The following is a 144,179-nucleotide window of genomic DNA, read 5'->3' on the forward strand; positions in this document are numbered from 1 at the left end:
ATTTAATCTCCCATGATTATATGCTGCCAAATCTCTTGAACTCCTTCTGCTTGTTAGCACCCCCTGGTAGATGGAGGCAAGGTAGAGTTAACCCATTCAGCTTAAGTCAAACAAAGTGGATAAGGGAATCCTATTATATCCTCACAGCGGTACTCCTTCCTTTGCAGCAGATGATCCACAAACGTTTTCCAACATTTCCATTCAATAGAAGTCGATTGTTAGATTGACTTCTGTTGCATGGGAACAACCATACACGGATCAAAATTTGTCCAGACCCTGCTGAACAGGACAAATTTTCGATCCACCTATGGCCAGGGTAGATATTAAAATGGTGGCAGTGATGACTGTAACAAAGTGGCCTGTTTCTATGGTGATATGAAAAAACAAGAACTTTTCTGCAGGACCTGCAACTATTGGTAGGGGAGTCAGGATTACCTATGATATGGAAAGAAACTTTTGTGATTATGGGTTTCCTAATGGGAATGGGAACAGTCATCAAAAAAACAAGGTTTCCTATGTTTTCATCTGCTCAAACCAAACTTCAGGGAGTCAATGTGTTTAGAATGGACTGCAAGAAGGGATATCATTATAATACACTTTTAGGCTTTTTTTTGTATGAGGACCTTATACTGACTAATGTTCTCTTTGTAATGGGTGAGCAGATTTTATTTTGGTATAGGTTGTTCTTGGGAACTGACACTGGCATAATGTATCCCAAGTCAACATTGGTAGGTAGTCATATGTTGATGATGCATACCAGCAATGGATGTTGAAAAAACATTTCTCACAATAGTAGTCTTATAGTAATAATAAATGTATTTTGAATGAAAATTTCTACATAGCAGCAACCAGTTTTGTATATTCAATGAAAACTGACGCCGATTAAAAAAAAGTCTGAATTTACCAACACAGTCAGTTCTCACTAGATTTGCTTATTGGTAATAATATAAATTCCTCTTAACAGCTTTGGTAGGAATAAGATGTGGCGTACCTAACATATTTGATACTTAAGGTGGATTATACTTTTAAGCTGAACTCTGGGAAAAACATATTCTGGACATTATTCGCATAAAAATAAATTACCTCTAATGATGGATGTCCTTTTCACAGAATACAAGGCATTCTGTGAATGAACAAGGAGAGATTGTAATTTTCATCTGCCCCTCGTTTATTATTGTCCATTCATAGAACACCTTGTATTCTGTGAAAAGAACACAAGAAGTTTTGTGAATGGTTGAGAAGAGAGGAAGGTGGAGGGCAAGTGACCCACTTTTATTCATTGCACAGTACCAAAGATGAAACTGTAAGTTTCAGCGCCAGAAGTTCAACACTTACTATAATGTCCAGGATGAATTCTGTGTATCTAGAAAAGAATCCAGGCCTTTTTTAATGCAATCCACTGAGCTGGCCAGAACCAATTCTTGAGGGAGTCTATTCCACATTTTCACAGCTCTTATTGTGAAGAAACCTTTCCATATTTGAAGATTAAATCTCTTTTCCTCCCAAAATAAAGAGTGCCCCCTTGTCATCTGTGATGACCTCAGGGTGAATAACTCTACACCGAGTTCACTATATGAACCACTGATGTATTTATACATGTTGATCATATCCCCCCTTATTCACAAGAGAGAATAAATTCAGTTCCTCTAATTTTTCCTCATAGCTGATCTCCTCCATGCCTCTTATCAGTTTGGTTGCCCTTCTGTGTACTTTCTCCCAGAGGCGTCCCTAGGGTTGGTGTCACCCGGTGCGATAACACTTGGTGACACCCCCTCCGACGATCCCCGCAGAATGGATTGGATCTGCAGATTGAGCATAATGAATCGGGCTCTGATCCATTATAATCCGATCCATCCTGCGGGGATCGGTGGCTTTCTTTACAACTTACCTTTTCTTGGAGCGAGTCAGGGACAGGTTTCAGCCACGATCAATCGATGACAGCAGTAGTTCTATCATCGATTGATCGTGCCTGAAACCGGGACATGCGCAGTTGCTTCAGGGGGACATATCTACATGGGAGACACATCTTGGCGATACACCGGTGTCACCCCGCAAGATCGTACGCATGCAACCTATACGGGGTGACACCAGACCCGCTCTGAGAAAAGGTAAGTTGTAAAGAAAGCCGACGATCCCCGCATATTCCAGATGAGGTATTACTAATAATTTGTACCGGGGTAAAATGATATCTCTCTCTGGAGTCTATACCTCTTTTAATACAAGAGAGGATTTTGCTTGCTTTAGAAACTGCAGCTTGGCATTGCATGCCATTATTAAGCTTGTGATCTACCAGAACCCCCAGATCCTTCTCCATCATTTATTCCCCCAGTTGTACCCCCCGTAGTATGTACAGTCAGGTCCATAAATATTGGGACATCGACACAATTCTAACATTTTTGGCTCTATACACCACCAAAATGAGGGTATTTACATCCAAATCAGGTGAACGGTGTAGGAATTACAACAGTTTGCATTTGTGCCTCTCACTTGTTAAGGGACCAAAAGTAATGGGACAGAATAATAATCATAAATCAAACTTTCACTTTTTAATACTTGGTTGCAAATCCTTTGCAGTCAATTACAGCCTGAAGTCTGGAACGCATAGACATCACCAGACGCTGGGTTTCATCCCTCGTGATGCTCTGTCAGGCCTCTACTGCAACTGTCTTCAGTTCCTGCTTGTTCTTGGGGCATTTTCCCTTCAGTTTTGTCTTCAGCAAGTGAAATGCATGCTCAATCAGATTCAGGTCAGGTGATTGACTTGGCCATTGCATAACATTCCACTTCTTTCCCTTAAAAAACTCTTTGGTTGCTTTTGCAGTATGCTTTGGGTGATTGTCCATCTGCACCGTGAAGCGGCATCCAATGAGTTCTGAAGCATTTGGCTGAATATGAGCAGATAATATTGCCCGAAACACTTCAGAATTCATCCTGCTGCTTTTGTCAGCAGTCACATCATCAATAAATACAAGAGAACCAGTTCCATTAGCAGCCATACATGCCCACGCCATGACACTACCACCACCATGCTTCACTGATGAGGTGGTATGCTTAGGATCATGAGCAGTTCTTTTCCTTCTCCATACTCTTCTCTTTCCATCACTCTGGTACAAGTTGATCTTGGTCTCATCTGTCCATAGGATGTTGTTCCAGAACTGTGAAGGCTTTTTTAGATGTTGTTTGGCAAATTCTAATCTGGCCTTCCTGTTTTTGAGGCTCACCAATGGTTTACATCTTGTGGTGAACCCTCTGTATTCACTCTGGTGAAGTCTTCTCTTGATTGTTGACTTTGACACACATACACCTACCTCCTGGAGAATGTTCTTGATCTGGCCAATTGTTGTGAAGGGTATTTTCTTCACCAGGGAAAGAATTCTTCGGTCATCTACCACAGTTGTTTTCCGTGGTCTTCCGGGTTTTTTGGTGTTGCTGAGCTCACCGATGCGTTCCATCTTTTTAAGAATGTTCCAAACAGTTGTTTTGGCCACGCCTAATGTTTTTGCTATCTCTCTGATGGGTTTTGTTTTTTCAGCCTAATGATGGCTTGCTTCACTGATAGTGACAGCTCTTTGGATCTTATCTTGAGAGTTGACAGCAACAGATTCCAAATGCAAATAGCACACTTGAAATGAACTCTGGGCCTTTTATCTGCTCATTGTAATTGGGATAATGAATAACACACACCTGGCCATGGAACAGCTGAGAAGCCAGTTGTCTTATTACTTTTGGTCCCTTAACAAGTGGGAGGCACATATGCAAACTGTTGTAATTCCTACACCGTTCACCTGATTTGGATGTAAATACCCTCAAATTAAAGCTGACAGTCTGCAGTTAAAGCACATCTTGTTTGTTTCATTTCAAATCCATTGTGGTGGTGTATAGAGCCAAAAATGTTAGAATTGTGTCGATGTCCCAATATTTATGGATCTGACTGTATGTGCAGCAGAAACATGATGCTGCAAAATGTGAAGGGTATGACAACTGCCCGTATGTGAAAGAGAGAAGTGTGCTAGATATATTTACCAGAAGCTGGCCCAAATATGCAGTACAAACCTTTCCCTGTCTGAAACAAAAAATGGCTTATTTTGTCATTATAGGGAACCGATCAGGGAAAGGAATGAAAGCTGTTATTGCTAAATTGTATTTGAATGTACATGTTCTTCATCTGTTGTCCTCATCTTTTTATCACTACTTGGTAAATAAACGACCTGAAACAAGCTCGCACATTAAAGATATCAGGACACCCAATCTACAAGTTATTGTTTCAAGTAAGTAGGATAACAGAGATGGCCTCAAAGCCATGTGCCTTTGAAAAAAGGTAAACAAAAACATCTTCCATATTTCTAACCTGGCAAGTTCCTTTAAAATCGCATAATTCATATATCTATTTCACTGAGAATGTGAGTTGTGGTTAAGCCACCCGATGCTGTACCTGTCTGGATAAAGCTGGATTCAGAGATGTGATCATTGTGGCAGCAGGCAATGTCTAAAATAATAAAAAAAAACTGGGCACAGCATGTACTCTTATTTATCACTGGATTCATATACTTGTATGCTCATTCGTGTCTGTTCTACTAAGTCCTATTTTAGCTTGGCATGGTTCACTGGCACAATGAAAGGCACTATTCATAAAATCCAGAACACAAAATTCCTTAAGTACCATTGTTCAGTATAAGTATGACTTTGTTGTCAGTGTAACCCCAATATATAATTATAAAGAGCTTACATACTCATTTATCCATAAAGTGACAATCTGGCTTTTGTGGATTCGATTAATCAAGTGGGAACCGGACATGGTAATGATAACGTGATATTCATTAAAGAAGAAGAGGCTTTACTTAATAATAGAAAAGTCTGTATTGATAAAGCAATGCAGCACTTACTCACACTTTATATACAGTTTACAAGTATTGCTCATGTCTGAAGCTATTTTTGTAACAGAATGTTTATCTTTATTTTGGCATTTAAAACTCAGTACAAAACCAGAAAGAATGACTTTTGTAATATATTTTAACTGGCCACGGTATCTGAGGGGCAGCAGTATATAGGCATCACTCTAACTGATGGCATGGTTTCTTTATTACATGCTGGAGATCTGGAAAAATGTTGAGATTGAGACAGGCAGAAACAGAAGACAGTTGATAAACATAGAATGGATGCTATACACAAGGAAGGCCACGCAAGAGCAGATGCAGGAGAGGGTCCTCCAAGAGACAGGTCCTCCTTGTGTTGCTTTGGCACAGGGGCAGCGAGTGAGAAGGCACTTGCAGTTGCTTATAGGAGCTTTCAGGGATCCATGCCTATGCAGAACAAAGGTTTCACTACGCAAACATCGTCATCTGGAGCCACTGTAAATGAAGAAAGGCAACCATTGAGGGTGATTCAAACAGGAGCATTATGCATATTAGTAGATGTAGAGGTCTGAATAATTTGAGGTATTATTTCTGAAATCTAAACATTAAGTTTTAAAGGGAAGTATAGTATACATTTAACATATACAGTATTTTGATTTATTACTGCAGCATTTGATGCAACTTATCTGCTTGCTCTTTTCTTTTAATGTTATTGTATTAAATGTAGCAATTTGTAGATTGGCCACTAGCCAATGGGTACAATATGTACTACAATGCCTACCTGCTAACACACAGAAGTTGATTTACTAACGAAGTAGAGGCAGATCATGGAAAACACTGGTTCACGTTTTAATATAAATCGAATACACAGTCATGAGCAATGAAAAAAAATATTTTTTCTTTCACATATCTAGAACAGACGTTTAATCTTCCCCACTTAGGTAAGGGTACAGGCTCGGTATCTTTAGTGTGAGTCGGTTCACACCATGCCTGCACATGAATCACACAGGAATGCGCTGTGTGTTCCCGTCTGATTCACACTGCATGCAAACCACACTTCATTTGCAATCTGCAATGATTGTCTATACAAATTTATTGCTACACCAGACGTTTGCCCACACATGCCCACTCCAGATCGCATGGTACTACTTTTGTACTATGCGATCCGGTTGCAGTGCATTTTAATGAGTAGTGCATGCACTACTTTTGGTGAGGAGTGGAGCGACTTTTTCCCATTCAAAATGAATGGGCTGAACTAATACCACACAGAATCGCATGCGAATCACACAGGAAAGAGCGCATGCACTACTTTTTATAATACACTGCAGCTGGACAGCATAGTACAGGAGTACCACGTGATCCATGTTTGCCGTATTGTTAACTATGTATAGGCACCCACTGAAGATCACAAACGGAATGCATTTTGTAATGTGGTGTGAATTGCACAGGTACACACAGCATGTTCCTGTGCGATTCATGTGCAGGCATGGTGTGAATCAGCCCTAAGGCCTAGTTCACATCTGTGAGGGACCGCCGAGCGGCACCACTAGCACTCCACTGGTCAGGCGTGCCCAGAGCGCGGAGTCTAAGCCCCAGGGTACTTGTTCACCAGGGCCCCTGATGGTGGGGATGGACTTGTAGTACCCCGAGACCAGGTCGCCTCTACTGAGCACACCTGTCAGTGGTAGGGGTGTTCGCCAGGGGTTCCAACCAGGGAGAGCCAGATGTGAGGAGGTCAGGTGATCCCGATGGGATGGATGGATGGATGGCTGAGCAAGAGCGTAGTCAGACAGGCCGAGTCGGGAACGTAGAGGACGGTAGGGTACAAGGGAGCAGGCAGAGAATCGTCGGGTCACACGCCAGGTCAGCAACAGGAGGTCAGATCTAATGAGGGGCATCCAGGGAGAGAGGTCAGGCAAGCAAGGGTCTGGGCAGGAGAAATCAGCAGGTCAAGAAACAATCCGGGTCAATAAACTTACTAGGCACAGGTACAGAATCACAGGAAGCAGGTAAGACCAGAAGGCAACGAAATGACAGCTCAGGGACCTTTAAATATCCCGCCCTGCGCTGCCATTGGTGCCCAGCGGGCGGCCGCGGCTTCTACTGCGCATGCGTGAACTCGAACGCCGCGGCCGGCCCGGACCTAGTGGCCGTGTACAGGGCGGAGCAGTGCGCCTGCGCCGGGACCATCGCGGCAGGGATCGAGGAGATCCCTGACATTGCCCCCCCCCTACGGGCAACCTCCGGATGCCCACCCGATCTCTCCACCACGGGTGATCACAAAGAAACCTCCGGACAAGTCTAGGTGCATGGACATTATGGGCTGGGTCCCACGAATTGTCCTCAGGGCCGTAGCCCTTCCACTTGATGAGAAATTGGGTCTGGCCCCCCCTTCGTCGGCACTTCAGGATTGCCTCCACCTCAAATTCTTCTTCCTCTTCAACCGTTACAGCCTCCGGAGGCCTGGATTCCCGTTCCGGGAAGGCATCAGGGACTACTGGTTTCAACAGGGACACGTGGAAGACAGGGTGGATCTTGAGTGTCTCAGGGAGAACAAGTTCATAGGCCACTTCATTGACCATCCGTTTGATGCAAAAAGGGCCTATAAATTTAGGTCCCAACTTCTTTGACGGGCAGAGCATCTTCAAGTTTGACGTAGCCAGCCAAACCTTCTCTCCGAGCTGCAACACCAGGTCCCCTCTTCGCTTCCTATTAAAAGCCCTCTTGTAGTCTTCTTGGGCTTGACGAATGGCTTCCTGTAGTTTTTTATTGTTGGAAGTGAAGAAGGTCAGTGCATCCTGTGTCGCTGGAATCGGGCATTCCGGGACCAAGTCCGGGAGGAAGACAGGATGAAACCCATAGTTGGAGAAGAACGGGGACTGCCCAGTTGCTGAATGGCAAGCGTTGTTGTACGCGAATTCCGCCAAAGGGAGAAGTGGCACCCAGTCGTCCTGAGAGAATGACGTGTATCACCGCAGGTATTGCTCCAGGGTCTGATTGGTCCTTTCGGTCTGACCATTGGTCTGAGGGTGAAATGCCAAGGAAAGGGACAGCTTGATATCCAGGGCTTTGCACAACGCCCTCCAAAACCGCGAGGTAAACTGCACCCCTCGGTCCGAGACGATGTCTTCGGGAACCCCATGCAGTCTAACGATCTCTCGAATAAAGACTTGCGCCGTCTCGGCTGCTGATGGAGTCTTCCGTAAAGGAATGAAATGGGCCATCTTGGATAAGCGGTCCACGACCACGAGAATTGCTGTGTGGTCCAGTGAAGGTGGAAGCTCGACTATGAAGTCCATAGAGATTTTCTGCCAGGGCCGTTCAGGGATGGGTAATGGACGTAGCAGGCCCCACGCCTTATTTCTTGAAGGCTTGTTCCGCTGGCAGATGGCACAGGAGCCCACGTAATTCTTACAATCCTTGGCCATGTCCGGCCACCAGAAGGAACGTCGGAGAAGTTCCAGGGTCTTGACCGGCCCAAAATGTCCTGCCATTGGGTGGTCATGGCAATGTCCCAAGACTAAGGTTCGGGCATCCTCCGGCACCACAATCCGGTCCTCCCTCATTAGGAGTCCCTCTTTGTTCTGGAGGGGCGCCCCATCGGAGGTAGACATCGCTGTGGACGCTCTCAGGATCTCGGAGCGAAGGTTCGTCTGGAGGGCCAAGAAATTTCCTGCAGGAAGAATAGTGTCGGGTACTGGGGTCTCCTTGGTATCCTCGTACATGCGCGACAACGCGTCAGGCTTCGTGTTTTTCGAGCCGGCCCTGTATGTGATGTGGAACTGGAACCTCGAGAAAAACAATGCCCATCTTGCTTGTCGTGGGCGCAGACGTTTGGCCGTCCTCAGATATTCCAGGTTCTTGTGGTCCGTAAATATCAGGATGGGATGGGAGGCACCTTCCAGCAGGTACCTCCATTCTTCTAATGCGGTTTTGATAGCCAGTAGTTCGCGATCCCCAATGTCGTAGTTCCTCTCCGCAGAGGGTAAGTTTCCGTGAAAAGAATGCTACTGGGTGAAGTAATTCCTTGGCGCCCTTCCGCTGGGACAGGATGGAGCCAACCGCGTTTTCTGACGCATCTACTTCTAAGATGTAGGGCAGGGAGGCGTCGGGATGACCCAGAATGGGTGCCGAGGTAAATAACTTCTTTAGTGCTTCAAAAGCTTCCTGTGCCTCTGGCGTCCATCTGAATCGCGTCCCGAGCTTGGTTAACTGAGTGATGGGGGAGACCAGACCCGAGAAGTTCTTGATGAACTTCCGGTAGAAGTTTGCGAACCCAATGAAACGTTGGACACTTTTCCTGTCCGTGGGTTCAGGCCAATCTAGGATCGCAGAGACCTTCTGAGGGTCCATTGCGACCCCCGTGGTGGAGATAATCAGACCCAGAAATGTAACGCTAGCCTGTTCAAAGCAGCATTTCTCTGCTTTAGCGTACAACCCGTGCTGCCGCAACCGCCCCAACACCTTTGTTACATGTACCCTGTGCTCCCCCAGGGAGGATGAGAAAATCAAAATGTCGTCTAAGTAGACGATGACAAAGATATCCAGGAAGTCCCTAAAGATGTCGTTTACAAAGTGCTGGAAGGTGGCTGGCGCATTGCACAACCCGAAAGGCATGACCAGGTACTCGAAATGGCGAAACGGGTGCGGAAGGCCGTCTTCCACTCATCCTCCTCCCTTATGCGAACCAAATTGTAGGCTCCCCTTAGGTCCAGTTTGGTAAATACTACTGCAGCTTTTAAGCTCTGGAATAATTCAGGTACCAGTGGTAATGGGTAACGATTTTTAATTGTGACCCTATTCAGCTCCCGATAGTCAATACATGGCCTCAAAGTCTTGTCCTTCTTTTCTACAAAGAAGATCCCTGCACCTGCTGGGGAAGTGGAGGGACGGATGAATCCCTTCCGGAGGCTGTCCTCAATATAGTCCTTCAGGGCCCCTAATTCTAGCTCAGAAAGGGGAAAAATTCGCCCGAACGGGATTTCAGAACCGGGCAACAGATCAATAGGACAGTCATATGGGCGGTGGGGGGGTAGAGCATCTGCTCCCCGTTCACTGAACACATCAAGAAACTTATGATAGGCTGCAGGAATCACTTGTTTTAGACTGTCATCCCCGTCAGAGCACAGGAGGACCTGGGGGACCTCCGGGCCCGAAGTTCGACACAGTTCCCGACAGTATGGGGAAGGGAACGAGACAACCCCAGTTTCCCAGTCAATTTGGGGGTTATGGGCCCGCAACCAAGGGAGCCCCAGAATGACTGGGAAAAGGGGTGATGCAATAGCATCCAGGCGGAGGAGTTCCCGGTGCTGACCGGCAATGGAAGTCACAATGGAAGGGGTCGCCTGGTTAACTACCCCTGACTTTATCCGGGAACCATCAGCCAAAAAGATGTGAAACCCCTTCTCCTTTGGGCGGAGGGGGATACCCTGCTGGTGAGCAAAATTGATATCCAAAAAACAGCTGCATGCCCCCGAATCAACTATGGCCGTCACCTCCACGGTCCTTTCTGAAAGCTGAAAGGAGAGGGGAACAACTAAGTACTGGGACGGATTCATATTGCCAACAGATAAAGAAGATGAGGTGAACTTACTCAGTTTCTGCGGGCAGGAACCCACCATGTGACCAGCTTCGCCGCAGTACAGACACAGATTCTGGGAGCGTCTGCGCTGGCGTTCCTCAGGCGATAGTTTAGGCCGTGCCAGGCCTAGCTGCATGGGTTCGGGAGCATCTTCAGACGGCAGGTTCTGGATGTTTGGCCTAGTATGCTGACCGGATCCTTGGAATGACCCCCAGGTATTTCCGCGACCCTGACCAGACCTCTCCAATCTGCGCTCCCGTAGCCTATGGTCAATTTTAATGGTGAGTGCAATCAAGTCCTCTAATGTCTCGGGCACCTCCACCCGGGCGAGCTCGTCTTTCAGAGCCTCAGAAAGGCCCATACGGAACTGGTGCAAAAGTGCGAACTCGTTCCAACGAGTGTCACCCATCCAGAACCTAAAGTCAGAGGCGTATTCCTCAGCCGCCCGCCAACCTTGTCGGAGTGCGTATAATGGGGCCTCGGCCGAGGCCGCCCGTTGTGGGTCATCGTATAAGATGGCCATAGCGTTAAAGAAGCTATCGACCGTAACCAGGTGAGGATCATTGTTTCCCCTTAGTCGGTGGGCCCAGTCTTGGGGTTCACCCTGCAACAGGGAGACAACAAACCCCACTTTCACCGATTCTGTCAAAAAGGTCCGTGGCTGCAGTTCAAAATAGAGCAGACAGGAGTCACGGAATGACCGAAAGCGCGTGCGATCCCCGTGGAATCGCTCGGGTAAGGGTACTCGGGGTTCCGCCATAGGGAGTGATGTGGAAGGCCCAGGAGCCGGATCGTGGGCTGCTGCGACCGGCGGTGCAGGAGCCGGGGCCTGTGAAACAGGAACAGATATGGTGCAGGCCTGAAACTGATTCTCGATCTGCAGACATCTGTCCTGTAATGTGTTTACGGCTTGCGTCAGGGTAGCCAGGTGCCTGCAAACCTCGTCCAACGGGGAGAGCCCTCCTCGAGGCTCAGTCATGGCCTTCTGGTACTGTGAGGGACCGCCGAGCGGCACCACTAGCACTCCACTGGTCAGGCGTGCCCAGAGCGCGGAGTCTAAGCCCCAGGGTACTTGTTCACCAGGGCCCCTGATGGTGGGGATGGACTTGTAGTACCCCGAGACCAGGTCGCCTCTACTGAGCACACCTGTCAGTGGTAGGGGTGTTCGCCAGGGGTTCCAACCAGGGAGAGCCAGATGTGAGGAGGTCAGGTGATCCCGATGGGATGGATGGATGGATGGCTGAGCAAGAGCGTAGTCAGACAGGCCGAGTCGGTAACGTAGAGGACGGTAGGGTACAAGGGAGCAGGCAGAGAATCGTCGGGTCACACGCCAGGTCAGCAACAGGAGGTCAGATCTAATGAGGGGCATCCAGGGAGAGAGGTCAGGCAAGCAAGGGTCTGGGCAGGAGAAATCAGCAGGTCAAGAAACAATCCGGCTCAATAAACTTACTAGGCACAGGTACAGAATCACAGGAAGCAGGTAAGACCAGAAGGCAACGAAATGACAGCTCAGGGACCTTTAAATATCCCGCCCTGCGCTGCCATTGGTGCCCAGCGGGCGGCCGCGGCTTCTACTGCGCATGCGCGAACTCGAACGCCGCGGCCGGCCCGGACCTAGTGCCCGTGTACAGGGCGGAGCAGTGCGCCTGCGCCGGGACCATCGCGGCAGGGATCGAGGAGATCCCTGACAACATCTATACGGTTCACATCTATGGTTGTGGGACCCACAGTCAAAATGCGCAGGCTGCCATTCATTCTGAATGACACCCCCCACACGTCTAAAAATGCAGCACGTTTGCCGGAACTGCAGGGAAATCAGCCGCTACATTTTTAGAATGGTGCAGGAACCTTTTTCGTGCAGGAAATGCAGGTACAGCAGCCCATTCAAGTGAATGGGCTGCTGTGCCCAAACAAACGTGTGCTGCAAATCTGCACAGATGTGAACCAGGCCCAAATCAACGTCTGAGATTTGTGTTGTGGAAAGGTACAGTAAAAAACATTCTATATAAAGCAGGATCTGCATATATATTATGAGCAAATACGACTGAACCATGTACGTATAGTGTATATTGTTACTGACTATACATAAGAACAAAGTTTCTTCTAAACAATTAACACATATTAAGACTATTTACATACATCACATTGTGCATTTCTAACAGGGAAAACTTGGGTACTTCCTGATAGTGGTAAAGTTTGCACATTTTTATTGGCTAGTGAAGCTGCCTATCATAGTGTTGAGCCAACAGGCACGTGGGTGGCCCAATGGCAAACTCCAAAACAACCCAGAGGTTTCAAAGTTTGCCTGTTAGAGCCCGTTTGATATTCAGCCATAACAGGAAGGTTTAAGAGGCTGTCGCAAATGCAGGTACAGTTGCAAGAAAAAGTATGTGAACCCCTTGGGATTACGTGGAGTTTTGCATGAATTGGGCATAAAATGTGCTCTGAACATCATCTAAGTCACAACAATAGAAGAACACAGTCTGCTGAACATAATACTACACAAACATTAGATGTTGCCATGGTTTAATTGCACATAACATGTAAACATTCACAGTGCATGGAGGAAAAAGTATGTGAGGCCCTAGCTTAATGACTTCTCCCAGAGCTAATTGGAGCCAGGAGTGAGCCAACCTTGACTCCAATCAGTGTGATGATATTGGATGTGTTGCTGACAGCTGTCCTGCCCTTAAAAAACACACACCTGTTTTGGATTTATTGGTTTCAAGAAGCACTGTCTGATGTGAACCATGCCTCGCAGAAAAGAGCTCTCAGAAGACCTACGATCAAGAATTGTTGACTTGCATGAAGCTGGAAAGGGTTACAAAAGTATCTCCAAAAGCCTTGATGTTCATGTGTCCACGGTAAGACAGACTGTCTACAAATGGAGAAAGTTTAGAACTGTTGCTACTCTCCCTAGGCGTGGTCGTCCTGTAAAAATGACTGCAAGAGCACAGCGCAGAATGCTGTATGAGGTAAAGAAGAATCCCAGAGTGTCAGCTAAAGGCCTACAGAAATCTCTGGCACATGCTAACATTTTTGTTGACACATCTACAATAAGGAAAACCTTAAACAAGAATGGAGTACATGGGAGGACACCACGGAGGAAGCCATTGCTGTCCAAAAAGAATATTGCAGCACATTTGAAGTTTGCAAAAGAGCACCTGGATGTTCCACAGCACTACTGGCAAAATATACTGTGGACAGATGAAAGCAAGATTGAGTTGTTTGGGAAGAACACACAACACTATGTGTGGAGAAAAAAGGCACAGCACACCAACATCAAAACCTCATCCCCACTGTAAAACATGGCGGAGGGAGCATCATGGTTTGGGGCTGCTTTGCTGCCTCAGGGCCTGGACGGATTGTTGTCATTGATGGGAAAATGAATTCCAGAGTTTATCAAGACATTTTGCAGGAAAACGTACTACCATCTGTCCGCCAACTGAAGATCCGCAGAGGATGGGTGATGCAACAGGACAATGACCCAAAGCATACAAGTAATTCAACAAAACAATGGCTGCAACAGCACAGAATACGCCTTCTGGAGTGGCCCAGTCAGAGTCCTGACCTCAACCCGATTGAAATGCTGTGGCATGACCTTAAGAGAGCGATTCACACCAGACATCCCAAGAATATTGCTACACTGAAACAGTTTTGTGAAGAGGAGTGGTCCAAAATTACTCCAGATTGTTGTGCAGGTCTGATCTGCAACTACAGGAAACGTTTGGTTGAGGTTATTGCTGCCAAAGGAGGGTCAACCAGTTATTAAGTCCAAAGGTTCACATACTTTTTCCTCCCTGCACTGTGAATGTTTACATGTTATGTGCAATTAAACCATGGCAACATCTAATGTTTGTGTAGTATTATGTTCAGCAGACTGTGTTCTTCTATTGTTGTGACTTAGATGACATTCAGAGCACATTTTATGCCCAATTCATGCAAAACTCCACGTAATCCCAAGGGGTTCACATACTTTTTCTTGCAACTGTATATATAATAAAAGGATATCCGTTAAAGTCCGAACACTCTGCACTTATCAATGGCTAACAAAGTATAAAACTCTGCTACTGCAAGTAGAGTCTCAAAATAGTGCTACAATGGCCCAATAAAAAGAAGGTGCAAAAAAGTGATACAACTGAAGAAGATTATAGAATGGCTAGTAATAAATATGAAATAAAATATTTGGTAAAGTTCAAGAACTTACAGTGAAAAGGGTGAAGTTGATGACACCATCTTTGTCTGTATCCATGGTTTGGAAAAATCCTAAGAAAGGAATGCATACGGTTACTCAAATTCAGAGCTCATACAGGGTTTAAACACTGAAAACAGAAGAATCCAGACACTTCAATTTGCACAAGTACTTATGAAGTTTATTCATTAAGTCGTCCCATCCCTGAATGATACTTTCTAAAGAATAACTGTCATTTAATTTTTGTACATGTAAAGTGAAAGAATAGAAGCGCCAAGCCATAGGAATCTGCCCAAGAATAAATGTTATTTTTTCACAATAACAATCTAGCAAGATTTGACAGCCAACATGTTTGGGGGGTTATACACAAATCCTATTTCATAGGAGCTTAAATATGATACAAAACAGGGTAGTTCTCTTGTCAAATAAATGTATAAAAGCATACTAGTGGTGCACCGAAATGAAAATTCTGGTGCCGAAAACTAAAATTTAAAATGCACTTGGCCGAAAACCGAAACGGGCAGTTTTTAAAAATGAATAAATATTTTTTGGAAAAAAATACACTTTGATTAAAAAAAACACAATATATACCCCAATTTTTTTTTAAATATGAAAGAGGCTGTTATGGTGAGTAAATAGATACCCAACATGTCACACTTTAAAATTACGCACACTCGTGGAATGGCGTGAAACTGCGGTACTTAAAAATCTCCATGGGTGATGCTCTAAAAATGTATACAGGTTAAGAGTGTAAAGTTACAGAGGAGGTCTAGTGTGAGAATTATTGCTCTTGCGCAGACGTTCGTGGCTATACCTCATGTGTGTGGTTTGAACACAGTTTACATATGTGGGCTTGGCCTACGTATGCGTTCACCACTACGTGTGAGCACGGGGGGGGGGGGGGCAGGGGCACTTTAAACTTTTTAAAAAATGTATTACTTTTTTTTTTTTTGCACTGTCCCTTTAAAAAAAAAATTTGATTTGAATGCATGCATCCCTTGTGATAGAAATAATTAGTGACAGGTCCCCTTTATGGAGAGATATGGGGTCAATAAGACCTCACATCTCTCCGCTACAATGTAAAGCATTAGATCAAAAAAATAATTGATCTAGTGCTTTAAAAGAATGGCCGGGACCGGAAGTGACATTGCTCTGGTCCTCCAAGGGCATAGAGATGTGTGGAGGCCATCTTTCCTAATCTCTCTAGCGCCGAATCGTTTGATGGTTTCTCAGGTAAGTCTGAGAACTACTGAGCGGTGGCGGCAGCGACGAGGGGTGGGGTTTTTTTCAGCACTTGTATCAGTGCTTTTTTTTCCATATCAGCCGACGGCCAATAGAGGTGTTTTCGGCTGTAACGTTTCAGCCACTGAAATTTCAGTGCACCCCAATGCATACATTCCATTAAAATGATAAAAAAAGATCACATTATAAGCAAAAAAAGGTCCTTATCGGCACGATTGATAAAAGTCTACTGAGTAAAAACCATAAGCCGATAAGGACATAAAATACTGTTTAACTTTAGGATTTATAAAAATGGTCTATAAAATGTATATTTTAAATTAATGGGTATTAGAAATCAGACACATTTTAATGTTTATATTTTTTTTAATATGCAATATTTTATTTTACAATATCAAAACATTTAATACATTAATATTTACATGTGTATTATTTAATATGTTATAAATTTTACATACCTATTGGTCTGAGAACCTTTACAGATTCTATAGATTTACTTATTTTATATATGTATTGGCTTACAATTATGCTCAATATACTTCTATAAATTGTGCTGATCATAACTTTTTTCATTTATCATAATGTACTCTTATGTTGTTTGGTTTTTCTTTTCATTTTATGTGATATATACAGTATAGACTACTTTTATTAAATTTCAGCTCTGATAAAAAAAAAAAGATGTGTAAAACTCTTGAAATACATTGAATGTCACCTTTTGATAGACCCTTTGATTGTGACAAAAAAAAAAAAAAACCTGGAGCGATCCCCACAGCTTAGCGCTCTGATCCTTTTACTTTACACGAAATTACATTGTTTAATTGTGGGCCTACCACTCTACAAATTTTAGTTGGTTGGCTTCATGAAGACCTAGTGGCTTCAATGCTGTCAGTCATGAACGCAGCACAAGCATGCAGATATGGAGTTCTGACTTTACTGACATGCATACTTGTCCTGGGGTCTGTGACTCCAAAATCACTGCAACCAATAGGTAAGCAAAATAGCCAGGCAACTGGCATTGCAGAAAGAAAATCAGCAATAGCTGCCTCTATAATTTAGTTTATACATGACAACATAAAAATCCTCTGATACAGATATAATGTATTACATTACAGTAGAAAATGCCTGAAATAAGAATTTAACTTACGGAACATGGTCTCCAGTCTGATCAGACAACACACAAAGCTATCGAAATTCACAGACAGATCAGGCTCAGAATATCTGGTGATAATCAGCTGATGCAAGGTGTTGCTCAGTTTGAATCCTAGGGAAAACAGTAGGTCAAATAATTATACATACAGACATTTTATATAAAGCAGAACAATTAACAGAGTACACTGATGAGGAACCAACCTGCAGACTCCACTGCCATGCGCATTTCATAGGCATTCATGCTTCCTGATTTGTCCACGTCATACTTTCTGAAAACAGTCTACCAAACCAAAAAGAGAATTATTCAGCATTTTATTGGTTACTGAATTGTTGACTAAAATGGATTTTCTCAGTAAAGTTATATTATAGTTATTTTTTAACAATTTTGGATAAAGCAGGGAAGATGCGGCTTACTGAGGGGACCACCCAAAGCCTCCGCTCCACCCTAGGGGACAAGGGGACGCTACCACCACCCCCACCCAGCGATTAGAGACCACCACCACCCAGGACTGCGGCCGCGACGAACCGGGATGCCTCCGCTCAAGCCCGTGTGGACAAGGGGACGCTACCACCACCCCCACCCCGTGAGGAGAAGCCACCACCACCGGCAAGGACAGGGTAAGCCACCACCACCAGAACGGCACCCCTGCTCCCCACCGTGTGCTACACAGCCGCCCCCCATGCCCCACCACCGCACACCCGAGAACCTGCCACGCGGCCTACCGAGGGGACAAGGAGACGCTATCACCACCCCTACCCCGCGAAGAGAGACCACCACCACCCAAAGCTGCGGTGTTTCCAGCATTGCGGCTGCGACGACCCGGGACACCTCCACTCCAGCCCGAGGGGACAAGGGGACGCTACCACCACCTCCACCCCGTGAGGAGAAGCCACCACCACCAAGGACAGGGTAAGCCACCACCACCAAAACGGCACCCCTGCTCCCCACCTTGTGCTACACAGCACAGCCCCGTGCCCCGTCACGCGGCCTACAGCACCCACAGACACTGGGCCCTACAACACCTACAGGCGCCGGACCCTGACACTCACACCCACGCTGGGCCCTGGGACCCCACCACCCTGGGACCTCCACCTGAACCCTAAACCCTGCCAAGCAAGTCTCCGCAAGAGCACACGCAAATTACAGCCACACAACACTCCTGATCCGATCACCCAGACACCACTCATGCCGACAACAACCCAGCTCGACCCAAGGACAAGTAACAGCCGCAGATCACTCCAGATTAGTCCACCCAGAGACCACTCACACCAACCCCCAGCTCAGCTTGACTTAAAGACTAGAACCCTAGATGCAAGACACCACAACGAAAGACCCCACTGCACGCCAGACTGTCTCCAATCAAGCGCCCCTGGAAACCATCCATCCACACCCGATCCCCTCTCCCTACTCCCCTAAACTCCAGCCACCAGAAGACACAGCGACGAGATACGCCACTGCACGCTAGACTATTGACAGCCAAGCCTCCCACCACTCCTATCCACCACCCCGTGCACCTCCCTAAAATGCCTCTTCCACTCCTCCTTTGCATATTCCTCTCCTCCGTTCCCAAAATCTACTCTCTATATCCCTCTGCCCCTCCCAAACAACTGTATATTGTGTCCTCACTGCTTCCTTCGCCCCTCTATGGCATCCACCACCTCCTTCTAATACTCCACTCTCCCACTGACCCGAACACCTCCACTGGTAGAGTTACACGCTCCTGCACATCCCACTCCCATGCCACCTTTCTCACCCTTCTCCTCCTCCTAACCGCGGGGGACATCTCCCCGAACCCTGGCCCTCCACCACTTCGCTCACCCACACAGCACCCTCCCGCTTCCACGTCCTGCCGCAACCCCCGCAACTTAGTATCTGTCCCCCTGCTCCCTAAAATCACCCCCCCCCCGTTTTCGTGCGCACTCCTGAACGCCCGATCGGTGTGCAACAAGCTCACCGCCATCCACGACCTCTTTGTTTCCCGCTCCCTCAACCTCCTAGCGATCACGGAAACCTGGATCCAGGCCACTGATTCTACCTCCGTTGCTGCACTCTCCTACGGAGGTCTCACTTGGACCCACTCACCCAGACCCAACAGTCGTAAATGTGGTGGGGTTGATCTGCTCCTGTCACCGCAGAACACCTTCCGAGTCCTCCCAAACCCCCCCACTCTATCCTTCTCCTCCTTCGAAGCCCACTGCATCCGACTATTCTCCCCAACCCCCCTAAAGGTTGCCATAATCTACCGGCCTCCTGGACCCGTATCTCACTTCCTGGATGATTTTTCCTCCTGGTTACCCTTCTTTCTCTCCTCCGATCTACCCACCATCATCCTTGGGGATTTCAACATCCCTGTCAACATTGACAACCTGGCCACATCCCAACTTTTCCACTTAACCTCCTCCTTTGCACTTGCACAGTGCACACAATCCACCACCCACTCCGATGGAAACATCCTGGACCTTGCCTTCTCCAACCGCTGCGCTCCCCACAACTTCACTAACACCCCCTTCCCTCTCTCTGACCACAACCTTATTACCTTCTCTATCTTATCGTCCACTAACTCCGACCCTTCCAAATGTCATACTACTACCAGCCATAACCTCCGCAACCTGAACCCTGCCCCCCTCCACTTTGCAGCTGATCAACTCCATGACAGCATCCTCCCCGTCCTGCCCCGACTTGGCTATGACTGCCTATAACGCACTGTCAACAGCCCTTGACTCACTAGCGCCTTTAACCACACGAAACATCAGACCCCGACCACTCCAGTCCTGGCAGACTGATCACACCAAAACTCTCAAACGACACAGTCGTGCCCTGGAGTGACTATGGTGCAAAACCAGATCCCAACAAGCCTTCACCCGCTATAAATCTGCCTTCCACACCTACACCTTCTCCCTCCACGCCACCAAACAAGCCTACTTCCTGACCCTCATCAAGACCCTCTCCTCCAATCCCCGCCGACTCTTCTCCAGCTTTAACTCTCTACTCTCTCCGCCCCCACCTCCACCTCACACACCGCCCTTGAGATTGCCAATCACTTCAAAAACAAGATTGACACAATTCGCAAGGACATCGCCACAGCGCACACTCTCTCCAAACCCGTCCCCTCTCACACAACTACCCCCTCATCACCCCTCTCCCTCGACACAACCTGCAGGGACTTCGTCGCTGCTCAAACTCCCTCCAACCCCGTCCCCTCTCACACAGCTACCCCCTCATCACCCCTCTCCCACGGCCCCACAGCTGCTCTGACCTCCACCTCCACCCCACCCAACATTCCTCACACTGAAGCCCCCTCAACACTCCACACCTTCGACCCTACTACCATCGAGAAAGTCTCCAAGGTCTTCTCTGATGCCCGCCCCACCACCTGCCCCCTCGACCCTATCCCCTCACAACTCCTATGACCTCCCTCCCCCTCCATCCTACGCTCCCTCACCCACATCTTTAATCTCACCCTCTCTTCCGGGGCATTCTCCTCCCCTCTGAAGCATGCAGACATCACCCCCATACTTAAAAAGCCCACCCTGGACCCCAACGACCTGAACAACCTCAGACCCATCTCCCTGCTCCCATTCACATCCAAATTCCTCGAGCGCTTAGTCTACACACGCCTAAGCTCTCACCTCAACGACAACAACCTCCTCGATCCACTACAGTCCGGCTTCCGTTCCCTACACTCCACCGAAATCTCCTTACTCAAACTCTCCAACGACCTTCTAACCGCCAAAGCTAATGGCCACTATTCAGTGCTCCTACTCCTTGAACTCTCCGCAGCCTTCGACACAGTCGACCACCCCCTCCTCCTCAAAAAACTACACTCCCTCAGCCTCAGAGATTCCGCTCTCTCCTGGCTCTCAGCCTACCTATCACAACGCTCTTTCAGCGTTACCTATAACGCTACCACCTCCCCCTCACTCCCCCTCTCTGTTGGGGTCCCTCAAGGCTCCGTCCTCGGGCCCCTTCTCTTCTCCATCTACACCTCCTCCCTTGGCAAAGGCACACACTCTCACGGCTTCTACCACCTCTATGCCGACGACACACAAATCTATCTCTCAACCCCCCACCTCACCCCCTCAGTCTCAGCCCGAATCACAAACCTACTATACGACATATCAGACTGGATGTCGCTCCACTTCCTTAAACTGAACCTCTCCAAAACCGAGCTCCTAGTCTTCCCCCCAGCCTGCACACCACCCCCCATTGACTTCTCCATCACGTCCAACAATACCACTCTCAGACCCGCCCAGCAGGCCAGAGTACTTGGTGTCACTCTGGACTCCAACCTATCCTTCCAGCCCCAAGTCCAATCATTAACAAACTCATGCAGACTCCACCTCTGCAACATCGCCAAAATCCGCACGTTCCTAACCCCAGAAACCACTAAACAGCTCATCGACTCCCTCATCATATCACGACTCGATTTTTTTCATTATTCTATGTGACCCCGTTGAAGAGATTTCGCCTTACTTTCAACTGTGAATTGCATTGAGTGTCCCCTGGCAATGAGGCAATGAACAGCAGGTTGGAAAATTCTCCACAATGGGGATAAAGCAACAATAACCTCTTGGAGGATCTAAGCTTTTCCTGCTCCCCAAACAAGTTTGGCAGTTGTACAGCTCTGGAAAATCAAGAGCTAATCTCTTTGCATAATGTTTGTCATTTTACATTGCAGAAGATATAATGGGAGGGGAAGTAACCCAAGGTGGACAGAACACCCAAAACTCCATACTGTATCTTTTGTGGACTTCCAGTGGCAAGATCTCCTTGCCATAATTCAAGTCTTTGTTCCTATCCACCTTGAAGAGCAATTTCTTCCCATTAGCTAACTCTTTGTATCTCCTGCACAGTGAGACAACCCTGCATCTCTGCCCATTCCTTATGCAGTCTCCAAACAAACAGAATAAGCCAAGTTCCCAGTAAATACCCAAAAATTAAACATTAGTTTTCTATAGACCTACCAGATAATGTTTAATTTTATTCCACAGGATATTAAACTCCAACATTCCAAGTTTTCCATTCCCATCTTTCTGTGGCATGAGTTAAGGACAATATTCCACCATCTGAGACATCTAAGTTCAGAGAATCCTGCCCAATGTCAATTTTTATTTGCCATATAAAGCTGTGAATAAGAACTTTGAAGTCCAACACCATGGCAACACTATCTGTTATTTGATCATAGAAAACAAATACATTGTTTGCCTAAGAAAATAATTAGGAATGGTGCATGGTTTATAAAATTCTTACAGAGGTTTGTTTTCTGCTGAAGCGAAGATAAGAGGAACGATAAAGCAGGACAGAGCAACAGAGACGTGGAAGTGTGCAGTAACCCACTGCTATGGGGGACCACACTCTGTACATCATGGATGACATTTGTACTAATTATAGAATTGCATGAACTATATTTCATCTATAGAGGACATTGGAGACATTGCTGACTGCTCTGTTGATTTCTTTAGCAATGTTACTGCAGTGAAAGGAAGGCAACGGTACAGTACCAAATATTGGTGGGGTGGTGGGGGAGGGGACATGTTGAAGTGCCTTAAAATGATCAACACCTAATACTCAATAGATCAGAGTAACAATGAATATACAGATGATGGCAAAAAAAGGATTATACAATCTCTTAAATTTAAACAGGATTGTGCAGAAATATTCAAGTGTGTGGACTCAAACTGGTCTGAATGTAATCAAGAAAAAGTGAAAGAAAATTTTAAACAATTATTAGGTGAGTTTTATTAAGCTCTATGCAAATTCAAGAACTGGCCGCACATGTTACAATCATTTTACTCAAATTTGCTTTGAGGTTGGATTCACACTCTGTTCCATGTGCGTTTCTGCTTGCATGGCAACACACATGTGCAGGTGTGAATGGGCCCATATAGCAGTTTTTCTTTCAGACTAAATATCAGCACATTGATGTGAACCAGCCCCTTAGAAAGAATTCCATGTGTAAAGCATCTACATGTAGCAAAATGTGTAGGTTTTACAGCATGAATTAGGACAAGTGTGAAGAGGCCCAAAAACATGCACGGAGACCCCAGTTGATCACATGTATTGTACAGGACCCCAGCGCTAGGTCGTAAATATCAGGTATATTTCTCCACTATTTGGGTTGTGGTCTCTTGAATTAGAACAGTTTGAAGGTAATGTTGCATACTCAGGCATGCGGTGTCATGGGTTCCAGCTAGTTTAGCTAGAGAGAAGAGGACAGATTTGCAGTACTCTCTGTATTGTTAAGTCCTTATTGGGAACCTGGAATTTTGGAGGTTTGAAGAGTTTTGGGAGGGAAGAAACTCCACACCTGATTACAGGGTCCTGAAGGAGTTACCTCAGATGCCTCAAAGTCCAGAAAAGGAAGAGGAAACAATGGCACCTGGCAATCAGAGAGAAAGCTTAAAACACCTGAATGAGCAAAATGAACTAAGCTTGGGATTGAGTCAGGGTTGTTGACTGTGAAAGCCACCTCTTTGGGAACCCTGGAGCAGATGGGAAACCCCAAAAACCTCAATGTGAGACCGGTAGGGTGGCAGTATGCCATTATCTTGTTTTGTCCCATTGAACCAGAGTTATGGACTGTTTTGTGTTCTTCTTGCTGAATTAAGCCATTTTGTTTTTGACAGTTTGCATATTCCAATATGCTGTTTCCATATTTCTGTTACATGAGAGACATTGTGGTTATAAACAGGTTTTATATCCAGTTTACAATATGCAGACTGAGTATAAATGCGGAGTTTTAATTATTTATTAGGGAGGTGGTACACATCATAATGAGGGTGGAAGTATATTTTTGTCAGCATGGCAAGCATTGGCATGGGGAACCTGTCAGCAGGCTTTCCTGAAGACAGAGGCTCGCTTGCCACACATGTGTGGGTATACAGTAAGCTGTGCACCATCAGTCTCTGAGACCCTGAAAAAGTCTGAGTGATGTATAGCATAGGGTGGAGATGGATGATGCACTAGCCGGAAGTGATGCCTGTATCCAAACTTGCATGATTTGCCTGCATGTCAGTAGCTGGGCAAACAGAACGGTGTTGACTAGAGAGGCATTTACATTAAGCAGTTAATGTGCGCATGCTAAGAGTTCACCCTACTTGTGTGTTTCTTTTTATCATTATTTTAATACAAGTTATAGTTTGATACTATGTGCTCCTCGGTTTTATTTTCCTGAGTAATGGTGGGATATACCCTGGAGAGGCAGCATTAATAAGAGAGGTGTAAATATCCACCCTTAAAAGGGAACAAGCATATTTGTCCTATCTAATATACAATGTTTTTTTTAATCACCAACACCAGTGAAATTGGATTTGATCGCGGAGGACTGTTTAATATACCCTTTTTTTCTAAATATCTTTTTTTTTGTTGGGATAAAGACTGCGCTGTAATTGTAAATAATATTATTAGAGGGTTGATGCTATTTATATTTACACTGGTATTCTTTTTATGGTTATAGTTTTTTTTATTATCCAAACAAATTTTATTGGAAAATAAACAACAAATACAGGTAAAGTACTTCAGCGTACAATTAGGGCATACATCAGGGGGGTTTTCAATATAGCTGATAAACAGAACATGGTACAAATTATTCTTTCGATGCCACATCAACTTTCTGAAAGCAACAGATAAACAAGGAAAACATATGTCGTCGAGCACGTTACAGAAGACCCTCAAAAAGTGTGAGGGCCTGGAAGCCTCTCGATCCTGGAAACTGCATTTTACACTTTCCAGCTAGCGGAGGTATCAACTACAACAGGGTGATAGCATGTTCAACTATTTGCACAGTGGCCAGTGCTGTCCTCCAATTATTTAGCTAGTCCGGTGATCTGGGGACTCCAGAAAGCAGAGAAAGGGGAGAAAAAAAGAGGGGGGGGGAGGGATAGGGAGAGCCAAAAGAAGCAGGGGTACAGAAAGAGTGCTTTAGGAGAGGGGAGGGAGCTGTGCCAAAGGGATGGACCAGGGCTCATAATAAACATTTACATTTATAAGGGGTAGGTGGGGGTGAACCTTCCCCTGCTCCTTAGTATGGGCTTCGTGATATGTAGTCTTGCAAGTACAAGGGTGGAAGGGATGGAGAACTGATGGTTCATTGTGTGGGTTCTGCACATGGGGTACTGTGCTGGGGATGGTCGATTAGGGGTATAGTTATAGTTTTTTCTAAATCAGAATTTATTGTGTACCGATTAATTGGCTATACTTACTGCATAGTGATTATTGTATATGGCATAATCACAATGTAAAAAGCAGACCTATATATTAAGTCCTCGTGTAGCATGAGGATATGCATGAGAAGCAAGAGGCAATGCAAGTAATAGAGCAACATGAAACAACATACTATATGCAGCAAAGTGGCATAAGGCACTATGAGTACGACGGCAGTGTGTGTAACACAGACAGATACAATTTGTAATAAAGAGGTATAAGGTACTGTGTGGAACATAGACATACGAGTCACAGTGTTGAGCTACTATGCATGAGGCAGTGTGTGGCATTACAGCACCATATGTAGCAGAGGTGTAAGGCACTGCGTGCAATAAAGAGGTGTAAGGCACTGTCTGTTATTGAAAGTCCAAGGCATTGTGTGTAACAGAGACAAATGAGGCACTGCATGTAACATAGATGTATGCAACATTGTGTAATAGAGAGGTATGAGTCATTGCATTTCATAAAGAGGTAAGAGGAACTGTGCGTAACACAGAGGTATAAAGCATTGTGTCTAACACATGGGTATGAAGCCATGTGTGTAAGGGAAAGATTAGGTATTCTGAGTAACAGGGAGTTATGAGACACTGTCAGAAATGTATGATGCACTATGTTTAGTAGAAAAGGTATGAAATATTATCTTTAGATATACAATGCCTCACTGGAATCATGGCAGACTGCTCTTCCTTGCAAACTCCACCGAATATTGCAAATAAAACTTCCTTTAATAGAAGCAATAAATATAAATTGCACTTACAAAGTTGCAACTTGATCAGAGCATGTAGCCAGGTAAATGAACTTCCATTGGATATACCATAGACATGCATTATTACTTCTGGAAACCCAGCAACAGGAGGGATATAATGTAGGTATGAAGGCTGTAAATGACACTGAGCACACCAGGGGTTAAAAAAAAAAGTCATCCATAGTCTCTGATGAAGGGGCAGAGTCCTGAAACACGTAAGTGGGGTGACTATATTCCAGGCTGAAAAATTAGTCTTGTGCTGGGTTTACAGAAATGATGGTTTTTTTCACCTGTATGGTGACCTGGCATGCAATGGCGGAAGATTTGCCTGGTTACATTCTCTGATGAATTTGCAACTCTGTAAATGCATTTTATCGCATTTTATTGATCACAGGGTGTTTTATCTGCACCATCCAAGGTTCTCCGTTTTCTTCTAGCGTTTTGTACAGCAGAGAGGTATGAGACACTGCGTGTAAGTATAAGACTGGTGGGTTGATTTACTAAAACTGGAGAGTGCAAAATCTGGTGTAACTGTGCCAATCAGCTTCTAACGTCAGCTTGTTCAATTAAGCTTTGACAAAAAAAAAAACCTCACAGCTGATTGATTTCTATGCAGAGCTGCACCCGATTTTGCACTCTCCAGTTTTAGTAAATCAACCCCATTGTGTGTAAGAAAAGAGTATGAGGCCCTGTGTGTAAGGGAGATTTGTAACGTATTAAAAGTAATAAGGTTTTATAAGAGACACTGTGTGTAATAGAAAGATAGTACATACTGTAAATAATAAAGAGGTCTAGAACATTGTGTATAACAGAAAGGTATGTAAAACCCCTCAGCTGATATAGACACAATAATATGAGAGGAGTGAGAAAGCAAAGCCAGCAAATCACATAAATGTGCTGCCTGACCAATCACAGCTCTCAACATTGGGAGGTAAAGAGAGAGAAATCAGTGGAGTAGCAGGATTTGTTGCTGTGAACTAATTCTCTTGTGGACATAAGTAAGAAGGTTCCATCCGTTGGGATGTGTAATGTTCTAGGGCAGGGGTAAGTGCCATTAAAGGGGCATCAGTTCTTCCTCCATATTAGGACAGGACATTTATGTAGGATTGACTAGAGTATGCTGTGGTGGATTTAACTGGTGGCATGGATACTGGGGGGTTAAGCTTTGGATACTGAAGGGCAGATCTTCCTAACATCACGAACACCGAGGTGTGAGCTGTTGGTGCTGGACTGCAAAAACCACTGGTGACAGGAATACTGGCGTGTGCGTGGTAATTGCTAAAGTGCAGATGTCACTGGTGTCATGAATACAGGGGAGCAAGGTGAGTGCTGGAGTGCAGATCTAGTAGGTTTCATGTATACTGGGAAGTGAAATGTCTGCTGGAGTGCAGATCTCACTGGTGTAATGGATACTGGAAAGTGAAAGGTTTGATGGAGTGCAGCTCTCATTGGTGTCATGGATACTGGGGAGTGAGGTGTGTTCTGGAGTTTAGATCTCACTGGTGTCAAGGATACTGGGAAGTGAAGTATGGTGCTGAAGTGCAGATCTAGTAGGTTTTGTGTACAATGGGATGTGAAATGCATGCTGTAGTGCAATTCTCCCTGGTCATGGATACAGGGAAGTGAAATGTGTGTCAAAGTACAGATCTCACTGGTATCATGGATACCGAGGAGTGAAGTGTGTGTTGGAGTGCAGATTTAGTTGGTGTCATGGATATTGTGAAGTGTGTGTGTGTGTGTGTGTGTGTGTGTGTGCGCTGAAGTGCAGATCTCACTGGCATCATGTATACTGGGGAGAAAAGTGTGTGCTGGAGTGCAAATCTCACTAGAGGCATAGATACTGGAGAGTTACGTCTGTGTGTTGGGCTCAGTTCTCCTTGAGGCTTTGAATACTGGAAAGGCAGCTCAGTGTAATGGGATGCAGATCTAACTGGTCTTTCCTCCTACACTCTGCTTCCTTTATGCATCTCTATAAACCACTGTTCATCTTTTCATCACAGCTTTTGACATGTAATGGCAGTATACTGTAGGCATACAAATTGTTATAAAGATTGTATAACACTGACACTAACACAGTATATGATAGCTAAAGGACATTTCATTAAACCTGTATGTGAAAGGATACATCCATGAGATTCACCATACTGCGACTAGACTCCAAGCTAAATCCTTTAGTGCGAAGGTCTTTATCTGCATTGGATAAAAATTAGATTACAATTACTGCTCTGTTACTGAGCCAAGACTAAAATAAAACGGCCAACCTTAATGACTGCTTCAAGCAAGCACAGTACTATGCAATCCCACCTACTGCAGTGTACCCTTCTTTCTCCAGTATCATAAAACGTTCCCTAACCACTTACCCACCAATTTTTCACTTACGTTATCTGCATTTTTTGCTAGAAAATTTGAAACTAAACATAATATAATATCTGTGCAAAAGTTTATCAAACACATATTTTTAGAAAAATTACAATAAAATAAATTTTAATGCAAATACAATATAAGACAACTTTCTGTTGTAAAATATTAAAGATGGGATTGAGTTGAGTAAATGCATACCAAATATGTCAAGCCTTGAAAATATGCACACCGGTGAAATTGCAGAAAACACTGGTACCCAAAACTGTCCTTTACAACACACAGTCATTCAATGTGGTGTACTGCAATTACAAAGAGTGTTAGCAGCTCATTTCAATGAATAGGCTGCTTTAGCTCATTGCACATTAGCAACATAATTGTTACCATTGCAGATGTGCAACCCAGTCTAATTGTTTTTATCATTTATTTTATGGAGAATGCAACGAGAAACAATAAATAACCAGAGGTGGAAAGAAACACCCAGCACTTGTAGGTGACAGGAGCAAAGTCAGGAATTCTGGCAGGGAGATTTCACTGTTTTAGTATCAAAGACATAGGAACCAGGGGCAGACTGAGCCCACCACGCACTTTTTGTATAACTAAAATATTCAAGGAGCTTTCACTTTTGCTCTTGTTGTGTCTGACACTAATCAAATAGACAGGAAGAGTGATTGTTCTTTACTTCCTTTACTGTCTGACACTCATCAGACAAACTGATGTGAAATCCTAAATGGGGACACAGACAATACAAAGTTGACATGGATTCTAACCCTTCCCCATATCCAAAAAATTTAAAGCACACATGTTAAGCTGGCAATAGATGGATAGAATTTCAAAGGAAAATTCATAGGAAAAGTCTTAGCATAGATCCTGCATGTGTATGTAAACAGCAATTACATCACACATATGAGGTATCGCCACAAATGCTGTAGTGAGAGCAATAATACTAGAGCCATATTTCATGGTTAACTTGAAACGGATAACCTGTAAAAGCTTTTAGCATCACCTATGCAAACTTCTAGGTACTGCTGTTTGTTGCCATTTGACATGTTTGGTATACATTTAGTTGGCACAACCCCATCTATTAAATTCTACCAGAAAATGAGTATTATATTGTGTTTGTGTGCACGAAAATTTATTTTAGTGTATTCTTTTCAGAAAATATACAGTACTTTGCAAAAGTCTTAGACCAGTATGAAAAAATGCTGTAAATTTGCCTTCAAAACGGCATCAATTCTTCTAGATACACTTGCACAGACTTTTTGAAGGAACTCAGCAGGTAGGTTGTTCCAACATCTTGGAGAATGAACCACAGATCTTCTATGGATGTAGGCTGCCTCAAATCCTTCTGTCTCTTCATGTATTCCCAGACAGACTTGATGAGAATGGTACAATAATGAGTGTCTGCAGGCAACAGTGAAGCAAGGTGGAGGTTCCTTGCGAGTTTGGGGCTGCATTTCTGCAAATAGAGTTGGTCAGGATCAATAGTGTCCTCTATGCAGAGAAATACAGGCAGATACTTGTACTCTCAAAGAGCCCTGATCTCAATATCATCAAATCTGTCTGGGACACGAAGAGACAGAAGGATTTGAGGCAGCCTACATCCAAAGACGATCTGTGGGTAGTTCACAGAAATGTTTGGAACAACCTACCTGCCGAGTTCCTTAAAAAAAATTAAAAAAATAAAAAAACTGTGTGCAAGTGTACCTAGAAGAATTGATGCAGTTTTGAAGGCAAAGGGTGGTCACACAAAATATTGATTTGGATTTCTCTTCTGTTCATTTACTTTCCATTTTTTTAGTTGATAAAAATAAACTGTCAACACTTCTATTTCTGAAAACATTCTTCATATACAGCATTTTTTTTACTGTACATTTGATAAATGACTGTGCAAATATCATGCGACATAAAATAGTAATGGCCCCCCTTTTTTTCTCTAGGGCCTCTACATTCAGAAAATACATCTTTTTCTCAGCAAAAAATGCTCAGTTTAACATGTTTGAAAAATGTCCCCACACCCTTTAAACACTGGTGGCTACGACAGCGCTTCATAGTTAAATGAAAGCGCGCTCCGATTACTGTATTGCATATTTATGTATTCCTATAGTTTTGTCCACTGGGATCTTTGTGTTGGTTGCAGTTTTAGACTCCTCCCTGTATGGTCCAGTGCTTTGACACCAGTTTACCTACCTCTGCTTGGGAATGGGATGGAGTTGCCCCCACTGGGGAAGGTGGTCTTGAATTTTTACTAATGTGGCAAGGCTCACTGTAAACCAAGGATTCAAATTGAATGCTTTTGTGGGGAAATTTTGAATGGTGCTACTTTTATTACTTAATGTTATGTATTACAGATACCCCCATGACATGTCCCTGAAGAAGCAGAGTTCCTGGCTGTGAAACACATCGGGCTTAGGCTTATGAAGTCATGCAACATTACAAGGAGAGTGAATATCCAGAATTTGGACACTGTATGGACATTTCTTGCCAGATTGCAGTGACTGTAAAACCTGCAGCTATGTGATTTAAGTCATGGAAAAAACGCAAAGTATTTCCTATGTTGTTTTAATAATCACCTGTGACAAAAACAAATGTGTATATTTTAACTTTCTTAATTGTATTTTACTGTATGTGTTATTATGATGCCTTAAAAGTCCCTTTTCTGGAGTATCTCTTGTTCCCACTCTTTGCATAGTCTGTATATTGGGATTTGGTTAACCAAGTTATTACCCCCAAGACATGGTCCTGTTTGTTCTACTGTACTGCACAGTTTGGTGATTCTTCACAGATCTACAGGATGCTTTTTCAAAGGTATTACTGATATGTTAATTACCAAAATGCAAACATTTGAGTGCAAACTCTATGGAGATACTTACGTTTGGATATAATTTTGTTTAATATGGTCTGTAGCTCCCCAACGCTAACCTCCATGTCCTGTGTAATAAGATCAAAGGTGTCAATAGGAAGCAACAACTACATGCATACAGCTGGCTATACAGATCAGGGTGTGACTACAAGCGGTGCAGAAGTCAGAGCTCGAAACTATGAGGCAGGGATTTTCAGAAGCACCAATTTGGTGTTGCTTTGTTGGAGCTTTTGTGATCATCCCAGTGGAAAAAAAAAGCTAAATACTTTTGGCAATGAGAGGGTAAGTAATGAATAAAAGGGGTTCACTAACTGATCCTGGGCAGGTGACCGTTAGGTACTGTCCCTGCCATTCCAACCCTTCATCTGGAGTGCTAAGCCCCCATATGTGAAGCTGCACATGGAACTTTTATAGCAGTGATGGCGAACCTATGGCACGCGTGCCAGAGCTGGCATGCAGAGCCATCTCAGTGGGCACGCCAGGAAGAAGAGGAAGATGAGCGCACATGGACCACGCACACTGACCGGCCATCCAGATCTCTTCCACACTGGACCCCCATCAAACTACATCTCCCACATGTCTCTGGGGCCAGGGTGGGTGTGGACGAGAGGAAACGGCTCCTATGCGGATCTGGCACCAGGGGTGATGTAGCCGGGGATGGGCGTGGAAGAGAGGAAGAGGCTCCCACACTGCTCCGGGGCCAGGGGCAACGTGTTCAGCGTGGATGGGAATGAGCTGCTGGGTTGGAAGCCACACCGACACTGTCAGAGGTGAGATTAACTGCTTGCCAACCATGCTATAGCCAAAAGATGGCTACAGCGTGGTTGTCTAGTTCTGGGAGGGCGTCCCAGAACGCGAACCCAGTGGCACACACCCTGCGCTGCCGGTGATCGCTGTGTCCTACAAATACAGCTGATCACGTGATAAGGTAAAAGGCCAATCACAGCAGGCTTTTACCACGTGATCAACTGTATCCAATGACACAGCTGATCACAATGTAAATACAGTTGCTGGTTATCAGCTGCACGCTGTCACAGATTGAAGAAAGTACTGCAGATAACCGGCAAATGTGACAGGGGAGATCTGCACTAATAATCAGGGCATTGATTATCATTGCCATTCAGCAGTGCCCAGCAATGCCGCCCAGCAGTGTCATCCATCAGTGCCCAGAAGTGTCACCCATCAGTGCCCAGCAGTGTTGCCTGTCAGTGCTGCCCAGCAGTGCCACCTGTCAGTGCTGCCCAGCAGTGCCACCTGTCAGTGCTGCCCAGCAGTGCCACCTGTCATTGCCCAGCGGTGTCGCCCACCAGTGCTGCCCAGCAGTGCCACCCATCAATGATGCCCAGCAGTGCCGCCGATCAGTGCCGTCTGTCAGTGCCTCCAGTTGGTGCTATCAGTCAGTGCCGCTTATCAGTGCCCATCATTTCCTGCATATCAGTGCATCATCAGTGCCTCCTCATCAATGCCCAACAGTGCTACCGATCTGTGCCGCCTCATGAATGCCCATCAGTGCTGCCTATCAGTGCAGCCTCACCAACGCACATCAAAGAAGAAATATTACCTGTTTGCAAAATTTTATAATAGAAGCAAAGAAAACCTTTTATGTTTTTAATTTTTTGCTCTTTTTTCATTTATAGTGCAAAAAATAAAATACCCAGTGGCAATTAAATACCACCAAAAAAAGCTCTATTTGTGTGAAAAAATGATAAAAATTGCATATGGTTACAGTGTTGCATGACCGCACAATTGTCATTGTCAAGTGCAACAGCACTGAAAGCTGAAAATTGTCCTGGGCAAGAAGGGGGTAGAAGTGCCTGGTAGGCAAGTGGTTAATTGCAGTGTTGGCACTTTGAAATAAAAAAGTTGGTTTTGTGTTGCAGTTTTGGGCACTCGGGCTCAAAAAGGTTCGCCATCACTGTTATATAGCTACATGTCCTGCACTGATCCCTGCCAGCTCTCATCTTGAGTCCATCTCAGTAGCTTGTATGTGACATCATATACAAGTGTCTAGGATAGATGAGAGAGGAGGGCCAATGGGGATATGCAAATCAGAAAAAGTAGCTATGCATCACTGCTGTTTCCCTAGGGGGAAAAAAAAAAAAAAAAAAAAAAAAATCACACTCTGCTCTACAAACTACTGACCACAGTACTCTGCCCTAAAGTTTACCTACCCCCCTACTCTGCCCTACATGCTACTGACCCCGTTACTCTGCCAAACAAGTCAGCATGCAGTTCTGCCTATATCTCTTGTTGGGGCCTTGCGTGTTAATCTCTTAAAGTGGTTGTAAACCCTTACATATACCCACTGAAGTGACTGGCCTCAGGTGATACACAGAGATTAAACAAATCCTCCTACATATGTTGTACCCATTTATCTTCTCTACATCCACTTGAAGTCAAGAATTTATAAAGCTTGTCTAGGCTGTCAGAAAACAAGGAGCGAAGAGTGGAAATTACACTCTGCAGAGCTCAGTGAGGAAAGCTCTGAGAGATGATTGGAGGGAAGGGGCACTCCCCACTCCACAGAGCACATAGGAACAGAGCTGAGGCTGTCAATCTGCTGGAGATCCCTCCCATGTCACAATTTTTCTCTTGGTGTAAGGAAAACTCATCAGAAGCATCTCCTGCAGACAGCAGAGGAATGGGGCCAGCAGACAGAAATTACATTTAGTGCTCTGGATAGAGACAAGTACACACTATAGAGGGATATGTTTAGTTCATATTTCATGTCTGAAGTTTACAACCACGTTAAAGGAAAAAAAAAAAAAAAAAAAGTGCCTCGCCCTGGTGATCTTTGATCTCCTCTATGTTGTTCAGGTAGATCTCTACGTATGATTTCATTTACAGGAGAGGTAAAAGTGATAAATAACAAACATGGTATACTTACCTGCTCTGTGCAGTGGTTTTGCAGAGCAACTCTGATCCTTCTCTTCTCGGGTCCCCTGCCAGTGCTTCTGGCCCCTCCTCCTGCTGAGTGCCCACAGAGCAAGCTGCTTGCTCCCATGCCGGCTCTGTGTGTGCCTAATAGCTCCCACTGCGGTGTCTCAGTCAATGAGGAGAGTCGAGATCTAATGGTGTCCATGCTAGGATGGGTCAGGGCTGTTTTGACAGCAAAATGGGGTGTTTTTGAGGCAAAAGGGGGGCCTACTCCATATTCGGTAGGTCAGCCATTATAACGGTTGATCGTTGTATACTCCAACAAAACATGCCGCTTTGTAATATAAATTCTTATAGTATACATACCGCACCAGCAAGTTGTTTGAAAAGGTTTTTAAATCCTTCATCAAGGTCTGCTTCAGTTACAGCTTGCTGGAAACACACAAAAATGCCCAAGTATTAAAAAGGCATAAAGCTTCCATATGTCATTTTAACACATTAAATGATCTTGGCACAGGATTAAGGGCAAAATGGTGGCACATCTAAAGGACATTTAGCATGAATTTCCCATCAGTGTTTAATTCCACTCACATGTCATTTACTGGGCAGTCCTGCATTTGTATAAATGTTACATAATCTATAGTGTAGAATGTCTACCATCTGCTGGACATGAGTTGAAATAGCAGAATAGAAATAACTGGCAGAATGGAATTTGATGACAACTCTGCACTGTCCAGTTTTCCAATTGCAGGTGCAGTACATAGTTAATAAAGGCCATCATTTCCTCCTATTGTTACTTAGGTTGAAAAAAAAGCACATGTCCACCGAGTTCAACAGACAGAAAAATGGATAAACAAATAAATCAAGATCCTGCATCCACAGAACCCATTCCCCACAACCGATCAAGAGGAACGCAAAAACCCTTATGAAGCATTGTTCAATTTGCTTTAAGTGGGAAAAATATCCAATTGCCTTCTAGATCCTTCCTGATCCCATAAGGCACTTGGATATCCCTGGATCAACAATCTGCGGTGTTATTACTTACAAATATCAATAACCAGTTCTATTCTGCGCATTCAGACACATATCCAGCTATTTATTTTAAACAGTACACACCAGCTGGCAAGAACTAGCTCCTGTGGAAGTGTATTCCAAATGTTTACAGCTCTTAGGTCTCTTGCACATGTAAGCCTAAAAATGCCACATTTTAGGCATTCAGGCATTTTCTTTAACCCCTTTGTGCCAGCGCCTCCAAACCCTTTAAAGGGTTTGTGATGCCGAGAAGTGGGGTTTAGGGTCATGTGACCGCCGTGATTGGCTGTCACAGCGGTAACACGATTGGAAAGGTCCCGATCGCAAGGTTCTTTCCATGAGGCGCCAGTAAATGTGCCAGGAGCGCACAAGGCGCATGCTCTTGGCACACATTTACTTTTGGTACGTAAATATGTGGGATGTTCGGTGTCAAGGCCCCACTGCCGAGAGCCTGCATATTTGCGTACTGTCAGCATGAACAGGTTAACTTATCTAAATGCAGCCCATTCTTTTTAATAGGTCTGTGTTTAAAAGGCCTATAGATCAGTTAAAAAAAAAAAAAACTGTTACAAAAATCTGCATTGCTGGTCAGAATGTTTGCCGGCACACACCTCACACTCCCTTGATTAAAGAAAGTTAGAAGTTTTTTGTGTTTGTACGTGTACATGCGAATACGCACAAGTGCCATGCAGCCTATCCTTGCAGGGTTTTTTGTGCCAGGAATGCCCGATGTTCCGACACAGTACCGTGTGCAAGTACCGTTAGAGCCCTTTCGCACTGGTCAGTTTTTGATGCACTTTTGGGGTTTAAAAAGTGGGGAAAAAAAACCACATGAAAATGTATACTTTTAAATCCTATGGAACTCTTCGTACTGCAGGTGTGCTGAGCTTTGAAAAGTCCTGCATGCTGCATTCAAAAGCACCCTTAATTATAAGTCAATGGGACAGCATAAAAATGCATCAGTGTGAAAGGGCCCTTAAAGCTGAACAAAAGTGCATCAAGAACTGAACAGTGTGAAAGGGAACTTACTGTAAAGAAGTTTCTCCATAGGTAGTAGAAAAACCCCCTTTTTTCCCGTCACACATAGCGTCCCCTCCCCTTATCATCTGCTATGACCTTAGGGCCAGTTCACCCCAGAACACAGTGTGGGAAACCCACATTCTGTGCGTGTTTCCTGCACCACGTTCAAAACGCACTACATTTGTGATCTGCAGTGGTTGCCAGTGTTAACTTACTAACACCTCAAATGCAGGTAGCAAATGCTGTGCCTTTGTCTGCACAAGATTGCATGGTATAGTACCATGCAATCCAGTTTCTGTGCAGTTTTTAAAGTAAAGTGGTACCTCGGTTAATGAATGCCTTGGTTAACATAATTTTCAGTGTACGAATGAAGGTCCATTGAAAATAATGCCTTGATTTCCGAATATTTTACACATTTTTTTCGCAATACGAAGTGTATGTTGGTGCTGATTTTTAAATGCAATTGCCAGCTTTTTTTTTTTTTCACTATAGTTCACAGGATTAGCTGTCACTTACCACGGAGTTAAAGGAAACTGTTTCTTTTAGGAAACTAAAAGGAAACATTGTTTCTTTTAACTTGGGGAAATAAACTAGAAGAAAACTCACTCTTTTAGCTGGGGCGAAAGTGACAGCTGAATATCTAAGCTATAGTGAAGAAAAAAAAGCAGTAATTACATTTAAAAACCAGCACCATAATAAATAAAAAAAAAACAGTGTGGGGTCCCCCCTCCAGTCTGGTATGGATTTTGAGGGGAACTCCCACACCAAAATTTAAAAAAAAAAAAAATGGCATGGGGGTCCCCCTCAAAATCCATACCAGACCCTTATCAGAGCATACAGCCCGGCAGGTCAGGAAAGGGGGGGTGGGGAGGGAATGAGCGAGCGCCCCCCCTCCTGAACCATACCAGGCCACATGCCATCAACATGGGGGGGTGCTATGGGGCAGGAAGGGAAGCCCAGGAATGGATTAATTGGTTTTCAACGCATTCCTATGGGAAACAGCGTTTTGGTTTACAAATTTTTCACTATACGAAAAGTCCTGCAGAACTAATTGAATTCGTAAAACGAGGTACTACTGTAGTGCATTTGCTACTTTTGATGCTATCCAGCACTGCACCTGGATTGCATGTGAATTGCACAGGAACACACAGTGCGTTTCTGTGCAATTCATGGTGTGAACCGGTTCTTAACCCCTTCACGCCAGCACCTCTAGGCCCTTTAAGAGTTTCAGAAGCCGTGAGGTGGGGCGGGGTTTAGGGTCATGTGACAGCGCGTCACGGCAGTCACATGATCGGGAAAAGATAGAAATAGGAGATCGGGACCTTTCTGTGAGTACCGGACATGTGTGCTGGGAGCGCGCAGGGCACGGGCTCTCGGCACATATGTCCTTTTTTAATAGAACGAAAATGTGCGGCCCCTCGGCGTCTAGGCCCAGATGCCGGGAGGCCGCACATTTGCGTTCGGCCAGCGTGAAGAGGTTAAAGTGAACAACTTTGCAAGTTTACTATATCATGATCACTTTGACCAGCAGTTTATTTGAACTGGAGATCTACACAGAGTTTCTTTTAAACTACATTTTACTTTAACACTTACGTGATGAGGATACACAATAAAAGGTACAGGATTACTATCTAATCTTGTGAATGAAGCAAACTGGCCTGATAGCAATGTGTCACTTTCTGTTTGTCTACTCACCTCAGTGGGTAAATCAGCTACTATTGGATCATCCATTTCACTGAAGAAAAAACAAAATAAAATATAAATAAATACATATATATATCACACACACATATCATCTTTCTTTCTGCTTTGTGTTAACCATATAATTTATAAAATCACAATGAGCAAAACAATATGATCTCAAAGCTCAGCTATCTAATAGTCTTATATACAATTTAAAGCATTACTTTGCTTCTACTTACAAAAGGCTATTTTTATTTTCACACCCCAAGGAAAAATTATTTTTAGTATGATTTAATAAATACTCAGCATTCTGTTCTAAATTTTTACTTTTCTGAAGCCTGAGGTCCTCTGAGATATTACTATGAGGAACAGGTTTTCTTAATGTACTCTCTAACTGGATGAAATTTAGTTTGCTAAAGCTTTGCACATCATAAACAACTGCTCTGCTTTCTTTCTTTTCATTCAATACTATTTTTTTCCTTCTCAGTACTGCTGATTTCCTCCAGTTTCTTTCAGCCACTTCCCATCTACATGTACTTGATCTGGTATCAGCTGCACATCATTTCTCTGGACTGTTTCCTAAAAGTGACAACTGTGGACCATAACTCTGCTTGCAGTCTCTAACAGGGGTGCAAGTAGAAGGGGGACAGTGCAGGAGCACAATGGGGAGGCAGTTGTCACTTTTCAGGATGTCAGGTCATCATTCTCAAGTATTCTTTCTATAATAACTGTAGATTTAAAGTGTTTCTAAAGGATGAAGGTTTTTCTACCTTCATGCATTTTATGCATGAAGGTAAAATCTCAATCCAGTGATGTGCAAGAGAACAGCGACTCCCCCGGGTCTCTCACTCCTCATTGGCTCAGACAAAGGCCAATGGCTCCCGCTGCTGTCAATCACAGCCAATGAGGAGAGAGAGGGGGCGGGGCAGGCTGAGCCTCACTCTGTGTCCCATAGACATACAGAGCCAGCTCGGGAACGAGCACACACTTGCTCCCAGAGCAAGCAGCTTGCTATGGCAAGGGGGAGGGGCCAGAAGCACCAACAGGAACCTAAGAAGAGGAGGATCGGGGCTGCTCTGTGCAAAACCATTGAACAGAGCAGGTAAGTATTACAGTGTAAGAAGAATAGCCTAAGCTATTTTGGCTGTACTTCTCCTATGGGTAACAGGAGTGCAGTTTGTTCTGCACTGCTGTGACAAGTTGTTAGCTGACAGTGGGTTTTAGCTGATGTCACAGAGCTGGTGCAGGCTCTAAAAAGATCCCGACCATATGATTGGGATTCACCCAGAAGCCTGCACCAGCACCTTGCTCAGCATCCCAGCTTTCCGCCAAGAGCCTGAGCCAGCCCCTCCTGCCCCCTTCACAGCCCACCAGCAGAGCAGAGAGCCAGAGACTGACAGTCACTGCTCCCTGCTCAGTGCGGAGAGGGAGAACTGAGCAGTTCTCAGTGCAGAGTCGACAGATGCAGCATTGTATCAATTGTGCATCCATGTAGGTGAGTAAAGGTTTTTTTTCCCCATAGCCCATATTTCTCTTTTAAGTGACCGAGTTAAGATCTACTTTAAGCGGCATCTTCTTCCCCCCATTATCCAAAAACACTGCCAGAACCAAACATAAACCCAGTATTTCTGGGTATGGGAGAACATATAATATCACCACACACGTTGCTAAAAAGCACTTTGCATTAGATACAATCACTTTTACTGCCTTTATAAAGTCAACAACCACAGAATAAAATATGAACTTGGATAAGTTAAAAAGGTACTTTCATTTCATGATGTAAAACAACATTTTAGTTACCATAATGTTAAAGGCCCACTCTGGGAGAAACACAGCTCTGGAATAGCAGTTCCCCACACCGGAACTGCTGGCGATAAGGGACCCAGATAGGGGATTTAGGTGAGTATTGTTGGCTTCAACAAGTAAGGTGAAAAAAAAGACTAGTAGCATAGGTTAGAGGAGGGTACGAAAGAGGGGTGGTAAAAAGCTAGTTTTTTTCCAACGTGGGGCTTTATTGACAACCTGGCACTATTTCCTTATTATGACTAAATTACATTGCTCTTCAGCTTTAGTGGCCATTGTCACTTACACAGTCCCATGTCGATTTTCTGAAAAGACTCTCAGGACAAAGTCTCCCTCAACATTGGGTTCAAAGGTGGAAGGCACTACTATGTATTCTCCGGGAGGAAGCTTGTGTCGGGTGCTAACTTCTCGCAGGTTAATGAACTGCTCGGAACGTGCACGAGATGCGTTGCCTAGGAAGAAGTCACGCTTGAGATGCACAGCTGACTGTCCTATGAACTAATGAAGCAGGGGATTAATTAGGTTACTTTGAGGATAGCAAATAAGGACAGTTAAAAAAAAATCTAGAATTTGGTAAAAAGTTAGGTTGGATGACAAATGGATATATTGCACTAGTAAACAATACACAAATACACAAATAAAAGAAGAAAGAGTAAGCATTCAAACATAACAGAACTGGTTAGCAAACGCTATAGACTAAAAGAATGAAAACTGAGAAAGGGACATTTAAGAAGCAAGCAATTTAAGTGAAACTGCAGCGCAAACTATATAGTTTTGCATAGCAGAGATAGGTGAAAACCTTTACTGGCAGTGTCCTATTTGAGATTTTTTTTCTCATTTCTTGTCCCAGTGACCACTGATGCTGATACAGAAACTGATAGACAGTCTTCCAAACAGGGACATAGACAGCATCCCTTTTTGCACTCTGTGTCCCTACTTGAGATTACTATTTACTTCTGATCATGGGGACAACTATCACTAAGACAAGAAGTGGGGGGGGGGGGGGCAATCTTTCCCAATGTGAAAAAAAACTTATAATCTGTGTCTGTGTTACTTACCTAAACAAAATAATTCTAAATAAGCGTCTACAGTAAATGGGTGTGAAATAAAACATAACAAAAATTAAAAACTGCAGCAGTACAATAAAATCTCATATACTGTAAGAAAATAAAATATACACAATAACCAAATTATTGTTTAAAGCACACTATTTAAAATAGTGTGAAACAAAGCCTGGCCATTTAGATCTAAGCGGTACATTTTCTTGGTTTTTTTTTGCAGGCATCTGGGTTGTCAAGCATCAACATGTGTTTCCTTTTTGCTTTGACATGCATTATTGACACACATTGATGTGCATTTTAGATGCCTTTTTTAATTGGGATTTGATGTTAATAGAAGTCCCGGTATCACTGTAATAATACCAGCCCATACCAGAACCCCACCTCCACCTTGCTGGCATCTGAGTTGAAGTGGAGCTCTGTGTCTGTTACTGATCCAGTCACAGCCCATCCATCTGGTCTGTCAAGAGTTACTCTCATTTCATCAGTCCATAAAACATTTGAAAAATCGGTCATCAGATACTTCTTGGTCCAGTCTTGATGTTTCCGTTTATGTGTTTTGCTCAGTGGTGGTCGAGTTTCAGCCTTCTTTACTTTGGTCATATCTTTGAGCACTGAACACCTTGTACTTCTGGGGACTCCAGGTAGGTTGCAGTTCTGGAATAGGACAGCACTGGAGTATAATGGGTTCCTAGAAGCTTCAAGTTTGATTCTTCTCAAAACTTTGGCAAGTAATTTATGGCTTCTTTTCTTAACATGTTTCTTTGGACCCTGTTGACTATTTGCAACAGAACCTTTGATGGTTCTGTGATCACGCCCCAATATCTTAGCAATTTCAAAAGTGCTGCATCCCTTTGAAAGACTTTTTACAATTTTTGCCTTTTTTGGCTCATTTTGCCTGAGGAAAAGCAGCTGCCTAACAATTATGTACACCTTGAGGGTGTTGATCTCCTTAGGCCACACCCTCCCTCATTAAACAAATATACATCACCTGATATGCTTAAATCCAATAAGCATTCAAGTTTATACAGCTTGGAGCTGGACAATATGCATAAAAATTATGATTTGGTCAAAATACACACTTGCACACAGTGTATCTAACAATCCTAGCTGTGGACCTAAATTCACATGCAAAAACACCGGCAGAATGGTGGCGCCAGGCCTGCTAGAGATGCTAGATCACAACACCAGCTCTCCCAGCTGGGAAGATGGGAAATCTCACAATAAACTAGAGACTGACCTTAGAGCACTAATGTGCTTATTACCTACCAAAGCAGAATTCAAAGTCACCCTAGAGATCTTTGCAGCTCGTATGGAAGGTGCAGTTGAGCTTGCAAAGATCTGATGTTACCCAATTACATACTAGGCTAAGCACAGGAGTCCTCCATTTCAGCTTTGGAGGTTAGAATTGCATCACTGGAGGCAACACAGGCCACACAGGCCCAGAAACTGAACTGTAAGTTTACAACTGGAGGCTGGTGAAAATCTCAACTGCCGTAATGTATGGATCGGGGAAATCCCTAAAGCTATGCATAGGTATAGATCTGAAGAAGATGGTTACGGCAATAATAAATATCTTGCAACATAAAGTAACAACTGATCTGATTGAATTGGATAGGGTCTACCGAGTTGTGGACTGTGAACACGCTGGACCAGCACAGAGATGTGCTGTGGCATATTAGTTTCTTCACAAAGAAATTATCATGAGACAAGCATGGCTCAAAGGTACTCTCAGTTTTGCTGGGGCTATAATGCAGTTGCTACCAAATAGACTGTACAGAAATGTAGGATTTTGTACCTACTCCTTGACCTGATACATTTGGTCAGAGCAACATACAACTAGGGCCATGTGTTTCACCAGCAAATCAGGAAGGATAGGACATTTTTCTTCCATTATCCCACTGAATTACCTAAGCTCTTCACATTCCTCGCCATGGAGCCTATAGTTTTACCTTACTGGCTATTGACCAAATGGTAACCCATGCCTCACACAGCACCCAGCAGGATCCTCAAAGATGGCACAGAGCTTGGTCCAGATGCCCAAATCGCTGTGACTCGTTGAGAGATCCAGGGCAAAAACAGAACTTTGACATGTTGAACTGAAAATTTTCCATACATTCTGGTCTTCTCTTATTGATGATAGGAGGAGTGGAGAACCTCCAACACTACATCCTTTCAGCTGCCACAGAACTTGGACCACTGTTCTTGTAAAAAGGAATGGATAAAAAAACATCCTTCAAGTTAACACACCCTCCTGTTTATATGTTCCCTGTCAGGGGACAGATATTATAGCTGCTTGTACAATATATAGTATACAAGGATACAAGAAGACGTTGAGATGTGGTACTCAGATCACCCACTTCTAGAAATCTTTGTGCTAGATTCTGAGGAAAAAGGGACATCAAGTACAGTTTATTGCAGAGGTAGTTTATTCTTCGGTTTCATTTGGAAGTTTTAGAACTGGTTCAGTATTGTTAGGATGCATGTTTATGTATTCTTTAGAACCTGGTCAGTGCCTGTTATAGGAGTCTTACTGTTCAGGTGATGACTTAAGGGACATTAAGGGTTATTGGATCCGGCGGCGTGACGTCACAGCGTACGACTCCTCCTTCCCAGGACCCTAGTGGAAGTGTGGCTACAGAGAAGGCTTGTGTCCAAAGGAGGGATCCTGGTTCCATGCTGCCTGGCAGATCCATGTAAAGGGGGTTCCTACAGATTCTTATTCAGCATATTGAGCATTAATCATGCGCATCTGGTGAGTGCGCATTTCTTACAGTCTTTCGCATGGATTAAGTCACATGGATTTATTGGATGTCACAAGTGCATTAGGACTTTTACGGAGCACTGTATGTTGACCTGATCTCGTCAAGCTTTCACTAATTTATGAACACTTTTTGTTAAAAGACTGCTCACAGTATCACATTTATTTTTTGCCGCCCAACTTAGCGCTTCATTCACTTATACTATATATCACTATTTAACTTTGATGAATTGATCAAGTAATATTATTGATTATATTAAACATTCATTTTATTTTTTAATTTTCATCTATTATTATAGTGCTGCACTGTTTTTCTATATTATATACAGTTGTGTTCAAAATAATAGCAGTCAGACATCACTAACCTGATCAATCACTGTTTTTGTTAGAAATGATATTTCTACATGGCAAATAATTTACTAGCAGGTGTAGTAGAGTAATAGAAATCCAACAGACCCAACAGTCATGACATGCATGCTGCTGATTCTGTGTAATTGAATCACTAATTGAAAGGGGCATGTTCAAAATAATAGCAGTGTGGAGTTCTATTAGTGAGGTCATTCATTCTTTGAAAAACAGGTGGCAATTATTGCCCTTATTTAAGAAAGGAAGGCAGCAAATGTTGTACATACTGGTTACAGTGCATTTCTCTCTGAAATTCTGAGGAAAATGGGTCGTTCCAGACATTGTTCAGAAGAACAGCGTACCTTGATTAAAAAGTTGATTGGAGAGGGGAAAACATATAAAGAAGTGCAGAAAACGATAGGCTGCTCAGCTGAAATCATCGCAAATGCTTTAAAATGGCAACCAAAACCTGAAAGACGTGGAAGAAAGCGAAAAACTACCATTCGAATGGATAGAAGAATAGCCAAAATGGCAAGGATTCCGCCAACAATCAGCTCCCGGAAGATCAAAGAAGGTCCAAAGTTTCCTGTGAGTACTGTTACAATCAGAAGACGCCTATGTGAAGCCAAGCTATCTGCAAGAAGCCCCCGCAAAGTCCCACTGTTGAAAAAAAGACATGTGCTGAAGAGGTTAAAATTTGCCAAAGAGCACACTGACTGGCCTAAAGAGAAATGGCGCAACATTTTGTGGACTGATGACAGTAAGATTGTTCTTTTTGAGTCCAGTAGCCGGAGACAGTTTGTCAGACGACCCCCAAACACTGAATTCAAGCCACAGTACACTATGAAGACAGTGAAGCATGGTTGCGCAAGCATCATGATATGGGGATGTTTCTCATACTATGGTGTTGGGCCTATTTATCGCATACCAGGAATCATGGATCAGTTTGAATACATCAGAATACTTGAAGAGGTCATGCTGCCTTATGCTGAAGAGGAAATGCCCTTGAAATGGGTGTTCCAACAAGACAACGACCCCAAACACACCAGTAAACGTGCAACATCTTGGCTCCAGACCAGCAAGATTGACGTTATGGAGTGGCCAGCCCAATCCCCGGATCTTAGTCAAATAGAAAACTTGTGGGGTGACATCAAAAATGCAGTTTCTGAGGCAAAACCAAGAAATAGAGAAGAACTGTGGAATGTAGTCCAATCATACTGGGCTGGAATGCCACAGGTGCCAGAAGTTGGTTGACTCCATGCAACACAGATGTACAGCAGTTCTCAGAAACAGTGCTTATACAACAAAATATTCATTAAGTGATTCAAAGGAAAGCAAAATCTTCAAACATTTTTCAGTTTATATAGTGAATGTTTGAGTTTGTAAAGAAGAATACAAACACTGCAATTTTTTTTGAACAGTCTAATATTCACTTTTCTTCATTTTTTTTAGAGGAACAACACAAATTTGATATATTTTTCTTCATGTTTTGATTTGGAATAGAATATGTAGCGTTCCCAAAGAATTTGTGTGTATGGAAATAAAAGCTATTAGAAGGATTTTGAGCTTTATTCACTTTTTTCAACACACTGCTATTATTTTGAACACAACTGTATATGCATATAGATCAGTTCTTAGACAAATATAAAGACTTGCCTTTGGTTGCAAAGACCAATATCACATTCTCTGACTGTGCTCCAATCACAATCTGCCTCCAGATTCCTGATACCAATCTCAAACAAAGCAGTGGTGTCTGAAGGAAAGTGTATTACGAGATCCCACAGTGTATCAATGCCCAACTACACATAAAAACTGCTAGTTTGAGATTAACTCTGGACCTGATATGAAGCCCAAACCATATGCCAGGGTGATCCTGATAAAACACAGATCTCACCTTAAAATAAGGACAGCTCCAAAGCACAACTGCCACTCCAGAGAAGTAACACAAACAGACCCAAGATAAAGACATCACAGCTAAACTTACACAAGCAAGAAACCCTCTTACAGAACTTCTCTTAGGGAAGACTAAGGTCTCTCCAACTAAGTGCCCTCACATGTTATTCCTTTACTCTTCCCCTTTGCTTCTAGAGAATGCATCATCTTCATCACTTTCTAACCCCTATTCCCCACCAGAATGCAGTTCACTAATGTCAACACCGTTCAATGTGTAAGGGCTCGTTCACACTTGGCTGTTTTACCAATGCTTGCCAAACGCCCCTATAGCGTTTGGCAAGTGTTGGTCTGGCGTTTGCGGAGCGTTTTTTAATGCTCGGCAAACGCTCCGCAAACACCGCATGCGTGGTTTAGCAGCGGTTGCTAGGCGTTTGCCGAGCGTTAATAACGCCCCACAAACGCCTATAATGCAGTTTGAGTGGTGTTACCGCTCCGCAAATGCCCCGCAACCGCGTCGCAAACGCCGGCCGAGCGTTTGCGGAGCGGCACCATAGACGAGAATAGGAGGCTTCAAAGCCTCCTGACTCGACCAGAGGCGTCCGTTTTGCCGCAACGCGACGCAAACGCTCCCGTTAGAACAGCACCATGTGCTGTAATGTGCCGAATTGGCAGAGGCGTTTGGGAAGCGGTAAAAACGCTTCCCAAACGCCTCTCTGACGCCTGCACACAACGCTAGTGTGAACGTAGCCTTATGGTCAAGGTCCAGTCAGACATACACTATATAGGCTCTACTCATTAATAGAGATGATTCACAACCTTTACAATTATTACAGAAAAGGTTAAAGTAACTACAACTGTCCTTAACACGAGGGAGGAGGAGGAGAGGATTGTATATTTTCACTCACAAAAAAAGCAACAAAACGCATACACTCAGGAAACAGGATATAAAGTCTTAACAAGATGGCACAGAATTCCCAGTGCTCTACACACTTTCTCTCCATCTCAACCCTCTACCTGTTGGTGTTGTGGAGATGGTAAATACACCATCCTACAAATTTTTTGGCCTTGTCATAAATTAGTAGAGTTCTGATGCAACGGTGGAAGAAATACGTAGCCCATACATTTATGGATTACCACGTTCCACATGGCCTTCTTCCTACTCCACCACAATGCTATACCAAAAAACTTCCTAATTACAACTCTAGTAATTATACCAGAGCTTGTAATCTGGCGAATTTATATAAGCAAGATCCCACTTCCTGTAGCAGTGGTTTGCACGACTAAAAAAATACTAAAACAATGGAGGACATATCCTCCACTGTGAAAGGAAAGGAAGTGGTTTCACTGGAATACATTCATATTCACAACAAAATATCTAGAGGATTTTGCCTTGAGTAAGTCAGACTCCCCTCCTTAATTCTAGCTGACCTCCGCAGTATTGTGATACTACAATACATTGGACATTGCTGGTCTAGGCATCCCTCTTTCTTTCCAGAGATTGCAATCTGACAAACTGATATAAGCAAGATCCCACCTCTTGTAGCAGTAGTTTGCAAGAATAAAAAAAAAAAATACTAAAACAATGGAGTATTGTGACACTACAATACATTGGACATTGCCGGTCTAGGCATCCCTCTTCCTTTCTCCTTAACCTTACTACCCCCTTGTATCCTCCTCTCTGAACTCCCCCCTACCATACCTATCTAGGTTTTGCCCACTTACCTTTTAATGTACATACCTAGATTAATGTTCCCCTGAAATCATCCTCCTTGCATTTCAATATTCACTTTCAATATTCCTCTAACTTCCACCTCTTCATATATATATATATATATATATATATATATATATATATATATATATATATAAATATATATATATATATATATATATATAGCATAACACTGATAGAAATTACAAACTTGACTGATGTCCCGCCCAGGCACTAATGGTGGCGTTTTTTTCCCCTGTCTGCTTTATAAAACTGAAAACTGAGACACTATTAAGGAAGTATTATATATAAAACCATACTCCTGCCAAAACAGTTCCATTTTACTTAATTGCAAAGGAACAGCACATCCCAGAAAATTCACTGCTTGCACATGCGATTGGTTCACAAAATTTTATCAAAAGCCTATATAGTGTTTGAAACAGAATCTTTGGTATGCCCAGTATTGTCCCTAGTTTTACTGCAGTAAAAATGTCATCTTTTTGGGGATATGCTGGCCATATGACTACAAGGGAAGCTGAGGATGCAGTACTTCTCTCTTTACCACAATTGGAGTAATCGTGTAATAAAGCAGACAGACACTCTCACTGTTTACTCACTTTCAGAAAGTAACTTCAAAACCTGACTTAGTATCCACAAAACAGAAGATAAGATTCTGTAACTAAGCTTGACAAACTCTTTGCAATTTATTAAAAAAACTGAAGATTTATTTCTCTCAACAAAAGTGGATGGAATTTCACTTCAAAAAGCCTTTTTCATTTCCGGTGCTTTTGACAGCCTATGTGAACAAGACAAACTATGCGGTAAAACACAGACAAGTTTCTATGCTTTCCTCACTGTCCAAAACTAAAACAATAGTAACTGGAAAAGCTTCAGTAAACATGAAAAGTAAGGAAAGTGAGAGTAGCCAGAAGAGTGGTAGATCAGCAATATTAGGAGAACACAGGACACAACAAGTTAATTATTAGATGCTCATTTGATCCAGTATAAATACAACAACTTATCTTCTACATCAGTTTCATGTACATTCGATTGCATACCTCCCTGGGGACCTGTGGGAAAAAAACAGATAAGCAAATTATGAATACACTCCATTATCTGTTATGTATTTTTTTATATATAGAACACTAAAGCCTAATACACACAATCAGAAAATCATACGAAAAATAGTACTTTTGAAGCGATTGTACGATAATCTGATTGTCAGTTCACAGCTTTTGTCCAAAATTATTAGAAGACAAATACAAAAATGTTTCTCGTACAACACCAGATTGTATGATTTTTGTTTAACCAGCACAGTTTCTGTCCAAAAATACAATACAAATAAATTACAGCACTTTGGAATTTTTTGTTGTACAAGAATATTCGTAATCTTTGTTACTTTAGTAGCCTCTTCACTTTTGATATGAGACTAGCACACATAAAAAAAAAAAAAAAAGGATGATCATTCATCTGATTTTCTCATCATGTGTACGGGGATTTAAGGGGCCTAGCCAGAGATATCACTCTACTGGTGAAATATTGGGGAAATCATGATAACTGTCTCTGAATTCATGGAAACCCCATCAACTCTAATTAGTTTTTAAAAGAGATTTGAACAAAATATGTAAGATGCCATCTGAGAGTGCTAGTTGCCTGTGGCCTAATTATCTTTAAGTTGTCACGAGCCGGGCCCTCCTAACCCGCTTGCATTAAATTGTATTGTAACGTTACCGTCTCTTTTTTTATAAAGATCTGTGCAAACTGTTGGCACAATATAAATTCTGTATAATATTAAAAATTACAACTTAAGGCATAGACCAAAACAGGAGTGTTTTACATGAAGTCAGAACTCCTCATCTGCATATTTATTCCAGATCATTAATGCAAAGTATTGGAGCCGTTTGATCAACACGACAGCCAGGCAACTAACATTTTCAGAAGAAGGTCAGAAATGGCAGCCAATATATGTCTTTCAGCACAAGTTTCCCTAAGCAAAGAAAGCTTTGCTACATTTATTCCTCCTGCTTGCAACAATTATTCTGAATATATGGTCTGAACATTTACACATTTACAGTATTTTAAAAAGTTCAGAACTACAGTATCTATATTTTCTCTTGCTTGTTTTTATTGGTGAATTCATCCTAATTTTTGTACATACATGTCACACCAAATATCCAAAATAAAACTGAACACTGCCATACCTCATAGACGGCAAAACCGATTGTTTCCATGTCCTTCCCAAATCTTCTCTCTTTTCTTCGGTGTTTCTGCATGAGGGCAAGGAGGAAGGTGCAGCCTTTTTCATTGCCATAGTCATCATCTTCATCCTCATAATCCAGCTTTATTTTGAACTGTGGGTTAATCCAGAACGTAGCTATGAAGGAGAAGAAGAAGCATAATAAAAAGGAGGGGAGTAATTTAGCTAGACAGTCATTTATAAGTCAGTTGTTTTCCATGGTCTTCTGGGTCGTTTGGTGTTGCTGAGCTCACCGGTGCGTTCCTTCTTTTTAAGAATGTTCCAAACAGTTGTTTTGGCCACGCCTAATGTTTTTGCTATCTCTCTGATGGGTTTGTTTTGTTTTTTCAGCCTAATGATGGCTTGCTTCACTGATAGTGACAGCTCTTTGGATCTCATCTTGAGAGTTGACAGCAACAGATTCCAAATGCAAATAGCACACTTGAAATGAACTCTGGACCTTTTATCTGCGCATTGTAATTGGGATAATGAGGGAATAACACACACCTGGCCATGGAACAGCTGAGAAGCCAATTGTCCCATTACTTTTGGTCCCTTACAAGTGGGAGGCACACATGCAAACTGTTGTAATTCCTACACCGTTCACCTGATTTGGATGTAAATACCCTCAAATTAAAGCTGACAGTCTGCAGTTAAAGCACATCTTGTTCATTTCATTTCAAATCCATTGTGGTGTATAGAGCCAAAAATGTTAGAATTGTGTCGATGTCCCAATATTTATGGACCTGTCTGTATGTATGTATGTATGTATGTATGTATGTATGTATGTATGTATGTATGTATGTATGTATGTATGTATGTATATATATATATATATATATATATATATATATATATATATATATATATATATATATATATATATATACACACACATACACACACATACATATATATACACACAATTATATTACAGAAGTATTGGGGCACCCCTCCAAATTATTGGATTCAGGTGTTTCAATCACCTCCATGGCCACAGGTGTATAAAATCAAGCACCTAGGCATGCAGACTACTTCTACAAACATTTGTGAAAAAACGGGCCGCTCTCGGGAGCTCAGTGAATTCAAGCGTGGTACCGTGATAGGTTGCCACCTGTGCAATAAGTTCATCCGTCAAATTTCTTTGCTACTAAATATTCCACGGTCAACTGTTAATAGTATTATAACAAAGTGGAAGCAACTGGGAACAACAGCAACTCAGCCACAAAGTGTTAGGCCACATAAAATGACAGAGCAGGGTCAGATCATGCTGAAGCGCACAGTGCGCAGAAGTAGCCAACTGTCTGCAGAGTCAATAGCTGAAGACCTCCAAACTTCGGGTGGCTTCAGTTTGCACAACAACAGTGTGTAGAGAGCTTCATGGAATGGGTTTCCATGGCCGAGCAGCTGCATCCAAGCCTTACATCACCAAGTGCAATACAAAGCGTTGGATGCAGTGGTGTAAAGCATGCCACCACTGGACTCTAGAGCAGTGGAGACATTTTCTCTGGAGTGATGAATCACGCTTCTCTGTCTGGTAATCCGATAGACATGTCTGAGTTTGGCGGTTCCCAGGAGAATAGTACTTGCCTAACTGCATTGTGCCAAGTGTAAAGTTTGGTGAAGGGGGGATTATGGTTTGGGGTTGTTTTTCAGGGGCTGGGCTTAGCCCCTTAGTTCCAGTGAAGGGAACTCTTAAAGCGTCAGCATACCAAGACATTTTGGACAATTTCATGCTCCCAACTTTGGGGATAGCCCCTTCCTGTTCCAACATGACTGCGCACCAGTGCACAAAGCAAGGTCCTTAAAGACATGGATGAGCAAGTCTGGGGTGGAGGAACTTGACTGGCCTGCACAGAGCCCTGACCTCAACCCGATTGAACACCTTTGGGATGAGACCGCGAGCCAGGCCTTCTCATCCGATATCAGTGCCTGACCTCACAAATGCGCTTCTGGAAGAATGGTCAAACATTCCCATAGACATACTCCTAAACTTTGTGGACAGCCTTCCCAGAAGAGTTGATGCTGTTGTAGCTGCAAAGGATGGGCCAACTCAATATTGTACCCTACGGACTAAGACTAGGATGCCATTAAAGTTCATGTGCGTGTAATGGCAGGCACCCCAATACTTTTAGCAATATAGTGTGTATGTATGTATATATATATATGTATATATATATATATATATATATATATATATATATATATATACACACACACATACATACACACATACAGTTGCAAGAAAAAGTATGTGAACCCCTTGGGATTACGTGGAGTTTTGCATGAATTGGGCATAAAATGTGCTCTGAACGTCATCTAAGTCACAACAATAGAAGAACACAGTCTGCTGAACATAATACTACACAAACATTAGATGTTGCCATGGTTTAATTGCACATAACATGTACACATTCACAGTGCAGGGAGGAAAAAGTATGTGAACCTTTGGACTTAATAACTGGTTGACCCTCCTTTGGCAGCAATAACCTCAACCAAACGTTTCCTGTAGTTGCAGATCAGACCTGCACAACGATCTGGAGTCATTTTGGAGCACTGCTCTTCACAAAACTGTTTCAGTGTAGCAATATTCTTGGGATGTCTGGTGTGAATCGCTCTCTTAAGGTCATGCCACAGCATTTCAATCGGGTTGAGGTCAGGATTCTGACTGGGCCACTTCAGAAGGCGTATTCTGTGCTGTTGCAGCCATTGTTTTGTTGAATTACTTGTATGCTTTGGGTCATTGTCCTGTTGCATCACCCAGCCTCTGCGGAGCTTCAGTTGGCGGACAGATGGTCGTACGTTTTCCTGCAAAATGTCTTGATAAACTCTGGAATTCATTTTCCCATCAATGACAACAATCCGTCCAGGCCCTGAGGCAGCAAAGCAGCCCCAAACCATGATGCTCCCTCCGCCATGTTTTACAGTGGGGATGAGGTTTTGATGTTGGTGTGCTGTGCCTTTTTTTCTCCACACATATTGTTGTGTGTTCTTCCCAAACAACTCAATCTTGGTTTCATCTGTCCACAGTATATTTTGCCAGTAGTGCTGTGGAACATCCAGGTGCTCTTTTGCAAACTTCAAACGTGCTGCAATATTCTTTTTGGACAGCAATGGCTTCCTCCGTGGTGTCCTCCCATGTACTCCATTCTTGTTTAATGTTTTCCTTATTGTAGATGTGTCAACAAAAATGTTAGCATGTGCCAGAGATTTCTGTAGGTCTTTAGCTGACACTCTGGGATTCTTCTTTACCTCATGCAGCATTCTGCGCTGTGCTCTTGCAGTCATTTTTACAGGACGACCACGCCTAGGGAGAGTAGCAACAGTGCTAAACTTTCTCCATTTGTAGACAGTCTGTCTTACCGTGGACACATGAACATCAAGGCTTTTGGAGATACTTTTGTAACCCTTTCCAGCTTCATGCAAGTCAACAATTCTTGATCGTAGGTCTTCTGAGAGCTCTTTTCTGCGAGGCATGGTTCACATCAGACAGTGCTTCTTGAAACCAGTAAACCCAAAACAGGTGTGTGTTTTTTAAGGGCAGGACAGCTGTCAGCAACACATCCAATATCATCACACTGATTGGAGTCAAGGTTGGCTCACTCCTGGCTCCAATTAGCTCTGGGAGAAGTCATTAAGCTAGGGCCTCACATACTTTTTCCTCCCTGCACTGTGAATGTTTACATGTTATGTGCAATTAAACCATGGCAACATCTAATGTTTGTGTAGTATTATGTTCAGCAGACTGTGTTCTTCTATTGTTGTGACTTAGATGACGTTCAGAGCACATTTTATGCCCAATTCATGCAAAACTCCACGTAATCCCAAGGGGTTCACATACTTTTTCTTGCAACTGTATACACACACATTTATTACACACATACATACACACAAAAAGATCACCTTTTATTTTTTACCCTTTCTGTATTGAAATCAGTAAAAAGATTTCTATACATTAGACATTCACTGGGCACTTTGTTAGGTACACCCATTCAATTGCTTGGTAACACAAATTGCTTATCAGCCAATCACATGGCAGCAACTCAAGGCATGTAGGCATGGTAAAGTCGACTTGCTGAAGTTCAAATCGAGCATCATAATGGGGAAGAAATGGGATTTAAGTGACTTTGAACATGGCAGGGTTGTTGGTGCCAGACGGCTGGTCTGAGTATTTCAGAAACTTCTGATCTACTGGGATTTTCACACACAACCATCTCTAGGCTTCACAGAGAATGGTCCGAAAAAAAAAAAAAAATATCGAGTGAGTTGTGTGGACAAAAATGCCTTGTTGATATCAAATGTCAGAGGAGAATAGGCAGACTGGTTCGAGATGATAGAAAGGCAACAGTAACTCAAATAACCACTCGTTACAACCAAGGTATGCAGAATACCATCTGTGAACGCACAACATTTCAAACCTTGAAGGAGATGGGCTACAGCAGCAGATCACACCGAGTACCAAGGTATACCTAATAAAGTGGCTGGTGAGTGAATATATAATTTTATAAATTGTTTTCTTAGAAGATAACTATACTGCCATACCCCTACCTTTAACCCTGATCCAGCGATCTTCACTGTGTAAAACTGGTCAAAACTGCACAGCATTACAGAAAATTCATACTGCCTTAAGAAGTCGTCCATATTACAGTTTTCCCATAGAAATACATGGGGCAGGAATGTTCATGTGCAGTATGCACTGGCCCTTTTGGAGATCACACAATGAAGATAGCTGGATCTTGTATTTTCAACAGAGGACTTTCAATAAAATGTTCAAAGTTCTAAGAAGTAGAAGCTAATGTAATAAAATTACCTGGATAGTTTCTACAACCACCAGCTGTGCTCCCTTTTCTCCAGTTTCCATGATAAAATGTTGTGTTCCATTTGCGAATTTTGCGGGCTTTCAAGGCATCTGGTGTGAGATTGCAAATTTCTAGACGCGAAAATTCCCGAAGAAATTCTTGAAATGACATCCTAAAAGAAAAAAATAAATCACACCAGGAATATATCAGTGAAAATGTTTGCAGAAAATTAGGTTTTGATTTGTAAATTATGTAATCTGTCCAGAAATTATAACTAAGTACTTAAAGTGGAATTTTACCTGTAACAACATGATAAAAAATAATGTTATTTAGTAAGGAACATACATTCCACAATAATAATTATGATACCAAAATTATTGTGTGCTGTACATTGCCTCCAGAATAGCTCCTATTTCTTCTTGCTGGAGCCTGCCATTTTACTGAAGCCCAGAGCTCTTGAGCAGCAGTAATATTTACGCTGTCAGCAGATCGGCCTTCTCAAATTCGGCACAGTGCCTAAAAATAAAAAGCAACTGAGCATATGCAGAGCAGGGTGAGACAATGTATTACTGAATTTTAAACAGTATAGGTAATTATTTTTAATGTTTTACATCACTATACCTGCAAAAACGGCAAGCATGAAGTGATCTAGCAGGGCTACATTTTCTGACTAAAATTCCACTTCACATAAAAAAAAAAAACACATTTGAACAGGGGAATACAGGGGCTGCCATCATGGATCTCCTTTTGAAAATGCTAGTTGACTGCTTTACCTGTTGACCCTTTGCCTTTTACACTTTCTAAGTCACAGATTTGGAATAGGTATGCAGATACCATGCATGCATGCTCAGGTTTGGTGGCTCAGAAAGTATTACAAGTCAAGGACAGCCAGGAACTAACATTTTCTGACAAAGGTCAGCAACTGTACCCCCACATTTCTCAGTGGTGGGTCTCCTTTATTGCGGCAAAAGAACTGCTCATTTGTGACACACATTGATTACAGTGGAACTAAAGCCACAAGATTTTTTTTTGCTGTTTTGAATAGAGTAGGGAAGGGTTGGAACCTTTGAATAGTATTTACTATTGTGTTCCCACAGGTGATTTCTCTTACACAGGAATAGTATTGGAGAATAAATCTTCCCAAGACAACAATAAAACAATGACAGAGGTTCTGACCCTTTCCACTTTACCAAGAACCATTCAAAAACATTTTGGCTGGAGTTACATTTTAATCTACAGTAATTTTCTGGTTAGTATGCACCAGTAGTTTAATGGAGATTGTTTGTTGGTAACCTGCCAATAATGTTATCCTCAGACAGCAAATTTGTCACCCTTTACTGACAATACTGCTGTCTACAGAGCAGCATATTTTGAATAACCCCATACTTTGAAAGAATGAGAGCAGAAAAAGACCAAGTGGTCCACAGCATCTGCCCTTTCGTATTTACCATTTGGGTTTGTTTTTGCTGTTTTTTTTTTTTCCTATTTTTTTTTTTGCGTATAAAACCTATGTTTTAAACACTTTTGGTATAATAATACTTCCCAAGGTTGTATACATTGGATGATAACAAGTCAGACAAGAATCAGCTGGAAATTTAGATTCAGCCATATTGTGTACATACCATAGCTACCTTAGAAATTTGTATATATTGGCCACTTATGGCAGAACTATTTTATCTTTGTCTTAACAGTGATTTGTGATAATGGATAAATCAAAAGTGCCACCTGCAATTCTTAACGTACCTCGAATCATAAATATCTGTAAGGGCCACAGCTTAATTCAACATCATTTTGCTGTAACGATAGTATAGGAGCACTCACCAAAATTCACCATCTTCCATTTGTAGTCTGAGATCTCTCTCTGATGGATCCACATAATTCCACTCATTTGAACTAGAAAGATACACATTTGCATTTATACTAATTAGCATATATATATTTTTGAGACAAAGTCAATATATCAATACAATAATAGTCATAAGTAGCATGACAGCTGCGAAATTCTGATATGTACCTATCACTCCAGGCACCAGTCCATTCAACTTCACCCCAGGGATTCCTCATTCGAACTAATTTAGTACTTTGGCCTCTGAAATTAACCTTAAACAAAAAAAAAAAAAAATTCCAAAATGCAATCAAGCTGCAAGATTTACATGCCAAGGATGAAACTGTTTAAATGTTTCCATAAATCAAACAATGGTAACACAATATCAGCATAGCCAGGAAATCCTGCTTAATTTGGAAATATGGGGATGACAATTGAGGGGATTGACTGAATTTCTCCCCTGATCTACAGAAGTTGTTTATTTACGCAACTTCTTTCGATGGAACATGTTAGAAATGTTTCAGATTATCAGTGGCTGCAGCCAATCAACTGCAGCCACTGACAGGTGCCGCTGTCAGAATACACTGGTCAGTGGCTGCAGTTGATTGGCTGCAGGTGCCGCTGTCAGAATATATCCTGGCCAAGCAGATTCCTCCTTTTGCCTTGTTTGTAAGGATGAAGGAATTTGTTAACTCTTCTTCATTCAGCCTGTTGGCTGAACAAAAAAGCGAACCATGAATAGCCAGCCTAACAATCCATATACCTGCCCTTCATCAATTACGTTTGCAGCCTTTATCAGCCTCATTCTGAGCATAGGAATTCTGATTCTTATAGCCCAATACCTGGAGACTCCATGTTTCTGTGCCTCTGCTCTTGGTTGCCTGTCTGTGACCTTGATCTTTAACCATGATTTGCCTGCTGTCCCTCTACCAAGCTTTTATGTTTTGACATCTTGTACCTTGTTCTGGACCCCTGCTGCCAATCCCAGCTCATTCCAGGTTAATTTTCATCACATCCCTGCTACCATGCCCTCTACTGCTAGCATTGGACTGCTGATGTATAAAACAAGCAATCATCTTCTCAAGCTCCATATGCCATATGGGTAAATTCCAACATCTGGGCTTACCACCGCTGCTCTGATAAGTCCTACTAATTTCAGATCATTTTAACTCACTAGCCAGGCAAATTTAAGGCTTCCTATTAACAGGCAGATAAGTTTCTAGTTCAATGGGTGGTGAGATATCTGTCAATCTTTGAGCTTTTCACCACAGTGTGTTCTCCCTGTCTTGATGGTGGTTAAAATTGCACATGTGGTAACAAGCTTTTGTTCCTGTCCTCAAAAGATAATAAAAAGATCAATGCTGAAGGGATTTTGCGTGCAACTCTGTGTTCAATAATGAGCACTTACTTATAGAAGGAAATACTTCAATTATTTCCCCCTTTGCAAGTCCTTCCCTACTCGACATGTGACCAGCAATGCTAGACTCAGCTAGTTTGTGTCATTCATGACCATTCTAAGTGTATAGAAAAGAAACATTCAATACCCAATACATAAAATATCTATGCTTTATAATGTATGTTCACAAATGTCTGTGGCCATTTTCACATTGCAATTAACAAAACAAAAGCATTCTACAAAACACAGGGCTATGCCATACAGTAGAAGTGTCAAAAAATTTGCAAAAATCAGTACTAGGTACCATCATTATTCTACACAAAATTTGACAGCGGCCAGCTCTTTTTGCCAGTAAAACTGGAAGAAATTTGTATTTAATGTAAGGTAAAAACAGTCTTTGTTGTGTGAGCTTCCAAAAATAATTAACATTTTCCTTTTTAGTGCTGTGCCATGGAATGTTGTAAGAAGAGTTCGATATCACCCAGGGTATGTAAGTTGAGGGACCCCAGGATGTCTGTTCTGATTGTAGAAAATGGGTTTTGCAGTTTTCACCAGGACTAGTAACTTCTGGATTGGGTTCTAAAGTCCAGAGGCTTTGTAAAGACTTAGAAGGGATTAATTTTCTAATCCTGTGTCCATGTTTTGCTGGAAACCAGCATTCTGATTACACAGGTGTGCACAGCCCTTTTATTCAAGGAGCTGCCTATACTTTAGGACTTTTTTCCATAGAGACAAGGTGCTGTGGAAGCAGCATGTGTGAAAAGACACTAGGAGAGCGGTATTAAAGTGTTACTTAACCCAGGACCTTGCATTCACTATATCTGGTCTCCCACAGTACACAGAATATGGAAATGCAAAATATTTTAGTAAATATAAACTGCTAAATACCTTTTCTCATCAACAGTTAGAGCAGTCTTATGACCTATCAGTGTCCAGCTGAGCACTGGTTAAAGCTTGTAGGAGGAGTTTTCATTCTGCTCTAGGAGGTTGCAAAACCCCTAACCTCTGTCTGGACAGTGCTGTTTGGCCCTGATCACATGCACTCTCCCAAGAAAAGGGGAGAAAAAAACCTCTGTAGCAATACACACCAAGCTAAGCATGTGCAGAGTGAATCCACACAGTATGTCTTAGCAGGAGATAAGAGGTGGGCACTGGAAGAAGGGGGGGGGGGGAAATCAGAGAATGAGGATTAACCCCTTAGGTTCTACAGGGAGTATAACAAGCATGCTTTACTGCATATACAGACTGATTTTACTGTTGTGGGTTTAGTAACACTTTAAGAGACTGTGGGGTTGATTTACTAACTGCAAATAGACTGTGCAGTTGTACTCCCTTGCAAGTGTAGTTGCTCCACAACTGAGTGAATGAGGAAAAGATTCACTTTGCAAAGAATGCCCAATCACGTGCAAGGAAAATAGAAAAAAAACTGCATTTTTGCTTGCACATGATTGGATGAAGGAAGTCAGCAAAGTGTCTGCTCATTTATGAAGCTCTGGAGCAGCTGCACTTACAGAGTGCAACTGCACTTTGTAAAGTGCATAGTTTATTTGCCTTTAGTAAATCAACCCGTGTGTCATCAGGCAGGAGCCTGTGCAATCCAGGCTGGGCAGTTTGCCACAAGACTGAATGACTTGACGTGGTGAGACAGGCTCAAGGACTATGCAGTCTGGATAAATAGAAGGCGGTAAAAGTTACATTTGTCATTTTGATGGTGAAAGCCCCTGTGAGAGTAACCCTCTGTGTGAGTTTTTGAGCTTTGCTTTTGAAGAAAACTGGGCAAAAATCTCTGAAACATATTTCACTGGCTGGGCTAAAGTTCCTGAAAGGCGCTGCAGATGAGTGAACCCCCACAGTGCACAAATGTGAGAAACCCAAACTTGCAAAAGGCAGCTCAAAAATGCTCAGGTCTATGGGCAGTACAGTGGCTAAGTGGTAAGCACTCTTTTACCTTAGATTCAAATCCTACCTAGGACACTACCTGCTTAAAAATATATACTTGGAGATAATCCTAACTGCAGCAAATGAGGAGCAGCCCCTAGTGATCTCACACATTTGCAATGGAGATGCCCAAATTAAAACATTACTGGGACTCATGGTATACTTATCAGTAACATGCATCTTCTCCACCCCCCTTTACACTAAGAAAGTGGTTCACTAAAGTCCATGAAGTTGGACTTAAAAAAAAACTCAAGAACAAAAATTCTGTAAGAACAGAGGGGAACACTTTGTAAATTCTTTGAGGTCTGGGATGAGGCAGGATGTTCAAAATAGACACTGTAACTATGCCAATATCTTTACTGTATTTGTGATTGCTTATTAAAACTAATATTGTACACAAGTGGGCATTTTTGTTATTCCTTAATGCTTCTCTCATGTATATGTGCCTACAATGTACACTTGTATACATGCTGTTTAGTTGTCGGTCTCTGTATAAAAGAAAAAAAAAAGCTTTTTAAAAAATAAAATCTGATTGTAAAAAATATGTTCATCTGTATTTCCTTCCACAATCTGAAACCATACTGGAAGATCAGCTAGTTTCCCCTTAAAATTGGTTGTGTGTTATTATGCAGTAAGGACTTATCACAAAGTCCTTTGAGAAGAAGAGACTGATGGGAATGTTCTATGTATTCTGTAAACAGGAGGGTAATATGAACTATAGAAATATGGGAAATATAATTTATATATGTACACCAAACTTAGCCTCAACATCAGGTTTTTAACACAATTTTATGGTGTACAATAACTCATGGGCTATAGTTATGCAGAAAGTTGCAATTTTAAAGGCCACTGAAGTAACAGAAATAGATATACTATTGCCAGATAGCATTTGACCTAACAACTGCACTTTAAGTTAAATAACTTCTAGCCTTACCTGTACTGTAACATAGTCAACCCCCCAACCCCTCCCGATGTGAGGACACTGGAGCCGAGGTGTGGGGCTGGTTCTCAGACTTGCCAGTATAAAGTACTGCAGTATGAGGGCTGGAAACCACATATTCATGGACATTTTAGGCCATTTCCTAGAAAAATCATCTACAGTAGCATGCTGGGGTACATAATTATAAAGTGATAAAAGGTGTAAGACTGCAAATGGAGAATTTATTTTGTATTTAATGTATACCTGTCAATAGAGAAATATATTTGTTACCATTATTTATGTCTCCTTCTAAAAATGCTAGTTGTCTGGCTTTCATGCTGATGCTTTACTTTCAATGCTTGCGGAGTCACTATCTCAGACGATAAGGAACTTGTTTGCATATTTGTGTGGGGTCTGTGCATCATGTTGAAGTCAAAGTGCCAGACAACTCATACAAAGGCCACCAAAGCAGCCTACATACAGTATTTCTCTCTTGACAAATGCTCTTTGAGCTGTACATTTATTTATACAGAGCTATAGGCCCAAACTACAATAGGAAGTATTCTGAAGACACACAGAAAAAAATGGAAGACGAAGTTGTTTCTAGTAGCAATAAGTACTTTAAACTGCATCACCACTTTAGTGCTAGGTATACCTCTTTGGCTCCAGTGAGTGAGTATGCATGACCTTTGACCAATTTTTTGAAGGTTACAGCTTCCATATCTGCTACACCACTGATCTAAAAAAGAAAACAAAGATAGATAATAGAGGTAGAATAAAACTGTTAAACAAAGAAAATGACTATAAGTGAACTAAACTGATGTAGTAAAACATGGTGTTGAGTAGAGTTGGCCACATGGGTCTCAAATTTCGGCCAGTTCCTGCTAAATCAGCAGAAATTCAAGCTGTGGTTGTCCCTGTCTGCACTATTTACCGTGACAAAACAGGACTGAAAATTTCAATGAGTGGGGTGGAAAATTGTGAGCTGAGAAGTGACTGCATCCTAACAGTTATTGTTCAGGTGTTTGCTGTGGCTGCTTGAATACAAGCCATGCAGAAAACCAAAGGAACCAATCAGATTTAATTTTGGATAGGTTTTTCAGTCATCAAAATAATAAAGGATGGTTGCTATAGCTTACTGCACATTTGTTTTATAAATCAATGATTAAACAGGGAAGCAGAACATATCATGAGGAAGTTGCTAAAGAAACCTAGACTTTATGATGACACTATTGCAATTTGTAGCAAAGATCATAATGATTCACTTACATCAATGGAGCAGCCCATGAGGGATCCCCTCTCCAAAGCCTTTGAGATGATCGTGAACAGGTCAGCTGGTGGTTTTTTCAGCTCATACCACTCAGTTACTCCTCCAGTAAAGTCTTCAAAGCCCTCAGAAGTGCTCCCACCTGAGAGAGCCTCATAACATCCATTAGCTCTACAAAGATACACAGGTAAAGGTAGGTCAACAAAGGCTTTTATGTCAGAGTCTCATATCTTCAAAGTAAACATTTTTGTAAGGGTAAAATTCTAGTATGAAAAATAAAAAGTGGCTCATACTTGGCATAGGCTTTTTCCAGCAGTGCACTCCAGAATTCGTTACCAGAGGCTGAATGTACAAAGACCAGCTTCCCATCTTTAACTGGAAGGTAATCGTCAATTACGACATCCACCCACTCGCCATACTGCCAGAGCTTTAAAAACAGAATGCACTGTGATTATAATGAAGCAAGCCTTATATACCTTCCCTAAGGGCATTTCATATGTAGATGTAATAATGAGAAAGATCATGTGGTGTCACTGTCAGCATGAACAATGGTTTTGTAAACAGAGCCTAGATGATTTATTTCTGAAAAAGTTTAAATAACTTTGTTTTTAAAGAAGGCAACACAGAAATGTAGCAGATATTCCTGTATCTGTATGGATACATTCCACAGTTAAAGAAAAAGAAGGGAATATACAGAAGAGAAATGTTACTATTTTGTTGTTCAGACCCCAAGGATAAGTATAAAGGACAAAGTTGTAATGTACTGAAAAGTTTGGATGTCCTCGGAATAACTGGTTGTGGTCTCTATGGGGTAAGAAATGCAGGGAAAAGCAAGAAGATAGTTCTGCAGTCATCGGTGTAAGTTGGGTAGATAGGGGAAGAGTAGGATATAAAGGCAGTACAGGTATAGACAGGGAGTTATATAGAGAAAGGCTCCCGCTATGGCTCTGGAGAATGAACAGAAAGTCAGGTCACAAGAGAGATATTACAGAAGCTGTATGGATTGCTTAAATGCTATCCATCCCAAGTATGGAGGGACAGTTCTGTGTAGGCATTATCTTACATCACTAAAGTTGGCCATTGATGGATTTTTTTATTTTTTTATTTTTGCAATCAGCCAACGGGCTCATAAAAAAACAAAGAGATTTCCCCATCCACATAAGAAAGGTGGATGAAGGAATCCTCCCTGCTTTGTTAACGTATTATGACAACAGTGATTCCTCCACTGTCAGAATACACTGATCAGTGCAATAGCCGACTGCCTGCAGGTGCTGATCAAACACAAATTTTCCAATAGTCCCATTAGACATAAGTCGATCATTAGACAGATTTCTCCCCAATGGGAACGGACATAGATGAATCAAAATATGGCCAGTCCCAGCTGAAACGGACAAATTCCAATCCATCTATGGCCAACTGAACTGTTCCATTTGCATTATATGGCCTAGCTGTATGACCTATTCAGCAAAGGTGGGTGCAGATTTGGATTTCCAATGTCAAGGAATTACTGATCTGGCTGGTGTAAAAGACTGTTGTAGGGTGTTTTTTTTTTTTTTTGTGTGGAGCTGATGGAAATTGGGAGCATAAAGAGCTGCATATTGGTAGGAGTGTTAGGAATTAAAATGCCTGTTGGTATATGAGGGATTAACCTGTACCATAATAGTACTAAATACATACAGCTGCTGATCCCTTTCTTTTCCCCTAGTTATACTTTTACTATAACTACATACTCTTGCGTTTCCTTGAGAGTATTTAACCATTTGCTGCCCGGCCTATAGCCGTTTGGCAGCCGCAAAAATGCATTAGCTTTCCTGGGTGTACGCCAATTGGCGTCCTCCCGCACATGCACAGTTCGCGCGGTTGCAGAGCCGTGCAGCGGCGCGATCTATCACCGGCCGTGTACCTCGGACACAGCCAATGACAGATCTGAGTACCGGCCCCTGTTGCTGGTACCATGTGACTTGCTGTGACCAATCACAGCAGGTCACATGACAGTTGTATACAATGGATGGCTTCATTCATGCCATCCATTGTATACTAGTGTCTAGCTGTGAATGGTCACAGCAGGTCACATGCACATGTCATGTGATTAGCTGTGGCCAAATCACAGCTAAGCACAAAAAAAAAAAACCTTAATGAATCGATGTCATTCAGGTAAATGCTTGCTTATAGCAAAGTAATTCTTTGCTATAAGCAAATTGTGTAAAAAAAAAAAAAAAACAAATACTGATCACTTCCCCAAAGTAGTACAATGTTACTATGGTAACATTGTACTACTTTGGTCATAGTAAAATATGAAAAAAAATCTTAAAAAAAATTTAAAAAAATAAAAATATACATATACCAGTCAGTGTCCCTGTTCACTGCCATGCCAGTTATATGATGATGTTGTACTGCACTGGTGACAATGTGTAAAAAAAAAAAAATAGTGAAAATAATTTTTTTAATTTTTTCATTTTCCAAAACTGTCTACTGTCTACTTTACAAAAAGGGGTCATTTGGGGGATATCTGTACTGTTCTGACATTCTTGGACCTCAAGAAATTAGATTGGCTGTCAGTACTTCAGGATTGATCAATTTTCAAATCTATACCATAGTTTGTGAACTCTATAACTTTCCTACAAACTAAATAATACATCCTAATTTGGGTTATTTTCACCAAAGTCATGTAGCAGAATACATCTCGGCCTAAATTTATGAAGAACAATTATTTATTTGTAAACTTTTATAACAGAAACAAAGAAAAACGTGTTTTTTTCAAAATGTTTGGTCTTTTTTTGTTAATTTAGCAAAAAATAAAAACCCTGGCAGTGATTAAATACCACCAAAAGAAAGCTCTAGTTGTGTGAAGAAAATTATAACATTTTAGTTTGGGTACAATGTTGTATGACCGCGCAATTGTCATTCAAAGTGTGAGAGCGCTGAAACCTGAAAAAATGGCCTGGGCAGGAAGGTGTAAAATTGCCCGGTATTGAATTGGTAAAAAAAAAAAAAAAAAAAAAAGCAGAGCCATACATATTACCCATCACAAAAGTATTAGTACTAATTTCTACCGTCATCACCATGAACAGAAGCAGCTTATGTACGTTCATAACCCGTTTAATTTGGTTGATATGATCTGCTACTCCGGGCCCTACACAATTAGGTACCATTCCTTTTTGCATACTGCTTGTTTCTTGACTTTCTATAAGGAATTTCCTTTATTCACTTTCTAACTGGCTTTGGCATTTCTTTTGATCAAATATGTCTTTATGCAAATAATTATCTTCTGCATAATAAATAGAATTCATATTCACAAAACTTATTGAAACATATTTGTTCAAACACCACTAGATGAAAAACTGAAAGAGCAAATAAGGGTAACGTACTATGTAAATGTATACAAGCAGATACATACAGTATATCAAAGGAAAAAAAAAAAGACCATTTGGATCCGATGTATAGGACACTGAGCTGTCAATAAGGATCTAGTGAATTTATTTTACCCTCTAGCAGTTCTCACTCTAAGCCAAGCAGTTCCCACCCAAAAGACTGATTCATCACGGCATTCATTCCACCATGTGACTCTCCAAAAGAGAAAGGCATCTGTTTAAATAGTTCCTGTACTGAAATCTCTGCACTCTCTGACAAGTGCCTATCACTTCCACAGCACTGTGTATTTCTGTTTGTGGGTTCCCACATACAGAACTTTCCTGTGAGCATTAACAATGACTGGGTGGGGTAACTATAAGCAGACATTACTACCAGGTCCAGTTTACTAGATCAGTTAAACATAGGTAGGGGAGGGTTGGGTCCTGAATGCAAATAGTTGACATCTTCACCTAGATAATTCTGTTACCAAAACATATTCCCATCTGTAAAGCTATTCTGACCTCTAATGCACACCTACAGCTGCAGGTCAGGAGGAAGGGTGGTGCCATACTAAATATCAGAATTGTATGCTTTTGTTTTAAAGCAAAATTTTGCTCTGCAAATTTACTTACACTGCCTCCCTCTGCCCCCACCTCCTAAATAATACTACCTTTTTTTGCTACTGGGCTATTTCTTACAAGTTTTGTTTTTTCTTTCCCAGTGCCCCTGCCCCCACCACCATTCTGACCTTTCCTCTTTAATATGTATGATTTATGTATTTCCCATGAAAACATTAAGTAGTAAGGGTGCATATGCATCTGGTTTGGTGGTATGTTCACAGCATGAAAAGTACCCTGCTCAGTATCCCCACCAAACACACACAAACCTAAACAGTGTAAATGTACAACAGATAGCAAGCCTACTAAAAAGAATTGATAATATAATGGCCGGCTTGGCTATACAGCTCTAACTGATTAAACTGCATTGGATGTGGCATTCTGGAAGCCAAAAACATCCAAATTATGTTATTTGCCACATTATAATACTAGTAGATGTAATTGGCCACCCATTCTGTGGTGGTCAAGGTCATTTACATGTTTAGCATTTTTGATGAATTTTCACAACTGGGCAAAAGGCGTGAGACATACTGGTGTATTGCTGTTTTTTTACGTGCATACAATGTGAATGGTGTCAGTATATCTGAACATTTTCATTCTATAGAAATATCTATGTATTATGTACCCAAGGTATCCTAAACAATTTATTAGAAGGTTTATTAGGATTATTTTTTATCAATTTAATTGTCGGGATACACACAAAAACAGAGCAGAGCAATGGTCATAGACCAATTTAAAAGCTAACATTACATGCCCCTTACCTAAAACTCATTGGGGGAGATTTACTAAAACTGGAGCACCCAGAATCTGGTGTAGCTGTGCGTGGCAGCCAATCAGCTTCTAACTTCAGCTTGTTCAATTATGCTTTGACAATAAAATGTGGAAGCTGATTGGTTTCTATGCAGAGCTGAACCAGATTTTGCACCATGCAGTTTTAGTATATAATCCCCATTATGAACTGAAGGACGACACATGCGGAGACCAGTAGGAACGCTTCTAGTGAGTCATAACAATGGCTGTCACTTCACGTTGCACAGATATTAAATTGGAAGGCCAGTACCTGGAAATGGAACACTCCTGCATAGTTCTGCTGGAAGCTCTGACCATGAGGAACCACTCGATGGAGAAGAGTATCATTCAATGTAAGAGATGCTATAGCAGCAAGGAGCCAACAGTCACCTGGGTAGAAGAACAAAGAAAATATATAACAATCTGCACAATAATAAGATTTTCATTGTAACCCTGCATTCACAGATAGAGTAGAGCATATTCCTGATATTTTTGCACCATTTTTGCAGGTCTTTTACAGGCAATTTCTAAGCCTTTTTTACACGCATCAAGCTTCGCATTTGTTTCCCATGCTGGGTAAGGGGAGGAGAGCAATTCTTTTGGACAAGATGAGTTCCCAAGCTTAAAAATGTGAATGAAAAACACGTTTATTACAGGCACTCCCATTGGAGTCTATGGGGTCAAAAATGCCTGAATATGGTCCAAAAAATGCTTGAGTGTAGGGCATACAGCCTAGGGCAATTGAGCGTACAAGTGTGAAAAGGTGCAATTGGAAAGGATTACATTGGTTTAACCTATTAAGTGGATGTGTGATGTCTGTGGTTTTCATCTCTACTTTGAACTGTCTAATGATGCAGTGGAGAGACATCATCATAGGTGGTTTTCCTTTGAGTTTGTACTACTGCTTCTTAAATAGTTATCCAGTTCTTTGTAATGTTATGCACACTTTCTTGCTATCCACCTTAAATTAATATTATATATACACACTATATTGCCAGAAGCATTGGGACACCCCTCCAAATCAATGGATTCAGGTGTTCCAATCACCTCCAAGGCCACAGGTGTATAAAATCAAGCACCTAGGCATGCAGACTGCTTCTCCAAACATCTCTGAAAGAATGGGTCGCTCTCAGGAGCTCAGTGAATTCAAGCGTGGTACCGTGATAGGTTGCCACCTGTGCAATAAGTTCATCCGTGAAATTTCCTTGCTACTAAATATTCAATGGCCAACTGTTAGTGGTATTATAACAAAGGGAACAACAACAACTCAGCCATGAAGTGATAGGCCACTTGAAAATGACAGAGTGGGGTCAGCATATGCTGAAGGGCACAGTACGCAGAAGTCGCCAACTGTCTGCAGAATCAATAGCTAAAGACCTCCAAACTTTGTGTGGCCTTCAGATTAGTACAACAACAGTGCTTAGAGAGCTTCACGGAATGGGTTTTCCATGGCAGGGCAGCTACATCCAAGCCTTACATCACCAAGTGCAATGCAAAGCATTGGATGCAGTGGTGTAAAGCACGCTGCCACTGGACTCTAGAGCAGTGGAGACGTGTTCTCTGGAGTGATGAATCATGCTTCTCTGTCTGGCAATCCGATGAACGTGTCTGGGTTTGGCGGTTGCCAGGAGAACTTTACTTGCCTGACTGCATTGTGCCAAGTGTAAAGTTTCGTGGAGGAGGGATTATGGTGTGGGGTTGTTTTTCAGGGGTTGGGCTTAGCCCCTTAGTTCCAGTGAAGGGAACTCTTAAGGGGTCAGCATACCAAAACATTTTGGACAATTTTATGCTCACAACTTTGTGGGAACAGTTTGGGGATGGCCCCTTCCTGTTCCAACATGACTGCGCACCAGTGCACAAAGCAAGGTCCATAAAGACATGGATGAGAGAGTTTGGGGTGGAGGAACTCGACTGGCCTGCACAGAGTTCTGACTTCAATCCGCTAGAACACCTTTGGGATGAACTAGAGAGGAGATTACGAGCCAGGCTCTCTCATCCAACATTAGTGCCTGGCCTCACAAATGTGCTTCTGGAAGAATGGTCAAACATTCCCATAGACAGACACACTCCTAAACCTTGTGGACAGCCTGCCCTGAAGAGTTGAAGCTGTTATAGCTGCAAAGGGTGGGCCAACTCAATATTGAACCCTATGGAGTAAGACTGGGATGCAATTAAAGTTCATGTGCGTGTAAAGGCAGGTGTAGCAATACTTTTGGCAAGTGTGTGTGTACAAACACAAACACACACACAGCTCAAAAAACATAAAGGAGCACTTTGAAAACACATCAGATCTCAATGGGAGAAAATATCGTGCTGGATATCTATACTGATATGGACTGGGTAATGTATTAGGAAGTATGCTCCGTCGTTTGATGGAAATGAAAATTATCAACCTACAGAGGACTTAATTCAAAGACACCCCAAAAATCAAAGTGAAAAATGATGCAGCAGGCTAGTCCATTTTGCTGAAATTAAATTGCAGCAACTCAAAATGGTACTCAATAGTTTGTATGTCCCCCACATGCTTGTATGCATGCCTGACAACATCGGGGCATGCTCCTAATGAAACGACAGATGGTGTCCTGGGGTATTTCCTCTCAGATCTGGACCAGGGCATCACTGAGCTCCTGGACAGTCTGAGGTGCAACCTGATGGCGTCAGATGGACAGAAACATGATATCCCAGAGGTGTTCTATTGGATTTAGGTCAGGCGAGCACAGGGGCCATTCAATGGTATCAATTCCTTCATCCTCCAGGAACTGCCTGCATACTTTTGCCACATGAGGCCAGGTATTGTTGTGCACCAGGAGAAACCCAGGACTCACTGCATCAGTTTAGGGTCTGACAATGGGTCCAAAGATTTCAACCCGATACCTAATGGCAGTCAGGGTGCCATTTCTAGCCTGTAGAGGTCTGTGCGTACCTCTATGGATATGCCTCCCCAGACCATCAATGACCCACCACCAAGACGGTCATGCTGAATGATGTTACAGGCAGCATAACGTTCTCCAGACCCTTTCATGTCTGTCACATGTGCTTAGGGTGAACCTGCTCTCATCTGTGAAAAGCACAGGGCACCAGTGGTGGACCTGCCAATTCTGGTGTTTAATGGCAAATGCCTATGGAGCTCTATGGTGCCGGGCAGTAAGCACAGGGCCCTCTAGAGGACGTCGGGCCCTCAGGCCACCCTCATGAAGTCTGTTTCTGATTGTTTGGTCAGAGACATTCACACTAGTGGCCTGCTGGAGGTCATTTTGTAGGGCTCTGGGAGGACTCATCCTTATCCTTGCGAAAAGGAGCAGATACCGGTCCTGTTGATGGGTTAAGGACCTTCTACGGCCCTGTCCAGCTCTTCTAGAGTAACTGCCTGCCTCCTGGATTCTCCTCCATGCTCTTGAGACTATGCTGGGAGACACAGCAAACCTTCTGGCAATGGCACATATTGATGTGCCATCCTGGTAGAGTTGACTGGCTTGTGCAAGGTCTGTAGGGTCCAGATATTGCCTCATGCTACCAGTATTGACACTGACCCTAACCAAATGCAAAACTAGTGAAAAACAGTCAGAAAAGAGGAGTAGAGAAAAAAAATGGCAGTGGCCTCCACCTGTAAAACCATTCCTGTTTTGGGGGGTTGTCTCATTGTTGCCTATCTAGTGCACCTGTTGTAAATTTTATTAACACCAAAGCAGCTGAAACTCATTAACAACCCCCTCTGCTACTTAACTGACCAGATCAATATCCCAGTTTAATTAACTTGATGCTATACTCTGATTAAAAAGTGTTCCTTGAATTTTTTTGAGCAGTATGTATGTATGCCGTTCCTTCAGAGTGCATGCGCCAGTGCTCTACACAGGTAAATATCTCCTAAACGGTGCACATTTAGGAGATATTTACAGTACCTACAGGTAAGCCTTATTATAGGCTTACCTGTAAGTACAAGTACAAATACCGGCTTTACTAACACTTTAAGCACGTAATATTTATATACAGTATGTGGAAAGGATCAAAACTAACCAGTAGGTCACCAACCCAACAATAAATACAAAACAGGAAAAGACAGTAAGGGGTAATCTAGGGTGACTTTTTCGGTAATCAATGGAAGATGAAAATATATAAAATACCAAAGTTTAAGCACAAAGTTATCATAAAATACCCAAACAGAAGGATTTACAACCAATTCTGATCACATCAACATGTTCTCAACAAAAACGTTTTTGTTCATCAAGACAATTTAATGGTTTGACAGTTTGGTTGAGGACACAAGCAAATGTGACAGTTAGCAATCCCAGCATTCCAGGAATGTAACTGTTTTTTTAAACTGATGGGTTTCATTTTGCTGCTGTTCAGGGGCTCTGAGCTTCAGTGAAATGGAAGCCTCCAGCAAGAAATAAACAGGAGCAATACTGGAGGCATGTTAAAGCACAAACTCATTTTGGTAGCATAATTATTATTGCGAAATGTATTTTCCTTGCTAAAGAATATTATTTCTTTTTTATCAAGTTGTTATGGGTAAAGTTCTGCTTTAAAGAATATGTAAACACAACATTTCATATTCAGTGTAAGTGTAATATTTCTAGCACCAGACCTCCTCCGTAACACTAAATTGATTACCTGTAGGGGGTTTCTGAAGCGTCGCCAAGAAAAAATATATAGTACTGACGTTTGTCACCATTTCACAGGCGCAAGCAAATTTAAGGTTTGAAATGCTGGGTACCTATTTACTCAGTGCAGCCTCCTCTTTTATGTTTTACCAAAAATCTCAGCCATTTATTGCGTTTGTTTGCCCTAAAGTTCAGTTTAGTTTGTTTTTTACTGAAATGTAATGTCTCCTAGACATTTGCGGTAATATCATGTGACCTACAAAATTGGAACTACCACTATTTTATTCTCTAGGGTGTCTTTTAAAAATATGTTTGGGGGGGTAAGTGTAATCTTAAGACCTAAAATGATTTTTTAAGTGTTCAAAAAAAAAAAAATGGCTCTGGCAGTGAGAAGGTTAACGTTAATTTATTTAAAAAAAAAAAAACCCAACCTGTGGAAGTCACACGTTTCCTGTCAAGAGTGAAGCTTCAGTCTGCAGCCAGATACCCTTGGGAAATGTAGATGCGACAAGAAACATGTGACCACCACTTCCTTGAGCTATTGGTGTCCATTGGTTGTTTGTTAAAGTTCATTAAAAAAAAAAAAAAAGTTGGACTAGATATCACGTTTCCTGTCGTGTGGAGCTCCAGCCCGAAGCCATTGGTTGTTTGTTAGATTAAAGTGCCAGGACCCTGCACTCACTATGTATGGTCTCCCACAGTACACACGGCATGGAAATGCAATTATTTTAGTAAATATAAACTGCTAAAAACCTTTTCTCATCAGTAGTTGGAGCAGTCTTGGGACTTCCATCAGGCTCCATGCACATTGGGTGTTTAAGAATGCTGGTAACGTTAGCTGTGTAAAGTCACGTTAAAAACGTGAGTTTTTCAGCATTTTTTTATTAGCATTTTAAGAGGGTTTTTTTTACCAAACAAAAAAAAATTTTTTGTAAAAAAAAAAACAAAACAAAACAAAAAAAAAAAAAACAGTGTTTTTCCGCAATTTACAGCACTTTTACAGCTAAAAAACTCCTCTAGAAACCCACTAGTCCTGGGGTTTTTTTCCAGCCAGAAAATATTGATTACAGTCTATGTGTGCATGAACACATAGGATAACATAAGGGGGGGTTTACTGGCTGTAGAAAAAAACATCAAAAGCTAAAAAGAGCAGCTGTAAAAACGTCCAGTGTGCATGACGACTCAGTGTTCAGCAGAGCACTGGTTAAAGCTTGTAGGAGGAGTTTTCTTCCTCCTTTAAGAGGATGCAAAACCCCTGACCTCTGTCTGGAAAGTGCTGATTGGCCCTGTGTTGATCACATGCACTCCCAAGAAAAAAAAACCTCTCTAGCAATACACACTAAGCTGAGCATGTGCAGAATGGCTACAGGATCAGTCTGTCTAATCAGGAGATAAGACGTGGACACTTGAACAAAAGAAGGAGCAGAGAAGACAGGATCAAACTGTCTTTTTACACAATGTAGGGGATTAACCCCTTAGGCTCCACATTGAGCATTACAAGCATGCTTTACTACATATACAAACTGATTTTACTTTTGTGGGTTTAAGAACACTTTAAAGTTCATTAAAAAAAAAAAAATAAAAGGTGGCTTGAAGGTCACATGTTTCCTGTCGAAAGTGGAGCTCCAGTCTGCAGCCAAACTTCCTCTAGCTGTGCTGGGAACTGTGTGCTCTCCTCCAATGATCAGACTTATGCTGACATGTTCCCCCACCCCAGCCATTCACTGGGAAGACCAATGTACTCCTGTTTCTCCACCCTCGCCTCTCTATGCAGCTGAGAACAGAGGCTATGTAATCACTTATAAAAAGGGGGAAATTTACTTAAGTTTTTTTTATATCTATTATTGCATGTCTTCCTGGTTTTTCTTCAAATTAAGTTAAAGAACCTTTGAAGCTGTTAATATTCTCCTATAGAACCCTCTAGCGTGACTTTATCTTGTATTGCATGTGTTGTAAACCATCTTTACAACTTAGGAAAAGTTACAAGGCTACCATTTATATTATTTAACTCAGGTTATGGTATTGAACCTAAACACTGAGAAAATTACCGCCCAAACCTTGTGAAGAATACTGCTAAATATAATATAACATTTATAGTAGAAGAGGAATATAGAGAATATGAAAGCAAAAAAACAAAAAAAAAGCACTCCATACAAATGTCTTGCATATCATTCAGGAAGATTTGTCCTAACTAAATATATATTTTTATTTAATTTTAATGACTTTGCAAATTACATTATTTTACAAATTAAATGGACTAAGCATGCTGGGCTTCGAGACTCAAGCTAATACGATGTATTTTTGCCACATCATATTTGATTATTTTGTATACAGTTTGTTAAATATTACCTCAAATAGTCACCTGTACAGTGGTAAATCTTTCTCAGCGGTTTAATGTTGAGGACTTCTGATATATGCTCAGTTAGCCTAAAGGCTTCTTAAGATATGAGATGTGTGAAACTGGCCTATCAGGAGGAAATGACAGTGACTGGAACCGGTTAAAGTGATTGTAAAGGGAAATAATATACACTCACTGGCCACTTTATTAGGTACACCTGCTCAGTTACTTGGTAACAAAAGTCGCTAATCAGCCAATCATATGGCAACAACTAAATACATTTAGACATCTAGATGTGGTGAAGACGATTTGCTGAAGTTCAAACCGAGCATCATAATGGGGAAGAAAGGGGATTTAAGTGACTTTGAACGTGGCATGGTTGTTGGTGCCAGACGGGCTGGTCTGAGTATTTCAAAAACTGGGATTTTCTTTTCCAATAATATTTATTGAAAATAGATATTTCATGACAGTGTGGTACAAGGCAAAAAAAATAAATAAAATAAACGTCATATAGCCACTACATATCAATAACCGGCAGGACGGGATCCTTCCCCCCGCTCCTCAGAATGCAGCAGGTCAATGCCAGGGAGATGACAACCAGAACTAATTGCGCCCTAAGGAGTAGGGTGATTTCCACTAATGCTACAGAAAGGTCCCGCCCACGCCTGAATAATAGGCATCAATATCACCGAACATTCACTAGATACACATTGTATATAATGGAACAGATGAACATAAAGGAAAGGTAAGCTATAACTAAACAACCTCAAGAAATTCCCAGCTACCAACTATAGTCACATTGGGTTGGGAGACCCTTTAAACTTGTACTAATATAAAGATATAAAAATCAGTACAAAATTGGGATAGAAAAGAAAAAAGAGGAAACAAAGTCAAGGAAAGAGAGAAAAGAAGAGAAAGAGGAAGAAGAAGGGTGATCACCTCGTCCCTGCCAATCAGCCCCCAGATGACCCTCGCTTGGTAGGGGGATTGGAGGTACCTTATCCAGGGGTTCCAAATCTTTTCAAATCTGAGCTGTTTATCCTGAAGGATACTGACCAGTTTTTCATTAATCATAATCCAGGAGATTTTGTGTTTAACTAACGCAATGTTGACGACAGGTGTTTTCTACGGTCGAGCCACAGTGATGTTGGCCACTGAAAAGATATAGAAGGCAAGGATTCTGAGGTATTTGGGCATCTTGCTCAACAGGTCAGAGAATAATGCCGTCTTGGCGTTTTTCTGGGGATATTCAGTCCAGTTCTTGCCCACATCCCCTAAAGTATAATGGGTGTAGATCTTGGCTAACTGTGCCGGAACGAGATACCAACGGAATAACACTTTGACTCCACCAGGGATCTACTGGGATTTTCATGCACAACCATCTTGAGGGTTTACAGAGAATGGTCCAAAAAAGAGAAAATATCCCGTGAGCGGCAGTTGTGTGGACGCGATGTCAGAGGTCAAAAGAGAATGGGCAGACTGGTTTGAGATGAGAGACAGGCCAAAATGGACCAAAATCTCTGAGGAATGATTTCCACACCTTCTTAAATCTATGCCATGAAAAATTAAAGAAGTTCTGAAGGCAAAAGGGATTCTGCTAGGTACTAGCAAGGTGTACCTAATAAAGTGGCAAGCTGCTTGCTAAGGGAGAACTCGACAGGAGGGAGGGGCCAGGAGGGAGGGGCCAGGAGCTCCGGCGGGGGACCTGAGAAGAAGAGGATCTGGGCTGCTCTATGCATAACCACTGCACTGAGCGGTTAAGTATAGCATGTTTATTTATTTATGTTTTAATGCCTATAATATCATTTTAATGCATAGAATGCATTAGGGCACAAAATACCTTCTGCCTTTAGAAACACTTTAATAGGTGAAGTTCTCATGTTTATGGAAGGCCCCCAATCCAACCAATTGGCCATTGTCTAGGGTCCAAACTCATCAGAATATAGATGTTTTCATGAAGTTTCAGACTGTTCATCAACGCCCACACATTAAATACTAATTTAAATAATAATACTTTGAATAATTATCATTATCGATAATTCTCTTGTGACCGCTGTTGATACTTCCTCTTGGTATTAACAGCTGCCAATATGGTAGTTAAAATGAAGAGTTTTTAATAAATGCACAGAATTCAGTTCCTTGGCATCACTCCTATTACTATATATGTACTCACTGGTTCTTCAACAGAGTTTGAGATGGTGTATGCATTGGCTCTCTATTAGAGTCTGAGGTGAGGGAATATCCTCAGCGCTAGAAGTGAAGATATACAAATATCCCTCCAAGAAAAAAAGAGGGTGGAAGGTCACAGACAAGGAGACCAGAAAAAACACACAGCTGACAGAGACAGCTCAAGGCCATTCAACCTTGGGTAGCACTGTCTCGCTACTAGCAACTTCACCTTTAGAACTAGGGACTAGTGTAGATCTCCACAGAGACCTCAAAAGATTGATTGACCCCAGAGATGACTTTCCATCATTCATTGGCCACCTCTTATCCCTCAGATAATACTGATCCCTAGCCATTTATCAACCCTTTTGATTATCCCATTAACCCTTGGATGGGGGTTAACATTAACCACTTTGGGGAACCAGGGTTAGTGGGACACTTAAGTGTTGCTTTACTAAAGGCAAATAGACTGTTAAAGCAGAACTATATTCATCTTCAGTCCAGGAATGCGCTGTCCTGGAGCTCCCCGCCGGCCACCGATATCTTTGAGCAGCCAGCTTCTCAGTATCCACATTTGGCTGCTTTCATTGGCCGAAAGCAGGAGTTCAGTCAGCTTTGGCATTTTTTTTTTAATGGCAGTTATGATGATTTGCATGTATTTTTTCGACCTCAAAAAGTGTGCCTGACATTCAGAATGAATGCATGTTGTGTGGTCACCATGTAGACTTAGGCCTCATTCCATGTAGACTTAGGCCTCATTCACACAGTTGTACTACAAAGTACACCTGTACAAGAACCAGGGTGGATAAAAATCAATGATTTTTTTTAAAAATCAAAAAAATCAGATTTTGATTTAAATCGGATTTTTTTTAATAAAATGCTTTTTGAGGAAAATATATTACCATCCAAAGGTTATTCCATCATGAAATAAAGATTAGTTTTTTAATTATGTAGAAAAAGGCTGTATATATTTAATTTTTTTGGTAAATAAATGCCATTAATCCATTCACAATGTCATGCTCTTCCAGAGGTTTTTGTAAGATTATTGGGCATTTTCTCTGCCTACAAGATATTATCACAGATGCTTGGTTTACTTTGCAGTTATCAAAACTGAATTTGACTCAGCGGAGATCACATGCCTCTTCTTCACAGCAAAAATGTTATAACATGAACAGAGTTAAGAAAAAGACCTTAATCCTAACTTCTACAAACCTATGAATACAGAATCAACCCCTTCAGTGCTAAGTTTTAAGAAGTTCAGTGAATAGAATAGAAACAATAATTTTTCTGATTGTTTGGAGTGGAATAGATCTGCACAAGAAGAAAGTGAAACAAAGTGTGAGGAGGAAGGGACTGACAGTCTACGTTTCTTAAAATATATATATTTTGTTTAGCCAAATTAGTTAAACATGGATGTTTGTTTAAGCAAATAACATATGCTGTAATGTGATTATTTCAGTTGAATAAATCTATTTAAATTGTTATTATTAAGGTAATGATTATTTTTCTCCTTCCTAAGTACAACAGAAAAGTTGTCCAAATATGAATGATTAACCTATTAAACTGGGGATAAAAAAACTAATATGAAAAGTTGTTATTCTAAAAATCTTCATCTACTTGCATATTAAAGTTATACCAGCAAGAATTAGTCTATGTAGAAAACTAGGATTTAAATCAAGCCTTACTGACTAGTGATTTAAATCAGTTTGATTTAAATCAAATCCACCCTGACAAGAACCATGCTTACTCCCACAGGGGTGCAAAGGTGTTCCATGCTGCTGCTTCCAACTTACATTCATGCTGGTATGTGTTACACAAATGTCAAATTAGGAGCAGCATCTGTGTCCAAGCAGCCACTGCGTCCCAATTGACATGAATAGGACTGCATGCACAGAGATGCACGGAATACCTGTGCATCAAACTACTCTGCACCCCCGTGTGGGTAAATATGACCCTTACATGGGAGTATGCTGTAGTACACCTGTGTGGATGAGGCCTAAGTATGCATGGTGACCATACAATATGCATTACTTCTGAATGCCAGGTACACATCGTGTTTGAAAAATACATGCAAATCATTGTAATCACCTTATAAAATAGCATGCAGCTCTCAGACATCTGGGTTACTGGTGCATGGTCATTGCATTGAGTACAAAACACAACACTATTCAGCGTTAACCATTGTCAGTACATTTTATGTTTATGGATATGTGCATGTCTCTGCTTGCTTTTCTCTAGTTCGCAATTTTGCGTGAGAGTGGAATTTTATTATTTAAAAAAATCGGAGTATATTTCTTAGGGAATGAAACATAAAATATACCATATAATCCCAAAATCTTTTGTTAATGCTTTATTGTGTAATTGTGTTTATTTTGCAAGCTTTACTTTGAGGACTACGTTTGTCCTCAATTGACATGAATGAGATTGCTGCCAAGGTGATGCACGGAATCCTTTTGCATCTCTGCATAGGTAAACACATCCTTCACATGGGTGTGCACCGTAGTACACCCGGGTGGACAAGAGCATATAATACAAAGTATTAGACAACGGAGATCATGGTTCCCTGCATGGTCCCTGCTATATACAAGAAATCTTTGTGTATACATACCCAGAACATAGTGCAGGGGAAGATAAAGAGTACTGATAAGTACCAGAAAACCCTGAATCAGAGCAGTAATGTTTATGATACATCTATATACCATAAAACAATAAAAATAGAACATTGAGCATTGGGTGCAGCATTCCACATACAACGTTAACATGTAATAAATCTCTATCTTCCGTGTTTAGTGGTAATTCAGTATTGTACCACGTTGGCCATCAATTAATGCAGAAAGTATGGAGTTTAGGGAATACCCTTTATTAGCTAACATATTTTAAATATGCATACTTCTGTGATGCCTTAGAACCCTTCTTTAGGTTTTCTACAATATAAAGCCTGACAAAAAGGGATCCGAGCCATCCCAGAAGTTTTCATCTTCAATAATCTAAAGCAGACCCTCACCATCTTCAAATGACCTTCTATAATTTTCTGCATCCCTTCCCCATTACACATCTGGGCATTTATTTAATTTAACATAAAGCCCCTAGTTCTGCACTTCCAGCTTTCTTTCCTAGGCAAGAATGATGTACCTTCCCTGCCTGATATTTATGTCATGCATTCCAGGAGGCTTCAGAGCAAATTCCACAATATTGTGCACAACCTGGGCAATCTCCAACATATTACACATTCTGCAAGTCATCAGGGGGGTTGGGTGCAAGGACCATGAAGAGGCAGCGAGCTGATGGCATAAGAAAAGAAGATGGTGGCGTGGGAGCACCACTGCAGCAACAGAGCAATGGATTACACGAGACAACTCCAAATTCATTAAGACTTGTGAAAAGGTTTTTAGAAGACAAGCAGAACCAATTGTCTACAAATACTCCCCTCTCCACCAACAACCACAATGTCTCTCGTTGGCGTCTCCCCCCCCCCACCTTTTTCATGTGCCAGGTCTTCAATCGTTATGGACTGGCACTGAATAACATAACTCCTGTGCACACACAGGAGGTCATTTAACCTGGCACACAAGCTCCAGGCCAAGAATGTAACATGGGCTGAGAATTTCAAACAAGAATGCAAACAGGAGGTAAGTTTGTCACAATTTTATGTTTTGGACCTTTAATCCACTTAAGGTTAGTCAATAAGGGGTATCACCTAAAACTCCAAGCTTTCTTTGCAGCCTTTAGGAAGTCTGTCCCTAATTTCTGCACACATTAGGCTTTATACATCCACCATACATACACATTTAGGCTGCACACACTGCTAGTAACACTGACACGCCTCAGCTCCAGAGCAGTGACTCAGAAAAGAGAAATGTGAGACAGGAGGAGGGAGTAACGCCTGAGGGAATCCCTGTGTCACACACCCAAAATAAATCCACACAGAGCACGCCTTCCAATACCCACACCACTACGCCCAACAAAGCCCCTACAGTCTAAACTATTGTTCATGCAGAACACCAAACCTGAAGGGTAACTTTTAACATGTGTCAGCAATCTCCGTATAAACAGTAGCAGGTCACCTACAGAAACAAGTGCCTCTCCATAGGTCTCTACATTCTCAGTCCTCCACCTACAACTACAGATCTTTGTACTCATGCAATTTTCTGTATCTCCTATAAAATCAATACATTTTCCACTGCTGCAAGGTTAACTAAAAAGAGAGAGAGAGAGGGGGAAAAAAAGGTTATAAAAGAGGAAACAGCCCACTGCTCCCAGGCTCAGCACATGGGATCTTTTCACAAATCTACATCTGGAAATCTCAGAATGTCAGTTCACATAAACTGGCACATAGTGACAGAGGTAAGTAATATTAAAGTGCATTAAGAGAGAAGTGTGGCCAAAGCTTTTGTGGTCATACATTTCTTCTGAGTCACAGGACTGCACTCATTTCTATCCTCCTGTGACCCACATTCAACCGACAGTGGACTAAAAGGCCACTGTCAGCTGACATCACAGAGCAGGTTCAGGCTCTGGAAGGATCCCGACTTTAAGGTCGGGATTCACCCAGATGCCTGACTGGCAGCGGGCTCAGCATCTCAGCATGCTTCTGAAAACCTGTGCCAGCCGCTCCCACTGACTGCAGGCAGGAGAGAGCTCTCAACAACACCTGGCATGCCTGAGAACTATGACTTCACCCATAGGCTTACTATGGCCCATCTGTTGTCGGCGCTCCCTTTGCTCCCCTGAAGCGGTCGCTAGCTGACAGAGGGAAGCTGGATCACGTCACTGGATCACGTCACTGGATCGGAATGGCCTGACAACAGTTCTTCACAAATCCTGTAGTTGATTACTTTTAATAAAAAGGATATTTACCTGTCCAGGGATCCAGCACCGTCCTCACCCGGGCTAGTTGTTCACTAGTCTTCAGGTTCCTGGCATCGGCATCTCTAGTGTGAGAAGTTGTCTGTGACAATTTGCAACTTCACAGCTGGCTGCCTATTGGACCTGTACAACCTGTGCTGCACTTTGTAAATGGTCCCGCAGCCTTCTGGAACCTGTGACATGTCCCAGAAAGCTGCGAGTGAAAGGAGAGGGTGGGTGGAGAAAGTGGGAGCAGATACCTGTGAAAACTAGGTACCTACTCCCTCCCCCCAAAAAAAGGATATGCCACATGTCGTAGAGGGGGATGGAGGGAGGGTTGACTTAAAGCAGAACTTCCCTTTTTAGGGGAAGTTCCACTTTAGTGTATACAGATCTATTCCATATTCTTCCATGAGTTAGTTAGTATAGGTTTTAGGAGGTAGGGGGCAGTTTTACCATTAGTTAGGTATATCACCGAAAACAAAAACATCCAATTCCGAGAAATCATAAACCAGTCATATATATCATGCTACATACGCAGTTCTTGGCTGTGTTTAAGGCCCCATGTACACGGGACACTTCTGAACAATGGAACTGACTGCTGGAAAACGTAAGTTAAAAAAAGTCTGTTTAGATGCGTTTGCATAACACGTTTATGCGCGTTTGCGTTTAGAAGCGGTTTTTAAAGATAAGCACAGGAGAACCTCCTAAATGCCCAGAATGCACTGAAAAGGGGTAAATTATTAACTATTTCAGACTGTGTCAGAGAAATACAGAGTAGAAGCAGAGACAGCAGTATGTGTTGAGATAATTAGGTGTGAGTTGCTCATTAACATTTCTTTTGTTTCCAAGGGTGGGAAAGGTGGCTGGTGGAGTGAGTCATTAAGGCCACCTGGCAGTTGGTCTTCATGAGGAATTTGAGGTGTGAATGGTCATTAACATATCTTTTGTTTCCAAGGGTGGGAGAGGTCTGAAGTGTGAATTGGTCCTTACAATGTGTGACCAGCTTGGTAGGAACATCCTGTGTCCAGTGTTTTGTCCATCTGAATACCCCGAAAACACTTTGCATGCATTTTTCATGATGAAAAAAAAATCTGGACAGCATTGGGAACTGGAAGAGTTAAAATAAAATCAAAAAGCAAATGCTTATAAACGCGATTTGCCGCGTTTACAAGCGTTTGGAACGCTGATAAAATCGACTGCTGAACACAAGTTTTCTGTGTTCAAAAAAAAGACTGTAAACTCAAATGCCTGTAAACGAAGATGTGTACATGGACACATAGGAAAACATTAGAGTGAGTTCAGGGGCTGCTGAAAAATGCTGAAACGCGAGTTTATCAGCTGCAGTGTACATGAACTCTAAAAATGTCTGACACATATTCCATGGTGCAGCCTCTTACTTTGTGAATTGCTACAAAGTTAAAATATCATAGCATGATCACTGGGGAGATTTATTTGTGTACACAGGGGCAGCCATATTTTTACATTACATACACAGACTCTAATATCTGCTCTGCAGTGCAACACAATTGCTATGTTTTAGTGCTGCTTTGTATGGACCCTTTCACAAGGGCGTTCCGTCAGTCTGTTTTTCAACTGGACAGCAATTAATTTCTATGGACAAACTAATGTAAACAGATTATCATCTGGTTGCATCCGTGCCCATGCGGTTCCATTATTTTAAGCGGAACAGCCAATGTCCAGATTCATTGAAACGGCATAGAAAAGATGTAAATGGATGTTGTCCATTTACATCTGTTTCGCTTTTAGGCAAGAAACATTTGTTTATACAATTGTCATCTCTGATTGGTTTCTGCAACAAACTAAGAAAAAAGGATGCACAAATGGATGCAGACTGAACTGATGCGCAAACTTGAATAAACTGAACGGAATTGCACTGAAAACTGATATAAAACTGATGTAAACTAAAATTATTTCCTTTGAAAAAAACGTGACTGACTGCATGACACCCATGTGAAAGGGGCCTAAGGACCGTTTGGACCATCCATCACACTGTATGGAGCGGAAGATGTAAACGGACATGGGTCAGTTTACACCTGTCTGCATCCGATCTGCTAAAAATAGACAGATAGGGGATTCATTTCCCATCCATCTAGTGGATTGGACGACAGTCGAACGCAAACAGACAGGTGGTCCGTTTACATTCAATCGCCTATAGAGGAAAGCCAGCTGTATCTGATCTGCATAAGCAGAGCAGACACAGGCCTATCACCCGCCTGCTCAGTGGAGATCAGAGGACAGATCACGCGCTGAATAGGTGGATCTACTCGTGGAATCTGCCTGTGTAAAAGTGACCTTAGTCTGAGATGGACAGCTTATGTACCCTCTTTGTGCCTTAAATGTTATTTCAAAAGTTGTTAAAATGAGTTTCCACAAAGCCACTGAGCATTCCCATTCATGGCTAATCTCTAAATCTCAGCAAAAAAAAAATACAAGAGGAATCTTATAAAATATTAAGTCATATAAAAAATTACTTTTAGGCCAACACTTGTGGTACTAAAGCGGTATTAAACTCTTAATAAAACTTGTTTAACCTGGCCCCAATCAGGTTTATGTGATCATTTCCTAGAATGCATTAGCACATTATGACAGGCTTACCTGTCAAAGGAAGCCCTCCAGCATTGTGCTGTCACCACTCCCATCATTGCCTACTTTTTCTTCTGGTTCTGTCGCTTTGGCCGCTTGAATGGCCAATGCAGGATGATGCCACTCCTGTGCACGTGCACACACCCATGAGTCACATAACCACTGCACAGATTGGGTACTATAAATGAATTCTAAGCATGTACGGCTCAGTGTGCATGGCAGCTTACAAGCAGGGGGAAGCATTTATTATTATACAGGATTTATATAGCACCAACAGTTTGCTCAGCGCTTTTATGACAGAAGAGACCGATAGGGTCTCTTCTATTATAAAACCTTATTAAAACGTGGGTTTAATACCACTTTGATAAACTCAAAAAATTTGTTTGCATATATTCCCTATGCTTTCCTCTTACGTTTATTCCATCTATTGTGAGGCTATTAATCTTTTGCTTTTGGGTTTTTCTAATGCTTTCGGCTTGTGTTATGCATTATTTTTAATAAATCATATTTAAAGTGTTACTAAACCCAGGATCCTACACTCACTATCTTGTCTCCCACAGTACCAGAACATGGAAATGCAATTACTTTAGTAATAATAAACTAGTAAATACCTTTTCTCATCAGCAATTAGAGCAGACTTGTGACTTCTATCAGTGTCCAGCTGAGCACTGGTTAAAGCTTGTAGGAGTTTTCATTCTTCTCTCACTGCCCTATAAGATTGCATAATCCCTGACCCTCTATCTGGACAGTGCTGATTGGCCCTGTGCTGATCACATGCACCCTCCCAAAGAAAAAGAAAAAACTCTCTAGCAGTATACACCAAACTGAGCATGTGCAGAGTGTCCGAGAGGCTGTGTTCTATCAGGAGATGAAATGGGGAACATGGAAGAAGGGGGGGGGGATCAGAGAAGACAGGATCAAAAATCCTTTTTACACAATGCAGAGGATTAATCCCTTAAGTTCCACAGTGAGTATAACAGGCATGCTTTACTGCATGTACAGACTGATTTTACTGTTGTGGGTTTAGTAACACTTTACTAAGTAATCCACATTTACTTGCAAACCTGCTACTTTATAATCTTTTTTGAGAGTTGCACTTTCCAAGCAGCACAGTGAACATAAGTAATTAAAGTGGTAGATACTATAGATTTATACACCTATAGTACTTTCTTTCTTTATACAGTTGTGTTATATTTATTGATTTTAGCAGTAGAGTGTCTATATTGATTATAGCTATACAGTTTCCCATCAACAAAGATAGATACACAGTAGATCTGATTCCTAAATGGTGATATCTCTGTCCATAAAAATAAATATAATAAAAATAAATATAATAATAATAATAATAATAATAAATAATGCTTTGGTTTTACTCCTTACCGAGAGCCCCTTGGCAGATGTCTGTCCTTGTAGCACCATCCACTATAAACTGAGGATTAGACACAAGTTGCTGTAAACAATAAAAAGAAGAAGAATTAGCACAATGAGAATAAAATAACTTAAAATATGATTGTATGTATGTGCATATTGTAGCTGTGATTAACCAGGCAAAGTAAAGACGTTAAAGCAAATGCTATATTTAATCACCTGCTATGCCATATGTTCAACCTTCACTGAACCTTGAATGCACTAAGGGCTCAATCACATGGGTGCCGACAGCCAGGTACCATGAAAAACTAGAGTATTTCTGTATTGGCAGTCACAGGTGTCTTATAGAGTGGTCTGTACAAATCAACGACAGGCTGTGATTAAATACTGGTAACTGCACATCCGAGTGTTTACTTTCGTACAGGGATGGATGAGCGGTCCTGTACGCAAATGTCTGTGTCCAGGGGTGCACTCCTGTCCCTGTACACAAGTAAATGCTTACATGTGTGGTTACCAGTGTACAGTCGGAAATCATTGATTTGTCCAAACAGCTAAATGCAAACATCTGTGACTGCCGGGCCAAAAAATAGGCTTGTTTTTCACAGTATACGGCTCTCCGTGTGAATCAGCCCTTAAATGTAAACCTATCTTTGAAAACATTCTAACTAGACTTCTGTTTGTACATAATGGACTTTTTTTTTTTCAACCTATGTTACTACTTAACTTACATGTTACCAATTCTCTTTTTCACATATATCTTTTTGCTGTTATAGAAGTCAATGAATATATGAAGTATACTTTGTCTGAACACAATGAGCATTTTTTTCACGCTATGTAAAATTTGTTACCAATTTTCTTTTTTTGCGTATCTTTTTCCTGTTATTGACATGAACGACTATATGAAATATATGAATACGACATATAAATGAGACAAATGATATGAGTCACAAGTATATCCTCGTAAAAACAACACTTTGCTTATCATAGCCATAACAATTTGCTTAAAATAATACCAATAATGAAACACATAGTAATAAAAAGGTCTAAATAAATAAAAATTCTATGGAGTATCTTCCACAACTGTAGTAGAGTGAAAAAGGATAAAGTCCACCACATAGATCTTTTTTAGGGAAAGTCTCTATAATTCATATAGTTCCGCTCCAGCACATTCCTTAAGTGACAATCTCCCCATCAGACTACACACTCACCAAAACATGGTGTTAATTAGGCACAATATCCTCCTCTTGGTCCCCCAATCGCCACCACAAATAATGGGTCCAATCAGTCCAGTTCACAAATCTTTTCCAGCCAGATTGCACAGCAGTCAGTAAACTTCTGTTCTCTGCCCAATGTTCAGGAAGCAGCACATGGTCAATGGCTTCAGCTCATCTTTGAATCTCCCGACTTCGTATCAACTGACTGCTGTGTGATCTGGCTGGAAAAGATAGTTGTACCTAATTAACACCATGATTTGGTATGTAGTCTGATGGGGAGATTGTCACCTAAGGAACACGGTGGTGTTGGAGTGGATCTACAGTTGTGTTCAAAATAATAGCAGTGTGTTGAAAAAAGTGAATAAAGCTCAAAATCCTTCTAATAGCTTTTATTTCCATACACACAAATGCATTGGGAACACTACACATTCTATTCCAAATAAAAAAACATGAAGAAAAATATATCAAATTTGTGTTGTTCCTCTAAAAAAAAAGTGACTATTAGACTGTTCAAAAAAATAGCAGTGTTTGTATTCTTCTTTACAAACTCAAACATTCACTATAGAAACTGAAAAATGTTTGAAGATTTTGCTTTCCTTTGAATCAATTAATATTTAGTTGTATAAGCACTGTTTCTGAGAACTGCTGTACATCTGTGTTCATGGAGTCAACCAACTACTGGCACCTGTGAACAGGTATTCCAGCCCAGGATGATTGGACTACATTCCACAGTTCTTCTCTATTTCTTGGTTTTGCCTCAGAAACTGCATTTTTGATGTCACCCCACAAGTTTTCTATTGGATTAAGATCCGGGGATTGGGCTGGCCACTCCATAACGTCAATCTTGTTGGTCTGGAACCAAGATGTTGCACGTTTACTGATGTGTTTGGGGTCGTCTTGTTGGAACACCCATTTCAAGGGCATTTCGTCTTCAGCATAAGGCAGCATGACCTCTTCAAGTATTCTAATGTATTCAATCTGATCCATGATCCCTGGTATGCGATAAATAGGCCCAACACCATAGTATGAGAAACATCCCCATATCATGATGCTTGCGCAACCATGCTTCACTGTCTTCACAGTGTACTGTGGCTTGAATTCAGTGTTTGGGGGTCGTCTGACAAACTGTCTCCGGCCACTAGACCCAAAGAGAACAATCTTACTTTCATCAGTCCACAAAATGTTGCGCCATTTCTCTTTAGGCCAGTCAATGTGCTCTTTGGCAAATTGTAACCTCTTCAGCAGGTCTTTTTTTCAACAGTGGGACTTTGCGGGGGCTTCTTGCAGATAGCTTGGCTTCACATAGGCGTCTTCAAAGTGTAACAGTACTCACAGGTAACTTTAGACCTTCTTTGATCTTCCTGAAGCTGATTGTTGGCTGAGTCCTTGCCATTTTGGCTATTCTTCTATCCATTCGAATGGTAGTTTTTCGCTTTCTTCCACGTCTTTTAGGTTTTGGTTGCCATTTTAAATCATTTGCGATCATTTTAGCTGAGCAGCCTATCATTTTCTGCACTTCTTTATATGTTTTCCCCTCTCCAATCAACTTTTTAATCAAGGTACACTGTTCTTCTGAACAATGTCTGGAACGACCCATTTTCCTCAGAATTTCAGAGAGAAATGCACTGTAACCAGCATGTACAACATTTGCTGCCTTCCTTCCTTAAATAAGGGCAATAATTGCCACCTGTTTTTCAAAGAATGAATGACCTCACTAATAGAACTCCACACTGCTATTATTTTGAACATGCCCCTTTCAATTAGTGATTCAATTACACAGAATAACCAGCATGCATGTCATGACTGTTGGGTCTGTTGGATTTCTATTACTCTACTACACCTGCTAGTAAATTATTTGCCATGTAGAAATATCATTTCTACCAAAAACAGTGATTGATCAGGTTAGTGATGTCTGACTGCTATTATTTTCAACACAACTATATATGAATTATAGAGACTTTCCCTAAAAAAAGATCTATGTAGTGGACTTTATCCTTTTTCACTCTACTACACTTTGGTGGAAGATACTTCATATAACATTTATTGATTTAGACCTTTTTATTACTATGGGTTTCATTATTGGTAGAATTTTAAGCAAATTATTATGGCTACAATAGGTAAAGTGCTGTTTTTATGAGGATATACTTGTGACTCATAGAATTTGTCTTGTTTGTTTATTGAAAACAGCAACTCATTGGGTTAATATCTCATAGCCTTGATTCAGCAGTACGTAAGCGTGTAGTTTCCACTCAGAGAGTGATAAGTTGTTTAGGATATATAGATGATCTACAGATTCAACATGGATTACCATAACATTTTCATTAACAAAGATGTGTACATACACGTATGAAGGACATTTGATAGACTTTGCAAAAGTGTCTACAATTCACATATAAAGATTGTAATAATAAAAAATGTATCTATTGGCCATCTGTATGATGGCCAATATGAAGATTGAGGTTAAAAGGGTAAAAAGAAAGTAGGCAATAAGAGTGGGCAGTAAGGGGATGTCGGTGCAGGGAAGCCAAGAAGGTATGGGTATGGGGAGTGTGGGAGAGACAAAGAAAAGTGGAGGGGGTGGAAAGGTAGATTTTCTGAATGCAAAAAACCCTGCTGGAGTCGCCTTCTCCATAGGCACAGTTTATCCAGCAGAGTGCCTAGACTGAATGGTTTTTCGCAGAGAGAGAGGGTGTGATTGGTTGAGAGAAGCAGGTGAAACAAACAATCTGTTTGTAGTCTTAACAGATTCTGAATTTGATCCAGCAGTCCCATGTGTGAACAACATGGTACATCATAAATCCAAAATATTAATGACTATTTGATTGCTTTCATCAAATATGACAACTGACTCACAAATCTTGAACAACATGCAATTACTTCCTTAGCTGTGCAGTATCTTCCTTCTGGGAAATGAATCCACTCATATATTATAAACACACTTATGCAATAGTAGGTAGGATGCTGCTTTACATAGAACGACAGTTCTTGTTCATTTACAAATCTCTGATGGGAAAACAAAGATTTGGCAGTGTGCAGTTACTACATGTTCCAACGTCTCTTCTCCATCATCTCTGATCATATAGATGTCTGTAGATGTATATTAACCAAAGCAAAAAAAGTCTCCTCTTCCACTGACTATATTTACATAATGAACTAAAGTAGTATGGTCGCAGACAAAGGATTTCCCAGCAACACTTACCAGCCAGCCTGCAAAACAACCAATTTGGCCCTGTCTAACAGTTTGTGTTAAAAACAGAGGGTTTTGTATGCACACATTTGCAAATACATGCGTAAGCCACAGTCCCGCATCAAGGGTCCTCTGTATACTGTGGACCTAACTCTATAATTTCCAGAGCCTCCATAGTAGGAGTACATATATTAATGGATAGGTTAAGGTTCAGGTATGCCTAGAGGAGCCCATCCCTCCTTAAAAGGTAGAGGGACACACGTGACGGCCAGCTATAGCAAAATTACAGTAAAGGCACCCAGTGCATCTCTGCATCCAAATTAGCCAATGCCACGAAAAAAAAAAAGAATGGGCTCCTCCAGCCACACCTGCCTTTAACCTATCCATTGATATGTGTGCTCCTACTATGAAGGCTCTGGAGATTTCAGAGTTAGGTCCACAGTATACAGAGGACCCTTTACACAGGACTGGGGCTTTTGCATGTGTTTGCATTAAAAACAGAGGGTTTAGTTTGGCCACATTTGTAAACTGTTAGACAGGGCAAAATTGGAGGTTTTGCAGGCTGGCAGGTAAGTGTTGCTAGGAAATCCTTGGTTTGTTTGCGATGTGCATTGCCCTTCCATGTGAACCTGCCAAGACTGGTTATAGATTGGGACGGTTGCCATTTTTTTTTGTAAAGTAGTGTGGTGGCTGTTTCACATGACAGCAAAAGGAACATATGTATTAATTATTTCATTTGGCTGTTTTGGGCACCCATTCCTCTTATTTTTGTTTTGGTATACCAATCTCTGTGCTTTCAAATTAAAAGAAAAAAAGTTGTCTTCAGAAATGTTAAATAAGTTTATTTGTGTTAAAACACGGATACTACATGTAGAAAACGGTTGAGGTACCACCCAAAACCACAGTGTGGCTAATGCACAATCATCGAAGCTGCAGGCTATATCTAGATCTTGTGTATGACCTTACTTGACATGCTTTAACTTATCACAACAGAGACAAATAATGTTATTTTTTACCAGTTTTTTCAATCAACGGGACAGAGGCCTAGAATTAGTAGAATTCACAAGTATGTGTTTTGAGGATAGAGGGATTTAAAAAAAAAAAAAAGTATGAAGTTCTGCTTTAAGGACTTGTTTACATGGGCATTTGTTTCAAGTCAGAACTGCTTTTCTCCGAATACAGGTTAATAAGAATGAAAATGCAGCTTGAAAAGGCTTGATGTCAGAGACACCTATGAAGGAACCAAGTTCTCAGGTGTGTCTCAAACAGATCTTCAATATTACCTAAATGCACCTGGAAGCATGCTGGAATCACCCATGTACAGGAGCCCTAAACATACCACTGTCAGTTTTAAGCCCACAGTATCTGATGAATAAAAATGATGCAGCAATCTTTTATGCCACTAGAGAAAATCAAGTTGAATGGCAGATATTAACTTTCTGCAGTGGCAATAGCTGCGGCAGGCCAGAAAAATAGCAAGGGCTATAATATCCAGCCTCAATGAAAGTTTAAATATTAAAGAAAGTAAAGCCATAATTAAAGTAGCATACACCTCATGAAACTTAACTTTTTCTTTACATTGTACTGTAGATAAATAAATGCCTGAAGTTCCATTTTAAAATAAGGTTAAATAAAGCATGCAAAAAAAAACAAAAAAACACACCTTTCGTTATTGAGAAGGACCGCCTCAAAGTGGCAAGAACTGTTTCAGGAGGGTGGCCTGCACACTTTGTCAGCTTGTGATTTAATTTAAATCAAGCAGTATATATACAGTACAAACACACATACAGGTTCCATGCACACCAGAAATTTTTTAAGCTCAAAAAACGCTGGAAATAGGGTTTTTTAGTAGCGCTTAAAAGCATTAGAATTGTATTAGCATTTTTACAGTACATGTAGAGGAAACAAAAGCTGAAAAAAAAGCTGTTAGGAGCATTTAGCATTTTTTTTCTGCTGAAAAAACGTTCCAAAAAAACTGTACAAAAAAAATTTTGATCCTTGATGCTGAAACTCAAAAAATGATAATAGTAGTAGTAGTTATCAGTAGTGCGCATGGGCACATAGGATAACACTATTTAGCTTCTAAGAGCAGAAAAAAATGCTAATAGCTTCTAGGAGCTTAACAAATGCTAGTGTGCATGAAACCATAAAAATTGAAAGGACAAACGTGTTACAACTAGCAGTAAAGTTTAACAGAGATCATACATTATTCATAAACTAAGCCAAGGGAGAAACCACTTGCTAAAAGCTGTATTATGTAAAACGTGTAAATTACCAAGCCAGTCAATTTCCCAGTGCGTCCAAAAATAAATGTATTAAAACACAAAATGAATTTAAACATACTTGAGATAAACATTGGTCTATAACCAGACAGAAAGATTAAAACATAACAAAAACACACATCCATCTTTTGAAAATAGTATTTGAGTTAATGGTGACACTTTGTGGATCGAGCCACCCAGTGTTTTTCTATAGGGGATTCCAGTGGTGATATTCCCAATCATAGTTCCTAGTTCTGTCCCCACCCATGTCTTAATTATGGATGTTTCTCCCCACAGTAGGTTGTTTTTACTTCTCCTGATGCTTTCTTTGCACATGAAATAAAATAAAAATCTAACAAGGAAAGAAGGGTTCCCACCTGAGAATTTGAGTGCCAAGATCTCACTAAAAGGAGTTACTGAGAAAATTAAAACATTAGGTGGTTTAAATCTCAAATCTTGCCAAAGAAAAGATGTTTTCTCCTACTGTATGAGACATACAACAATACATGCAAAAGCATGGAAAATGACACGGCTTGGGTGGGGCACTTAGAGGAGTGTGTGAACAGAAGCAATCTAACATCAGTACGGTGGTTATTTTCTTGTTAACAACTTTCATATTCACAAATCTGTTTGCGTAAGCTGCCCTCAGTTCTGCATCAAAAACTGTCCAAAAGACAAAAGTGAGCCAATAGTGTATGTATAGCCTTTTTTTTTTTAGTTTTGAACAGAGTGAGGAAACACTGAAAACCCCTTTTGCGTTGTTTTTAGTACAACAGGCTGATATGGTAAATATCTAGCTTGCTGGTGCCCAAGCTTTGGCCTTTTGGTTCTTGCTATACAGTCTTTTGTAGATTTCAGCTGTGAGAATGTGAGTGCTGATTTGTAAAGGTCCTCTAATGACAGTGTTCAGCAGTAACACTTCCCTTGCTGAACACACATGCAGAATGTCCACAGTCTCTAACCAACTCTTACAGTGAGTTGGCAGTCTGACAGTCTTCTGAAGTATTACATATACTGAATATTATGCCCAATCCTTTAGTAATGTCAGGGGTAGTGGATGAAGTCCCCATATACCTCATCAGTTAACCAGATCACGCTGCAATAAAAAGGGGCAGAACAACTGACTGTCCTCCAGGGAAGAAAATTCTGCTGTCCTCAGAGAGAGGAATATAAAAAGGAAGGTTGCTCTGGATGGAATGTCATACAGTATTAATGGTATGGGAGGGTAGACATGTTAAACCAGTCATAACCGGTCCAACAAATGTGTGAATTCACCCCCTGAAGGCTCCTAACCCAGCACACTGCTTTATACAAGTTGAGCCATCAGCATGCAGCTCCTAACCCTGAAGGTATACAGTGTGTGGTTTCAATAATAAGGGTTTATGCAGTGCTATATCAATACGTATTTTATATATTTTAGACTTCAGTTTAACAGTGATTTTCCAGTCTTGCATTTTATATTCACGGAAATAATTTTAAAATTCTTGTTTGACATTTTAGATTGACAACATATTTTTTTACTATTACTCGTTGTATACCTGACATTCTAGAGAACTGTTGATATGAAAAATGTTGTAAAGTGTGTTTCCCCATGAAGTGTTAACAGAAAAGAGACACAAAATTTGTTATAAAGAATGTACAGATAAAAGGGGAATGCCATATGGCCGTATCTGTGAAAACAATATACAGGCCCAAGGTTAGGGTGGCAAATTTGGAGAGGATTCTTTTTTTCACAGATGTATGTAATTTTGTATTCTGTACAATATAGAATTGGTAAGCTGCAATTTTTGTTTTTTGGGTTTAATACTTATAATGTTTTAAAAGCCATGTGTCTGTGTATCATTTGTAATTGTATACTGTATGTACAGTGAAGGAAATAAGTATTTCATCCAATGCTGATTTTTAATGTTTGCCCACTCACAAAGAAATGATCAGTCTAAAAATCAAATGGTTGGTGTATTGTAACACTGAGAGACAGAATAGCAATGAAAAATTCAAAAGAAATGCATGTCTAACAAATTATGCTCTGATTTGCATGTTCATGAGGGAAATAAGTATTTGATCCCCTATTGTTCAGCAGGATTTCTGGCTACCAGGTGTCTTTCATACAGGTAACAAGCTGAGATTAGAAGCAGTCTCTTAAAGGGAGTGCTGTTAATCTCATTTTGTTACCTGTAAAAAAAAAAGACACCTGTCCACAGGAGCAATCAAACAATCAGATTCCAAATTCTCCACCACGGCGAAGACCAAAGAGCTGTCCAAGGATGTCAGGAACAAGATTGTAGACCTACACAAGGCTGGACTGGGCTACCAAACTATCATCAATCAGCTTGGTGAGAAGGTGACAACAGTTGGTTCAATCATTCGCAAATCGAAGAAACACAAAACAACTGTCAGTCTCCCTAGATCTGGTGCACCATGCACGATCTCACCTCGTGGAGTGTCAATGATCATGAGAACAGTGAGGAATCATCCCAGAACTACATGTGAGGATCTTGTCAATGATCTCCAGGTAGCTGGGATCACAGTCACCAAGAAAACAATTGGTAACACACTACGCCGACAAGGATTGAAATCCTGCAGTGCCCGCAAGGTCCCTCTGCTCAAAAAAGCACATTTACAGGCCCATCTGAAGTTTGCCACTGAACCTTTGAATGATGCAGAGGAGGACTGGTTGAAAGTGTTGTGGTCAGATGAGACCAAAATTGTGCTCTTTGGCATCAACTCAACTTGTCATGTTTGGAGGAGGAATACTGCCGATGACCCCAAGAACACCATCCCAACTGTCAAACATGGTGGTGGAAACATTCTGCTTTGGGGGTGTTTTTCTGCTAAGGGGACAGGACAACTGCACCACATCAAAGGGACGATGGACGCGACAATGTACCGTCAAATCTTGGGTGAGAACCTTCTTCCCTCAGCCAGGGCATTGAAAATGGGTCGAGGATGGATGTTCCAGCATAACAATGACCCAAAACACACGGCCAAGGCAACAAAGGAGTGGCTCAAGAAGAAGCACATTAAGGTCCTGGAGTGGCTTAGCCAGTCTCCAGACCTTAATCCGATTGAAAATCTGTGGAGGGAGCTGAAAGTTCGAGTTGCCAAACGTCAGCCACCAAACCTTAATGACTTGGAGAGGATCTGCCAAGAGGAGTGGACCAAAATCCCTCCTGAGATGTGTGTAAACCTGGTGGCCAACTACAGGAAACATCTGACCTTTGTGATTGCCAACAAGGGATTTGCCACCAAGTACTAAGTCATGTTTTGTGAAGGGGATCAAATACTTATTTCCCTCACTAACATGCAAATCAGTGCATAATTTGTTAGACATGCATTTATTTTGCATTTTTTGTTGCTATTCTGTCTCTCAGTGTTACAACACACCTACCATTCAGTTTTTAGACTGATCCCTTCTTTGTAAGTTGGCAAGCATTCAAAATCAGCAGGGGATCAAATACTTCTTTCCTTCACTGTACATGGGGGCAGCCATATTTGCTTACTACATATGTCAACTCTGCTTCCAGATTTACAGTTCTACTCAATGATTTTCATCTACTAAAATTTTGATTTGCATAATATAAGTGCATACATTATGTCACTTTTTGAAAACAACAGTGGTGCCCCCAAATCTGCATCCTCGCCCTTTCCAAATGCTCTCCTTTATGTAAACCATGCAACACAACAGGCTATACAGCACTGTAATATGCAAAATTGTAGGTTATGTATAAAGGTGCTGACTAAGCTTTTATCTTGACCTTAATAACTAGGTTCAAGTTATATCAATTACTAGCTGTGACTGTCACAAGAAAGTCATAGGTGTCTGACTTGTAGGCCATGATTGATAGCCTGGATTCACTTTCTCTATGCTGTGCATGAGGCAACATGGTGGTGCTCAATAACTGTATATCTGCTTTTGTACTGGTAAATTAAGAAGGTCAACAGCTGATATGTGGTGGTGGTTTCTGTAAAATATGAGACAATAAGAAAATAAAAGGTGGTAGATGAAGAAGGCAAAGGCAAGGCTGAAATAGATCTGTTCTTTTAGGTGCCAAATTTAGATTTTCCATCTTAACAAAAAAAAAAAAGAAAAACAGCTCATATAAGCTTATTTACACATTACCACAACACTGCAAGCCAAGTTAGGACAAGTAAAACCAGAAAGTGTTTTGGGTGAAGAAGGCAAACCTAGGTGTACTGCTTTGGGTGCCAAAAGTTAAAGGACTACAGGCTCCATGGATGTACTGTATATTACAGGAGAGGGAGGAAGGTAGGGTACTGAAAGGAAAAAGAAATTAATGGATGGGGGCATGGATTTTAAACCAAGAACTCAAAGCCTAAAGTCCCATCATAACTACAAATGTTATTAAGCTGTATTACTGAAATGTCTAGTTCATTGAAACTGCACCTGGTTTGAAGAACTCTAGCAAGCAAGAGCCTTGTTATATCAAAATACACACACACAAAACAAAACACCTTTAGTGACTACTAGCTTAAGAGCTTGAGGAGAGGCATGTACTCTTGATTTGGCATCCTTAACCCTGACTAGTAATTTTTTGAGGTGCAAACTACTCCAAGAGAAAGCAAGCAATATATACAATCCAAAATGCAGTATGTGGATCTAAACAAAATCAATTAAAAGCATGTTGCAACAATCAAATTTAAAACTTCCTGAGGATGGCAGTCACAAACTACTGATGTCCACAATTCATAATTTGTTTCAATGCCTTACCGCTAGCACAAATCACCATTATAGCAATGTATAGTCATAATGTAACACATGTTCTAGTTTAAGCTTAATGGACAGGAATTTAGATATATTTTTCTGCATTTCACAGTCTGATCCACTATACCAGGGGTCTCCAAACTTTCTAAGCAAAGGGCCAGTTTACTGTGCTTCAGGCTTTAGGGAGGCCGGACTGTGGCCAGTGGGAATAGAAAATGCTCCTGTATCAGTGCCATCATTGGTTTTAATGGGTAGAAAAGCTCCCCATTGTTGAAATCAATAAGATGAATACTGCCCCATTGATGGTGTTAGTAGGGCAACTGGTGCTCCATCATTGGTGGAGTAATGCCCCAAGGTCCAGATAAAGGCGGGCAAAGGTTCACATCCGGCCCCCGGGCCGCAGTTTGGAGACCACTGCACTATACCACAAGAAAGGTCTATATACTTGTACGGTTGATCCACAGACAGGCAATGGGGCTGATTTACTAAAAGCAAATAGACTGTGCACTTTGCAAGTGCAGTTGCCCCACAGCTTAGTAAATGAAGGGAAGCTCTGCTAACTTCCATCATCCAATCATGTGCAAGCAAAAATGTTTTTTTAATCTCCTTGCATTAGATTGGGTATTCTTTACTAAGTGAAGCTTCTCATTTACTAAGCTCTGGAGCAACTTCACTTGCAAACTGCAGTCTATTTGCCTTTAGTAAGCCAACCCTAATGTTTCATTATGCCATAACCTTGATCAAACTATGACAAATAGGTAAAACAAATCTGGTACATATTAGCCAAACTAGCAGCATTGTTGTAATATTTACATAGATGTGCCATCACTATACTAGTTGGAACAAGATCTGTTCATAGATACAGACATGGCTCATGGGGCTATTAAATAGGCAGAATGTGACAGATCCTGTTTTTCTTCCTCCTGCTTGCTCTGTCTTGCTCAGATAGACCATCTCAGTTCATTGGGTTTTACTGTCAAAAATTTGGTGGTTAAAGCTTCAGAATTTTTTCTGTCATTTTGGTATGTTCTAAATGGCTCAAAGGTGAAATTTTATATGTACTTGTTTTTCTAATCCACTGTTACTTACAGCAACAGTTTGACACCAAACCCTTTCAATAAAATGAGCTATAGGAGGAAATAGGGGAATTGAAGGGTTCTAGTGACAGCCCACTCTGGTTAATCTCCTAAAAATATATCTGTAATCGTCAATAGCTGTGTCTTAGTATGTACTGCAGGTTGGTGCCAATTCTTTGTTCTTTTATATAGACACGTGAAGGATCAAAAATGTAACAAGTGGCTGCTGTCTCCATTAGGTAAAGACTGCAACACATCTGTGCCATTCTATATACAGTTGCAAGAAAAAGTATGTGAACCCCTTGGGATTACGTGGCGTTTTGCATGAATTGGGCATAAAATGTGCTCTGAACGTCATCTAAGTCACAACAATAGAAGAACAGTGTCTGCTGAACATAATACTACATAAACATTAGATGTTGCCATGGTTTAATTGCACATAACATGTAAACATTCACAGTGCAGGGAGGAAAAAGTATGTGAACGTTTGGACTTAATAACTGGTTGATCCTCCTTTGGCAGCAATAACCTCAACCAAACGTTTCCTGTAGTTGCAGATCAGACCTGCATAACGATCTGGAGTCATTTTGGACCACTCCTCTTCACAAAACTGTTTCAGTGTAGCAATATTCTTGGGATGTCTGGTGTGAATCGCTCTCTTAAGGTCATGCCACAGCATTTCAATCGGGTTGAGGTCAGGACTGACTGGGCCACTCCAGGTGGTGTATTCTGTGCTGTTGCAGCCATTGTTTTGTTGAATTACTTGTATGCTTTGGGTCATTGTCCTGTTGCATCACCCATCCTCTGCGGAGCTTCAGTTGGCGGACAGATGGTCGTACGTTTTCCTGCAAAATGTCTTGATAAACTCTGGAATTCATTTTCCCATCAATGACAACAACCCATCCAGGCCCTGAGGCAGCAAAGCAGCCCCAAACCATGATGCTCCCTCCGCCACGTTTTACAGTGGGGATGAGGTTTTGATGTTGGTGTGCTGTGCCTTTTTTTCTCCACACATAGTGTTGTGTGTTCTTCCCAAACAACTCAATCTTGGTTTCATCTGTCCACAGTATATTTTGCCAGTAGTGCTGTGGAACATCCAGGTGCTCTTTTGCAAACTTCAAACGTGCGGCAATATTATTTTTGGACAGCAATGGCTTCCTCCGTGGTGTCCTCCCATGTACTCCATTCTTTTTAATGTTTTCCTTTTTGTAGATGTGTCAACAAAAATGTTAGCATGTGCCAGAGATTTCTGTAGGCCTTTAGCTGACACTCTGGGATTCTTCTTTACCTCATGCAGCATTCTGCGCTGTGCTCTTGCAGTCATTTTTACAGGACGACCACGCCTAGGGAGAGTAGCAACCGTGCTAAACTTTCTCCATTTGTAGACAGTCTGTCTTACCGTGGACACATGAACATCAAGGCTTTTAAAGATACTTTTGTAACCCTTTCCAGCTTCATGCAAGTCAACAATTCTTGATCGTAGGTCTTCTGAGAGCTCTTTTCTGCGAGGCATGGTTCACATCAGACAGTGCTTCTTGAAACCAGTAAACCCAAAACAGGTGTGTGTTTAAGGGCAGGACAGCTGTCAGCAACACATCCAATATCATCACACTGATTGGAGTCAAGGTTGGCTCACTCCTGGCTCCAATTAGCTCTGGGAGAAGTCATTAAGCTAGGGCCTCACATACTTTTTCCTCCCTGCACTGTGAATGTTAACATGTGATGTGCAATTAAACCATGGCAACATCTAATGTTTGTGTAGTATTATGTTCAGCAGACTGTGTTCTTCTATTGTTGTGACTTAAATGATGTTCAGAGCACATTTTATGCCCAATTCATGCAAAACCCCACGTAATCCCAAGGGGTTCACATACTTTTTCTTGCAACTGTACTATACAAAGGTTGGCAGATAATGCCCCACTCAATGTTCTTGGGAAGATATCGGACCACCTATGGCCACCCTCAGAGTGTGGTGAAGGGCCTCAATTTCATAAATGCTGACTTTGTTGGTCAGGAATCAGACTGAATAAACAGACCACAATGCAGTCATGAGCTTCTGTATTCTGCTTTGAACAATAACCCAACAACTGCATTATTTAGAACCATGGTTCAGCTTTTCTCACCACATGATTTAAATCCTACATAGAATGCATCAGCCTTGGGTTTGTTATGACAAGCCTTCAAGAACTTGCTGGTTTGAGTGAACCAAACAAAATTCCAAATTGCATTAGGACTTTCAAAAAACAGTACATGATTAACTAGGCAAAGTAGGGGATGTATTTAATCAGACAGGTGGCATCAGTAACTAGTAGAGGGGTTCTGAAAGTGGCATGGCAGAGTTCATATTTGCACATAATTTTAGCCACCTATATTCTCCTGATTATCTGCACATGCATGTATAACTGAACTTAAAGTGTTACTAAACCCAGGACCCTGCATTCACTATATCCTGTCTCCCACAGTACACAGAACATGGAAATGTAATTATTTTAGCAAATATAAACTGCTAAATACCTTTTCTCATCAGCAGTTAGATAAGTCCTGTGACTTCTTTCAGTGTCCAGCAGTAAACTGGTTAAAGCTTGTAGGAGGAGTTTTCATTCTCCCCTGATAAGGCTGCATAACCCCTGATCCTCTGTCTGAACAGTGCTGATTGGTCCTGTGCAGATTATGTGTACTCTCCCAAGAAAAAAAATAAAAAAAAAACCTCTCTACAAATACACAACAAACTGATCATGTGCAGCTTGCCCCCAAGGCTCTGTTCTATCAGCAGATGGATGGGGGACAGTAAAAGTAGGGGAGGATCAGAGAAGACATGATCAAAACATCCTATTTACACAGTGCAGAGGATTAACCCCTTAGGTTCCACCGTGAGTATAACAAGCATGCTTTACTGCATATACAGACTGATTTTACTGTTGTGGATTTAGCAACACTTTAACCTCCAATATGTGTTTTTTTAATCACATGGTTAACCTGAAATAGGACAGGTCCACTTCAAGTAGTGTATATACTACCTATGTTGGTGCAAGGATTTTGAGGATAGTTACCCAAAAATATGAGGTTGTATATAAAATTGCAAGGGTGGTTGATATCACTGATTAACCACTTGTCTACCGGGCACTTTCACCCCCTTCTTGCCCAGGTCAATTTTCAGCTTTCAGCGGTGTCACATTTTAAATGACAATTGCGCAATCATGCAACACTGTACTCATTAAATTTTTATCATTTTTTTAGACAGATTGAGCTTTCTTTTGGTGGTATTTAATCACCTCTGGGTTTTAAATTTTTTGCTAAATAAACCAAAACACAACTGATAATTTTGAAAAAAAAAGTTTTTTCTTAGTTTCTGTTATAACATTTTGTAAATAAGCGATTTTTTCACTGATGTGTGCTAATGAGGCTGCAGTGGTGGGCACTGATAGGTAGCACTAATGGGCATTGACAGACATTATCGATGGGCACTGAAAGGCAGAACTCATTTATGGCACTGATAGGTGGCACTGACTGGCACTGATAGGTGGCATTGATGTTCACTGGTAGGCACTGATAGGTGGTATTGATGTGGCACTGATAGGTGGCATTGATGTAGCACGGATAGGTGGCACTGACGGGGCTACACTGTTCATCAGGACACTGATTGGCTGAGGCAGCAGAGGGAGCCATTGGCTCAATCAAAAGAGGGAGGGGGTGGGGCCTTTTAAATGCTGCCTCCTCAATGCGCTTCATATATTTATAGTATAAAAGCAAATTCTAAATACCCTTTGTCTATGTGGTCACAAGACCACAGACTTTCTCCCCTCTGTGTAATGTGTAGCTGGTGGGAGGGAACTTTTTTCCCGCCAGCAATGCCTAGAGCAGAGAACATTGATGGATGACCTTACTGCTTTACAGAGTTAAGTACTGCACAGCACACATGGCTTAATAGGAAAACAAAAAGGGGAAAAAAAAATTTGAAACTGCAATTTATATTTGAAGGGCAATGAAAGGCAATGTGGAGGCAACTTTTTAAAAAGGTAGTATGTGATATAGCCAAAACTTTACATCTTCTAAAAATAAACTTAAAAAACGAATGGAGAATGTAGCTGCTGAACCAACATGGCTACTCTTTGTGCATTGTTAACCATCATTGCCTATCAGTGTAAACCATAAATCATCGCTCTTCTATTATTAGCAAATAGTTTGAATTGCCCGCTGAGCCTAAATAGCCTCATCTACACTGGGTATAAAATATTACAAAAAATAAAAAATACTTGAGCGCATCCTTCTATACCAGGGGTCTCCAAACTTTTCAAACTAAGGGCTAGTATACGGTCCTTTAGACTTTAGGAGGGCCAGTGAGGATAGAAAATGTCCTGGCCCCAACATCAGTGAGAATAAACATGGCCTCAGGGTTGATGGTCAGTAGGAGGAGTAGTGTCCCATCATTGGTATTAGTGGGAAGAATAGTACACCATCATTGGTTCTAGTGGGAACAATAGTACACCATGATTGGTTTCAATGGAAGAAGTGCTGCCCCGTGGTTGGTCTCAGTGGGAGGAATAGTGCCCCAAGGGCCAGATAAAGGGCAGCAAAAGGCCATATCAGACCCTCAGGCCACAGTTTGGAGACCCATGTTCTATACTGTGTACTTGTCTCTATCCAGAGCACCGAAGGCGATTTCGCTCTGCTGCCTTGCACCTCTGTTATCTGCAAAAGTCATTTCTGACAGTTTTTCCAAACTCCAACAGATTATTGGTGAAGGAGGGAGGAGAGCTACAGCACACAGCCTGTGATCAACAGCCATAGCTGTGCATTTTCCTGTGTACTATGAGCAGGGGTGTATTTCCTTTCCCCCAAATCAGAGCCCAGGGCTGTCCTCACTGAGCTATGCAGTGCGAAACTTCAGATCTCAACTCCCTGCTTTTCAGAGCTAAGAGATGCTCTGTAAAATGTGTGTTTTAGAAAGCTGTTGAGAAGAGCATACAGCAGATAAACAGGTACAATTTATGTAGGATGATTTGTTTCATCTCTATGTAACATCTGAGGTTGGTCACTTCACTGGATATACAGTACTTAAGGGTTTTCACTGCAGATGGTAGTATGAAGACTCTTCTTATATAGGTTTTACCGGTAATATAATGATGAAGATGTCATTCTTGGGCCATTGTTGCATTGTATGGCTATTGTAAAAAAGCACTAAAAGACCACAGTGAAGCTTTTGTAATGAAGAGATCACTTGGTGCCTGGGCAGCCATTCACCAGGCCTGAGGGTGGTCACGTGGGAGAGCATGCAAAGTTCTCTGTATGTTTCGATTTGTAAGTCAAAACGTACTCAGGTATGTTGGGTAGCTTAGTAGTGGATCGGAAAGGAAGGGCATATTGTGGGGGACAGGGAAGCTGGTCAGAGTTGATGGGAAGATGGATGGAGTCAAATACAGGGCAATCTTAGAAGTAAACCTATTTGAGTCTGCAAAAGACTTGAGACTGGGGTGGAGGTTCACCTTCCAGCAGGACAACCCTAAACATAAAGCCAGAGGTACAATGGAATGGTTTAGATCAAAGCATATTCATGTGTTAGAATGGACCAGTCAAAGTCCAGACATACTGTAAATCCAATTGAGAATCTGTGGCAAGACTTGAAAATTGCTGTTCACAGATGCTCTCCATCCAATCTGACAGAGCTTGAGCTATTCTGCAAAGAAGAATGGGCAAAAATTTCACTTTCTAAATGTGCAAAGCTGGTAGAGACATACCGAAAAAGACTTGCAACTGTAGTTACAGCGAAAGGTGGTTCTACAAAGTATTGACTCAGGGGGCTGAATACAAATGCACGCCACACTTTTCGGATAATTGTAAAAAATTTTGAAAACCATTTATTTTCCTTTCACTTCACAATTATGTGCCACTTTGTATTGGTCTATCACATAAAATCCCAATAAAATAAATTGACGTTTTTGATTGTAACATGACAAAATGTGGAAAATTTCAAAGGGTATGGATACTTTTTCAAGGCACTGTACATAAAATTTGAATTCATGGCACCTTGAAGTCACAGGTTGCTTAGGTAGCTCATTGCCTTTAAAAAATGCATTTTGTGAGATAGCAAAGTATTCCCCCAATAACTTGTCCAGGCTATCCTTAGCTTTACAGGAAACAATGTTTTATGAAATTCTGCAGCCCCTTATCCCTCCAGTCCAGTTTTTGTTCTTGAAATGCACGAACAATCCAGTTGAGGTGTTATGATATTATCAATACTTATAAAAAAAGCAGGAAGCAGCTCTCAGGAAATATTACCTTATTGTAATTGTGCTTCTTTGTCCACTTGCCTCTGCTGGACTCAACTGTGCCAGTTCATTATTTATATATATATTACATTTTAAACAACCTGAAAAAATGTTCTTTCAAAATGGGAAACAAAATAAAAAAGAGGTAACTGAGCAGAAATTCCAAAATAATATTGCCTGACTGCATCTACTGCCTCTCAGCAGGAAGTCTACTGTGCACAGCCAAAACCCTTTCCCTGTAATAACAAATTGATCTGAGTTATATGTAGCTTGACTTTAGGCACAACCTTTTTTTTGGATAGAGTGGCAAACGGATAGATTCTATGTCAGGTTTTGATTACTGTGTCCCTATTGTAAATATTCACTATTTTTACTTGGTACTATTGTCACCAAGAAAAGTGAAGGGAAATCCAACAATTTAGAGTTGTTCCCAGAACAACACGTAAAAAAGGAAATCTAAAAAGGACGTCTAAAACTTTGTGGGGTACTGTAAAAAGATTGGGTTTAGGAGTAACAAAAAGGTCAACAATGTATTCTCCTGCAAGAAAGACACATCAAATTACTTTCCTTTGATTACCAAATTGATGATAAAAATAAAATGAAAAAACATTTCATGTTACAAAATGGTTTCATATTTTGCTTAATAACAGAGCTGGCAAGGCTACGAAAATGCAGCTGCTCTGGAAACGCAGCAGCTTGTAGATAAGGAAGCCCGGGCAACATTTCAATTTGCTTTTCTACAGAAGCTGCTGCAATAACCATTCTGCTAAGTGGTTTGGACTGGAAACTATATTGTCCTTATAAATTAGTTTGTGGAACAGACAAATGGCATCTGTAGGACCAGGCATTTGGGGAACATGACTAATGCAGGAGGTCTTGGGCCTACAAAACCTCATATTGTAGTGCAATATCACAAAAACACTATGGTTCAGTGACTGTAGTTCACCAATATGCAGGACCCTGACATTACAATAATTGCAGTATAGAAGGTAGCCACCATCACCCTCCCAACCAGTATGGTGCACAGGTCTTCCAGTACTTCCTTTCAGCTGTGTATCTTGTGGTCACGTAACAAATCACATGGTAGAGATGAAGGGTTTCTTGGGAGGATTTCTATCTAATTCACACTGGACATCATATGAATTGCTAAGTCTGACATACAGCACTTAACGCAGACTCTAACAGGGCCAGAGCAGGAGTGACCCCTGGCTTTACAAAGACACCTGAAGTATTGTTTACTACTGCTGCTTATAAGTCTTTTGATACGATCGATGCATAAGTTTTATTTTTTCAAGCTTTCTTTCCTATATTTCCTCCTGGTGATTCTGCCAGTAACACACTTCCAGTCCTAGGATGACAACACTCACGTTCCCCTCTGCATCAGGACAACAGAAACAAGATAGAAATATGGAAATCCACCCCTCTTGCATTCTCCATATAATGGAGAGGAATGGTTCTGTAGTCCTTGGAGATAGTTAAGAAAATATAATTGAAAATAGGGCAGCAGAGGTAGAAAGCACAGGGAGTTTCAGCTCATAAGAAATCTGGCAAAAAACACGTTTTTTTTTTTTTGCTTTTCTTTTCAAACACATAACAAAACACTTTCAATTGTATATTCAAAAAGCATTTTACACTTACAAATGTTTTTGTTGTTTTAGCTAGGTATTACTGTAGTTACGTTCCCATGTTATTTGTTTGCCTTACCCTATTGTAATGATGGGCTTACATATTGCGGCTGCAGTTTGTAGTGTCATGGCTGATCAATCCACTTATTGTCTATGTCACATAGCTTGTCCCTATGTACTAAAGGGACAGGCAACTTCTTGTTCTTATTAACACCTTATTAAGCCTTAGTTCAGTTTCACACATACAGTTGTGTTCAAAATAATTGCAGTGTGTTGAAAAAAAGTGAATAAAGCTCAAATTCCTTCTAATAGCTTATTTCCATACACACAAATGCATTGGGAACACTACACATTCTATTCTAAATCAAAACATGAAGAAAAATATATCAAATTTGTGTTGTTTCTCTAAAAAAATTGAAGAAAAGTGAATATTAGACTGTTCAAAAAAATAGCAGTGTTTGTATTCTTCTTTACAAACAACTCAAACATTCACTATATAAACTGAAAAATGTTTGAAGATTTTGCTTTCCTTGGAATCACTTAATGAATATTTCGTTGTATAAGCACTGTTTCTGAGAACTGCTGTACATCTGTGTTCATGGAGTCAACCAACTTCTGGCACCTGTGAACAGGTATTCCAGCCCAGGATGATTGGACTACATTCCACAGGTCTTCTCTATTTCTTGGTTTTGCCTCAGAAACTGCATTTTTGATGTCACCCCACAAGTTTTCTATCGGATTAAGATCCGGGGATTGGGCTGACCACTCCATAACGTCATCTTGTTGGTCTGGAACCAAGATGTTGCATGTTTACTGGTGTGTTTGGGGTCGTTGTCTTGTTGGAACACCCATTTCAAGGGCATTACCTCTTCAGCATAAGGCAGCATGACCTCTTCAAGTATTCTGATGTATTCAAAACTGATCCATGATCCCTGGTATGCGATAAATAGGCCCAACACCGTAGTATGAGAAACATCCCCATATCATGATGCTTGCGCAACCATGCTTCACTGTCTTCACAGTGTACTGTGGCTTGAATTCAGTGTTTGGGGGTCGTCTGACAAACTGTCTCCGGCCACTAGACCCAAAAAGAACAATCTTACTTTCATCAGTCCACAAAATGTTGCGCCATTTCTCTTTAGGCCAGTCAATGTGCTCTTTGGCAAATTGTAACCTCTTCAGCACATGTCTTTTTTTCAACAGTGGGACTTTGCGGGGGCTTCTTGCAGATAGCTTGCCTTCACATAGGCGTCTTCTAATTGTAACAGTACTCACAGGTAACTTTAGACCTTCTTTGATCTTCCTGGAGCTGATTGTTGGCTGAGTCCTTGCCATTTTGGCTATTCTTCTATCCATTCGAATGGTAGTTTTTCGCTTTCTTCCACACGTCTTTCAGGTTTTGGTTGCCATTTTAAATCATTTGCAATCATTTTAGCTGAGCAGCCTATCATTTTCTGCACTTCTTTATATGTTTTCCCCTCTCCAATCAACTTTTTAATCAAGGTACGCTGTTCTTCTGAACAATGTCTGGAACGACCCATTTTCTTCAGAATTTCAGAGAGAAATGCACTGTAACCAGCATGTACAACATTTGCTGCCTTCCTTCCTTAAATAAGGGCAATAATTGCCACCTGTTTTTCAAAGAAAGAATGACCTCACTAATAGAACTCCACACTGCTATTCTTTTTGAACATGCCCCTTTCAATTAGTGATTCAATTACACAGAATCAGCAGCATGCATGTCATGACTGTTGGGTCTGTTGGATTTCTATTACTCTACTACACCTGCTAGTAAATTATTTGCCATGTAGAAATATCATTTCTACCAAAAACAGTGATTGATCAGGTTAGTGATGTCTGACTGCTATTATTTTGAACACAACTGTATGTGGTGCAGAAAATGCTGAAATCCCAGCTCGTTTCCCACAATGCATTGCAACCACACTGCTGCAGGTATCAATTCAAAGGTAACGACACCCCAAAAGCAGGTCACAAATGCAGTGCGCTTGCCTGCACAAGATCGCATGGTGCAAAACTACCATGCAATCCAGTTCCAGCGTGATTAACATGCAGCTTTCAGGTTTCAAAACAAAAGTAGAACAAAACCCCAAAATGTATAAGGCCAAAGGAGGAGCTAACAGAGCGTGGCGTCACTGCCGCCGAAGCCACGAGGAAGCCCGGCGGCCATCTTTACTAGGGTCAGTACTGCTGCATAACTCTGCATTTATCATTACAGTTATTGGAGATTTACTACCCTGTTTTTATGTGCATTTACCTGAATAAACATACTTGATCATACTACACTATGGGCACCTGTTTTTTGGCTCCCATTTGGAGCTAATTAACTTGCAAGATACCCCTATTTTGATCCAACAACGAGAGGGAGGGAGCCCTGTATCCAGGCTGAGCACCCATCCATCCTTAAGGGGACCTCTGGACCCAGCAGATTTTCCACAATTTCCCAAGACTTGATGACCAACCCATAGATGGAAGCTCACCCATTCATTCCGCCTACCTAAGAGATCCTTGTGGTTATTGATTATATGCGCATTATCCATGCGCGTCCGGTGAGTGCGCAATTCTATTATCGGTTCCTGTCACAAGCCTGTTTTTGAAATCTGCTGTAGAAGTGCATCATCACAATTACATACTACATGAACTATTCACCTTTTGGATATATTTATTTATTATATATATTTATTATTATTTTATTATTCTTTTAGCCCTGCACTTTATTTATTTTTTTCCTAACACATTACCCAGTCCATATCAGTATAGATATTCAGCATGATATTTTTCCCCATTGAGATCTGATGTGTTTTCAAAGTGTTCCTTTAATTTTATTGAGCAGTGTATATTTCCCAACCAGACTAACTATGTGACTATGAGCTTTTCTAGTCTTAACCCAGGCTTAAATAACATTACACCACCCTTAGCTATTTTTTGTGGGTTTTTTAACAGTATTTCTAGTTTTTATCCATTTATATTTAACCTTTTTTCTTATTTGTCGGTTTTATTTAACGTGCATTGAAAAAAATGTGCAAAATAAAAGTTCTTGATCACACTTGTGAATAACTTTGCAAAGCACTGCACCAGAATCGTAATAGTAGTGTCATTATAAGCGGGACAAATTACTGATCAACATTTATCTGTTTTTGTACAGCAACACCAGGGGATCTCTTTACAAATGTTTTTCACCTAAGATACCAACAGGTTTCTACCTGGATTCAACTGGAATGTTTGAATCCTGGATAGCATTCCACTGCTTTCAATAGGACTGTCTACCGCAGCTAATCATCAGGAGTCCCTGCATGTAATTGCACATGGGGCAATTTGGCCTTACCCTTACTGCTCTCCCAAAATGGATCATACAGTTCACTTGCAGAATATCTTGTTCCATTCATATATTATATTCTTCAATAGAATGTTAGTGAAGGAAGGGTTTCTCATCGCATTTCTCAAAACTTGTGTCTGCTTCAGCAGGGATTATAGGAAGTAAGTTCATAATCTGACATTTTATGTCATCAACATTAATCCAGTTATCCAAAATAAACAGCCAGATGTCTTAAAGGGGATGGGCTACCTTTTAAGGAATGTATTGAATCGAGGAGAAGCACAAATAACCCTAACTGACCCCAATCCTGAAGACCCAGTGTAAAATGGAGAAATATCCAGCAGCCCAAGATAAATATCTTAAGTGTTGACATTCTCAGCCATAATTTTAAATATATATGTAAGCTATTTAGGATCTCCACAGACTATCTGCATAGTGCAGATCAGTGATTAAAAAGGGCAGGGATGTCAGAGCGTGTGTGTTTATATATACACACACACATACATACATATACACACATTCTGGATTCTATACTGCAATACAGTATGTATATCCTTGAACTGGAATGAGAGGCAACTAAAAAAAAAAACAAAAAAAAACAACTCTTACCGAAGGCCGGACCCATTTAACTCCGTAGGTCTTGGAGGAATTTGGGCCAAGTTCTTTAAAACCCAATGAATAAGCACTAGGAGGAAAAGTGTCATCTTTAAACAGAGTTCCATTTGCCAAGCACTCTTGCTGAATCCGCTCAAATTCCTGTCCCAGAAACTTCACAGCATTTTCGTGTTTTCCTATACCCAGCTCCTGGTCCCGTTCTTTCTGTAGTTGGGCAGAGATCCCTGTGGCGTATACAGGAACAATCACTTCCTCAGTCATCTTGGCTTCCCCAAAGACCTAAGTTAATGTCCGGAAAACATGTGTCATAACTTGTAAATACAAAATTCAAATAGGCTGCTTAAAGAACACATTCAAGTATTATAAAGTCCCTTGCTCCCACCATAATGTGCTCTAATTTAAATCCCCTGAGCCTAACCATTCACAGCCTCCTGCAGTGTTTACATTCTACATTCAGAAATCTTACTGGTGCTATCTATACATGCAAAGTACGTTATAATCTCCCATCATTCTAATGAATTTGAATGGGGGCTTTCTCCCATGGTACAGGTATGGCCCACTCAAGTGTTTGGGAATTTACAGCGCAGACATGGGCAGCACTATGAAGTATGTTTTATGGAGTAGGTAAACACCTTCTGGGCAGTGCCGAGGAGGTGTCCATGGGAGGCTGTGGCTGTCAAAAACAGGCAAGTGGGCACAGGGATGGGTTCGGTGGCAATAGTGGAGGGGTTAGCTTAGAGCAGGTTAGGGAGGTAGGGAGTGTGAACTGAGGGCTTTTTGGTTAGTCCTATCAATTTCAGAAAAAAAACAAAAATAAATAAATTGAAATCCTTACTAAACACTTTATCATATGTTGTTTTCCTTTTTGTTTTTACATTTATTTACCTGATCCTCTGCACCAGAGCACTGCTATAGCAATCCAGGTAGCATCTTCTCCCCTTCACTCCTGTGGTCTAAGGTCCTCTGACATCATCAAGATCAGTACAGGGTCCATAGCCCTGCACTGCATGTAAACATGAAGAGAGGAAAAGCCCACCAACGGAGCACAGGGGAGCGGAAGATCATGTAAGTAAAAGTGCTATTTCCTTCCCCTACATTAAACATGCAGTTAACTCTTGCCATGCAGGTGCAGCCCCACTGCCAGGGAGGCATTTTTTACAGCAGATGGGATTTAAAGACATTTAATAGCTTATCTAAACCACATCCTAATGTCAGGAAGATAGCCCAACATTTAAATCCACACCTTAAACCAATTACCATGAAATGTGTAGATGCTGATTACCTAAGAACAGGATGGGAGATGTGAAAGTTGTAGAACCACCCTGTTCTGGTTACATAATCCCATAGCTGGTGTCAAGAAGACTGCATAGGTGTAAATGCCTTGATTTACATGGTTAAAGGTATGAACTGTTGTCAAATCACGGGAAAGATGGTAAAATGGCATTATATGTGGAAGACAGATGGTGATGAAGATCCTGTTCAGGGATGGGGGCTGGGGTATCTTCATGACATTCATTAAAACTGAAGAAATAGCTTGGATGAGCTCTAAAGCATCTCTAACATTGCAGAACAAGTCAGGTTGAAAGGGACTAACTTCTACTAGCTAGACCATGCCCAGATCAGTGGTCTGAAAACTGTGGCTCAGGGGTTGGACGTGGCCCTTTGCTTGCCTATATCTGGCTCTTGAGGCACTAGTAATCCCACTGATACGAGTCACTATTCCTTCCACTGACACCAACAATGGGGCATAATTCCTACCACTGGCACCAAAAATGGAGCACTATTCCTCTCCTCATATCAAACATAGGGCACTATTTACTCCTACTTACCCCCACTGGCCATAGTTCAGCCACCCATAATGTCTGAAAAGCAGAAAGTTTGGAAACCCCTGCCCTAGATACATTAGAAGATAAACAGTAAAATTACACACAATAATGCCCAACATGAAAATAAATAATTCAGCTTAGAGCTAAGTATTATTCCATGGGAGCACAAGGCAAATTCTGACACTGGGGTCCTCTTTATTGAGAGCGGAAATCCCTTTTCACAGCAGTACATTTGTAAAGAAAAAGCAAAGCTTGTCCCCATGTTAGGAGTCAAGCTTATAGTGTATGTGACTCCAAAATCCATTTAGTTTTGTATAGAACAGGGGTCTCCAAACTTTTTAAACAAAGGGCCATTTTACTGGGCTTTAGGAGGGCCATACTGTGGCCAGTGGGATTAAACAATGCTTCATCATTGGTTTTAGTGGAAGAAATAGTGCCTCATTGTTGGTATGAGTAGGCGGAATAATGCCACACCTATGGTGTCTGTAAAAGAAATAGGGCCAACTCATTGGTATAGAAGGAAAAGCGTCTCAAGGGCCGGATAAAGGCAAGCAAAGGGCTGCATCTGGCCCCCGGGCCACAGTTTGGGGAACACTGGTATGGAATAAGTACTGGGTTAATAACAGGTGGGTGAATAACGGTGACTGCTCAGCCCGTACAAAGCAATGACAGGCTGACAGCAGCCACAGCTATTCATGAATGTTCGCATAGACAGATTATCTTCACATATGGACAGATGGACATAGTTGGATACACTCTGCCTGTTTCCAGCCACGATCATTGCAGGTATATACAAACAGAACCAGTATGACTACTGCAGGTAATTACTGGTTTTGCAAACAGTCAAGGATAGCTGTGGCCGCCATCAGCCTGTCACTGCATTGTATGGGCAGAACTGCTACAGGACTTTGCACACACCTGTCATTCCAGACACAGGCATGTGCATTGTGTACTACAGTCAGGTCCATAAATATTGGGACATCGACACAATTCTAACATTTTTGGCTCTATACACCGCCACAATGGATTTGAAACAAACAAGATGTGCTTTAACTGCAGACTGTCAGCTTTAATTAATTAGAGGATATTTACATCCAAATCATGTGAACGGTGTATGAATTACATTAGTTTGCATATGTGCCTCCCACTTGGTAAGCGACCAAAAGTAATGGGACAGAATAATAATTATAAATCAAACTTTCACTTTTTAATACTTGGTTGCAAATCCTTTGCAGTCAATTACAGCCTGAAGTCTGGAACGCATAGACATCACCAGACGCTGGGTTTCATCCCTGGTGATGCTCTGCCAGGCCTCTACTACAACTGTTTCAGTTCCTGCTTGTTCTTGGGGCATTTTCCCTTCAGTTTTGTCTTCAGCAAGTGAAATGCATGCTCAATCAGACTCAGGTCAGGTGATTGACTTGGCCATTGCACAACATTCCACTTCTTTCCCTTAAAAAACTCTTTGGTTGCTTTTGCAGTATGCTTTGGGTCATTGTCCATCTGCACTGTGAAGCGGCGTCCAATGAGTTGTGAAGCATTTGGCTGAATATGAGCAGATAATATTGCCCAAAACACTTCAGAATTCATCCTGCTGCTTTTGTCAGCAGTCACATCATCAATAAATACAAGAGAACCAGTTCCATTGGCAGCCATATATGCCCACGCCATGACACTACCACCACCATGCTTCACTGATGAGGTGGTATGCTTAGGATCATGAGCAGTTCCTTTCCTTCTCCATACTCTTCTCTTCCCATCACTCTGGTACAAGTTGATCTTGGTCTCATCTGTCCATAGGATGTTGTTCCAGAACTGTGAAGGCTTTTTTAGATGTCATTTGGCAAACTCTAATCTGGCCTTCCTGTTTTTGAGGCTCACAAATGGTTTACATCTTGTGGTGAACCCTCTGTATTCACTCTGGTAAAGTCTTCTCTTGATTGTTGACTTTGACACACATACACCTACCTCCTGGAGAGTGTTCTTGATCTGGCCAACTGTTTTGAAGGGTGTTTTCTTCACCAGGGAAAGAATTCTTCGGTCATCCACCACAGTCGTTTTCCGTGATCTTCCGGGTCTTTTGGTGTTGCTGAGCTCACCGGTGCGTTCCTTCTTTTTAAGGATGTTCCAAACAGTTGTTTTGGCCACGCCTAATGTTTTTGCTATTTCTCTGATGGGTTTGTTTTGTTTTTTCAGCCTAATGATGGCTTGCTTCACTGATAGTGACAGCTCTTTGGATCTCATCTTGAGAGTTGATAGCAACAGATTCCAAATGCAAATAGTACGCTTGAAATGAACTCTAGACCTTTTATCTGCTCATTGTAATTGGGATAATGAGGGAATAACACACACCTGGCCATGGAACAGCTGAGAAGACAATTGTCCCATTACTTTTGGTCCCTTAACAAGTGGGAGGCACATATGCAAACTGTTGTAATTCCTACACCGTTCACCTGATTTGGATGTAAATACCCTCAAATTAAAGCTGACAGTCTGCAGTTAAAGCACATCTTGTTCATTTCATTTCAAATCTATTGTGGTGGTGTATAGAGCCAAAAATGTTAGAATTGTGTCGATGTCCCAATATTTATGGACCTGACTGTAAATCCTTCGTTTTTCACCAGAACAGGTTTGTGCCTTGGAAGTTTTCCCCTTACCTCCTGTTCCTGTGACACCTGTAAAATTTTGGAATTCCCATCACTTTCTGTGCCCGAAAAATGGTTATCAAAGGCTCATCAGAAAAAGAGAGGGTGAGTTTTTCAAGCAGGGACAGAAACAGCAACAAAAAATCTGACAGGGGTGCTAAGCCTTCCACATTCTATTGAAAACTAAAGTTTTTGATTTACATAAGCAGGGAATAAACATTTTTAGACACATGATGATCCAAATGGCTCATGGGGTGTTTTGGCCGGGCTCTTCACTGAACCCACTATTCTAAGGCTGCCCATACAGGGTTCAGTTTTTTTTACTCAGCTCAGCCAACGGAGCAAAAAAACTGAACTGATTCCCCAATCCACATATTTGGTATCGATGGGGAAATCCTCCCGGCTGTGTCATTGTATTCTGACAGCAGGGAGACTCCCCAGCCTCCCCACCATCACAACACACAGATCAACGCTGCAGAGCTCATCAAACTGAAATTTTCCAGCAGTCCAGTTTGAGAGACAGATCGACTTCTCACAAATGGAAGTGGCCATACAAGGATCGAAATTCAGCCAGTTCCCACTGAACCAGACAAATTTCGATCCATGTATGGCCAGTTTCTCTCATTCAGCCCACAGGTTAAACAGCACAGGTGGAAGAATTTCTTCTATCAGCTACTGTATTCTGACAGCAGGCTCCAGTGGCAATATGTTAACAGTGGCTGCATCTGACTGGATGCAGCCACTGTTTGAGCAACAATTTTAGCCCAGCTCCATTGTTTTTCGGATCGGAGGATGTTGGGTAAAAGGAGGACAACACGACCACACATGGCTCAAATTTGAACTGCTTTATCTGGAAGTATATGGCCATCTCTCCCATACAGGTAACTGAAAAGCTACAGACACAGTCCCAGCTTCATCTCACATCGGATGACATTTTATAACCTGTCCATTCTATGTCAATATCTTTAAGGTCCCTTTCAGATGGGACAGACTCTGTCCTGATCAAAGTAGAGTGGGCAGATGTCAGGTTTGTATCTGCTCAGTTTCTGCAGAGAGGACATGGACAGAGCCCGCTCTCCTCTATGAGTGGCTGGGTGTAAAGGCACTCCTCTGTCCTTTTACACCCAACTACCCTCCAATCCGATCTGCCTAAATGGAGGGGGTTGGATCCCCTTCTGGTTTTAGTAAGGTGACTGGATCAGACCTGAAGGTTGGCGGGTGTATATGGGCACAAGTCTGTTTACACCCGCCTGTCCATAGGGGAGAATGGACCATCCAATCAGATCTGTCTGAAAAACTGACATACGGACCTGATTGGATCTCCCGTGTAAAAGTGGATTTCGATGCATTAGACAACATTTAGCTATTTACACCACTATGAAACTACAAGAAACAGCAAGACATCCTAGAACAATGAAGCTAGGAATATTACTTCTAGGACGACCATTTGCAGTTTTAAAGGAGAAAAACAGTCAAAGCTCTTTGGCTGTACTTCTCCTGTGGATCATAGGAGTGCAGTTCGTTCTGCACTCCTGTGATCTCTTTTCAACTGACAGTGGGCTGACATCACTCAGTCAGTCCAGGCATGAGAAAGATCCTGACTTTAAAGTCAGGATCCTTCCCAGAGTGAGGAGTGGCACCTAGGCCAGATCTGCTGAGAGCCTGAGCCAGCTGCTCCCTCCCCCTCCACAGCCCGGTGCTCCAGGAAGCACTGGGGGGTGGCAGAACAGAGAATGGTGACTGACAATCACTGCTCTCTGCTCAGAGCGGCTGTGAAAACTCAACGATCATGTGATCACTGAGCTCTCACACTAGGAGCCAGTGGGGAACTGATGCTTCAACCACCTAGGTAGGTAATAATGGGGGGGGGCTATTTCTCTTTTACTACCTTGATGATCAGATAGAAAAACAAAATATCAAATCCACAGCATGAACATTAGAGGATCCTTGGAAAGTATAGCTGTGACATCTCACCGTTTATGCAGAGGTACTTTAATCTAATGATGTTTACAAACATTTTATTTAGGGTGAAAAAACAGACTGTAGCGGGTTCATCGCTAGATTTGGACTCATTGCGGCAAGTAGGGTTTCCTTTATGTCTGTCTAGTCTGTGATGTCATCAGTGTGATGGGTACCTTCTAGAAGACGTGCTCACTATAGATATAGGACATACGAATGCTCATTTCTAGGGGGACAGATGACAGATGATAAGGGGGGCATAGAATGTGGAAGGCTCCTTTCTAGCTGTAGATGGTGTCTGTATATGACTTCTAGATAGATAGCATAGGGAGCAGAGTTGTAGAAGACAGAGATACAATAGAGTGGTGTACAGTCTCCTCCCAGGAACAGACGATCTCTATCCTCATACAATGGGCATCCCTGTGCTGTGATCGTACGATACACACAGATACATAACTAGATAGAAATCGGGAGCTGCAGACGGTCCTCTCACATCAACAGAACTTTCCCCGGCTCTGCCCCGTCCTAGCACTGTCCATATAATTCCCCCATATCACAATTGAGAGGGTTTATAGCGCCTACCTGGGCAGTAGAGCAGTATGCTGTCGGTATGCTCTCCTTCCTTCTTCCCCTGTACTTGTCTGCAGTCTCCTCCCTGCTCTGGCCCTGTGCCGGTTACTCCCTAGGGTTGTCTCTGTAGCAGACACTCCCTGCCCGCCCCCTCCCTGTAAGAGCGCTTCACCCCTCCTCACTGTCACATCTCCCGTATATCTTCCATCTTCTACCCGGCCCTCTGTATGTGTCCGCATACACCGAGTTCTATCACATGCTGACCGCCATTCTTTAGAAAGAGTTCAGCCAGTCATGCTGGGTCAGGGAGGGTGTGTAGGGAGGGAGACGCCTCGTCCTGCAGAGAGACTCAGAGCCAAAATCCGGCCTGAGGAGATATCACACCGTGTATATGGAGGAATACGAGGGCTCTCTCATAGGAGTATACGAGGTAAAAGGAGGGCCCCCTTCAGGCGAGTACACAGTGATAAAAGGCCCCCCTCAGTGGAGTATACAAAGTAATAAAAGCCCCCTCCCCATTTAGGGAAGTATACAGAATAATAAAAGCCCCCCTCAGAGGAGTATACAGAGTAATAAAAGGCCCCCCTCAGAAGAGTATACTGAGTAATAAAAGCCCCCCCCTTTAGGAAAGTATACAGAGTAATAAAAGTCCCCACCCTCGGGAGTATACAATGTAATAAAATAAAAGGCCCCCCTCGGAGGAGTATACAGACTATTACGAGGGCCCCCCTCACAGGAATATCCAGAGTAATAAAAGGCCCCCTCAGGTGAGTATACAGAGTAATAAAAGGCCCCCCTCAGAGGAGTATACAGAATATTAGGAGGACCCCCCCTTAGGAGTATACCCAGTAATAAAAGGCCCCCCTCAGGGGAGTATACAGAGTAATAAAAGGCCCCCCACTCGGGAGTATACAGAGTAATAAAAGGCCCCCTCAGGGGAGTATACCGAGTAATAAAAGGCCCCCCTCAGGGGAGTATACAGAGTAATAAAAGGCCCCCCACTCGGGAGTATACAGAGTAATAAAAGGCCCCCTCAGGGGAGTATACCGAGTAATAAAAGGCCCCCCTCAGGGGAGTATACAGAGTAATAAAAGGCCCCCCTCAGGGGCGTATACCGAGTAATAAAAGGCCCCCCTCAGGGGAGTATACAGAGTAATAAAAGGCCCCCCACTCGGGAGTATACAGAGTAATAAAAGGCCCCCTCAGGGGAGTATACCGAGTAATAAAAGGCCCCCCTCAGGGGAGTATACAGAGTAATAAAAGGCCCCCCTCAGGGGCGTATACCGAGTAATAAAAGGCCCCCCTCAGGGGAGTATACCGAGTAATAAAAGGCCCCCCTCAGGGGAGTATACCGAGTAATAAAAGGCCCCCCTCAGGGGCGTATATCGAGTAATAAAAGGCCCCCCTCAGGGGAGTATACAGAGTAATAAAAGGCCCCCCTCGGGAGTATACCGAGTAATAAAAGGCCCCCCTCAGGGGAGTATACAGAGTAATAAAAGGCAGGGGATCTGGTGTCTGTTACTTTAAAAGTGGACAGTCCCAAGTAGGTAGCGAATGTGGTTTCCCACCAGAGTGCTCCTTCCCCTATCCAACTAGGGGGTGCAGGGGTACTCGCTCAGATCCCCTCCTGTACCACTGATGGGTTGGTGGCTGCTACCAGGCCTTTTAGTTGGGCCGCTCCTTCCCTGCTTTACAGATGGTCCTCGCTCTGGGGGCCAGTGAAACACTGAGCTTTCTTCCAGCTCTGTTGCCTGTAGGTGAGCCACTCTCTCCATCTGGCCCCCCCCCCCCAGGCTCCTGCCTTCAGCCTCACATCTTCCTCACTATCTTCCACCCAAACTCTCCTGCAACTAAGCAGGCTCACTTACTTTTAAAGTTGTCCTAGCCCCTTGCCAAGCCTCCTGTTGGGGATTGGCTAGGATCGCTCAAGAGTACAAGCCAGAATCCTCTCAGATCCACCCACTACCTCTAGGCCTTCCTCCAAAGCTCTAGAGTAGTGGGAAATTCCAGAGGGGCTGGTCTGCAGAGCCTCTCAGCTCCTGACCCAAATTTGAACTTCTGATTATTACACCCAGGCTGCTACTCAGTCTTCCTGACTAACAATCAGGATTCTAGCTCCACCTAGCTAACTAGGAGGGCACTACACATCAGTTTTTATGCATGTACGGTGTGAACAAGGCCTTGAAGAAATATGGAGGGCAATACAAGGGCCCTCTCAGAGGAATACACAGAGTAATGCAAGTGACCTCTCAGAGGAGTACACAGAGAAATATGAGGGCCCCCTCAGAGAAGTACACAAAGTAAAATGAGGGCCTTCTCAGAGAAGTACATGGAGGACTATGGGGGCCATCTCAGAGGCTTATATTAAGCAATACCATGGTCCTCTCAGAGGAGTACACAAAGAAATATGAGGGTCTTCTCAGAGAAATACATAGATGATTAATGAGGCCTTCTCAGAGGCGTACATGAAGTAATAACCATGGCCCTCTCAGAGAAGTACATGGAGGATTACGGAGGCCTTCTCAGAGGCGTGCATGAAGTAATACCATGGCCCTCTCAAAGGAGTACATGGAGGATTACGGAGGCCTTCTCAGAGGCGTGCATAAAGTAATACCATGGCCCTCTCAGAGAAGTACATGGAGGATTACGGAGGCCTTCTCAGAGGCGTACATGAAGTAATACCATGGCCCTCTCAGAGGAGTACATGGAGGATTACGGAGGCCTTCTCAGAGGCGTACATGAAGTAATACCATGGCCCTCTCAGAGGAGTACACAGAGTAAAACGAAGGCCCTCTCAGCAGAGTACATGTAATATGAGGGCCCTCTACCCCTCCCCAAACAGCAGAACAGCTGAAACACACACAGACATTTCTATTACTGCTCATGTCCCTCATGCTGCCAATACATAACACGAACCAGACATTCTCCTGCTCATGTAAACATGCCTTGCCATGGTAATGGTTCTAAGAATATTTTATAAAAGTTGTAACAAAATCATCCTTAGAAGTCACAAATGTATCTAGACCCTATTGTTTTAAGCCATGTTTCACACCGCTGCGACTTCAGGTGTGACATGAGATTTACACATTGTACCTGAGGTCTCATCTAATGTATTTCTATGACACTGTCTTAATAGGTGTGATTTCAAGCAGCACAATTTAAAAAATAGTTCCTGCATTATTTTTAACCATTTCAGTGCGATTTAACTCTCATAGACTATAAGGTAAATGGCACTGAAATCATACCTGTGTCTATATCAGTGCCATTTTGAAGTCGCGCTTTAAATGGGACCAAATAATACCACTTTGAAATCACATTCGGTGCGAACCAGGGCTTTGATTCGTATATTGTGACAAGGAGTTAGGACCCCCGTCATGTTTTTATGGTTATTATAAGATATCATTATTAGTCATACACTTTTTAAAAAAATCATACTTACCTAGGTGGATGCTGCCTCTGCCCCCCACTGGCTCTAAGGGTGAGAACTCAGTGATCACATGGCCGCTGATCGCTGAGTTCTCACCACTGTTGTGAGCAGAGAGTGGTGACTGCTAGTCACCGCTGTCTGCTTCCCCACTGTGCTCACTGGAGCACTGGGCTGTGGAGGGAGAGGGAGCGGTTGGCTCAGGCTCTCAGCAGCTCGCTGAGAGGCTGAGCCAGGTGCAGCTCTAGATTCTGGGGTGGATCCCGACCATTTAGTTGTGATCCTTCCCAGCCTACACGTTCTCTGTGATGTCAGCTTACAGCGGGCTTCAGTCCGCTGAAAACGAGTCACAGGAGTGCAGAACAAACTGCACTCCTGTTATCCATAGGAGAAGTACAGCCAAAAGAGCTTTAGCTGTACTTCTTTAACCTGTGGCATCAAAGACTTGTTTACACTAGAGTTAGCCCTTTGAAGAGCTATCCACTGTGGGTGTTTGACAGGTGGTGAGGAGATATTACGTCACCTATGCGCTGCCTGTCTTAACCCCTTAAAATCAGTACCCCACGCCACAACCACGTGCATTGCACAATGTGGAAGCATAGCCCATGCAGGTGGATGGTTTGTTTTCAGTGTGTGGTAGTGCCCACCAAGAGCATGGGGGGGGGGGGGGGTAATTTTTGCATGAAGTCCAAGGCATGGTTTCCAACCCTAATACAGAAGACTTTGTTACAATTTACAAATGTTTCTTTTACTCTGTGCCCAGGACTTCATATGTACAGCACTTTACTGCGTAGCAGGCGTGACGCACAATCCCCATGAGCCTGTCTATTACCTATCAGAGTATTATTTATTGTTACCAGTATTGAGGTGTAGTGTTACAGTTTTTTCACTTAACCTACACTTTTGAGGGGTAACTTTGCCCCCTAATAGCTCTATCATATAAGAATTCTATTTCTGGATTCAAAAATACCTATAAAGTACATCCAATATATTTAACGGGATAACCAGACCAAAGCAATGACCTATATTGGTAATACAGAGCTAGTTGTCAGTGTAGACTATCTGCATAGGAAGCCTCCCAAATCATTGCTTCCAGTAGCAGTCACTAATCTCCTCTCAAATTACCTGAGGATACCAACTCATGGAGATTACTTACAGGGATACACCAAAACCCAGTGGAGACAACTATGATATTGAATCTGAAAATATAAGAATTTCATTCTTTTAATATTCATATAGTTGTCTTAAACGGACTATAGCTGGATGCTGGAGGAGGAATAATGCCCCTACAATAGGCGAATACTCCTCACCTTGTACAATGGGTATAAGAGATAATCGCAGGTTTGCGATATCTCCTAGCTGACTACAGGCACAAGATTCTAAACAAACACATTGGCTACTGAAGGTCTTGGCTGACTTCCCTGTAGCCCGACAGGCCAACTGTTCCTATTTCCAGTCTGGTTACATATAGTTACATAGTTAGTCTGGCTGAAAAAAGACAAAAGTTCATCCAGTTCAGCCAAAATAAAAAGTCATAATCCTATACCTTTGATACAGAGGAATGCAAAAAAGAAACCCAGCAAAGCACGATCCAATTTTCTCCTGCAAGGGAAAAAATTCCTTCCTGATACCCCCTAGAGGCAGTCAGATATTCCCTGGATCAACTTTACTTATTATATAACATAAATAGTGCAGCGCTAAAAGATATATGACTGCAGCAGTGCTTGTAAGGTAGTGCAAAATCCCTTGAATTAATATCAAATAGTATAGGCCACATATAATGTGTGTGACCTTCCCAAACAACAATGAAAATGAAGTAATGGCGTGTACCCCACACGCCTTCACTTCACAATAAAAACGCGCAATATGAATGCACAATAAAAAAATAGTCCAATAATAGTCTAGTAATCAAAAAAAGGCCACAGATGGATGTATTTTGATAATATCCCTGTGACGTATATAGTCCGGCGCTGTGCAGAAAAATGAATAAATTGCGCACTCACCGGAAGCACAATTTAATTGCGCGTTTATGTCTCATACACCAAAGATCACTCCAGCTGTGGATGGAAAGAAGCTCGGAACAGGTGATTCCGTGATGGGGGTGCCACATCTGGGGGTCCCTTATAGTAGGCCTGGCTCCAAACAGGATCAGCTGAATGTTACTCTGGGCCCTGGGATAGTCACCTTGTGGTCCAGCTGGTATAGGAGAGTGGCCGCCGGTCCTCCTTGATCCGGCGGCTTGACGTCACGGCTAGCAGGGGCTCCTCCTTGACGCGCGTTTCGTATCACACGTACATCATCAGAAGGGATAAGAGCTCTATATACGTCACAGGGATATTATCAAAATACATCCATCTGTGGCCTTTTTTTGATTACTAGACTATTATTGGACTATTTTTTTATTGTGCATTCATATTGTGCGTTTTTATTGTGAAGTGAAGGCGTGTGGGGTACACGCCATTACTTCATTTTCATTGTTGTTTGGGAAGGTCACACACATTATATGTGGCCTACTATTTGATATTAATTCAAGGGATTTTGCACTACCTTACAAACACTGGTGCAGTCATATATCTTTTAGCACTGCACTATTTATGTTATATTGTCAGTTTGAAGGTTTATGGTTTTTCCTTTTTAGTGTATCAGCTGCTGTATTAGTTAGCGCTCACTGAACCCCCTACTATTATAACTTTACTTATTGTTTAGTTAGGGTTTTGAGATTGTATTCCTCATGTGCAAAGAGAGATCACACAAATACTTGTAAGTAAAACATTTATTACAAGTAATGACAGATAAAGATAAAAAAAAATAACAAGAATACTTATCTAAAGATGCTGTTTCTGCCACGGGTCCCTCCATTATATGGCCTGGCCGATGATCAGATTAGACACATGCTTAAATCCTCATGCACACTGGACATTTTTACAGCTGCTGTTTTTGGCGTTTTTTTCTACAGCTAGTAAACCCCCCAGCATGTTATCCTATGTGTCCCTGCACACATAGACTGTAATCAACGTTTCTTGGCAGGGACAATTTTTGGCTGGAAAAAAACCCCAGGACTATTGGGTTTCTAGAGTAGTTTTTTAGCTGTAAAAACGCTCTAACGCTGAAAGACGTGGTAAAACGCACCCCCCCCCCCACACACACACACACACACACACACATTGCAAGTAATATGACCGTTTAAGGACTTGGTCAGTTTGTTGTAACTTTCCTTTGGTGTGAGTCATCTAAAGTGAACGTCCTTGTCTCCTTATTACTGTACATATTGTGAGCCAACAATAATAAGGAAATATAAAATACAATTTCCCCATCACTCCACCCCCTGGCTCACAAATATCATACAGTGATGCATCCCACTGTGCATAAAGACAACATCCCCCCCCCCCCGGTTAAATTTACCTGAAATGAAATGGGGGATCTAAAGTGTATCTGTCTAGAGCAGGGGTAGCGAATACGCGGCTCTCAAGCCGCGTGCGGCTCCCGGCCAAAATGAATGCGGCTCTTTGCCTCTTATCATATTTTGTATACTGTGGCTCTTTGCCAAGTTTCATGTTTCTCTTATTTTTACCTGTTCCTCTATCCAGCGGCGCGCTGTCTTCCGGCTTCTGTAGTGTGGGCACTGGGCATAACAGCCGGGTGCCAAGTGCGCATGCGCAAGAAGCGGTGCTTTTTGTGAATGGTAAGGCGGTACCTGGGACACATGACAGATCCCAGAAGCCGCCGGACCAATCACAAAGCGCAAGTGCTTCTCGCTCATGCGCACTGGGCACCCGGCTGTCATGCCGAGCGCCATTACAGAAGCCGAGAAGACAGCGCGCGGCTGGATCGAGGAACAGGTAAGATCAAACAAAAACTCTGCGGAAGTAAGAGCGGGTACCTGTCAAATTCAGGTACCCGCTCCCCACCTCCCCAAAGGTCAGCAGTCATCTGTACTGTCCGCAGTCTCTGGTCATCCCTGTGCTGTCCGCAGTCTCTGGTCATCCCTGTGCTGTCCGCAGTCTCTGGTCATCCCTGTGCTGTCCGCAGTCTCTGGTCATCCCTGTGCTGTCCGCAGTCTCTGGTACTGTGTCTGCAGTCCATTAGTTCAGAATTTTTTTTTGTATACTTGTGTGTTAGAGTGAGAGAGAGAAGGAAGAGAGAGAGAGAGACAGGTGCCACAGCAACCTCCAGGGTAGTTGATGTGTTAACTCTGGCTAAGTTGCATTTGATGTGTGTGTTGAGGGTGGACACTTACCTTGAAATGAACACATTGTTGTTTTGTAAGGGGAAGAAAGTGTTATGGTGAATAATATGGTTTTAATTATGTGTTTTTGTGTGAGTGTTTGTCTGTTTTGGCAGGTCACTGCGTGGTGTGGCTCTCTGACTTTCACAGTTTAAACTTTTGGCTCTTTGTGTCTAACTTGTTCGCCACCCCTGGTCTAGAGTATAGATGTCTACGTTCCCTTTCTGATTTTACCTATACAAAAAAATCTCATTCAGCTATGTTAGGGCTGAAAAATATCAAAATTACCAAAATTTAAAAAAAAATTACAAAAGCTACATGTTGTACCAACAAAAGAACACCAAAGTTTTCCTTTCAAGAATTGGAAAGCACAGGAGCCGACATGAACATCAGACTTTCTTTTCCAAGAGTTTAGAAGCATAGAAGCTTGTCACAGTCCTCCATATCTGGACAGCAGAGTCTTAGTCATCCGATCATCAGATCACAGCGGCAGCACAGCACATGCAACGCTGTAAAAATCAAAGAACTATAGAATACATAATCCATTTTATCCTCCGGAAATTACAGTTCACAAATCATAGACATGCAGACACTTGACCACCATGGTAGATGGAACTTTTGACTTGACCATCATGACAGTTCAGGTACTTGACCATGATAGCAGATGGAACAATTCAGGTAATTGACCATCAGAGCAGGTGGAACTTGCACCAACAGTTCAGCTGCTGATCAGCGGCAAAGTCTTTAATGACGGTTGCTGCTGTCAAAAGATTTTGTCTCCTTTCTCCAACATGTTTCTGGTTGACGTCAAGGAAGGTGTGTTACCAAGGCTGTCAGTCCAACATTCCATAACTAACAATGCCCATATAGCCCATTATAGATTTCTGAACAGGCAAATTCATGATCTCTAGTGACCTGACCTTACACTAAAGAAAAACAGCTTATTTTGTTAAAGTGATGCTAAACCCAGGACCCTGCATTTGCTATATCTGGTCTCCCACAGTACACACAGCATGGAAATGCAATTATTTTAGTAAATATAAACTGCTAAATACCTTTTCTCATCAGCAGTTAGAGCAGTCTTGTGACTCCAGCAGAGCACTGGTGAAAGCTTGTTTTGTTTCTGATCTAGGAGGATGTGAAAACCCTGACCCTCTGTCTGGACAGTGCTGATTGGCCCTGTGCTAATCACATGCACTCCCCCAAGAAAAAAAAACTATTTAGCAATACACACTAAACTGAGCATGTGCATGTGACTACGGATTCAGTCTTTTAGTCTGTATCAGGTGGTCATTTCAACAAGAGGAGGAGCAGAGAAGAAAGGATCAAACAGTCTTTTTACAGAATGCAGAAGATTAATCCCTTAGGTTCCACAGTGAGTATAACAAGCATGCTTTACTGCATATACAGACTGATTTTACTGTTTTGGGTTTAGTAACACTTTAAGGGTGAAATATTGTTACAGGAACACCACACATCTACCACCTGAACTCTACACTACTCTGTATCTGCATAAACTATAGGCCCATCTTCAAATGTATGTGTTTCCTCTGTGTACTCTGGTCTCCTCCCACATTCTAAAGCTATTCTGGCAGGCTAACTGGCTCTTGTCTGCACTGACCCCAGTTTGTTTGTACAAATTACACATACGTGTCACCATACTCTACATGCCAGTCCCACACCCAAGCAATCGGGGAAGGTTGAGGAAAATCAAACCTGGGAACCCATTTCACAATGATGATTCACCAAGAAAATTTTATGAACACTCAATCAGGTGTATCAAAGGTAGTGGCCAAAGAATCGCTGAGTGTCAGATATAACAATGTATATATCAGTATTTAGAGCACCTTATTTTAACCGCTAGCCTACAGGGCACTTATACCCCCTTCCTGCCCAGGCCAGTTTCCAGCTTTCAGTGCTGTCGCACTTTGAATGAAAATTGCGCGGTCATGCAACATTGTACCCATATGAAATGTTTAACATTTTTTTGTGACAGATAGAGATTTATTTTGGTGGTATTTAATCACCTCTGGGTTTTTTATTTATTCTTAAACAAACCAAAAACCACTGAAAATTTTGAAAAAAACACGTTTTTTTCTTAGTTTTTGTTATAACATTATGTAAATAAGTGATTTTTCTCCTTCACTGATATGCGCTAATGAGGCTGCAGTGATGGGCACTTATAGGCTGCACTGATGGACACTGGTAGGTGGCACTGATGGGCATTGACAGGCATCACTGATGAGCACTGAAAGGCAGCACTGATAGGCGGCACTGACTGGCACTGATAGGCGGCACTGGCTGGCAGCACTGATAGGTGGCACTGATTGGCATTGATAGGTGGCACTGACTGGCACTGATGGGTGACACTGAAAGGCAGCTCAGATGGGCACTGATATGTGGCATTGATGTGCACTGGTAGGCACTGGTATATCGCATTGATGTGGCACTGATGGGCACTGGCATGAGGCACTGATGAGCACTGACACAGGGCACTGATGGACACTGACAGGTGGCACTGCTGGGGTTACACTGATCATCAGGGCACACTGATCATCAGTGCCCTGATAATCAGTGTACATGTCCCCTCCGCGGAAAGCCGATTACCGGCTCTCCTCTCCTCTCGAGCTGTCAGCGTGACAGCTCGAGAGGAGAGAAATGCCGATAACCTGTATTTCCCTGTTTACATGTGATCAGCTGTGATTGGACACAGCTGATCACATGACCGAGCCGACATCTTCGGCTCTTTCCGTGATCGGTGATCCGCTGTGTCCGCATGCGCGGTGAGAATGGGAGGACGTCATATAATGTCCTCCCAGAACGAGAGAACCACCTTGCGTCCGTCATATTACTATATGGCGGGCGGGAGGTGGTTAAAGAACTTATTTGCATCCATTGTAATAAACCAAAATGATATGAATAGCATAAATTACTAATAACTAAACACTACGTTTTTCTCTATTGTTGTTTCATATTCAACTTAACCAGAGAAAACTCTTAAATAGCCATCATGCAGCATCAAAATTATTAGCTGCTCTGTTTACAATTGGCTCTAGCAAAAACTTTCATTACATTCACATATTTCACAGAAACATAAAAAAAACAGTAATAAAACAGTGCAAATTGTCCATGGAGTCTGTAATCTTCTTCTTTAATTTTTTCCGGTCAACCATATACTAATGGTGTTTAGTATTATCTAAAGACTAAACAAAATAAAAGGTCTTGGTGAGGTATCAATACATTTCCTTCCTAGAAATAAACAAATGGTTAACACAGAACACATATTACACAAGACACAAAACATATGTCCATTATTGTTGATTCCTGAGTGCATTCTATTACCCATAATAAATAAGCTCGTATTAATTAATAATACAATAATTATTACCACATGGATTTTCATTAACCGCGTCCTGTCCATCCTACAGCAGAAATACTGCTACAATGAGGCAGAGGTGCGTAAAATCACGTATATATACGTGATTCTGCATTTCTGGGTAGGGGGCGTGTGCACGCCCTACCCGCGCCAGTCTTTTTTTTTATATAGTGCAAAAAATAAAATACGCACAGGCGATCAAATACCACTGAAAGAAAGCTCAATTTGTGGGGAAAAAAATTACGTAAATTTAATTTGGGTGCAGCATTGCATGACCGTGCGATTGTCAGTTAAAATAATGCAGTGCCGTAATGCAAAAAATGGCCTTGGCGGGAAAGGCAAGTGGTTAAAGGACGTCCATAAAAAATTGTCAGTAATTTACCATGGTTGAGATGACATTCACAGACTCACCACATTTGTGCACAAACATTATACGTCACCATCCATTTTGATTTTTCTATTTCATCCAGATTGAATTCCATACAGATCTTGGAATCTCCTAAACTTCTAGGAACAGATCTGGTTCTATGTTAACAAGAAAGCTTGAAAAAAAATCATTAGTGTTGTATTCTTAAAATATTACACTTTATTACAATCAACAATAAGGACAACACAAAGATATACATGTACATATCTAGTGATCATTCACCATTGTCCTAACATAAGCTGTTACTCTTAGCTTGGTCATACATTTAACATGTTATGTAGAACGTTACTAGTCAACTATCTTGTACAACTGACAGTCGTTAATAACCACTTGCCTACCGGGCACTTATACCCCCTCCCTTACCAGGCCAATTTTCAGCTTTCAGCGCTGTCCCACTTTGAATGACAATTGCGCGATCGTGCAACACTGTACCCATATGAAGTTTTTATAATTTTTTTCTCACAAATAGAGCTTTCTTTTGGTGGTATTAACTTGCCGCTGGGTGTTTTACTTTTTGCACTATAAACAAAAAAATAGCAAAAAATTTGAGGAAAAAAAAAGTTTCTTTGTTTCTATTATAAAATTTGACAAACAGGTAATTTTTCTCCTTCACTGATGTGCGTTGATGAGGTTGCACTGATAGGCAGCACTGATGGGCACTGATAGGCAGCACGGATAGGCGGCACTGATGATGGGTACTGATAGTCGGCACTGACAGGCGGCACTGCTGGGCACTGACTGGTGCAACTGCTGGACACTGACTGGTGGCACTGCTGGGCACTGACTGGCGGTACTGCTGGGCACTGACTGACGGCACTGCTGCACACTGACTGGTGGCACTGTTGGGCTGCACTGCTGGGCACTGATGGGCACAGGTGGACGGCACTGCTGGGTACAGGTGGGTGGCACTGCTGAGCACAGGTGGGCGGCACTGCTGGGCACCGATCATCAGAGCACTGATCATCAGTGCCCTGATGATCGGTGCCGATCCCTGCTCTGACAACTGCCAGTTCTCAGCAGTACTTTCCTCACAATCTGACAGCGTGAGGAAAGTGCAGCCGAGAACCGGCAATTGCATTTCCCGATGATCAGCGTGTCATTGGACACGCCTGATCACATGGCCTTTTACCACATCACATGATCAGCTGTGTCCGTAGGACACAGCGATCACGGAGATCGCCGGGTGCGAGCCCCCGGGGGTGCTCAGGAAAGTGCATTTTGGGAGGACATCATACGACGCCCTCCCAGAACTGGACGGCTGCAGTGCAGCCTTCATTTGGCTATCTGCGGTCGGCAACTAGTTAAAGGAGAACAAACAGGTTTTGTCAGTGGGTGGAGTCTTCTTATATTTTCCATGCCCAGTAAGCTGGAATGGGAGATAAACATTTAAATAATTATAATAATCACTGCTACTTTTAGGAATTTAAAAGGTGTTGGCCACAATCAGCCATTTTCTTTTCTTTGTTTAAAATTACCTAATGACTTACATAGTAGAAACTAACAATGTCACCAGGATTGTATTTTGCAACATAATCAAACATTTCCCTTTGCCTTGCAAATGAGGTTTAATGTTGATAAATATAAGGTTATGCACTTGGGGGCTAAGAATATGCATGCATTATACATACTAGGGGAAGTACAACTGAGGGAATCAATGGTGGAGAAGGATCTGGGACTTCTGGTAGATCACAAGCTTAATAATGGCATGCAATGCCAAGCTGTGGTTTCTAAAGCGAGCAAAATACTCTCTTGTATTAAAAGAGATATAGACTCCAGAGAGAGATATTGTCAGGAATGGACTTGCCAATGGTGGTGGGACTCACCTGCCTTGTGGGCTGCAGTACCAGGGCTGGCCAGCGGGTACTCTCAGCAACCAGAAGCTCACTCCTGCAGTCAGCCATCACCTGAGGCTGATTGCAGGAGGTGTATTTAAGGAATGGCCAGACCTGCAGTCAGGGCCTTGGTGTTTGTTTCCCATGTGCCCTGTTTCCTGTATCCTGTCTCCTGCCTGCTCGACTCCCCTGCTTGACTCTGACTCTGATAGAACTCCGCCTGCACTGACCCCGGCTATTCCTGACCATTCTTCTGCCTGCTCCCGTTGTACCTTTCTGCCTGATTGTTCCTGACCTGGCCTGCCTGACCACTCCACCTCTCCAGCCCTGACTGCACCTGTACCTATTAGTTTAAGGTTTGTTTTGTTTTGCACTGTATTTTGTGCAGCTCATAATAAATATTATTATTATTTAATCATTTCTGAAGCCTGCTGTTTCCCTGTGTCAGTCCACACATCTCTGGTCATACCTGGATCCCTGACATTACACCAAGGCCATTCCTGACCAGAAGTGACTGCACAGGGAAGCCATCTTGGCTTATTGTTGTGAAGGATGCATCCGGAGGAGGTTATATACTTGTGTCTGCTTGTCTTTGATGACAAAGAATATGCCTATGAGACTCTGCAGGAGTATGCCAGTGATCAGCTGCTAGAATGCATAGGGGTCGCGCATTCCCTGGTAGATCAGGGCACAGAGTTCTCTGAGGTGCAACCATTAATTCAGGCTTGTGTGGAGTTGGCTTCAGCTAGTACCCCTGAAAGCAGGAATGACTTTTTTCCCCCATTCAGTGCAGATCAAGTGGAATCGCTGGTATGGTTGTTGGAGGAGGGTCCAGATTGCTTCCATGAGCATTATGCAGCTTGTCCATCACATGTGCTAGTGGAGTGTATAGACGCAGTGCAGGCTTTGGTCAGACAGGCTATGTGTAAGCGGAGTTGTGTTCAACCCATACTACAGTCCTGGGCAGACTTGTTACACCCAGCCTCAGTCAGCTTGCAACAAACCAGTCCTGCTTCTCATCATTCCTCTGCTCAAAGCTCTCTTCCTGCACTCCCGACAGCACCCCCAATGACAGCCCAGTATACCCTGCTAGCTACCAGGTCAGTCCCCTGCTCCCACTCGCTGCACCTATCCTGCCTTTAACCCTGTAAAGAAGTCCTCTGTAGCAACTGCTCCCTCCTTTGTTCCATTCCCCAGCTCTTCTCTGCCTACAGCTGCTCTATCCGTTTACAAACCTGCGCTTACTTACAGTGCTCCAGTAACTAAAACCAGGAAAAGGCGAAAATTCTTTCCAACCAGTACCATCCTGCCAGTTTCCAAACCGGTCAGCTTGCCATCTGAGAACCCGCCTTCCGTGGTTCAGCCTTGTGCCCCAGCGCGCGCAATTCAGCCTGATACCCTGATGCCCGATGACCCAGCGTATGCTACCCGGCCTGATGTTCCTACCTAGTCTGATGTTCCTACCCAGCCTGATGTTCCTACCCAGCCTGACGATCTAGTGCCCGCTATCCAGCCTGATGACCCGATCCGGCCTGATGATATTATCCAGCTTGATGATCTAGTGTACGCCACCCAGCCTGATGACCCGATCCGGCCTGATGACCCGATCCAGCTTGATGATCTGGTATACGCTACCCAGCCTGATGACCCGATCCGGCCTGATGACCCGATCCGGCCTGATGACCCGATCCGGCCTGATGACCCGATCCAGCCTGATGACCCGATCCAGCCTGATGACCTGATCCAGCCTGATGACCTGGTGTTCATGATCCAGCCTGATGACCCGATCCAGCCTGACGACCCAGTCCGGCCCGATGACCCGGTCCGGCCCGATGACCCGATCCAGCCTGATGACCTGGTGTTCATGATCCAGCCCGATGACCCGATCCAGCCTGACGACCTGGTCCGACCTGGTGCCTCGGTGCCCGTGGTCCGGCCTGGTGTCTCGGTGCCCGCGGTCCGACCTGGTACCTCCGTGCCCGCGGTCCGGCCTGGTGCCTCAGTGCCCGCTGTCGTGCCAGATGACTCGGTGCCTGCTGTCATGCCAGATGACTCGAAGCCCGCTGTCGTGCCAGATGACTCGGTGCCCGCTGTCGAGCTTGGTGACCCGGTGCCTGCGGTTCTGCTAGATGGCTCGGTGCCCACTGTCCTGCCAGATGGCTCGGTGCCCACTATCCTGCCAGATGGCTTGGTGCCCGCTGTTCCGCCTGATGGCCCGGTGCCCGCTGCTCCGCCTGATGGCCCGGTGCCCGCTGCTCCTCCTGATGGCCCGGTGCCTGCTGCTCCTCCTGATGGCCCGGTGCCCGCTGCTCCGCCTGATGGCCCGGTGCCCGCTGCTCCGCCTGATGGCCCTGTGCCCGCTGCCCAGCCTGACGTGCCTCTGCCGGCTGCCCAGCCTGACGTGCCTCTGCCGGCTGCCCAGCCTGACGTGCCTCTGCCGGCTGCCCAGCCTGACGTGCCTCCGTCCGCTGCCCAGCCTGACGTGCCTCCGTCCGCTGCCCAGCCTGACGTGCCTCCGTCCGCTACCCAGCCTGACGTGCCTCTGTCCGCTGCCCAGCCTGATGTGCCAGCCCCTGATATTCAGCCAGTTACCTGACCCGGGCAGTGGAACATTTTGCCCACTAAGGACTGTTTGGAGTGTCCTGAGGCCGCTCCTTGAGGGGGGGGTACTGTCAGGAATGGACTCGCCAATGGTGGTGGGACTCACCTGCCTTGTGGGCTGCAGTACCAGGGCTGGCCAGCAGGTGCTCTCAGCAACCAGAAGCTCACTCCTGCAGTCAGCCATCACCTGAGGCTGATTGCAGGAGGTGTATTTAAGGAATGGCCAGACCTGCAGTCAGGGCCTTGGTGTTTGTTTCCCATGTGCCCTGTTTCCTGTATCCTGTCTCCTGCCTGCTCGACTCTCCTGCTTGACTCTGATAGAACTCTGCCTGCGCTGACCCCAGCTATTCCTGACCATTCTTCTGCCTGCTCCCGTTGTACCTTTCTGCCTGATTGTTCCTGACCCGGCCTGCCTGACCACTCCACCTCTCCAGCCCTGACTGCACCTGTACCTATTAGTTTAAGGTTTGTTTTGTTTTGCACTGTGTTTGTTTATTTTGTGCTGCTCATAATAAATATTATTATTATTTAATCATTTCTGAAGCCTGCTGTTTCCCTGTGTCAGTCCACACATCTCTGGTCATACCCGGATCCCTGACAGATATCATTTTACCCCTGTACAAATCATTATACCTCATCTGGAATATGCAGTTCAGTTTGGGCACCAATTTATAAAAAGAACATTGAGGAACTGGAGAAAGTACAGAGAAGGGCAACCAAACTGATAAGAGGTATGGAGGAGCTCAGCTATGAGGAAAGATTAGAGGAACTGAATTTATTCTCTCTTGAGAAGAGGAGATTAAGGGGCGATAGGATCAACATGTATAAATACATCAGTGGTTCATATAGTGAACTTGGTGTAGAGTTATTTACCTATAGGTCATCACAAAGGACAAGGGGGCACTCTTTACGTCTGGAGGAAAAGAGATTTTATCTCCAAACACAGAAAGGTTTCTTTACAGTAAGAGCTGTGAAAATGTGGAATAGACTCCCTCAAGAGTTGGTTCTGGCCAGCTCAGTGGATTGCTTTAAGAAAGGCCTGGATTCTTTTCCTAGATACACAGAATATAACTGGATACTAACATTTATAGGTGAAGGGGAAATTGTATATTTTATATTTCCTTATTATTGTTGGCTCACAATATCTAACAAAGAGACAAGGATGGTTGCTTTAGATTACTCACACCAAAGGAATGTTACTGCAAACTGACCAAGTCGTTAAATGGTCATATTACTTGCAGTGGGGGGGGGGGGGGGGGGTGATGCTGGACATTCCCCACACACAAGTCCAGCATCTTTAGTTAAATAAATTTAATTAATTTGAACTATGATATGATACCCTAATGAGATTGGAAGCTGGATCAGTGTGGAATGAGAGGAGCCATTTCTCATCTATGCTATTGGACATTTAAAGTCCAGTAAGGTGCATGGTTTGGAAGGTGGCGGCGAGTGGATTTTGTTGCACTAGTGGTGTTGAAGAGGGGAACACATATTATTAGATGTCTAAAGGATACTACGCTATCATACGTTTCTCCGGAGATATTCTTTATGAAGATAAGGATGCATTCGAAGGATCAGTTTTTGAGTGGATTCTAATATGGAAGGAGATTTAAAGTTATGTACAAGTATTTTTAGGGTAAGAGTATTTAATTCAGCCACATAGAAGTGGACACTGGGTGATTTAAGCAAATCTTGAACACAATATACGCTGAGATTTTGATTTTGAGTTTTTGTTTATGCAATAAGGATAATGCACTATATGTAGTAGTTTTTGTTTTTTTTTAGGCACACGTGGATATTTAAGAGTGATATTTTTGGAGATGGTTCAAGTGGAAATATGAATTTTAAATAATATTTGAAGATTCACAGATGCTGAGAAGGTTTATTTGAGATCAGGTGATTGACTCAGCCATTGCAGAATATGCCACTTCTTTTCCTTCAAAAGCTCTTGGGTTGCTTTTGCAGTGTGTTTTGGATCATTGTCCATCTGTACTGTGAAGCTCCGTCCAATCAACTTTGCATTTGGCTGAATCTGGGCTGACAGTATATCTCTAAACACTACAGAATTCATCTGGCTGCTTCTGTCTTCTGTCACATCATCAATAAACACCAATGACCCAGTGCCATTGGAAGCCATGCATACCCATGCCATCACATTGCCTCCACCATGTTTTATAGATGACATTGTGTGCTTTGGATCATGAGCTGTTCCAAGCCTTCTCCACACTTTTTTCTTCTCGCCATTCTGGTACAGATTAATCTTAGTTTCATCCGTCCAAAGAATGCTTTTCCAGAACTGGTCTGAATTTTTTAGATGTTTTTTGGCAAAGTCTAATCTTGCTTTTCTATTCTTCAGGCTTATGAATGGTTTGCACTTTGTGGTGAACCCTCTGTATTTGCTCTTGTGAAGTCTTCTCTTGATTGTAGACTTTGACAATGATACGCCCACCTCCTGGAGAGTGTCCTTCACTTGTTTTAATGTTGTGAATGGGTTTTTCTTTACCATAGAAAGGATCTTGCGATCATCCACCACTATTGTCTTCTGTGAACATCCATGCCTTTTATGTTTCTGAGCTCACCAGTGCGTTCGTCTTTCCTCAGAATGTACCAAACTGTTGATTTAGCCAATAATGTTGCTGCTATCTCTCTGATGGATTTGTTTCATTTTTGAAGCCTTAAAATGGCTTGATTCACTTGCATGGACAACTCCTTTGAAAGCATGATGTAGGTTCACAGCAATAGATTCCAAATGCAAATACCACACTTAGAATCAACTCCAGACCTTTTACCTGCTTAATTGATGAAGAAATAATGAAGGAGTAGCCCACACCTGGCCATGAAACAGCTTTTGATTCAATTGTCCAATTACTTTTGGTCCCTTTTAAAAGGAGGGATAGATACTCTTAAGAGCTGTAATTCCTAAACCCTTCCTCCAATTTGGATGTACATACCCTTAAATGAAACCTGAGAGTGTGCACTTTCAGTCCATTTCCATTATATAAGTATAGCTTGAATATGTTTTGGTAAATATCTGAAAAAATCTAAAATTGTGCCAATGTGCAAATATATATGGACCTAACTGTATATAGCAGTACTTCTGCTATAGGGCGGTCGGGAAGCAGTTAAAGTAGAAGTTTTCTCTTGAACTAACTATGCTTAAAATGGCTCCCACCCGCCTTCTAACACCAATAATCACTACCCTGTAAAAGGAAGATGCATATTCTTACCTATTCTCAGAGTGCTCCGGTCTGGTCATGTGATCTCCTTAGCGTCTGGTTTTAAGGGAGAGTAGAGAGCACTGACAACAGATGAAATGCCTAGGCGGTGATGTCACCCATAGGCTTAAAGTGGCATTAAACGCTCTATGGTGATTTTTACCTGGAGGTAAGCTTATGGTAAGACTTACCGTTATGTAAAATTAATATCTCCTAAATGTGCACCATTTAGGAGATATTCCAGTTAGCAGCAGCTGGTGAAGTCACTGGCACATGCACTCTGAAGGAATGGCATACCTGTGCCATTCCTTCCTAGCTCTGTGTAGTACCCCAGGTTCCCACGCGCATGCACGGGAGTGACATCATCATGGCTTGGCCAGTCAGAAGGCTGGAGCCTGCCAACCTGGAAGGAAGACTGGTGAAGATGGAAGCCCTGTCAGTGGTGACAGCGCACCGCTGGAGGGCTTCGTTTTAAGGTAAGTCTTTCACAATGTGCTAGTATGCGATGCATACTTGCACATTATGATATTACCTTACAGGGGGAAACTTTTTTTTTTTTTCTAGAAGCTTTACTATCGCTTTAATATGGACCAACTGCCACTAGGAGCCGATCACTTTCCCAGAACGGAGAGCCCTGAGAATTGGTAAGTATAGACATCTTTCTTTTATAGGGCAGTTAGTATAGATGTTAGAAGGTGGGTGGGAGCTGTTTTAAGAATAGTTAGTTCTAGCTCAGACTTCTACTTTATGGCTGACCATAGATGATTTGTTGTTTTGATCAGACCAATTTTTTGAGGTAACATACTAAAAGGAATGACAGAATGGAATGCATATAGACTTTAACAGGGCAGTCCGAACCATTCACAACACCAAATAAATCTTTAGCAGACATATTCTCCAAATTCAGTAGTGATGTTTAAAATTGAAATTAGTCAGGATTATTATTGTTTTCTATGGACTGCCCAGGGTGAATGACAGAAGGGAATGCCAATAGAATATAAAGGGAAGCAAGATGTGACTTGAGGTCAAAACCATCAGGTGTATATAAAAAAATGTTAGCAGACATACTCTCCACGTTCAGTGGTGATGTTTAAAATTGAGATTAAGCGGGATTATCATTGCTTTTGTCAGGGATCCTCTCGATCCCCGCCGCGATGGTCCCGGCGCAGGCGCAGTGTGCCGCCCTGTGCAGGGACTCGAGCACTAGGTCCGGGCCGGCCGCGGCGTTCGAGTTCGCGCATGCGCAGTAGAAGCCGCGGCCGCCCGCTGGGCACCAATGGCAGCGCAGGGCGGAATATTTAAACGACCCTGAGCTGTCATTCAGTGCCTTCTGGTCTTACCTGTATCCTGTATCTGCGAACCTGTGTATTGTAAGTTGCTGACCTGGATTGTACCTGACCTTGCTGTATTTCTCCTGCCCTGACCCTTGCTTTGCCTGACCTCTCTCCTGAATGCCCCCTATTGGATTTGACCTGCTGTTGCTGACCTGGCGTGTGACCCGACCATTCTATGCCCGCTGCCTTGTACCTTGCCGCCCTCTCTGTTACCGACCCGGCCCGTCTGACCTTGCTCATCCATCCATCCCGTGCAGTGGGGTCTGCTGACCTCCTCATATCAGACTCTTCCCCGTGGGAGCCCTTGGCGCATACCACTACCACTGACGGACGCACCCAGTAGCCACGACCTGGTCTCAGGGGGCTCCAAGTCCATCCCCACCATCAGGGGCCCTGGTGAACAAGCACCCTGGGACTTAGACTCCGTGCGCTGGGGACGCCTATTCAGTGGAGTGCTAGTGGTACCGCCAGGCGGTCCCTTACAGTACCAGAAGGCCATGACTGAGTCTAGAGGAGGGCCCTCGCCGCTTGAGGAGATCTGCAGGCACCTGTCTAACTTGACACAGGCCGTATCGGCCCTGCAGGACAGATGTCAGCAGATTGAGAATCACTTCCAGACCTGCACTATATCCGTTTCTGCCCCACAGGCCGCGGTCCCCGCACCCCCGGCCGTAGCAGCCCCTGTGCCGGTTTCTGGGGCGTCCGCCCCACTCCCGGCGGCCGAACCCCGAGTACCCTTACCGGAACGTTTTCACGGGGACCGCACACGCTTCAGGTCATTCCGTGTGTCCTGTCTTCTCTATTTTGAGTTGCAACCACGAACCTTTGTGACTGAATCCGTGAAGGTGGGGTTCGTCATCTCCCTCCTGCAGGGTGAACCCCAAGACTGGGCCCACCGACTGCGGGGAAAAAATGACCCTCACCTCAGTTCGGTTGACAATTTTTTTGACGCAATGGCCATCCTATACGATGACCCACAGCGGGCAGCTTCTGCTGAAGCTACTTTGTACACGCTCCGGCAAGGCCGCCGAGCGGCGGAGGAGTACGCGTCTGAATTTAGGCGCTGGATGGGGGACACACGCTGGAACGAGTTTGCTCTCCTGCATCAGTTCCGTATAGGCCTATCAGAAGGCCTGAAAGATGAGCTCGCCCGGGTGGAGGTGCCTGAGACTTTAGAGGACTTAATTGCACTGACTATTAAGATTGACCGTAGACTGCGGGAACGCAGGTTTGAGAGGTCCGGCCAGGGTCATGGAAATCCCTGGGGGTCATTTCAAGGTCCCAGTCAAGCACCTAGGCCAAACATCCAGAACCGGCCACCTGGAGATATCCCTGAACCTATGCAACTCGGCCTGGCACGGCCTAAACTATCTCCAGAGGAACATCAGCGCAGACGATCCCAGAACCTGTGCCTCTACTGTGGTGAAGCTGGTCACATGGTACGATCCTGCCCGCAGAAACTGAGTAAGTGCACCTCTTCTTCCTTGTCCATTGGCAATGTTAGTCCACCCCAATACTTAGTGGTGCCCCTTTCCTTTCAGCTTCCGGAAAGGACCGTGGAAGTATCGGCCATAGTTGATTCGGGGGCATGCAGCTGCTTCTTGGACATTAATTTTGCTCACCAGCAGGGTATTCCTCTCCAATTGAAACAGAAGGGGTTCAATATTTATTTGGCCGACGGTTCCCGGATAAAATCAGGGGTAGTGAACCAGGAAACCCCCTCCATCGCCACTGTCATTGCCGGCCAGCACCAGGAACTGCTCCGCCTGGATGCTATAGCTTCACCCCTCTTCCCAGTCATTTTGGGGCTCCCATGGTTACGGGCCCATAACCCCCAAATTGACTGGGAGACCGGAGTAATTTCGTTCCCTTCTCCATACTGTCGGGTATACTGCCGCACTTCGGGCCCGGGGGTCCCCCAAATCCTCCTGTGCTCTGAGGGGGAAGCCGAATTAAAACAGGTAATCCCGGCAGCCTACCATGAGTTTCTAGATGTGTTCAGCAAGCGGGGAGCTGATACTCTACCCCCCCACCGCCCTTATGACTGTCCCATTGACCTGTTACCCGGTTCAGAAATTCCTTTTGGGCGAATCTTCCCCCTTTCAGAGCTCGAATTGGGGGCCCTGAAGGAATATATCGAGGACAGCCTCCAAAAGGGGTTCATCCGCCCCTCCACTTCACCGGCGGGGGCGGGAATTTTCTTTGTTGAAAAAAAGGACAAAACCTTGAGGCCGTGTATCGATTACCGGGAGTTGAACAGGGTCACGATAAAGAACCGTTACCCACTGCCGTTAGTACCAGAGTTATTCCAAAGTTTAAAAACAGCAGTGGTTTTTACAAAGCTGGATTTGAGGGGAGCATACAACTTGGTTCGCATAAGGGAGGGGGACGAGTGGAAGACGGCCTTCCACACCCGCTTCGGCCATTTTGAATATTTGGTCATGCCGTTCGGGTTGTGTAATGCTCCGGCCACGTTTCAACACTTTGTGAATGATATTTTTAGGGACTTCCTGGATGTCTTTGTTATCGTCTATTTAGACGACATTTTGATTTTCTCCCCTTCCTTGGGGGAACACAGAATACATGTAGCGAGGGTATTGGGGCGATTGCGGCAGCATGGGTTGTACGCCAAGGCAGAGAAATGTTGTTTCGAACAATCCAGCATTACTTTCTTGGGCCTGATTATCTCCACCGCGGGGGTCGCGATGGATCCCCAGAAAGTCGCTGCAATACTGGATTGGCCTGAACCCACGGACAGGAAAGGCGTCCAACGATTTATTGGTTTTGCAAATTTTTACCGAAAGTTCATCAAGAACTTCTCAGGTCTGGTCTCCCCCATTACTCAGCTAACCAAGCTGGGAACCCGGTTCAGATGGACACCAGAAGCTTAGGAAGCTTTTGAAGCCTTGAAGAAGTTGTTCACCTCGGCACCCATTTTGGGTCACCCAGACGCCGCCCTGCCCTACATCCTGGAAGTGGATGCATCGGAGAATGCGGTAGGTTCCATCCTCTCCCAGCGGAAAGGCACCAAGGAATTGCTCCATCCTGTAGCATTCTTCTCACGGAAGCTTACCCCAGCAGAGAAGAATTATGATATCGGTGATCGAGAGCTACTGGCGATCAAAACGGCATTAGAGGAATGGAGGTACCTGCTGGAAGGTGCTGTGCACCCCATCTTAATATTTACTGATCACAAAAACCTAGAATATCTGAGAACCGCCAAGCATCTACACCCGCGACAGGCAAGATGGGCACTATTCTTTTCTAGATTCAACTTCCACATTATGTACCGGCCTGGATCAAAGAACACTAAGCTAGATGCGTTATCACGTATGTACGAGGACGCCAAGGAGATCCCAGTACCCGACACCATTCTGTCCTCGGGTAACTTCTTGGCCCTTCAGTCGGACCTTCGTTCCAAGATAATGGAGGCATCCACAACCATCTCTACCCAAGCCGGAGGGCTCCTCCAGAACAAGGGGGAACTCCTATGGAGGGAAGACCGGATTGTGGTGCCGGAGGAAGCCCGAACCCTGGTCTTGGACCATTGCCATGACCATCCGATGGCGGGGCACTTTGGCCCAGAAAAGACCCTGGAACTTCTCCGACGCTCCTTCTGGTGGCCGGACATGGCTAAAGATTGTAAGGGCTATGTAAGGTCCTGTATCACCTGCCAAAAGAACAAGCCATCCAGAAACAAAGTTTGGGGTCTGCTGCGACCCTTACCGATTCCTGAACGGCCTTGGCAAAAGATCTCGTTAGACTTTATAGTCGAGCTTCCGCCATCACTAGACCACACGGCAATCCTGGTGGTCGTGGACCGCTTGTCCAAGATGGCCCACTTCATCCCGTTGAAGAAAACCCCCTCGGCAGCCGAGACTGCGCGAGTTTTCATTCGTGAGGTAGTAAGGCTGCATGGGGTCCCCGAAGACATTGTCTCGGACCGAGGGGTCCAGTTCACGTCAAGATTTTGGAGGGCACTGTGCAAAGCCCTGGACATCAAATTGTCCCTTTCCTCTGCATTCCACCCTCAAACTAACGGTCAAACCGAAAGGACCAATCAGACCCTGGAGCAATACTTGAGATGCTACACTTCGTTTACTCAAGATGACTGGATGCCACTTCTCCCCCTAGCGGAATTCGCGTACAACACCGCCCGTCACTCAGCGACGGGACAGTCCCCGTTCTTTGCCAACTATGGTTTTCACCCCGTCTTCCTCCCGGATTTGGTCCCGGAATGCCCAGTACCAGCAACGCAAGATGTGGTAACGTTTTTCTCCACGAACAATAAGAAGCTTCAAGAGGCCATCAGTCGGGCCCAGGAAGACTACAGGAAGGCATTCAACAGGAAACGGAGGGGAGATCTGGTGTTGCGGCCTGGGGAGAAGGTTTGGCTAGCGACGTCCAATTTAAAGATGCTTTGTCCGTCGAAGAAATTGGGACCCAAGTTTATAGGCCCCTTCTGCATTAAACGGATGGTCAACGAAGCGGCCTACGAACTCGTCCTTCCTGACACACTCAAAATCCACCCAGTCTTCCATGTGTCCCTGCTGAAGCCAGTAATCCCAGATGCCTTCCCTGACCGAGAATCAAGACCCCCAGAAGCCATAACGGTCGAGGGAGAAGAAGAATTTGAGGTGGAAGCAATCCTAAAGTGCCGAAGGAGGGGGGGCCAGGCCCAATTCCTAATCAAATGGAAGGGCTATGGCCCTGAGGACAATTCTTGGGAACCAGCCCAGAATGTCCACCTAGACTTGTCCGGAGGTTCTTTCGCGATCACCCGTGGTGGAGAGATCGGGTGGGCATCCGGAGGTTGCCCGTAGGGGGGGGCAATGTCAGGGATCCTCTCGATCCCCGCCGCGATGGTCCCGGCGCAGGCGCAGTGTGCCGCCCTGTGCAGGGACTCGAGCACTAGGTCCGGGCCGGCCGCGGCGTTCGAGTTCGCGCATGCGCAGTAGAAGCCGTGGCCGCCCGCTGGGCACCAATGGCAGCGCAGGGCGGGATATTTAAACGACCCTGAGCTGTCATTCAGTGCCTTCTGGTCTTACCTGTATCCTGTATCTGCGAACCTGTGTATTGTAAGTTGCTGACCTGGATTGTACCTGACCTTGCTGTATTTCTCCTGCCTGACCCTTGCTTTGCCTGACCTCTCTCCTGAATGCCCCCTATTGGATTTGACCTGCTGTTGCTGACCTGGCGTGTGACCCGACCATTCTATACCCGCTGCCTTGTACCTTGCCGTCCTCTCTGTTACCGACCCGGCCCGTCTGACCTTGCTCATCCATCCATCCATCCCGTGCAGTGGGGTCTGCTGACCTCCTCATATCAGACTCTTCCCCGTGGGAGCCCTTGGCGCATACCACTACCACTGACGGACGCACCCAGTAGCCACGACCTGGTCTCAGGGGGCTCCAAGTCCATCCCCACCATCAGGGGCCCTGGTGAACAAGCACCCTGGGACTTAGACTCCGTGCGCTGGGGACGCCTATTCAGTGGAGTGCTAGTGGTACCGCCAGGCGGTCCCTTACAGCTTTCTATGGACTGACAAGGGTGGATGACAAAAGGGAATGCCCATAGACTATAATGGGAAGCAAAATATGAATTTATTTGCAGATAAATCGGTGTCATGTAACAATTTAACCTTTCCTACAGGTGTTCCCCAAGTAGATCAGCAGATTGTAAAATTGAAATTATTTGGAATTATAGCTGTTTTCTAGGGAATGACATTTGGATGACACAGAGGAATGCCGATAGAGTATAATGGGAAGCAAAATGTGAAAAACTTTCCAAATTCAGGTGTAATGTTAAAAATGGAGATTAAGCAGGATTATTATTGTTTTCTATGGAATGACAAAAGTGGAAAACGGAAGGGAATGCCCACAGAATATGATGGGAATCAAAATATAAACTAATTTGTAGGCAAATCTGAAAAACATAGCAATTTCACATTTACCACGTGTTCCCCAAGCAGATTAGCAGATTGTAAAATTGAAACTATTTGGTATTATAGCTGTTTTCTATGGAATGATAAAGGTGAATAACAAAAGGGAAAGCCCATAGAGTATAATCGGAAGCAAAATGTGACCTAGACTCAGAACCATTCAACATGCCAAATTAACCCTTAGCAGATTTATGCAGGCCATAGGCAGGTCGTTTATCGGCCGAATTTTTGCCCGCGCGAAAAATTAGCCGATATTCACGCCGTTAGTGGGGCAATGCCGTTGGCCATTTTTTGTGAATATTCTTGTTTCTTTTTATCAGTCATGCTGGAAAATCCACAAAAAATGGATGTTTTTCATAGACATTGGTGGCAGCATCAACAACGGCAACGACTGTTTTTTTGTTTATCGGCCGACAATTCGGCCTGCAATACTCTCCAAATTCAGCAGTGATGTTTAAAATTGAGATTAAGCAGGATTATTATTGCTTTCTATGAAATAACAATGGTGAATGACAGAAGGGAATGCCCATAGAATATAATGGGAAGCAAGATGCAAGTTCAAGTCAAAATCATTAGGTGTATAACAAGATAACATTAGCAGACATACTCTGCAAATTCAGTGGTGATGTTTAAAACTGAGATTAAGTGGGATTATCAGTGCTTTCTATAGAATGACAGATGGGAATGTCTACAGGGTATAATGGGAAGCAAAATATGAATTTATTTGCAGATGGATTTGTGTCATGTTGTAATGTAACCTTTTCCACAGGTGTTCCCAAAATAGAGTAGCAGATGGTAAAATTGAATTTTTTTGGGATTATAGCTATTTTTTTGTGAATGACACAAAGGAATACCCTTAGAGTATAATGGGAAGCAAAATGTGACCTGGAGACAGAACCATTAGACATATCACATACTCTGCAAACTCAGCGGTGATGAATAAAATTGAGATTAAGTAGGATTATTATTGTTTTATATGGAATGGCAAAGGTGAATGATAGAAGGGAATGCCCATAGAGTATAATGAAAACAAAATATGAATGTATTTGCAGACAAATCTGTGCCATGTAGCAATTTACCTTTACCATAGGTGTTGCCTAAGTAGAGTAGCAAATTGTAAAATTGAAATTATCTAGGGTTATAGCGGTTTTCTATAGAAAGACAAAAGTAAATGACAGAATGTAATGCCGATAGGGTATATTGGCAATTAAGATGTGACTTGACGTCAGAACCATTAGACGTATCAAATAAATCCTTTCAATAGAAAACAGTTATAATCCTAAATAATGTTATTTTTACAATCTAATACTCTACTTGGGGAACACCTGTAGGAAAGGTTAGTTTGCTACGCGACACAGATTTGTTTGCAAAAACATTCACATTTTGCTTTTTATTTTATTCTATGGGCATTCCCTTCTGTCATCCACATTTCTCATGCCATAGAAAGCAATGATAATCCCACTTATTCTCAATTTTAAACATCACCACTGAATGTGGAGAGTATGTCTGCCAACTTTTTTTCTCATACACCTAATGGTTTTAACTCCAGGTCACATCTTGCTTCTTATTTTACTCGATGGGCATTCCCTTCTGTCATTTACCCTTCTTGTTCCATAGAAAACAATGATAATCCCACTGCATCTCAATTTTAAACATCACCACTGAACTTGAAGAGTATGCTGGCTAGAGATTTATTTGATATGTCTAATGCTTCTGATGTCGTCACATCTTATTTTCCATTATACTCTATGGGCATTCCCTTTTGTCATTCACCTTTGTCACTCTATAGAAAACAGGTATAATCCCAAATTATTTCAATCTGACAATCTGCTACTCTACTTGGGGAACACCTGTGGTAAAGATTAGTTTGCTATGTGGTATAGATTTGTCTGCAAATACATTCATATTGCTTCTCATTATATTCAATGGGCATTCCCTTCTGTCATTTGCCTTTCTTTTTCAATAGAGAGCAATAATAATCCCGCTTAATCTCAATTTTAAACATCCCCACTGAACTTGGAGAGTATGTCTGCTAAGGATTTATTTAGAATGTTGAATGGTTCTGACTTCCGGTC

At 42.6% G+C, this 144,179-nt stretch overlaps 1 protein-coding gene across 1 annotated transcript; it reads right to left on the reverse strand.

The window, feature by feature from the left end:
* Window positions 1-4,929: 4,929 nt before the first annotated feature.
* CAPN1 (calpain 1) lies at window positions 4,930-115,888 on the reverse strand. Its single transcript, XM_089657402.1, has 22 exons — window positions 115,742-115,888; window positions 108,724-109,008; window positions 84,441-84,510; window positions 66,775-66,893; window positions 62,040-62,173; window positions 61,749-61,917; window positions 61,135-61,218; window positions 56,416-56,501; window positions 56,223-56,294; window positions 54,413-54,573; window positions 49,568-49,740; window positions 48,425-48,436; window positions 39,885-40,096; window positions 37,808-37,847; window positions 34,427-34,492; window positions 31,194-31,251; window positions 28,088-28,152; window positions 21,980-22,048; window positions 17,216-17,294; window positions 17,010-17,126; window positions 14,642-14,700; window positions 4,930-5,348 (listed from the first exon to the last, which is right to left on the reverse strand). The coding sequence occupies exons 2-22, from the start codon at window positions 108,988-108,990 to the stop codon at window positions 5,322-5,324; spliced, it is 2,139 nt and encodes a 712-aa protein (XP_089513528.1). The 5' UTR covers window positions 108,991-109,008; window positions 115,742-115,888; the 3' UTR covers window positions 4,930-5,321.
* Between the last annotated feature and the right edge of the window lie 28,291 nt (window positions 115,889-144,179).

The sequence above is a fragment of the Staurois parvus genome, unplaced genomic scaffold, assembly GCF_062004578.1.
Source record: "Staurois parvus isolate SC_StPar_1 unplaced genomic scaffold, SC_StPar_1.0 ptg000989l, whole genome shotgun sequence".
Classification (NCBI taxonomy): domain Eukaryota; kingdom Metazoa; phylum Chordata; class Amphibia; order Anura; family Ranidae; genus Staurois; species Staurois parvus.

What these genes read in the sequence shown, in the direction of transcription:
- CAPN1 (XM_089657402.1), bottom strand. Translation starts at nt 108,990, where the DNA reads ATGACTGAGGAAGTGATTGTTCCTGTATACGCCACAGGGATCTCTGCC. An exon ending in CTGGAAAAAGCCTATGCCAA is followed by an intron (nt 61,918 to 62,039) that starts GTATGAGCCACT and finishes GTATCTTTGTAG; the next exon opens with AGCTAATGGATGTTATGAGG. An exon ending in ATGGAAGATGGTGAATTTTG is followed by an intron (nt 54,574 to 56,222) that starts GTGAGTGCTCCT and finishes TTTTTCTTTTAG; the next exon opens with GATGTCATTTCAAGAATTTC.